General features: G+C 39.1%; 4 protein-coding genes across 11 annotated transcripts; 3 read left to right on the top strand and 1 right to left on the bottom strand.

The window, feature by feature from the left end:
* The first annotated feature begins 7,301 nt into the window (after positions 1-7,301).
* LOC141462727 (aldehyde oxidase-like) lies at positions 7,302-50,616 on the top strand. 2 transcript variants are annotated; one of them, XM_074144698.1, is made up of 35 exons: positions 7,302-7,355; positions 8,726-8,783; positions 11,183-11,279; positions 12,458-12,566; positions 13,095-13,221; positions 14,111-14,172; positions 14,809-14,889; positions 15,802-15,882; positions 16,987-17,131; positions 17,302-17,394; positions 19,211-19,362; positions 19,601-19,694; positions 22,107-22,216; positions 23,062-23,246; positions 24,390-24,552; positions 25,436-25,528; positions 27,482-27,651; positions 28,993-29,119; positions 29,658-29,780; positions 30,905-31,001; positions 31,897-32,021; positions 33,484-33,617; positions 35,216-35,303; positions 36,835-36,921; positions 37,538-37,729; positions 38,035-38,262; positions 39,306-39,401; positions 39,752-39,880; positions 40,383-40,457; positions 42,096-42,148; positions 44,220-44,334; positions 45,418-45,483; positions 46,076-46,264; positions 47,338-47,505; positions 48,523-50,616. In XM_074144698.1, exons 1-35 carry the CDS (start codon positions 7,302-7,304, stop codon positions 48,571-48,573), a joined length of 4,017 nt encoding a protein of 1,338 aa, XP_074000799.1. In that variant the 3' UTR covers positions 48,574-50,616. The 2 variants fall into 2 exon arrangements, with proteins under 2 accessions (XP_074000799.1, XP_074000801.1); XM_074144700.1 differs by lacking the exon at positions 48,523-50,616 and having other exon boundaries at positions 25,436-25,530; positions 27,481-27,651; positions 47,338-47,535.
* A 2,052-nt stretch (positions 50,617-52,668) lies between these two features.
* LOC141463431 (aldehyde oxidase 2-like) lies at positions 52,669-96,846 on the top strand. Its single transcript, XM_074145811.1, is given in 36 exon segments — positions 52,669-52,738; positions 54,326-54,383; positions 55,894-55,990; positions 56,859-56,967; positions 57,931-58,057; positions 59,067-59,128; positions 59,603-59,689; positions 61,219-61,296; positions 62,773-62,914; positions 63,788-63,880; positions 65,161-65,187; positions 65,190-65,305; positions 66,003-66,096; positions 67,158-67,267; positions 69,425-69,609; positions 69,860-70,053; positions 70,178-70,305; positions 71,756-71,925; positions 72,389-72,500; positions 73,406-73,525; positions 74,269-74,365; positions 76,687-76,805; positions 78,001-78,134; positions 78,824-78,911; positions 81,877-81,963; positions 82,537-82,728; positions 83,996-84,223; positions 86,282-86,377; positions 87,520-87,645; positions 88,524-88,598; positions 88,959-89,011; positions 89,558-89,672; positions 90,686-90,751; positions 92,085-92,273; positions 94,078-94,245; positions 96,793-96,846. Coding segments are annotated over 36 exon segments (4,050 nt in total). The 5' UTR covers positions 52,669-52,684.
* Positions 96,847-102,276: 5,430 nt separating this feature from the next.
* BZW1 (basic leucine zipper and W2 domains 1) lies at positions 102,277-112,305 on the top strand. 5 transcript variants are annotated; one of them, XM_074145132.1, is made up of 12 exons: positions 102,277-102,614; positions 103,135-103,208; positions 104,413-104,589; positions 106,929-107,023; positions 107,285-107,350; positions 107,629-107,764; positions 108,355-108,464; positions 108,584-108,754; positions 109,117-109,263; positions 109,584-109,722; positions 110,621-110,743; positions 110,990-112,305. In XM_074145132.1, the coding sequence occupies exons 2-12, from the start codon at positions 103,145-103,147 to the stop codon at positions 111,019-111,021; spliced, it is 1,260 nt and encodes a 419-aa protein (XP_074001233.1). In that variant the 5' UTR covers positions 102,277-102,614; positions 103,135-103,144; the 3' UTR covers positions 111,022-112,305. The 5 variants fall into 5 exon arrangements, with proteins under 5 accessions (XP_074001233.1, XP_074001236.1, XP_074001234.1 ...); XM_074145135.1 differs by lacking the exon at positions 102,277-102,614 and having other exon boundaries at positions 103,145-103,208; positions 109,117-109,155; positions 109,674-109,722; positions 110,990-112,155; XM_074145133.1 differs by lacking the exon at positions 102,277-102,614 and having other exon boundaries at positions 103,145-103,208; positions 109,584-109,620; positions 110,990-112,155.
* Positions 112,306-112,388: 83 nt separating this feature from the next.
* Positions 112,389-119,101, bottom strand: CLK1 (CDC like kinase 1). Of its 3 annotated transcripts, none has more exons than XM_074145130.1 (13): positions 118,964-119,101; positions 117,431-117,588; positions 117,037-117,232; positions 115,858-115,948; positions 115,355-115,421; positions 114,367-114,483; positions 114,065-114,231; positions 113,896-113,990; positions 113,679-113,808; positions 113,464-113,546; positions 113,118-113,197; positions 112,807-112,897; positions 112,389-112,714 (listed from the first exon to the last, which is right to left on the bottom strand). In XM_074145130.1, the coding sequence occupies exons 1-13, from the start codon at positions 119,018-119,020 to the stop codon at positions 112,550-112,552; spliced, it is 1,497 nt and encodes a 498-aa protein (XP_074001231.1). In that variant the 5' UTR covers positions 119,021-119,101; the 3' UTR covers positions 112,389-112,549. The 3 variants fall into 3 exon arrangements, with proteins under 3 accessions (XP_074001231.1, XP_074001230.1, XP_074001232.1); XM_074145129.1 differs by having other exon boundaries at positions 117,034-117,232; positions 118,964-119,057; XM_074145131.1 differs by lacking the exon at positions 115,858-115,948 and having other exon boundaries at positions 118,964-119,062.
* Positions 119,102-119,792: the final 691 nt, after the last annotated feature.

Genomic DNA, 119,792 nt, shown 5'->3' with positions numbered 1-119,792 from the left:
TTAGTTGGGCAGATGTAAGTAGTCTACATTCTTGAGCATTTATTATTTTTCAAAGAATGTGATGGAATTCAGAAAGCTGAGGATAGAAAAGATATAATAGCCTGAGCTTTTACAAGGAAGATAAGAGTGAACTGCACTGTTCCCTTCATTAATGAAGAACCTAGTTGGACTTAAAGATTTCATTTGTATTTCTTTAGAAACACTGCAATTCAACAGGAATTCAGAGATCTAAAAAAAGTATTTTGAGCAAGTTTTCTCTAAAATCTACCCATGAGCAAATTTTCATGTGACAGCCTCTTTTTGAGTAAGATACCTTAATTAAGAAAATAATCAAACTTTAGTATAGTCTGGAATATAGGTTTCGATTCTTCTATCATACATTTAAATTACTGTAAAGGAACTAAAGGAATATATCATGCATCTATGCTAGAGTTTAAATATGCTTTAAAATGTAGCTTTGAAGTTTTATAGCATGAGGGGTCTATTTTGTAAATGTATTTATTCTCAACAAGTTCCCATTTACTTAATTGTCTCTGAAAATGTCCCAACACCTAGACATTTTAAATTAATAGTTTGAATCCCAAACTATCAAACAAATGCTGCCTTGGCTTCATTTGAATGCTGGGACACAATGGCCAAAAAATATCTCCTATTTTACATGACCAAAGAATAGGAATACTGGTGGAATTAGACCATCATGCAAAGTATTAGCCCTGGTAATTTGCAGTTGCATCTTCTCATCTTCAATTCTTTCACTGGAAGGTAGAAAAAGGATCCCATAATTTTATTAGCTTTAATGATAAATTAGTAAACCCTTGTGATCAGCAGTGTCAAAGACTACTGAAATAAAAATTTGATCTTCATCCATTTAAGCATAGTTCAAAAACCAGTTCATTTTTAATCCTATATCCAAATCCATATCTTGAATTAAAAGAAAGCAAGGAAATGCCATCCTTTCTGATGATGCCGGCTCTTCTGTCACTGCCTTGAGCTGTACTTGGAAATATACCCTAAAAGTCTCATGTAATGGGACTCTGTATAGTTAGATCTATGTGAACATAAATATTCACACACAAAGGCATCCAGCTTTCCTAAATAATGCAGACTCATAGATGTCTCAAAACTCTTCCTGCTTAAAAAGAAGCTAACTTGATCTCTAACTTCGAGCTTTAGGAAAAGCTTGGAATAACAGTTTACTTTCACTTTAAGACTAGTACAAATCAAGATTGATTTGTGAGGGAGCCAAACTTGGGAGGTTTTTCATGATTGGAGAGACTTCTGGTTTAAACCAAATGAGCATTGCTCTTCCTTAATGGAATTCCTCCAAAAGATAATGCTTTTTCTTTTGCCTTCATAAATCAGGAGTGCCTTGCTGCAAGCAGTGCAAAGTCACCTTACTACGTCTCTCAGAAGTGAAGTTAGCAGAAATCCAATGAACAACCTCTGACTTTATGTCTCTGCTTAACACATTTCAGAACACTATTGATGAAATGATCAGTCTTGCCCACTAAGATATTTCACTTGATCTCAACACAGAATTCTACTACAGGGCAATAGTAATTCAGCACTATCAGCTTGACCATCAGTTAAGAATGTATATGCTAGACTGTACAAGGTATTCAGATACTATAATAGTAAAAAAATCTTCACTTTTTTGACTGGGATGTGAATATACAGTGATATAATTTGTTAGTCTCAAGATAGGCACAACAACAAATTCATTTATCCCATATGTGTATGAATTTCCTCTGTGAGATCAATAGCATCCATTCACTGCTGCAGAGGATTTAAGGTAAAGCGTTCAAACTCAAGAAGTGAAGACAAGAGAGTTTTAAATTCAGTTCCTTTGAAAAACTGCATTGAAGATATTCTCATCTGGATATAGTAAATCTAATACTTGACCTGTATCAGCGAGGAATGTACACTCTTCGAAGAACTTTTAAGGAATACAGATTAAGATTATTTATTTCATCTTGGATTGCTGCCCGCATTAAATCGTAGTGCTTTTCAGAGAAACTATGATCTATGAATAAGTGAGAATTTTTTGAAATGTCAACTAAATAATAATTCAGTATTTCTCCCAAGTTATCAAAGTATTTATCTCTAAATTAAATATTGATTGTTTAGTCTGGCATTCTGAATTGGTCTTAAAGGATTACAGAAAGCTGACATAAATAGTACTTCTTCAGAGAAACTATGATCTATGAATAAGTGAGAATTTTTTGAAATGTCAACTAAATAATAATTTCAGTATCTCTCCCAAGTTATCAAAGTATTTATCTCTAAATTAAATATTGATTGTTTAGTCTGGCATTCTGAATCGGTCTTAAAGGATTACGGAAAGCTGACATAAATAGTATTTCTTCTACCAAGGGTGGTTACTTTTTTTTTTTTAATGAAGTATTCCTCTTGGACATGTTCAGCACTTCAAAATACAAGGCATAGGAAATAGCTTGGTAGTACACAGTTTTGAAGATAAGGAGGCTCACTTAATCACCATGCTATGCTCATTTTATACATGTATGCCCAAAGAGCAGGCATAAAGCTGGAAAATGCAGTATTAGAGAGCTCTTGTATAGGCTGAATCTTCAGACTATGCAAATATGCCCTCCCCCTGCATTCAAGGCCATCAGCTGTGTGCAGTTTTGCTTTTTTAAATGCAGTAACCCTTGGGAGTCTTAAGCAGCTAGCTGCCAATTACAGTGCTAATGGGCTTTTCTTAAAACATCCCAAGAGCCATGACAGACCTCAAGCAGTTCCAACTTTTGGTAGGTTGAAAGCTGATGTAGTAGCACTTCCTTTGATCATCTACCCCATTTTTGCTGAGCATCTTTAGAGTAGGAGCAGTAACCAAAGTACCTGAATTAATAAATACTAATTAAAAATAATGATGAATCGAAAGTTTATTTAATGATCAAGAACATATTTAAAATGAAGCATACAAATTACTGTTTTCACAGGGAGAAAGGCTTTACAAGATCTGACAAATAGTAGAATACAATCTCATACATCCTTACCAAAATGCCCCCAAACTTTAGAAGAAAACTCAGCAACACCATCTAGACGACGAAGAGCCACTATATGCTACAAAGAACCCAGTCTAGCCACGTAGGTATATGTAAATTCGAGCTTTTGTTTGGGGTTGGGTTTTTGTGAGTACTTAACAATCCCCAGTAATGATTTGCTATTAAAACCACCAAATAAAGACTTGAACTCTCTCTTTCACAAATCTCTTCTGCGAAGATGCTTCATTGTGGATATAAAACATTTCCTGTTAGTCTGGCAGGATTTCCATGTCTTTTACCCCACAATGATAAGGTTCTGTATTTCTGGAGAGAGACAGTAACTAATAAGAGAAAAAAAAATGTGGATGTCACTCAAGATTTTAGATTACTATCCCTACGTATATTTTATTTCAGGTATATTGACTTAAATGGATGCTGCTAAGCTTTTGGTTTAAATAATTTTTGAGTTTTGTCTTAGAGGGATAAGTTATGATTACTCACCTTTTAATATGATACAGGCCACATAAAAAGACTAGTATTTTTATCATTCTTTTGGAAAACAGACATTATCTATGCCTTGCTATTTCAGATATTTATTTTCCATAAATTTAATTTCTTTAATGTATCAATCTTTCACTCCAAGTATTTACAGTTTGAAATTGTTATTATAATTACGTAATTATTATAATTATAGTTACATAGGTGTTTGGTGATATTCATACATTATGTGTTTTATTTCTTTTGTTTACAGCAAATTAAGGCGTGGGGATCAGTTTACAGATACACAATTTTTGGATTCCCCAATATATAAAGTAAAAAATAAAGTAAGTTTTAAAAGTAAATCAAAATTTATTTGAAGAAGACAAGAGAATTGCCTTTACGAAGAACACTTCTAAAATGGGTACAATTTTTAAAATGTATATATGTGTGTTTAGCAGTACAGAGTGGTTATTGCTCTTTGATTAGTAAAGGTCTTCCAAAGTGGAATTTCCTGGAAAGGAGCCTCTTTGTAAGGGACACAGTAATTTACTGAGGAAGGCAAATACAGGTTAGGCTCCACTCTTGTGTTTTGCATTTCTGGTCAGTAATTTACAATCTGTTCAAAGGGTTTGCAGCACTTCTTAATTTGTAAGAAAAGTGTATGTTTTAATTAGAATTAAAAATAAATCACCTTTGGGAATTTTTATTGTGAGTTTTTATATTTACCATAAGTAGAACCATTTTCTCATTGCTGGCTGGAACAGACGCAAACATCCCAAATTTTGATAAATTAATAAATTACTGAAATGGATAGAGACAGTTCTTTTTTTTTTTTTTTTGATAGTTGACTTTTGGATTTGACAGAGTCATACTGAAATTTGAATGAGGAAGTCTCATTCTGAGGAACAGCAGAGAGAAGCTGTAGTGTTCAGAGTACGTGCCAGAGGCAGCCAGAGAGAATATAACGCTGCAATAGAAATTCAGTAGTAAATAGGATCCAGACAAAGCAACACCTTGAGTTTTCAGTTGAGTGCTAGTGTGATGACTAATACAACCACATCATACCACTCAGCTGTGAGGTTTTTGCACTGCTTTCCCTCTGGATTCTCATGAATCACTTCTGCATTCCATAACCCACTGTCAACTGACAAACAGTTTTCTGGCATTTTCTGAATTGTAGATGTTGCCAGCTGCAGGCTAGAACTCACAGTGCACACAACTTTTATAGATTATATCACATAAGGCTCAGGCTCATTTTGCAACCAAGATAGCCACAGGTCATTTTTAATGAGATACAAATAAGTTAACTTCTTTTGGTTATAGAAGGTGGTTCTTCACACAGTATTGTGAAGAATTCCTCAGTTATGCTGAGGAATTCCTTACTACAGGAGTAGATATTATTACTTTATATAGGCTTAACAATTGATTGCACTATTTAATGGAAGAAAAATCCTTGAGGAATTACCAGGAACAGCATTTCTGGCAGAGGATGTCCCTGAATTGCAAATTATTGAAGGCTGGAATAATATTCTGGAGAAGCCTTGCTATGCATTTGACCAATTTTTATATTTTTTCCAAGGGCATTTAGTGTTGAAATTTTCGGAGACCCATTCATTGGTTAGTTAGACCTTTCGTCTGATATGCTACACCTCTTTTTAAGAGGTGTAATTAATACTCTTAAATTTATAATACATATTTTTAAAATACCAAACCAGTTGTCCATTCTACATGGACAGACCATAAACATTAAGAGGCACAAAACTATTATTTACAAATAAGTAATACCACAACTGTTTTTTGTTTTTTGGTGGGTTTTCATGACAGTCTGTAGCCCCAGGGCAGCTTCCCTAACATCCTGTAGAGCATTCCATGTATGAATTTGGAGTTAAAGATACCACTAGTGAGGCAGTTTACATAGGGGACCTTTATCCCCTACGTAAACAGAGAGCTTGTCTAGCTGTGACCACCGGTTCCAGAGACCATGCAAAGATTGTAAATGTACAGCAATAAGGACAGCAAAATGTTTTCATGTAGAATTCTTCCAATATTAAATTTACCTTATCACCCAGGCAATGTGATCTGTATTGCAAAACAGTGAAGTTTATTTGAGAAGTTTCAGCAAACACGCTTTTTCTTTCTGAAACTTACTGTGTACTTACATTAGCAGACCATTATGAAGAGGCGTAGAAATGGTTGGGAAGATAGAATCTATCCTGATTCAGTGTGATTTGGAAAAGAATTACATATAGAATATTTTCATATATTCTTTCTTGTATTTTATTAACAAGTTTGTGATTAACTGGGTTTTTTAAATTTAAATTTGTTTAAGTGAAATGTTCACTGTTTATCAACATCACCAGCTGCGTCCTTAGAAATCCGAAAGGAGTATGTTACAACTTGTGTTCCCTGCGCTGGCACCAAAGCAGCAAAACACAGTGGCTTTTTAAATGTTTGTTTCTCTATGGAGCGTACTTTGAAAGCTAGAAGCAGAACTACATGCTTCACTTTCTCAGAAAAAAAATGGTCTTTTTGGAGATGGTCTTAATTATTTTTTCAGTGAAGGTCCCATTCCACAGCCTCCAGTGTTACCAGCTAGACAGCTACGATGTTCCAAATAAAAGCATGTAATAAAAGTATAAGGCCTAGGGCTTTATGCCTTAGTTTCTTCTGTTCCTTTTAGTATAGATATCTTTCAAAGTAACAAATGATAAAGAAAATTACCTCAAGATGCATAGAAGTTATTTTAAGTAACTCTGAAATCACATTGTTATTGCTGCTGCTGCCCTTCTTTCCTTGTTTTCTCCATCCTTACTGTTTTTGTTACTCAAATTGACGTTGTATATACAGAGAAAATTTATTTTGTTAACAATTTTCTAGGATGCAGTTCTTTTAATTGTTCTGCAAAATGGTCACTTGAGGTACTGCATAGATAGTTACATTGCCTGTTGAATCTTCACTAAATGTGCTTCTTTTACTAGATCAGTTGATATATTAGAAGCTCTTGCCAGGAAAAAGATGTAAAAACAGCTCAGGATATTCAAGATAAAAATTAATCTGTAACTATCACAGGGATTAAGATTTTTTTGCTGAGGATAAGGTAATGTGAGTTTTTTATAGCTTCAAAGTTGCTTTTTCTCATGTTTATTCAATTTAATTTTTTTTACATTTAATATTTTAGTTTACCACTAATAAAGATTTTGATTGTTTTAAAATTTGTAGAAAAATTAATTCTAGATATTTAGATTAAACAGGATGAGGAAAATATTTATGATTCTAGAAACATCTGCTTGCACAATTAGCCCTTACAAATGCTTATAAAACCCAGAAGTTACTGCCTGTTATTTTGTGAGTGCAAATTTATGCAAAATTCCCATTGGGCTCATTCTCACTACATTGCTGGATTTTATCACAATTTAAAATGACCTTTGGAGATTTTATTGTTGGAACATAACAACAGTTCATATTGCTCGTGTTGCCATTTTGCTCTGGAGGAACATACATGGCCTTGGAGAAAGTGTGAGGTATGTCGTAGTGTTTTACTATACCTTAGAAGGCTCCAGTAAATACATTTTGTGGTTAGCTCTACATGTTAAGAACATTTGACTTGTCCCTTCTGACGACACCGGACCCGAGCTCCGACGCGGTGCTCGGCGTTCTTCTGCGTACTCCTCTGACCGCCGCCGCCCTGTCCGCCCCGCTGCGGCGCTGCTCCGCCCCCGCCCCCGCCCCCGCCCCCGCCTGCCATGGGCTCTCCAGCTCCAGCTGCTGCAGCTGCCTGTGATTTCCTGTCGCTGCTGGTTCCGCGGTCGGGGTACAATGCAAGGGGCGGCGGGGGCTGAGGAGCTGATTTTCTATGTGAATGGGAGGAAGGTAAGTGTTGCCCGGAAAGAATGTAGAGAAAAGGGGGGCTGCTGTTCCAGAAGTAACCCCGAAGGGTATGGGCACAGAATTGGTTCCCTCAGACTTCTTCCTCTTGGGAGTATAACTGAATCCTTACACAAGCCTGCAGAAGCATTCCTTCTCATCTCCACCTTGCTGGGTAAGAAACAAACCAGGCTCCAAGTATTACTTTAGTTAGCTAACGCTCTTCTGCAAGTGGTTAGAAGGGGAAAAGCAGCAGAGGAACACTAACATGATTACAACATCCCATTTTAGCTAGCTCTGCTGCATTTGGGGGAAAAACACGTCAAAGTGAAATGGACTTTCAGCTGGGAATCAAATTTGGCTGGTGAGCAAACTAGTTTTTCATTTGTACGTGCCTGGCTTCTCGTCTTTAATGGTATCAAAGAAGACGCATCAGATGATACCAGATTTTGAGAGGCATAACAGGAAGCTGGCAAGACTCAGGTGCCAAAAAGGACTACTGGCCAGCATAAAGATAATATTGCAGGAACAAAATTTAAGTGGTTGTTGATTCAATGAGACTGGGAGGAACAAGCTGGTTCTAAGAAGTGGAATAAGAAATACTGTAATCAATAAAGAATGTAGGCATTTCTATTGCTCTCTGTTGTTAGTCTATCATGGCAAGTGAAAGTTTATATAAATAAAGCTAGAAGAAAAGTGGTTCCTGCTGATAGCCTTACAGGCTTCCTCTGGTGCTCATCCCAGTAGGTTAAAGTGCCAGGGAACCTCTAAAATCTGCAAATCATTATTTCTTTATATTATGCTGCCTCTGTTGTAGCAAAGTTCTGCTGCATTTTTATGTCTAGTGTGGCTGAAGTTAAATTCCCTCAGTATGACCTTTCACTGAGCAGCAGTTATTTTTAGTAGTTGCAAGGTGCCCGGGCACTTCTTTGCTGGAAACGTGTCTGTCTGGGAAGGAATCAGGGGGAGGTTCAGATTGGAGATTAGGAACAATTTTGACACGGAAAGGGTTATTGAGCCTTGGAATGGGCTGCCCAGGGAAGTGGTTGAGGCCCCATCCCTGGAGGTGTTTAAAAGCCGGGCTGACATAGTGCTTAGAGACATGGTTTAGTGATGGTTTTTATCAGAGTTAGGTTGATGGTTGGACTAGATGATCTTAAAGGTCCCTTCCAACCTGGACAATTCTGTGATTCTGTGATTCTGTGAATTTCCAGAAGGAGCCGGAATTCTCTTGTGCTCTTTGTCAATTAGTCTAGTTCTATGAGAGAGAACCAGAGAAGGATTCTCTTCTAGCTTTGTGGGAATGTAGTCTGGGCCCTGAATTTTGAAAAGCCTTGGTTTCTTGGTTAAACCTTGTTTTTCATTTCTTGCTGCAGATAACAGAGAAAAATGCTGATCCCGAACAAATGCTGTTGTCTTATCTGCGAAAGAGACGTATCCTTTTCTTGTCTGTTCCCTTAAGTCACTCATTTGAAAGCCTTATTTGAGCAAAATTCTCATAAATGCTACTTCAAAGGTGATTTACTAGTTTGAGGAAGTTGTGACTGCCTTAAGCTACAACAACCATATTAAATGATGAGTCTTTCTTAGGCCACATACTCTTCAGCAAGCTGCTGTATTTTTAGCCCAGTTTCCTAAACAAACAAAGTTATGCCATCAGGCATGATGTCTATGTGTGTATCTGTGTTCCTCCCCTCTCCATAAAGAAACCCAAGAATCTTTTGGCCAGTGTACATAAAGCTTAACAAAATAGGAGTCTCCCAGTTTTGTGAAAGTCTCTCCCAGGAAAGGGGAGATCTTGTGATGAGACCCTGACTGATGGAATTTTGAGGTAATCTATTTTTTTTCTTATGATAAGGACTCCAAACAGATTTCTAAACTCAAAAAACAGGTTTAATAGTAAGTAAATATGAACAAGTATGTTTTTAAAACAGATAAAAAAAAAATAGTTACACAAGACAGAACAGAAGTTGGCAGAGCTAGAGCTCTTACCCTGCCAGCTTTGTCTTTGCAGACAAGGTTCTTCCCTGCTGTCTTGGTTTCCTCCCCTGGTGCAACTTTAGATCATTTCCTCTTGTCCTATCACTTGTTACCGGGGAGAAGAGACCAACACCCACCAAGTATCTCTGTACCAGCCCCATCACAAGAGTTATACTTCGTTGGTTAAAGCACATTTATGAGTGAGATAATGTAATTCTGCACTGTCTTGCTCTGACATCTTGAAAAATCATTTAACCTTTCTGTATCATTGTAACTCTGCTTATAAAATGAGGATAAGATTGACTTGTGTTCAGGAGCTAGTTGGTTTCACCATACAGTTTAAATGTCTTGCTTAGGTCTGTTTGATGTGTGCAAGTCCCTGAGACGTGCCTGCCCAGCTTTGTCTGAGACCACTTTTTTAGCCAGATAGAGGAATTGATCCTATTCACAGCAACCCTCCATGTATAGTTGAGTTAACATGGCTAGGGGGACAGCTAACTTTCATAAAGAGACAAAAATTATTATCGGGGAACAAAAATATAGGACAGGAATACCTTATGCTGAGGTTGCTAAACTCTTTTTAATGTGAAATGAATGCCGGAGTGAGCGTGAGGAACTTTAGCATCTTCCAGTAAAGTGTTTTATAATTACAAAGTACAGTATAATACCTCTCTAAGCATCCTAATATCTTTTTTTTGAGGCTAATTGCCATAGGAATTTGCACATTAGACTTTTATTAATAACTGGAAGACCCATTGTAAATTAACAAGTAAATAGAAATGCAAGAAGGGAAGAAACTGTATCTTAAAACGTATTTGCTTTATCTGACAGGTTGGGATGCCTGTGAAAGGGCTCAATAAAGCACTTTACCGCGAAAAAAAGTGGTAGAGATTAATTAGATAAGATCTTAAAGCATCTCAAATCTTTACTGCAAGTGAAGAGTGCTAACTCTGACTTAGAGAAATGTTTTTTTTCTTTTGATGATATGGTGTGAAAAGAAGGTGGCCTGTTTCTGCCCCATCATTCCTGGCTCCCGGCAGACAGTCCTCTTCCTGCACCTTATGCCAGCTGTGGAGTTCCTCAGATCTCTTTGTGTAATAATTCTACTCATTAGGCCAGCAGAAAATTGACCCAGGAAAGAGAGAGACTTTAAGCTAGATTACGGACTCAGTCAGTAATTAGTCAGATCATCATTAGTCAGCTCATGGAAGGAACTGATTAGAGAAAGACTTGGTGCAAGAGTGTTATGTTTTGGAGCAGGTAGTGTTGGGAAAAGAAAGGACAGAAGAGGAGGAAGAAATAGGGAGTAAGGCTTCCTTTTGGTGGCTGTAGAACATTAAATTAGATGTTTCTTGATTCGCAGCTTCAGATTGGCTACTGTTCCAGATTCATAGAAATGATCACTTCTCTCGTGTGATCTTTCAGATCAGATGCAAGGTTAATATCCTGATGATAAAGGTCCTTCTGGGAAAACCTGGGATATTGGTTTTAGTGTTCCACTGGAACTTCAGATATATAGCTATTTTGCACACTGCATGCTTTTTTCTTTCATATTTTCACTTAGAAAACTATTTTTCACTTCCTCTTTTTGTCCCAACTTACTCCTTTACCAAAAGAAGTCATCAAGTTTTCTGAACAGGATTTTGGTCATGTCATTCCTTATCGTCAATCTTATTTTTGCTGAAAATTTTAATCCAACATAGGAAGGAGTCTGATAAATATGCTATCATACCAAACCAATTCTATGTTCCTTAGCTGGTCAGGAAAAAACGTGGCCTCGTGCCTTTCAGCAGAATCAAGGCCAAAATGAAACCTGATAATTTATTTTTTTTCCCTAATGACAGCATTTTCAGTCCGTCTTACAGGAACAAAGTATGGCTGTGGAGGAGGTGGCTGTGGTGCCTGCACAGTGATGATATCAACTTATGAGCCAACTTCAAAGAAGATAAGGTACCCTTAACAGAATATTTTTAAAACCACACCAAATTTTATGACTGTAGGTACCACTTGCAGCTACAAAGCTGTAAAAACAAAGTTGTAAAATCTGTACTTAATAAGTGAAAGAATCCAAAGGAAGGGTCACTTTAGTCCAAAAGAGAATGCTGTAAAAAATACTGTCCATTCAGACAGGTTGTAAATTTGCTGAAATATTGTGCTCAAATGCTAAATTTGCTCATATATGCTGATGACAGCTCCTGCAAGGAGTTTTCTCTTTAGGAGGCATATATTTAACACCCTTTGTATTGACCACTGGAATGTGGCTCTTACCTGCAGCTCTGTGATGTGCCTGATGGGAAGATAGGCAGGCAGAAGTTTGAGTCTTACCAGCCCTTTAATACTGAACTTCCTCCCTACACCCTACCCACAAAAAGAACTCAAAATCAGAGTTTCATTAAGATAAAAACCGCAGTAAATTACTTTTCGATTGAGAAAACTCCAGTCAAATTGTTAAATGGTAATGTGTCATTGTCAATTGAATATTTTTTAGGTGGGGAAAAAGTACAAATGTTCCAGTTGTTCCTTTGCACAATTGCATTACATTGGAATACAATGCAAATGAAAATCTTTAAAGTTTTTATAGGAGTTGAAATTAAAACAGAATAACAGTTGAAAAGAAACACTTGAACTGTAGTAAACCAAAATATTTTGTTGCTAATGATCAAAAGCTTTGAAGAATTTCATTTTGGTATGTTGTTCCTACTTAGAATTATATTTATTTTACATGAGGACTTCCTTCGGGTCAGAAAATTGATTGCAAATTTTCTGCAGTAATTCTTTACTACCTGCAAATAACTACACCAACCCAACCCTCCCATCTTCCTCCTCCAAAACACACTTGACAGGTTGCTTGTGGGTAAGAGAGATAAGAGGGCAATTAGAAAAGACTGAAGTACTAAGGAAGATATAAATTCTACAGAACTGTCCTCATAGACAGTTTTTATACTGGGGACAAGAGACACAGCTAGTAAGTGATCCCTTCTATAAAGCTTATTCTCTTCTCAATCCAAATGACGATAATGACTGTATAAACTATAAACTATGTCTTGATTGACTGCAAAATAATATTAATGAATCTCTATTATAATAAAGTAATATTCATGTTCTTTATTCTCTTTTATGTTCCAAAGACATTATTCAGCAAATGCATGTTTGCTTCCCATTTGCTCCTTATACGGTGCTGCAGTCACCACAGTGGAAGGTGTTGGAAGTACAAAAACCAGGATTCATCCAGTTCAGGTGAGAGTACAGTATCACTGTGTAAGAGGATTACTGATTTCTTCCTTTGTATGGGCTGGCTTGAGTGGCAGTGCTTTAGGGCATGGGAATTTCACGTGATGATTATTCTCCCTGCTAAATGATAATAGAAGACAGCACAAATTTCTGGTCGTTGATTGATCAAGGATGATGAGATATGGCTTATGGTGGATCTTGCTTTAAGACTGACAGCTTGATCAAACAGTTGGCATGTAAGAATTGCTAGAGTGGATCAGGCTTGTGTTCTATTTGGGCACATCTTGGACAGTGCCCCTTTGGCTGATGTTTTAGTATGAATGCAAAAAAGACAGAAATCCACCAAAGATAAACTAGCTTCCTTAGTAAGATGTGCCAGGGCATCACATTCAAAATAATTATTCTTACTTGAGATTACTTAAATTGTTTTACTTAAAAAGTCCGATTTACTATGAAAGTCTCCCATTTATGAGAGAGTTCATTAAAATGGTGATGTACACTGGGAGGAGTGCTATTTGTGCTATTTTATTTCAGGAAAGGCTTGCCAAATGCCATGGCTCCCAGTGTGGTTTCTGCTCCCCTGGAATGGTGATGTCCATATACAGTTTGCTAAGAAACCACCAAGAACCAACTTCAGAGCAGATGATTGCAGCTCTGGCTGGTAAATATTGCCACTTTTTAATTTGTAGGTATATCCTTGTACCATTTTCTTCAGGTACTTTGTGTATGTGAGTGCACGTCTGTGTGAGTACACATGCATGTGTGTGTATGTACTCTATACAAGTTGTGCTTCCCAGCAGAGTTGCTACTGGATACAGACCTCGTATTCCCTGTCATTCTTTTCTCCTGGAAAATGAAGCCTGGACCTGTGGATTGTTTCAGGAATAGGTGTTCAAACCATCCTCATGTGTGTCTTTTGAAGTGCTTTAAATCAAATGTGCAAAAATGATGGCATATTGGAGAAGTAGATGCATCTGAAGGTCTCTGAGATCCTGTTACATCTGGAGTTGAGAATGTGATAAACCTCACAGGAGAGCCCCTTTGTGGTAGGAATAAAGCACTCAAGTAAGCTAGAGAGATGCAGACCATCTTCACTAAGGGAAAGTATGTGCATTTATTGCAGGTAAAATAGCCTTCTTTCTTCTGATGTGCTATAGAGTCACAGTGGAGCCAAAGGCATTTCCTGTTACTATGAGGTGTACTTAGACGGCGGTGTAATGCTAACCTCCTTCACTATTAGAAATGTCAGGGGTAAGGAGAAAACCATTTTGAGTGGGTGAAGAGTATTGTACAATCTCTTATCCTCCTGCATACTAAGCTGTAGTCAACGTTCCCTCTAGTGCAGCTCTCAAGTATTTCATACTCCCCTTGAAACAATAGCCTTTTTCCTCAAGCTGCAGGGTCCTAAGTCTTGTGACACTGATCTTTTTTGTCTTTGGGAGAGCTAACACTTCTTAAACTTCAAAAATGCAAATCTCATATAAAGACATGACATTTTAAAGCCACATGCTTTAAATCAGAACTTTTTCTTACTGATTTCCTTTTTTAAGGGAACTTGTGCCGCTGTACTGGATATAGGCCGATCCTAGATGCCTGTAAAACCTTCTGTAAGGTAAGAAGTAGTGATGATAAGAATACTAGATTGTGCCCATTAGTATGTGCCCATTAGTATGGACCCATATGTGTAGTAACCATCAAGATTTTAATTAAGATCATCTCTTTCCTCTGTTAAGAGATGTAGGTCTAAATAAGGTGTATAGCGGCCAAGCCCATTACATTAATTGATTGACACAAATGAACTTGGTGTCTAGCCTGGATTACGAAGAGTAATCTGAAGTAACTCCATGTGTTTTACTGTGGGTCAGTACTGACATAAATAAAAGCAGAATTTGGATGGATATTCCTAGTAATTTATCCTGTATTTCAACGTGTAAGAAACCTACAGTGAAAGAAGTAGGAGAGCGAACAGTGGGTAAAAGAAATAATGCAGACCATCTGTGTGTGCTCTCACAAGGTCAACTGAATCTCATGTAGTATGAATTATTTTGTATTAAGGATTTCAGCGTTCAATTATTTTAAGTTATTTTTAATACCACTTCTTTAACACATAATCTTTCCAATTTAGCTTATTAGTAAACTTCCTGTAGAACTTTTTTGAAATATAAAGAGACATTCTTATCAGCTTAAGCCAGCTAAAACTCACTGACATTCTGGGCAGTATTTCACTAATGGAATATTCCTACTTTAGGAATCTGTTTGTTGTCAAAGGAAAGCAAATGGAAAGTGTTGCTTGGATCAGGAAGATGATTTGTTTGACAAAGAAGAGAAGGTAGGGTTTTAAGTATTTTACCTGTCCCATTTAGATAGAAAATTTATAGAAAGAATATTGCATGGCTTTTTCTTGTAATTAAAGTAAATGTAGTATACTCTGCCATTTTTGCCTCCATCTTATTCGCCTTACATAATATTATTTGTAAAATAAGATATTTTATTATTACTCACAAGAAATTTGGAGATATTTCTAAAAATTAAGGACTCTGTGCATATTTGTATGAGGAGACAATGATGTGGCAGGTAGTTGGTATAAGGTAGTTTGGATCTCCAGAGCTGAGCATTTCTTCAAGTTCAGGAATATTAATAGTCTCAGCTCTACTCATACAGCGTTCATCGTATTGTGTAAGAGATCAGGGCGTATGTGGAGTTGTCTTAAATCAACGATCAGTGATGATCTGAATGTAACCACTGATCTGTTACGAATCTGTCTGCTGCCTTGAGTCTGAAGAACTGATACATTCTTAAAAATCAGAGTTATGATTGTAATATTTTATATGAAACCTCTTATTCATACAAATATTTGACATTGTTCTCAATTTTCTTTCAATAATATCTGATCTACTTCTTTGCTTTTGAGTACTGCAGGTTGGCATGAAGCCAGCTACTTTCTTATAGGAGGACTACAGGAAGCCTGTAGTTAGTCTTTCAGTTGCTTGCCTCTATGGTCTTATTTGTGTCATTTGTGAACTCTGAGAATTCTGTTATGAACGCTTCCTTCACCTCACCGGCTCCAAATAATGCATGGTAATTTAGCACCAAATCCAAATCATAATGGAATTACTAATTTTCTACTGACTTCAGTGGGACCCTCACAGTTTGTTCTTGGTTATGCTTTTTTTTTTTTTTTTTTGTGGAATTAATGATGAGAGAATGTTTTTGGTCTTTGCTTGTTTCCTTTCTTTTTAAGGTTTCCACCAGACTATTTTCAACAGATGAATTCCAGCCCCTAGATCCCACCCAGGAGCTTATATTTCCGCCAGAACTAATGGTAATTTTTGCTGCTTACAGACTATTTTTCAGCTCTGTCTTACCCTTAGTAGTCCATAGTTCAGAACTCATTCTGAAGTCCTGCTTAGCAGTAATTCATCAGAAGAAATGTCATAACATTTTAATGTAAATCCAAAATTATATTCCTTTTTTTTTTCAGGGAGCTTATTGAATATTCAAATACAAAAATTAATCATAGCGGGAAAAATGAAGTTGCAGAACTGGGTATTTGGTGAGAAGACAGTAACCTAAACTGTGTTTTCACTACAGCACCTGAAGATACAAGTGCTTCTCAGCAAACTGAACGGCAAACACTTTTTAACATTGGCAAAACAATGCATTCTCGCCATTTAGTGGCTTAATAGTTTAGTAGGTCTTTTCTGTCAAAATGTCAGCCTCAGATAGCCACCTAGACCAGGGAGTGTTTATCCCCAGTTATTAAAGTATGACAAAGACATAAGAAGCTGAAGTAAGGGCACTGGAATGGAAAGTGTCAGGCATCCTTAATTATCGACAGCAGTGTTTGCTCTAGAAAAAACTGAAAGCTGTTTGCTTTACATTATTCTCAATATATAGATTCAAAGCCCAATTCTCTGTAACTAGCTGGCTGCTTATGGAGGAAGATTGATAACTGTGGGACAGGAGTTCTTCACCCTGTGTTTGTACTACCACTAGTTCACAAGCTATTTCCAAGTGATCAGTGAACAGTGCTAGAACAGCCATAGACATCCACATGCATGCTTAATCTAGAAAGGGATTCTGCTACCAGTGTCATTGGTGACCTCCAAGCAAGCTGATTGTGAAAGCACCTTCCTAAGTATTTTTTATCACTTTTTTAATAATTTCAGCATTTACAGGATCTATTCCTACATTTTTTGCTTGGGGGCTAATATCAATCTTTTTTATTAGCCTATTGGAATTAATTGAAGATGTTTCACCTATGCAGTCTAGAAATCTGCCACTGTTTAAAGAGCACAACATAACAGTCCCATTTCTGTGCAATTTTGAAGGATTAACTAGAACTGCCATTGTTTAAGAACTTCTTTTGACTTTGTCTCATGTCTATTAGACCTAAATATTTAAATCTGCCATATTTCCCCATCAGAGAATGGCTGAAAATCAACCAAAAAGAACTCTGGTTTTTCATGGGGAGCGAATGACATGGATTTCTCCTGTAAGCTTAGATGAATTACTGGATCTGAAAGCTGCCCACCCCAAAGCACCTCTTGTGGTTGGGAACACCAGTGTGGGTATGTATACAGTCAGAATGGCTCCTGTTGCCATAGTTCCAGTGTGCATGGGAGGAATGGGGCTATGTTTATCATTCTTTTTGCATTTTCATCCTTAAGCTTACTCTCTACTATGCTGGAGTTGTCATTGTGGAAAATGTCTTTTGTCTAAGCCTATTCCTGTCTGGTAGGACCTGAGATGAAATTTAGAGGCGTGTTCCATCCAATTGTTATTGCTCCTGCAAGGATCCCAGATCTGAATGTGGTGACACACACGGATGATGGTCAGTAGACTTTACTTTGTTCAAACATAGGAGATTCTTCTGTAGCAAGGGATGCTGCTCCATTCCATAGTGCTGAAGGTGTGAAGTGCTGTGCAACTCATTCCTAAGCATGCTTGACTCTTTCCCAGGTCAAGGTGGCTGTGGCCACCGTCCCAGTGCATGTTACAGAGTTTTGTCTTCATGACACGCTGCAGTACTTACCAGAAATGTTATCTTGGGCCCTAGTAGTCATAATAGTGCAAGGGTAATTATTCTGGTAATACTGGTTCTGGTGCTAAGTCATGCAATATTTGCGTTGTGATTTTTGTACTGTGCTATGCTGTATAGTAGAGAGAGACCCATACAGAACCACAGAGAGAGTTAGCAACATTGCATGTTAGCTACATTAGAAAAAAGGCTGTGATTAAACTGACCTAGCTAATATGCATTGACTAATCTTATCTCAATCATAACAGCGTAAATTATTGTAGATTAAAAATTTGGTACCTCAATTTATATATTTAAGATAAGCATGGATTTTTTTTTTTGTTAAAGTTAGACTAGGTTTTAGTTTTTAAATAAATTCTATTGAAATTAGAAATAACAACTAGAAATAGATTTAAACCTACTATAATAGCCTAAATTAGGCTAAATTAAATTATAAGTTAGTTTTAATTAATTAAATATAAATTACATTGTGCCAGTTTACTGCCAAAGTTTTAAGGAAAATTAAACCCTATCTCTGATGAAAGTTACTTGCTACATGCCTGAAGCCACTTTTTTGAAGTGGTAAACTGTATTTAACAGTTCTGTCATTGCATTTAGAATATCTTTTTCATTTCAGATCAGTCTTCCAGTTGTAGTCAATGACCAGTTTGTTCTTAGCTGAAAAGTGGTTGGGCATTGAAAGGAAGCAGGGAGAATATTTATTGCTTCTTTTAATCTAGAAATAAAATCTAGAGAAGGTGAGCCTTAGTAGTTCTAAAAAGAGAGCTGTGCAATTTAGTTTTCCAGCCAGAAATATTATTTCCTCTCTTTAAACAGATTTAAATGCAAAACATGTTTTGGTTAACTTTTTGTTTTAAATACACAACATTTAGTATTGCTGTACTTGATTAATAAAAAAAAGCCATTTTAAAATTATATATATTTTGTTTTGTATTTTTTTATTTAATTCCAGTGTTCATTTAAAGCACTCATAGATTAGATAAATACAGTCTATTAATAATTTTTAATAGAAAGGCACTGTTTACCATTTTATAATACTGACATTTTTATAAAGTATAAACTTTAAAAAATGTATAAATTCCCAAATAAATGCATGTGGTTACAGGTTGTCTTTCTAGTGAGAAAAAGAATACCATATTCAGTATTAGGACTCTTTGGGGGTTTTTGCACCTTAGGAGAAAAATTAGAATATACATATGCAAAGCAAGATCAAATTATGATGAAAGTCATGTTTAAAAATAGGAAGATCCTGTTGAAATCATTTTGAAGCTTTTCACCTTTGGGTGAAACATGACCTAAGCATTTACTTAATCAAAGTTGGTGCAAGGGAAGCAGTTGGAACAAACAGCTGGAAGCAGAGAAGAGATGTAGAAGCGATTCTTCTTTTAGTAGAAGTGATGAGATATTAGCTCAATTTCATCATTTCAGGAAATACTATCCTCAGTCTCCTGAAATGAAAGGTCACAGGACCTTTAATTTGCAAAGGCCCCTCACCTTATATTTGCCTGTATTCCACATAAGCAGTCCTAGCTCTACTGTCTGAACATAGTTCAAAACCCAGGCAATAAAGCAATGCACACATTACACTTTCATAATCTTTTGGTTACAGGATTAACTGTGGGAGCTGCCTGCAGCCTCTCTCTAGTGAAGGACATCTTGACAAATGCAATCTCAGAGTTCCCTGAAGAGAAGACAAAAGTTTTCTGTGCTGTCTTGCAGCAATTAAGAACTCTGGGTGGAGAACAGATAAGAAATGTTGCTGTAAGTTGTGAGTTACTTGCAATAACAGTTGTAACAAATTGTAACAAATGTGAAATTGCTTCTGACCACATGTAAAACTTGCATTTTTAATTCTGTTTTTAGCAGTGAGTTTTCTATGAATACATCTTTTTTGAGCTTTTGATCTTTATAAATTTATATGTAGTCTGCACGTTATATTGTCACTTAACATAAAGCTGTGAAGATGATGGAGAAAAGTGACATAATTTCTTTTTTCAAGTCATTAGGTGGAAACATCATAAGCAGAAAATCAACCTCAGACTTGAATCCTGTTCTGGCAGCCAGCAACTGTGTGCTCAATCTGGCTTCAAGAGGTAAGAGGAGATAGCCTGTCTCAGTAGTAGTGCCAGAGGTACAGGATCCTATTGCATGGGGAGAGAGGAAATAACAGCAGGTGAGCATTTCTTAAGGAACCCTTTCCCACTCTCATACAAGATCACATCTGCAAGAGATGCAATTTGCAGATGAAGAACATGTCAAAGGTTCTCACGCCAAGGGTAAGCATTCAGACCGACCAGATCACATATACTTCTGTGGGCAGTTAATTACTATAAGCACTCATAAAACCTCATTATTTGAGTAGCTGTATATACTACCTTCAGAGCCACCAGTCCATGCCCATTTCCTCAGTTTTCTTCCATCACTGTATATATACTCCCCTTGACCTGCTCATTTTCTTGTGCACTACCTGACCATTGGAAGGTTGATGAAATTATTGGTAAACATGAGCTATCTGGTGATATGGAATTGCATGCTCTCCCTTCTAGATGGCTTGTGTCCTTTTTGCTATTGATCCAGACAGAGTGCCTGTTGCCATTTCAAAGCATGTAATACTCCACTCAACACCCTGAAATACACGTTCTTTAAAGGGGTTGTTTCTGAGCCAGGATTTCTTGGAACAGATACACAAAAAGTTATGCTGTGTGTTTTCTGCGACTTCTTCCTGTGCAGATTGGCACTGAGAGGAAAAATACCTGTCAGAATGTCATTCTGACAAGTGAAAGTACAAACCTTTGCATTTTCTTAACAATTCTAATGATGTGCGTACTTATTTGAGTGGTGAGTAGGATCACTGATTGATACCTCTTTCTGTTAAACTGGCAGAACTTTACTACTGGGAGAGGGTTTTAGTCATTTTCACAGGTTTTTAACATATTTCTTTACAAGAAGTAGTCAGTGAAACATAGGAAAAGTGCATTATTCAAGAAAAGAAGTTTGCAGAAACACTGCTAGTTCTTAGTATTTATTTCGGATCACATTGTAAGAGGAAATGCTCCTTCCTATGTCCTGGCAGGCTCACAGGTGGGAGTCGACAATAATCTTTATGTATGTAAACCAAGTGTATTCTGGATGGAATTGCAAAGGCAAAAATCTAGAAACACCAGTGCTGCTATTCCCAATAGTGTTATTTTTCAGATCCACACTTCTGCAAAATAAAATTCCTTTAGTAAAGTTTCTATGTCACACTAGTTATATTTGCGGAATGTAATTTTAATGCTAAATGATATTCTAGGATGAATAGGTTACAGTGTCATCATCACACATAACATGAAAACCATGAAGAAAATAATCTTTCTGTAAAGCAGCCAGTCTTGAAGTATCACGTTCATTGAATGTGAGTGAAGTATTTTAAAATATGAACCTTTTAAAAGAAGATTATCTGGTTCTAGAAAGTCTTGCGATAGGTCAGGGCTACTGCAAGATAAATATTGTCTAGTAATAAGAAATAATTTATTTTAAAATGCATTGGACCCTTTAGGTAGCATGTGAAAAGTACAAAGGACATAGAAAACTAGGAAAAAAGTACACTTTGTCTTCATCTGCCAACATGGTTAAATTCCACACAGGTGAATCGCTGTGGTTTTCCATCTGTACAATATTTATGCCTCTATGTTCTTGCAGAATGACAATGCTACTTGACAGTTGTATTACTGGTACAGTTGCAGTTCTACCAACAAAACTCCTTGAGCCAATGGAGCTTGTTTAATTAATACAATCAATTTTATGTGTTAAAATGTTGCATTTCCAGAAGGCTGTCTAGCTTAACTGCGTAGTGATGTTGACAAACCAGACGTAGCATAGATTAAGTGTTCAAAGGGCTATTGCAGATTTAGGTTCCTTGCAGAATTTTCTCCTCCAGCCTTTCGAAAATCCCATCTTTAATAGCATATACACCATAGAAAGACTAGCATAGTCACTTTTAAAATAATCTACCAGAAAGAGAAAGGAAAAGGCAATATTATTTATTCCCTTCTGGACTCCTAGAAGTGTTCAGAATCTCAGAACAAAAAAGAAAACAAAACCAAACCAAAACAACCCAAAATATTTTTTTTTTTTACTTTTTACAAAAGTTTTTACTTTTACTTTTTTACCCATTCAGATTTTTTCCTCATTCTTTATGCTTTAGAAGGAAAGGTAGTGATGACAGGAGCTGCAGGGATTGGGAACAGATTGAGAGGAGTGGGGATGGGATCGTCATGGCAGTATCAGAAGGGAGGATTATGGAATGGGAATTGATCTCCGGGCACTTTCTGGTGTTATGATACTATGGAAAATAGAGCAGTCATTTGTATTTATAGAGCATACTGATAATGTTTCATGTAAACTCTGCTCTGCAGTTATTATTTACTCAGGAAGGCTGCAGGTATTTCTTGCCAATTAAAATATGATTGGTATATGTTAATTACGCAATTGTACATAAGTCTCTGGATTTGGGATTTTTTTAGGAAGAAAGCGACAGATTCCCTTGAGTGATATTTTTGCAGATGGAGTTGGTAACAATACGATCATGTCAGAAGAGATCTTAGTCTCTGTCCATATTCCTCGTTCTAGGAAGGTAAGTTACTAATTTGTTTAGATTTGCTTTATGCAGAGTTAAAGACTATTAAATAAGGAGCCAGACATGGCATAATCCCTATGCTTAAAGTAACACTATTACTGCTCACTTTCTGAATTCTTTATGTTTGATCCTGTCAGTGCCATACTATGTCCCAGTTTTAGCCAAAGAACACATCTCAGCAGGTAGCTGGTGATACATAAAAAGTGATGTTCAGACAAAAGTTTACCCTAAAATGATAAGGGCAATAGGAGTTGCCTAGACCCCCTGCAGAAAGGGGTCTTGGACAAGCTGCCATAGTCCTCACCAAAGCAGGCTGCTTACCTGTGATATGGTTGGCACCACGAAAGTAAAGCATTGTCATGTCTTGAAGATTTTTTTCTTAAAATGAGATAAGATTGGACATGTGCGTGGTGGTTCCGTAAATGTTACTGAATAACAGTCTTTAACTGCTATTGTGTTTGCAAGAGTGGATATGGGATCTTAAGCGAGCTAGGAGTCGTGTTACCTGAGCACGTTTGGCAATACTTTGAAGCCTCTGTGCTTTTGTACTTGTTATAAATGCAACTCCTCTCCACAAGATCCCTGTCTTCCAGCTATCTGTCATGAAAATATCTAGGTCATCTGAACAGTGTAGATGAGGATTGGGTACAGGCTGCTAGAAAATCAAAGGTGGTAAAGCTACTGAAAGGTCAAGAGAAGGAAGAGTATGGTCTTGAATGCTTGGAAAGTTGAATTTGGGCTCTTCATTTTTTATTCTCTTGCTTCACGTAGTGCAATAGCAAGTTCTGCTTTCAGATACTTACATGTCTGCAGGTTACCCACATCTTTCTGATCTTGCTTAGGGGGAGTATGTCTCTGCATTTCGACAAGCACCAAGACGGGAAAATGCCCTCCCAATAACCAATGCTGGGATGAGAGTCCTTTTTGAAGAAGGTACAGACATAATAAAGGATTTAAGCGTTTTCTATGGAGGTGCTGTCTCGACCACAATCTGTGCAAAACAAACCTGTTGGACACTTATTGGAAGGTACAATATCTCTGTCTTCTCTATATCTCTAAATAAAGGGACTTTGAGAGCTTGGGTGCGCTTCCTTGGAGTGTGAAAGTACAGAAAGATTTCATTTACCTGGCTGATGCCACATATGTTCAAGTGAATGATCTGGTCGAACCTTAATGATGAATTTTCAGGACCATTACATTTTGGAATCTGCACATGGTTGCAACTCCGATGTGAAGTATGCAGAAAGACATGAGAGAGATATGAACTGGGAGATATGTGGATGAGGTATACATAGTCAGCTGTGCACCTGAACCCAAGCATTGGTAAATGATGCTGTGTCATGTAGGTTTGATAATCCCCTAGTATCAATATTCTTGAGTCCTTCTCATTAGAGTTTGGCTCTAATAGGTATAAAGTTTGAGAACTTCAGATGTGCCCAATAAACTTAGGAGCACAAATCAAGCCTTAATCTTTCCAATATCTCTTCATCTACAAGATCCTAATAATATCTGAAGTTAATCTCTGACATTCTCTACCACTTTCCAAGGTTTGGAGGAAAAAATTACAAATAATTCAAGCAGTATAAAACCATTTATCTAAACAGAGTCCCACTGGACTCTTTTACCATTTAATATGCAACTTCACTAGTTGAAGTACTCATTATTTTTTGCAGCTTCACATGATTAAATTTATTCTAACAGATTTATATTTTGATATTTAGGGTTGTGTAACTATGAAGTTGAGATACTTCAAGGAGACAGCCTTTTCAGAAAATGTAACAACTATCCAGCACTAATCCCTTGAAAGCATCTACAGTTTGCATCAATATCGTTATCCATTTTTCTTTAAATATAGGACAGTATCTGCAGAATAGGGATAATCTATAAGACTGTTGAACCAGCTTTAAAGCTGTAATAGGTTTTATTTATTAATTTATTTTTTTTTAAAAGGCTGATATAGCACTCAGTTCCATTGATTTAGGGGACCTCACTTCTGTGAGCAACATTGATCTACACTGTTTTCAAAATTGCAGGCCATTATTAGAATCAATATTTTTGGCTTCATTCTGAGCAGGATTATGCCTGTGGTCCATGGTACAAATTTATTACTGCAATTTGTATTTATTTTTTTGAGTCCTGGTCTGATTGTTTCTGTCATTTTTCCCGTCAGACACTGGAATGAACAAATGTTGGATGAAGCTTGCAGACTACTTCTTAAAGAAATTGCTCTTCCAGGCTCAGCCAGTGGTGAAAAAGCAGACTATAAGAAAACTTTGATAGTCAGTTTCTTCTACAGATTTTTCCTGGAAGTATTGCAGTCATTGAAGACAATGGTAAATTAGTTCTCCATGTCTGCTTTTGTGCAAGCAAATGAAAGGGCTTTTTTCTATCTGTTGATACTTGCAATTTGTACAATGTGCTAAATACTGTCTTTGGGGTTCAGATCTACAGAGGAATGTAAGCATTTAACTCCCAAAGTGATTGATGGAGAGATGCTTATTTAACTTTTAGGTGCTCAAGATGTCTTCACTTTGCATATTAGGCTTTAAAAAAAAAATTGAGTAATGTTAATGCAACAATATATCAGTATTGAGCTCCCAGGCCCAAAGAAAACATAAGGTCTTCCTCCATCTGTCTGTAGCTCAAAACATAAATAGACAAAATAGAAATAACAGCTTTGGAAAGCAACTGTAGGTGTTAAACAAACCTTTCTGCTTGTATGAGTTGTTGACTGGGAGAGGAGGACTCTAAAAATTCATTTCCCAGTACTTTCTAGGTGTGATTTACTTGTTTTTGTCTTAAATCTGTTCTTATGAGGCAAAATATCCCTTTTGCCTTTTTATTCTGTGCTACCTTGAACTCTTTCCTCTGAATTACCATTACTAGGTAATTTACTGTTACCAGGAGTAATAAAAAATAAAAAAACCTGCCAGTTTTGATCAGACCCCAGAACAAAGCTTTTATGACTATACCTGCTTTATGGTACTTACTTTAAACAAGCATATGTGTTGAATCCAGTGTATTTTTAAATATTATTCAGTGAAATCTCAAAGGTCTACATTCTTTTAAAATTGTTATTTTAGAGCCTTTCTAGCTTGTGAGAGTCTTGAAGGAATTTCCGGTATAAAGAGTTTGTATTTGATGATTTTGGTTGTTAGCTTTTTTAATTGGAATGTTCAAAATATGAGTTTTAGTAATAATTGACTTCCTTTTCAGGATCCTTGCCACTATCCTGGCATACCTATGGAATATAGGAGTGTCCTACAAGATTTCCAAACCAAAATGCCTCAGAGTATCCAAATATACGAGGCAAGTGATTTTATTCTAAGATTGTTCTGTGCTTTATAAGACTTGATAAAAAGTCACAGTTCAAGCATGACCCTTGCTGTGAAGCTCAGGTACAAATTTTCTAAAGGGTTGAAGGCAACAGGCTGTTAGTGGTTGATTTTAATTGTATCTCAATTAGAAAAACCTTGTCTGTAAAAATAGATTCATATGGGTATACTCTCTTCTTCTAAACAGTTCTCAAAAGATAAATATGCTGGACAAACTCCATTGTCAGACTGCTTAAACTTGGTATATTGCAGTGTGCAACCCAATTGGGAAAAAAAAATATTGAAAAGCCCAGGTCCATAGCTATCACTATAGTATTCTTGCCTCAAGATACACCTTCCTTAAGATCTCAGAGGGCCCTGAGGTCTTACTGTAGATTTAGGAATCAAGTTGGAGTTATAGCTATCCGATCAAATTAACAAGAGTGTTCAAGGAGAAGTCAGCACTAGAGGGCGGCAAAGAACCTTTTGGATTTTCTGAGCTTGCCTTTCTGACTAGATCGTGGTGGGAACTCCTGCAAGGATTTTTGATATTTTGATGCCCTCAATACACAAATAAAAATCTCAGGCTTTTGGAAACTTAAAGAGAATTCAAATAAAATCTAGGTAAACTTTTCCCTTTTTTTTTAAGGGCTTTCAGATATTCTTTAGAAAAACATTTTAGCTTTAAGTGTTTAAATTTGTTCAAGTCGTTATCTTCAGCTTTCTTCAGAGTTGACCTAAAAAAAACCCAAAACATTACAGACTTATAAAAGGGGCCGGCATCAAAGGAACTTTGTTCTTTATGACTATTGGCAATTTATTCCCCAGCTGTAAGAAAGTAACTAAACTGAAATGGAAACAATTTGTTACTCAGATCAGTTGGCACTGAGGAACAGAAATTATTTAGAAACCCGGAATATCTGGTTTTTTCACTTTAAATTTCTGTCTAACTTTTGCAAGTCCCTATATTTTGTATGGAGTTCTTCATCTGAACATTATTAAGCTTATAAAGTGAAGGGGGCAAAAATAAGAATCCATATCCTGAAAGATGAATACCAGGTCGTTCTGCTGGTAGAAAAGTGGAGATGGTTTGGCTGAGACAGCCATTTGAGGCAGACAAGTGAAAAATGTCAGTTCTTGGCCTTGGACTAATAGCAGACAGTGTGCCAGAAAGTGCCAGAGGTAAGAAATGTGTAGCAGGGACACTTGTGTGCTGGAAGCTATAGAAGAAAAAAGGTTTTAAGATGTGAGCAATGTAGTAGTTCTAAATGTAGAAAAGGAAACAGTTAGTGTGAACACTGACCCAGAAATTGGAAAAGTGTTCTGGAAGTTGCCAATAATTAGTTGGTGTGGCAGAATTAACTGGCAACACTGAATTAACTTTCAGGAAAGACTTAGCGAAATAAAATTAATAAGACACTAAATTCATACACAGGTGCAAGGAAATAAGATTGGAAAGGAAGTATTTAAACAGCATTTTCTCACTGATGTACATTGATCAGCTGCAGTCTTTTGGCAAGGAAGACAAATCCTAGGAATCGCTGCAAGTAGCTCAAAATACACCACCAGGCACTGATAAAATACAGAGCGGAATCTTGTGAGAATAATTCAGAAATTATCAGAGCTTCATGACACCAATCAGTAAGGGAGGAAACTGTCCTTCTGAAAAAAGAATTGCTGTTTGTATCACTTTGATGTAAATGATTAGGGAAAAAAAAAATCCAAGTAGACAAACTTGTGCAAGGCTCTCTGAAGGCTTCTTAAGAGAAGAACTTGAAGAAATGCCCAGGAGCGGCAGTCAGGTCCTGTATCCACGTCTGTTTTCAATATTGAATCAGAAGATGCTAATATGAACAGTTGTTCCTTCATCTGATTTTCTGATTACTGTAAGAATAACATGATTATTCTTTTGTAACTGTTTGGGGTGTGTGTATTTTTGACTGCACAGGACATAGACCCGAGTCAGTCTCCCCAGGATCCTGTAGGACGGCCCATTATGCACCAGTCTGGAATTATGCATGCCACTGGTGAAGCAGTTTACATTGATGACCTTCCTTCTGTGGATGGGGAGCTCTTCCTGGCTGTCGTCACTAGCTCCAGAGCTCATGCTAAGATTGTGTAAGTGTTCGAGTGTATATGCAGAATGTGTTGTTATGAATTTCTGACTGAGATTTTTAGAGTAGACTGATGAGTTATGTGTATATGGAGCAGCATGCCTGATACCTGCACCAGCTCCAGTGCTGGAAGTAATATTGTCACTCTAGCAGAAGACTCTTTGGATTTAAGTGTCTCACCCCATATTACTGTATTACTGTACTAATAAGGTTGAACTGTTTCTGGTCCATGAGCCAACCTAGACCTAGCCTACGTATCTCCCCAAAGTGCTGAGCTGTGCAGTGCAAGTAGGCATCGAAAATCAGCTTTACCAACATAGCTTTGAAACCTCAACTCTATTATGAAAAAAGAAAATTGTTAAAAATGTAGAAAATAGTGTCGCAACATTGCAGCAACAAGGTAGCAAAGCTCATATGAGGCCTTATAAGAGAGGAAGATGGGAAGAGGATTTTGTTCTGAAAGAAAACTGTTTTCACTTATGTTTTTATACTGCCAAGATACACCTATTCTAGCAGTTTGTTCAATGTTCAGGCACCAAGATGCACATATCCAAGTTGTTTGCTCAGCATTCAAGCACCAAGACATGTATCCAGGTGGGCTGGTCAGGATTAATTGTGATGACAGAGCAGACTGGAGCTGCTAGTTATACAGTCTGTCATATTTCCTGGCTTATTCTTAGGTTGGTGATAGTATGCTGGGTTTGGATGTGCTCTTTTTGGTACCCTCAAGGAGCTGACATCCCCCTCATCTCTGTGAGTCAGTAGGATTCATTCACTCTCCTTTGTCTTCCGATCTGAATGTCCAGAGAAGATACCTGTACATGTTCTGGGATCTTGATGGCCTGCTAAACCAGGTGCTATCAAAGCATGGCTTTCTTATAAACCTTCTGCCATTCCTTCTGATCCTTCTACACCCATCCATTCCCATTCATTCTCCATTTATACTGGTCTTGCCATTTCTGTTCTGTAATTCTCTACATGAACTCTCTGTTTGCTGATGTTTATTTGTATCAATTTGATATCTGTGTGGGCCATGAGGTCTTAAAAAGTCGCAGTTGTAGCATCATAATTGTGCAGTAATTTTTATTAAATCAATGCAGTTCAGGAAGTCTAATGGGCTAATGATTTCCCTGTTGCATCTAGAGCATCTCCTAGAAATGAAGCAGGTTAGTGGAGTTATAAATTGCCTTTAGCCTGCATTTCTTTGCATGCCAGAGATAGAAGGAAAAGACACATCTGAGCCTGTGAGGAGATCCTGGCAGTACAAGAAACTGTGTTCCCTTCCTCTGTGCAATGCTTTGTAAAACTAATGAATTACACTTCTCTCTTCCCATATCCCAATCAGATCTATAGATACCTCAGAGGCTCTACAAGGACCAGGTGTGTTTGATATCATAACAGCTCATGATGTACCAGCTACAAACGAGTTTTACCATTCTGATGATCCAGAGATTATATTTGCAAGAGACAAGGTATAACTACAATCATTTTTAAAATACTTTTCTTAATTTTTACCATTTTTCTTCTGTCTTTTATAATGAAATTTTACTTGCTGACTCTTGGATTATCTGTGTTGTGTTTATGTCAGGGAATCACTTTAGCCATAACACTTCGTGACAAAGTTCTTACAGTTTTTTCCCACTCCCCTTTCAACTTCAAAATAGCTGATATGTATTATATTCTGCTTAGAGAAAAATATATCAATCAGAAGAATACATAGTAAACATCAAAAAACCATCTGACTTGCTGGGAGAGTATATTTCATTGAAAGTTAGTCTCCCAAATCACATATCCATTTTTGAATACTGTATTTTCCTTGATTCTCCAGTTACACTGGTATTTCTAATAATTTGTTAGCTTCATGGATGATCTAAAAAATACAAAAGTCCTAATTCAAAACTAAATTCTAAAACGGAAATATGAATAGTGGTTACACAAAAGAAGACTATCAGCTGCACATATGGGAATAATTTGAATCCACTGTTCTATTAAGTGATGTGTATTTTACAGGTGATTTGTGTGGGTCAGATTGTCTGTGCTGTGGTTGCGGATTCAGATGTTCATGCCAAACAAGCAGCTGCAAAAGTGAAGATAGAGTATGAAGTGCTGGAACCAGTGATCTTAACAATTGAGGTACAAATAATTTCTTTTATCTTGCTTTTTTATTGTTTTATCTATTTAATTAATGGCAGCAGCAGTTCACACTTTTCACTTGCTTTTTAAACACGATTTTCTAAGGAAACAAGGTGAATATGAACATACAATTAACCAGTCTGCCAGACTCCTTATAAATACATTTTCAACCTTTTGGCTAATTTTGACCACTTCTGATTGATAGGCAACAGTCTCAAAAGTATTAAGGTCTCACAAGTTTCATAATAATAAACATAAGAGTAGAAAATAATTGTTTTAAGGTTCCCAGTGAGGAAAAGGCAAGGAGCACACTGGTTGTACGTAATTCTATTGGTAGCTACCAGCTGGGCAATCAGCATGTGGCTGAACAGTCAGCTCCTGATTATCTGTAGCATTTTTATCTGTTGTCCAGCTAGCAAGCCAACAAAGTTGGGCTGGACATGTACAAATGTTGGGGGAATGTGATGGGAAAGATATTAGGGATATAGAAAATTTTAGAAATGTGATGTGGGAGTCATAGGGGAAATGGACTTATGTTGGGTTAAAGAAATGAGTGGAAGTAAGGAAGAATGAACACATTTGCAGGGAACCAGCATTAGTTCTGGTAGTCACTTTACAGCTTGTTTCTATAATGGTATAAAAAATAGAAGTAGGCTCTTTTTAAAGACTTGCGAATTTTACTAACATTTCATTACAGTTGAAACTTAATGAAGTCTTACTAGAAATAAAGCAAATCATACTTAATAAATAGATTCCACTTTTACTTAATACTTGTGATTTCTTCCCCTCTTAATGGCATCACTTTTTGGATGATGTGGTTCCATTCTTATTCTGTGCTCTCTTGGTCACTTGCTAGTTGTATGGGAGGGAAGAGCAGGTTGAATAAACTGAATGCATTCCCTTCGGAAACTGCTATCATCAGTAACACAAGATACGTCAGGAAAGAGTTGCTGGAACTGAATACACAAACTCATCAACAATTACAATAAAGTGATGATTGACTTTGGTAGCTGGTGGTTCAGATCTCTGAAGTGAATGTTTTTTCTCCTGAGAGTAAAACGGCACATCAGGCTGAGAACCTTTAAACTGTTTAAAAAAAATATTTCTCTTTTTCTCCACTGCAGGAAGCTATAAAGCACAACTCGTTCTTTGAGCCAAAAAGAAAATTAGAACAAGGAAATGTTGATCAGGCATTTGAAACTGTTGATAATATAATTGAAGGTAAACCGCAGAATACATTTGGTATTAAGTTGTTGTCAGTATTCGGGTTTGTCTGTCTGTTTTTCAAGTCCTAGTTGTAGCTTTTCTCCATATAGGAAGAAAGTGTGATTAAATCTAGTGGTCTTGTGATTCTGCTACTACATTCAAGCTTTCTGAATCCTCTGTCCTTGAAACAGAATCACACAATAATTAGGTTGGAAGGGGATCATGTAGTCCAACTTCCTGCTGAAAGCAGGTCCAGTTAGAGCGGGTTACTAAGTGCCATGTCCAGTCAGGTTTTGAATATCTCCAAAGATGAAGATTCCACAACCTCTATATGCACCTCTTCCAATGTTAGACGACTTTCATGGTGAAATTTTTTTCTTGTATCAAGTTGGAATTTCTTGTATTCATTGCTTCTTATCCCTCTACCGTGGATCTCTGAGAACAGTCTGGCCCACTCTTCTCTATACCCTCCAACTAGGTAGTTGTAGACAGCAATAAGACCTCCCCTTAACACTTTTCTTCTCATGGATGAATAAATCCAGTTCTCTCAGCCTCTTCTCATACATCCCATGGTCCAGCCCCCGACCATCTTGATGGCTGCCTTCTTGACCTGGTCCAGTATGTCCATGCTTTGTTTAATTTATCTATGTTTTATTTAATGTTGTCACCACTTGTAGGCATTATTGTTCTGCTCTTAATCAAGTTCTGTTGATGCCACTGGAACAAGACCGATTTAATCCTTCAAGGAGTTTAATCTGTGTTTTTACTCTAGATTTTGCTCCTTGATACAAGAAATATCAGAAGATTCAGCACTGATTACTGTAATTTACGTGATGATGGGCCATTATTCTTTCCTAGCGAATTTCTTCTTTTTTTCTCAGTAACACTTGTGTTTTTCTCTTTGGATCAGGGGAAATTCACATTGGGGGACAGGAACATTTTTACATGGAAACTCAGAGTGTGCTTGCTGTTCCAAAAGGAGAGGATAAAGAAATGGATGTGTATGTGTCAACACAGCACCCAGCCATTATTCAGGTAATACAGAGCATTCTTCGAGAAAGTGGTTGAACCCGTGACAGTAGAGGTTTTTAAGTTTAATTTAAAAAAACATCTTAACAGTTTAGAAGCAGTAGGAACATGAAATTGCACATCTGGATTATCCAACAACAAATGCTTTGTGGTACTGCTGTACCCTGATAAACACTGAACACTACACTGTGAGGATAAGGAGGAAGTAGAAGCCTCTAATTTCCCTTTGAACAAAGTACTTCATGTCCCGCTATTGTAGGCATGGGGTGCTGAGGCTCCACCATCACCGTTAGCTTTCCATTGAAGTAAGGAAGTCAGCACCTTGCAGAGTCAGACCCTGCCGAAGGTTTGATCAGCTCTAATAGCTGTAGGTGAGACTGCTGCTCCATGACAAAATCATAATCATAGAATGGCTTGGATTTGAAAGAACCTTTAAAGATCATCTAATCCAACCGCACTGCCATGGACAGGGTTATCTTTCACTAGATCAAGTTTTTCAAAGTGCTGTCCAACCTGACTGTGAACACTTCCAAAGATGGGACGTCCAGAACTTCTCTGGGCAACCTGTTTCAATGTCTCACCACCCCCATTGTAAAATATTTCTTCCTTATGTCCAATCTAAACCTACCCTCTTTCAGTTTAAAGCTGTTGCCCCTTGTCCTGTCAGTACAGGCCTTGGTAAAAAGTCTTTCTCTGTTTCTTATAAGCCCCCTTTATATATTGAACAGTCACAATAAAGTCTCCCTGAAGCCTTCTTTTCTCCAGGCTGAACAATTTCAACTCTCTCAGTCTTCAGGGGAGAGATGTTCCATCCCTCTGATCGTTTTCATGATGGTAAATGGTAAAGCAAGGCTGACATAGGGTATGGTCTCATAGCAATAGCTACAGGGCATGAAACTGATAGTATTTCAGACTCAACACTGGCATTTTATGTTCAAAACCCAGTTCAGCTCCTTTTATCATTTCCATTATTGTTATATTGCCAATAGCCAAGAAGCATGAACCATTTTGTGTTTGAGAAAATTATTTGAAGCAAGAACATTCCTGGCACTAGCAAGACCTTAGATTATTAAAAACCAAATGGTTTTATTTGAATTAAAAATTAAATTCAAATTCATGATCTTAGTAATAAAAATAATAAAAACTGATTTATAGTTTCTTTGTCTTATACCTGAAGCTTCTTACTGTTTAAGTAATGAAATCTAAGGGTATTATTCTTCAATTCTGTCCATGGCCTGTTCACAGTCTCCATGGTAGAGATTTTAAATGTGAACAATGCTGAGTGTTTGTTGTTATCTTTTCCTTGCTTTTTAACCTCAGGTAAAAGAAAAATTATTTTCATCTGATTAAAAAACCCAAACAAACTAGAAACATCTATGGAACCCTTTTCTAGACAAGATTTTTATTTCAGAACCTAACTTTTAGGCTTCATTTGAGGTGACATAAAGGATTAAAACTGTTTTTACAGGAGATGGTAGCTGCAAGTTTAGGAGTTCCAGCCAACAGGATCATGTGCCATGTTAAACGAGTTGGTGGAGCTTTTGGTGGGAAACTCGTGAAAACTGGCTTACTGGCATCAGTTGCTGCGGTGGCAGCAAACAAGTAAGTGTGATATGTGTGTATTAGGATATGAAGAGAAAATGGAGTGAACAAGTTTTGCATTTTGGCTAAAAAGCTTTCTCCTTTCCCAAAGTTGCTAACCAAAAAGTCATAAAATCCTGACTGTTCACATTTTGTAAGACTGTTCAGTGCATTTCTTTGTTTTGTTTTGTTAGACTGCTTAGGTTAAGCAGCTCTAGTCTCAACTAAATTAATGGGACTTGAATAAACTGGTATTAGTATAAGCTAGAAATATCCTTGAAATGATTGAGCATTTCAAAAAGACCAGTCCCTAACTACTGAGGCTTTGTATTTACATTCAAAACATGACATTAACCATCCAGATGTGAACTTCACTGGCGCAGCAGAATGCAGAGGGAAGAGTTCATGAGTGGAACTGCTTTTAAGAACAAGTAGTTCTAGTTCAGTCCCAAACATCTTTCAGTCAAAATTAGCTTAACTCTATTAGGTATTATGTTTCTGCTAATACTACTTTAATTAGTTTAGGAACCTTAACACATAAAGCTCCATCCCCCACCCTCCAAATTTTGCAGCACAATATTGGCAATTACCTGTCAGGGGATAGTAACCTCTTTTATATGCATAATTGATTTGCTGTAGAATGCTCATCAGGTACATCCTGCCTTAGCCAAAATCACAGAATCACAGAATCTTCATGGTTGGAAGGGACCTTTGAGATCATCGAGTCCAACCACACACACACAAAAAAAAACCCCAACAATCTTGGGCACTAGAGCATGCCCTGAAGTGCCATGTCTACATGTTTCTTTAATACCTCCAGGGATGGCGACTCCACCACCTCCCTGCACAGGCCATTCCATTGCCTGACCACCCTCTCGGTAAAGTAATTCTTCTCCTAATATCTAATCTAAACCTCCCCTGCCGCAACTTCATACCATTTCCTCTGATCCAATGATCTTGTAATCTGAGTGGACAGCTCAATACATTTCTCTTGTTTCTACTGTCGTTGTACAAACTGCTTTTGATTATTTTTTGCCATGTTATCTGTGTTTTGGATTAACCAGGCCATGCTAAAAATAATCTTTTTTTCTAGTTGAAACAATCTTTTCTTTATTGTTAGGACCTTATTTTACATCTTATGTCATTTTTTTCAGAAGTAACTATTTTAAATGGTATATGCATTTGTAGAGTAATTTTTATATTTTTATTATTGTCTGTGTTTTGGTTTTATCCGAAGGCACTCTATTTCAGTATGATTCTGAATAGCTAAAAGGCGACTATTTATTTGCTTAAGATGATTGAATGCTAACTGCTGTGAGCTCACTTGATACAGTTCAGTCTTAACACTGAAATAACAGTTTCTTCAGAAGAAGTTTGCGCTGAGTTATCTCATTGGCTTTCAAGATCAAATTAAAATTCTGATATGATTGTAAATGCAAAAAAAACCCAAACTGGACATAGCTTTATGCAGATATTTAAGCTTATTACATTTAGATTAAACTTAACTTTATGTTTATATGCATGGCTAGATCTGGATACATCATGAATAGCTAGCTATCTGTTAAGATCGTCTCTGATTTTGACTGAAATTTAACTTTTCTTTTTTTTTTTTTATTTAGAACCAGCAGAGCAGTCCGTCTTATTCTGAGTCGAGGGGATGATATGTTAATCACTGGTGGCCGACATCCTTTTATTGGTAAATATAAAGTGAGTGCCACAAGAATTCAGTGAAAAAATACCTGCCCATATTCTGTGAATAAGTATTTCAATGTTACTGGTTAATATTTGTTCTATTAATGAAAATGAATATAATCAATTTAATTTTAAAATAAAACAACTAGCTAGGAAACCAAGAGATGAAGTTGCTGTACAGCTCCTTCTCTGCTTCTGCGTCTATCTCTGTAGGATTTTGGTGTTTGGGGTTTTTTGTTTTTTTTTCTAATCCCTTTTCCTTTTATAGCCCTATCTTTCTTTCTGGGAATGGGAAGCTAAACTCGGAATTCTTCTGCAGAGGTTTATTTTAAACCATCCATATGGTTAGGGTCACACAAAGGAGTAGCTAGTTTTTCACAAAAATAGTGTCATACAGGAAAACTCACCCTATGAAGGAAATTAATCTTTTCCCTGCTCATGCACTGTCATCAGTGATAACTATTCATTAGGAAAATTTCTACCACCTTTTCTATCTCTACTTATCATGGAAATTGCACATGCTAGAGACCATAACAGGGTTCGATTCCAGGTTTCCTCTGAATTGATAAGCCAAAAGATAGATTCCTGTATAAAAGTACTTTTTATTAATAAAACTACAGCTTGAGCTCAGTGCCACTGAAGGGATTCTGAACAAAGAAATCCCTGGGCAATTGTACCCTTACGATCTAAGTTACCCACCCCTCACACAACAGTTTGAACCAATAGTAATATTGGGGTCTGGGGTCTTCCCATTCTTTATTGGGTCCTTCAGCTGTCTCTAGGTTGGTCATTTCTTTTCTTATCTCTAAGGTTGCAGCTTCTACTGGCAATTGTATCTTCCTTATCTTCTGGCTTGAAGCAGCTCTGAGGCCTTCTTTTACTCTAACTAGGTAAAAGTTCAACATTTCCAGGTGGAAGTTCACAGCTTATGGCCTAAGGCTTCAGCAAATTTAGCTACTTAGCATAACTAAGCAAATTATGCTAAACAAGTTCTACATAAGTAGCATATCAAATTGTGTAATATACTATGTAAGTAAAGTAAGAGAGTTCTTATAAGACGCTTCCCTGAAGCTGAAAATGAGCTGTAGCTCATACTGAGAATTCAGGAACTGTTAGTGGCAATAGGTGAAAAGAGAGGTGTGAGATAAAGATAACATTTCTTCATCAAGAAAAGCAAATGTCATACTCCATCTGCCAAACACTATTCTTACAGTCAGAGTGGGATTTGACTTTATCTACAGTGAACGTTCCTAGATGACACACTTATCAGCCATCTCAGGCAATACACAGGAAGCCACTGGGCTTCCCCACTTCTTCTTTTCCCAATGAGCTGATGTTGCTTATTATATGCTGGGTGGGACAGCCAGTATCTTAGGAACATACTTTCTTGCTCTCTTGCCCCTCTATAGTTTCAGTGAATGCTTCCCAGAAATTAATAGTGCAGTATGACCCTAATTGTGTGGGTTACATTCACTTCCAAAATATACAAGCACTGAAGAAACGAATGAATGCCAAAATCTAAATAAGCTATTGTTGATCCTTCTAGGTTGGCTTCATGAATGACGGTAGGATCAGAGCTGTGGATACCAAATATTACATTAATGGAGGATGCACCCCTGATGAATCTGTCCTGGTAAGGATTTTATAAGCTGACAAATCTTATTACATGGAGGAATCGTTAGCTGGAAATAATGAAGGCCAAATTCCCTTGCACATGTATTATTAATCATGTAGCCTTTTGATGTAGGGACTATGGGTTGCTGGTAAATCTACACCTAATGGTTTAACTTTTCCTTATTCAGTTCAGTGAAGCACTATACTACTTTTTGATATTTTCCTACACATTCACTTCATGAATGGTTTCTCAGGCTTATTTTCCCATTATAAACATGTCAACTGACAATGTATTCCTTTTAAAATACATACTATACAATAGGAGCAAAATCAATCATAAAAAGAAGTATTTTTTACATCCTTAACTACCGATCAGCACTCAACTACTAGTAACATCATCTGTGTTCTATGAATATCAAAAAATAACTTGCCAAATTAGTATGCTGCGTGAGAAATGTATGAATAAAGCCTATATGTGTGCATAAGAGTATTCTTTCTACCAGTGATTGACAGCCAATTTTAAAGCTAATTTTCTCAAGTTAAGGTCTTTATATGAGATGAAGAAGATTTAAAATATGAATTTGAAAGAAGCACTGTTCTGACACTTAACTATACTTGTTTGTCCTCTTCCTCAGGTAGCAGAAGTATCCTTATTAAAAATGGACAATGCATACAAGATTCCCAACTTGAGATGCTGGGCTTGTGCCTGCAAAACAAACTTGCCATCAAATGCAGCGTTCCGAGGGTTTGGCTTTCCCCAGTCAGCACTGGTGACAGAAACTTGGATAACAGGAGTTGCAGATAAAACTGGTTTATCACCAGAAAAGGTGACGAAATGAAGGCATCTTCTCTCCTGAAATCAAGTCTGTGCAGTTGGATAGTTAAAATCCATTAGATTAGCTCAACTGTCTGAACAACTCTTTTCCAAGTCAAACACAATTTGTGATAAAATTAATATATTTTTAATCAATATCTGATTGTTGCGTGAATAACATGCTCTTACAAACTGAACCCAACTGGTAATTGTTCAAAAAACATATGGTAATCTTGTTGTCTACTACTCCCCTGCCCGCGAGGTGGTCAGTCTGGCTTTAACATGATTGTGTGATAGCTGTTAACTTTATTATTTCAGATCAGGGAAATAAATATGTATAAGGAGAACGAGCAGACACACTTCAAACAAAAGCTTGATCCACAAAACTTAATACGGTGTTGGAATGAATGTATGGAGAAATCTGCATACTACAGTAGGAAAACAGCTGTCATTGAATTTAACAAACAAAATTACTGGAAGAAAAAAGGGATTGCCATTGTACCAATGAAGTTTCCATTTGGACTAGGCACACATTATCTTTCTCAGGTTAGTTCCTTTAAAGAGTAAGTGAGCTAAGCTTTCTATCCATATAAGATTACAGTTACTGTACCTTAGGATACAAACCAAATGCGTTATCTTTCAACTTCTGGAAAACTGTCATCCTCCTGATGGTTGTTCCCTGAAAGCTGCACTAGCTACTAGCTCTCTTCAAGCTGAGAACAAAGTTGTTTGGTCTTCAGAAGCCAGGCAGCTTAGACCCTACCTACTCAAAAGCCAGTCCCATCTCTTGTGGTGTGGTGTTGGTATAGACGAGTTGAACACTTTTATGAAAAGGTTTTGAGGACTGATGGCAAAATGTTCATTGGATAAGTTTTCCATTCTAGAAAGAGATCTGAGCTTACTCTTTCTGACCATTGGGGTACTATGGGATGCTATTCTTAAAGACATAACCCTTTGATGTCATCAAAGACTAAGTTTACTAAGTGGTATTTTTGGTCTTTGTACTTTGTTGAATGTAGGTGTCCAGTGCTTCTGGAATGGAGAGCATTTTATCAATTGAAAATTAATTGACTGGCTCATATCATATCAAACTGGCTGTCTCTGTTCAAGACTAAAGTCACAGGGCCTTTGTAGTCTACAGTGCTACTTCCAACTATGTCCAGGCGGAAAATCTCATTCAGAACCTCACGGCTGTGTCTAATGCCGACAGCCTGCCCAAGCTATGCTGTTGAAAAACCTGTGGCCAAAGGCTCTCAAACATCAGTGAGAGAGAAATGGAATTTGCATGTACAGCCACTAGTGAAGGAGGTCTTCCAGCTTCTTTTGGAACCATTGAGATACTGTTGCCAGGTGTAGATTTATTTCAGGATCTAGCAACAGAAAAAGCAGACCTGCAAGGATCTGTATCTTTTCCTTTTGAAGTTCATAATAGAGGAAGAGCAGGGACTAGGATTCCAAATTTTGCGTTCTATTCAAAAGCACTAAACAGATAAATTGAAACTTCAAAACTGTGTCTGTCTTTTTTGATTCATCACTATATATAACACGCTTCTCACTATTCTAATCCTGATTTTGTTTTTCTTTTTTAGGCTGCTGCTCTGGTTCATATTTATACTGATGGGTCTGTGCTTCTGACGCATGGTGGAATTGAAATGGGGCAGGGTATTCATACGAAAATGATCCAGGTAACAAGCGATCCAAACAAATATTACCTTGTGCTTTATCTGTCATGCAGGTAAATAGCATGAAGGTTTTCTTCTTGGTTAGTTAGTGTACCAGTAGGACAGTTTCTTTATCAGCATAGCCGCTGCTTCTTTGCATTGATAGAGTTAGAAATCAAAGATATCTTCATTAAGAGTCATAGAGACAGCAGGAAGAAAAAATAGATTTTTATTCTTCCAATGGTATATGAAGAGGCTTATTAAAAATTAAGATTTTTTTTTTTAGGGAGCTGATCCCATAAAACCCGGGGAACTGTTGGAGTGTTTTGAATGTTTCTAAAACAGAGAAGAATATGTTTTTCTTCCTGGAACAGGTTGCTAGTCGGGAATTGAACATCCCCATGTCACGTATTCACTTCTGTGAAACGAGCACGAGAACTGTTCCCAATGCATGTGCCTCAGTAGGATCTGCAGGGACAGATGTCAATGGCATGGCTGTGAAGGTAAGGAGGAGTATTTAGTTTAACAGAACACCCTATCCCTCGTGGTATTTAATGCTTGCCAAACTTTAAGCATTAGTGATCCCGTAGAAATCAAGTTTGAGATCACCAATAACACCACTGGAGATTGCCAAGAAGAAACGTGACTTGTTGACAGTTTCTCAGTAATGGTGCTTATGAATCTTCAGAATTTTATTAGAGCTTTACCCAGAAGGTTTATGTTTGACAAAATCCTTCTTTCATCTAACAAACTTAACTAGTCCCATACAAATCTCATACCCTGTTCCTGTTCTAAATCTACTGATTCTTGCAGATTCCAGCCCTTTTAACTTCACCCTGTATAAGGTTTTTGTCTATGCAGTTAAAATGACGCGTCCTATCATACTTTTTCAAACCAAAATGACAGTAAAGCATATGCCAATTAAGTACTAACTAGAACATATCTTGAATAGTACTGAATGTATTTATGTTAATTTTGTGTTATATTCTCCTGACTTCTCACCAGGATGCTTGCCAAACTCTTCTGAAACGCCTGCAGCCTATCATCAACAAGAACCCAAAAGGCACCTGGAATGATTGGGTGAGACATGTGAACCCTACTAAATGTATTTATGTGCTTGTGTATGTGTTGTAGTCTATCAGTCTGCTCAGCCTAATAATCGTAAAGTTAAAAACTTTAGCAACAGGTTATTTCACAGAAAGATAGAATGTAGGTACTCGGCTTAGATATGTGGGAAACAATCCCCAAATCATATCTAGTTGGAAAGGAGGGGAAGCTATGTGTGAAGTCACTTTGGAGGCACAGAATTTTTTAATATACAAAAAATGTCAGCTTGTGCAATAACATGATCCACTCCACCTTACCCTCAGACAAGCTGTTGCCAAAAGATTGTCAGGATATATGTGAACAGTGTCAGTTTTCCTACATGGCTATTCTTTATTTTTACTAAATCAATAAAGAGAAGCCTTTTCAACTTCTTCCTTCCATCTCACTCCTGTATGCAGTATATTACAGAACTACACAAAAGGCAGCAGGAATCCTTGCTCCCGTTGATCTAATATGTAATTAGTTATGATATTGGTTACATTTTCAGTAGAGTAGTACAGAAGTAGTGCTAAAGCTATTTATAGAAATGGCCCTGTCTGGTGCCCACTTGAAACTGGAATAGAATTTTAGGCTTAGAAACTGAATTTTCTGAACTAAAAGTTTTCTGCTATAATATTAACTTTTTATAAAGCTGTGGCTGAGAATCTAGTCCTCTGTACTGGGATTTTAAAGAAAACCTGTTTGTTATGTCTTCTTATCCAGTATTGCTTGTTATCTACGGCCTAATGAAAAGGACAGTCCCTGCCTTGAAGCATTTACAGATCCAGTACACTAGGGTGTTTCTTCTCAAGTGATTAAATACTATAATAACTGCAAAAATGTAAAGACTTTCTTGGCAGTAGTAATTCCTAGCGATAGCAAATAATGTAGCAAAAACATGTGGTAGCTTGATAACTGACAATTATATATGAAAAGATAATCTCCTTTAATAGGTGCCAAATGAATTTGGATAATTCAGACACCCAAAATATTAGCAAAAATGGCTGACCTAAGAAAGAATGTAATATATGCAGGGAACTCACTTTACATCTTCAAAGTCAGTAAATTATAATAAATTAAAAATTAAAATAAAATAAAATAAATTTCTTGACTTGTAAACTGAGTAAATCTAGCATGAGAATCACTGAAAAGGGAATTGGGACCTCATACTGACATTTTTACCACCAGCAAAGAATACTGCATTTCTTTTGTCAGCTGTCACTTTGTGCAAATAGGTCATGCAGATCTTTTATCTCAGTGACTTATCATCACACAGATCTGTTCAATTGACAAAGAGGCATTTCTATTGAACTTAAGCAGAAAAACATAGGAGGTCCCTTTCTGACTATGGCATTACCAGTAATAAAGATTCTGCAAGAACACCACTGTTGACTGGTCTACTCCTTATTGTATTACCAAAAGAATTCAGATTGCTCATCCAAAGGGGATTTAATTCTACAGTATTAGGCACCATGTGCAGCTAAACATGCTTAACTCAGCTGGTCTTCCTCTCTTTACAGTTTGTTACAGTTTGCTTTATAGGTAAATATTTGTAAATAAGTAAATATATGTATGCTATGTTCCTTCCTGATTCCTTCCTTGGTTTTTCACAAACACTGCTATATTTTACAGATTAAAGAAGCTTTTGAACAGAGTGTGAGTCTTTCAGCTACTGGCTACTTTAGGTAATATATTTTTGTTCCTTAAAAATGCACAGGTTAGACCAGAACTGATTTCTGAAGATAACCAACGCCACGAATAGAAGATCCTGTCCAATAGTTCTTTCTAATGGCTCAGCTTATGTTTAATGTAATTCCTTAATATGGGAGGTTGGAGTATAAAGTTCAAGTGCTAATTTATGCCTATCCCTATGTGGACTCCCTAAAAAGCATCAAAAGAATGTTTCGTCCCATCTTTTCTCCATTATTTGGCCATTAGCAAACCAGAAAGCATCAAGAAAGTGACTGCTGCAGTAGGTGTGCAAAGTGGAATATAGTTTATTTCCTGGAGGCTGTTTTGATATAAGATACAAAAATTGGTTTACTACAGATTATTTACACTTTTACCCACAAAAAAGATCACACCGAGTTGCATGACAGGAACTAGTGGCAGAATTAGAATATTTATCCAGGACACACCTGTAATTAGCAAGCAGGTGCACTAGTGGAAAATTAGGCCCATTTAATTCTGAACCTGAGCCTTAAGGTTGTTTCTCTTTAGAGGAAGGAGAATTTAAAACATCTGATTAAGTTTAAGAGAAAGCTCATAGTAATTTATTTTTTTTTTAAACTAACTCAGGAATCAGATGCCATGATTCAGCACTAATTGAAAGCTAGGGGGGACTTAGGGCTCACATGAGAAGTGGGGTTGCTGACTGACAGTAGTTTTGGAGTCATTGTTTTGACCTCTCTGCTTCTGGAGCCTTGGAAAATTCCCACCATATATATTCTTAGATATGCATTTATTTACAACAGCATGTTACTGTACGACACAATCTTAAACACAATCCTTACTGCTCTCTCTCAGTGCAGTCTCGTGGTCCTTTTTCTCTGAATTCTTTCACAGTAGTTATAAAGAACCAGGAAGGAAAAGTTCCTGTGCTATAACTCAGGTGGGATTCAAAGCAAAGCTGCTGTCTTAGCCTGCTGTGCCTTATATCTTCTCTCCCTCCACCTGTACTTACCTACTTATCAATAGGTAATAGCTTTTCAGATACTCAAGCAGTCTGGAGTAAGTTGAAGAGGCACTTCACAAAACCATACTTTCTTAAAACACTAAGAAAAGCCCAAACAAAATGTCCCTTCCTACTTCAAGGATGTTTTCGGTTTATGTAGCCCTTTTGGAATGTTGATATCTCCAAAGCAATGAACAGCAGTCATACTTTGCTATTGATGCTTAATGGTGTCCAAAAACATCTGCAGATCCCTAACCCTCAAATCCTGTATTGCTAGTTCTTATCCAGTCATATTCTCCGCATCCAAGAATCTCAAAGCCAGCTGAGGTAGATGGGATGCAAGAAGCTGAATATGTGGATTTTGTGTATCCCTTTTTCAATGCATGGCTCAATGCTTTGAACTATACTATAATTGTTTTATGGTGTATAATTTTAAATATCCTCAACAAAGACATTTCAGTCATATATGGGCAGAAAATATGCCTTGGTCACATAGCTCACATGGCTGAGAGATACCCCATTTCACTGTCCTCTTGTGTCTGTTGAATTTACCCCATCAGTCCTGACTATTATAGTTTCCTCAGTTAGTCCCACTCCTTCTAAGTAATTACACCTTTATTTCAATATTCATATTTCAGCCCTCTCACTCATTCTGTAGGCAGTTTCTGTAATTTTAATTCTTACATTTATATCTTGTAAGTTATTCTTTCATCGGTCCTTGCCAGTTTTCCTCCCTATTTCTGACTTCCCTTATGTGCTATTACCTCAGCAACCATTACTTTAAATTTTAGTGCTGTACCTGATTACTGTGTCTTTATTAGTATATTTCTGGGATTATGCTGGTTATAATCTCTCCTGAAGTGAAATAGCTTGCTTGTCTGCTAAATTTTATATAAATACCAGATCCATCAAACCTAAACTACTAGTGCTCTGTAGGATTTCAGGGAACTTAACAGATCAGAACCCCCACAGTTATTTAAGATTTCACTTGAAGTACTTTCAAACTTTCATGTGCTCATCTGCTTTATTATGATGCAAACATTTGTTAATTTTCTTCCTGTGAACTTTGTTTCTTCCATCAGAGGTTACGATGAAAACATGGATTGGGAGAAAGGGGAAGGACAGCCATTCACATATTTTCTTTATGGAGCTGCTTGTTCAGAGGTTGAAATTAACTGTCTAACAGGAGATCACAAGGTAATAACTGAGTATCATGGAAGTTTTGTAAATAATGTCAATGGCATTTGTTTGTATCACTGCATGCTCCAACTAACATTCAGGTTTTGCATTAAGTCACCTGTCTTCACATGATAGTAAGTATATCAACCTTGTAAACGCAAATTACAGGTGGAGGAGAATGAAAGCTGTGCAGCGTTAACCAGCTTTTAACACATCTGTATTAATGTTATATGGGTTCACCGGTTAGGTTATGGCAGACATCTGACATTTTCTTGCTTGTTCTTGCCCTGTTTGCCAGCAAACAAATTACACCAGAGCTAAATATTCTATTTCCGAGTTTTTTACCATCTGGACAGCTAAATGTCATAGACTGCTGATCATATGCAACAAAGATAATTAAGGGATTAGAGCACCTCCCTTACGAGGAAAGGCTGAGAGGGCTGGGACTCTCTAGCCTGGAGAAGAGAAGGCTGAGGGGAGACCTTATTAATGCTTATAAGTATCTAAAGGGTGGGTTGAAGGAGGATGGAGCCAGACTCTTTTCAGTGGTTCCCAGTGACAGTACGAGGGGCAACAGGCACAAGCTGGAACATAGGAAGTTCCATTCAAATACGAGGAAAAACTTCTTTACAGTGAGGGTGACAGAGCCCTGGCACAGGCTGCCCAGGGAGGTTGTGGAGTCCCCTTCTCTGGAGACCCGTCTCTTCAAGACCTGCCTGGATGCAGTCCTGAGGAATGTGCGCTAGGCAATTCTGCTTTAGCAGGGGAGTTGGAGTAGATGATCTCTAGAGGTCCCTTCCAATTCTGAGAATTCCGTGATTCCGTGATGTGCCCTCTGCCTGTACCTATATATGTACGGATTTCCTTGTGCAATGGGAAAAATTTGGCAGGGCTGTTTCTGGTTAAACTTCTGTTAAAGGTGAGACAACGCCATTTTGCTTGTAATGGGGTATTGGAAAATATTTTAAAATTGTGTAGGTGGAGGGACCTCTATCTTAGCATATGTTATTCCACTGAATACAAACTCTAACCCATGTTATGTTCTAATACCTCAATTCCATGCATTTCTCTCAGTAATATGCATTTGAATTTTATTGACAGAACCTCAGAACAGACATTGTTATGGATATTGGATGCAGCATAAATCCAGCTGTGGATATAGGACAGGTAAGTGCCAAGAATTTCCTGCTGTTCAATTTCTATTACACTGCTAGCCTAATCTGAAGTGAAGATTACCTCATTAATTCAGAAAACATTTATTTCTTCCTAGACAATGTTATAAGTCATAGATCATATTAGAAGGTTCTTTACTTGTAGTCTTGACCCATCTGAGTCAGTGTCAGAGCTTTGTAGATGTCAATGAAGCCTGAGTTTTACTCATGGTGTCAACCTGTAGTACTTCCTGTATGTATATATGCCCACTATCTGCTGGACTTAAATCCTGTTTGTGATCTACAGTCTCCAAATTATCCTGTTGTTTGACCTGCCTTCCCCACTTGATAGCAGGGAAACACCTTTATTCATTGCAGACTGGTCCACAGATCTCATCACTTCATCATGAAAGCATTTGTTTGTGCCTGGTGTGAGAGGAGCGTGAAAGCTTTCCCATCATGGTAGCCCCAAGTGTTGAAGGATCCCATTAGGCAAATGGAAAAGAAAATGATCTTCTAACAGCTAGTGATACAAATCAGTTCTTGCCAAAGTTTTGCCCATTTTACCAAACATGAGAATTAAATGCTATTTCTTTTCTTATTTAAAGATTGAAGGTGCCTTCGTTCAAGGCATTGGACTGTACACAATGGAGGAATTAAAGTACTCTCCAGAAGGAGTCCTCTATACTCGGGGTCCAGATCAGTATAAGATCCCTGCTGTTTGTGATATTCCAGAACAGTTTAGTGTTTCCTTGCTGTCATCTTCCCAAAATCCTTATGCTATCTATGCATCCAAGGTAAGCAAACCATTACAGGTTGTAATTCTTAGATCCCGGGACAAAGCGAGAAATTACTCTGATATAAAACATATATAAATTTTCAGTTTCTCTTCTTTAGCATTTCAAACGAGTGTGCATAAAACTGTTTGGCTTACGATATCAGGGAAGCTAATATGAAAAGACATAATGCGGGATATTGCTGCGTATCTTTCATGGTTGGCAAGTAGTAATTTTAGGGTTTCGTTAACAGACCATACGCAGAAGCTGCAAGCTGAATTTAAAAACAGGTCCTTTAAAATTATTTAAATCTGTCTCAGCAATACATAATTAGAGAAGTATTTGTTTGAAAAAATCTCATCTAGGGAGCTGATCTAGACAGCTGATAGCAATATCCCTCTTCAAACAGAGCTTTTCTCTTTTTCTGGGAACTTATCTCCTATAATTAACCTTAAAATTCTCTGTAAGAAGGTGTGATTCTGTCTTCATGCAGCATGCTTGGGGAAGACATTTGCTTCTCAGATTTTAGCAAGGACATAAGTAAGATTCAACAGCAGTCTCACAATCCAGTCAAGATTAAAATATTCAATACCACAGCACTGAGAGGACTATGGAATAAGGGTGGATTTGACCTATCTTTGAGATAGGAAGAAATGTGAATCTTATATCAGAACCAGTGCGAGGACATCAAGCCCACTGAGGTCAGTGGTGTTTGTCCGCTGGGAATTATCATGAGTTCAGACTTTGTTTCTTAGTTGTATGTATCTGGCCTTGGATTTTTAAAATTTTATCTGCTGGTTATTCTAAATTTCAATTTAGCAATGAGCCCAAAAGATTGTAAAATCAATAGCCAATATGTGAAATCAACCTTTTTAGCTCCCTGGAAGCAGCTACCATCAGAAGACTTGCTGTGATCTAAGCTTGCTTCCACTAAATCTAAAATAAATTTACTGAAGGATGAAACACTGTGAGTGTTTCATCATTCACTTTGAGTGACTGATTTTAAGCTTTTTAGTGGATATTGATATGGCATGTACTCCTCTCATTTGCTCAAAACCTACATCTATTTGACTTCTTATTTTTTTCTTTTTCAGGGGATAGGTGAGGCAGGACTTTTCTTGGGATGCTCTGTGTTCTTCGCTTTGAGAGATGCAGTAACTAGCGTGAGGAATGAAAGAGGACTGAAAAACACCTTTTCACTGAACAGTCCTCTGACCGCTGAACAAATTCGGGCAAGCTGTGCAGATGACTTTACTGAAATGGTAATAGGAATTGGGGAAAGATGTGTTTAAGTATCTTTGGGTGGAAGTGCATGCTGCTTTTGGCACCCTTGAATGGTGGGGTGCCTAATGATGTCTCCAATTGGTCAATGCTTTGTGTACAGCAATATCATATAGCTTCTTGTAGCTGAAATGTCTGGTAACAAGTCGTGCTTGTTACAAATGCCATTCATTCATTTTATTGGAATTTCCCTGGGTTTGTATAATTTTCATAATCCCCTCTTTCCCTGAAGCCTCCTTCTTTCTTCTGTATGTCAAATCCCATAGAGGATTAAATAGTTCCTTTTATTAACATGCAATGGATCAGCCTCCAAGCATCTTCAGTCTCCTTCCAGATGCCTTCACTCAGTGTCTTGCACTCTTACACTGTCACCTCATTCTGGTACTCCTTGCTATGCCCAGTACTCTGTGGGAGAAAAATAAGTAACTTACAGCTAACAAAAGGATACAGAAGAAAAACAATTGAGGCAATACACTTCTTATAATTCTGATATTTTATAGTCTGTGTTTCCTGCAACTGTTCACTGTAGTCTTGGTCCCACTGCTATTCAGGCTATAATTCTTTTTCCGTGTAAGTTTTTATTTAACATACCATGTCTGTGAAGCAAGGTCATTATCAGCGTATAAATACATACTGTGCCCTGAACCTCTGAAGCTCTGCCATGGAAACTCTTGAGCTTTCTCTCACAAGTAACTCCCACAGTCTTTCTGTGGTCATGGTAGGACATCTTTGGCCCCAAATCAATAGGTTTGTGGCCTTAGTCTCATCGCAGGAACTTGCAGGAGGTGAGGTCCATCAGTGCAGTGACCATGCTTTTCCATCCCTGTTTGACCCTGACCCCAGTTATCATTGACCTTCCTTCCAGCCATCTTCGTAGGTATCTCCTGTAGAACACCCTGCTGAGTGACTTGAAGGTACCTGTTAAGGGCAATATTGGGAGCATGCCAATCAAATAATATTAACTAGTCACTCTTTTCATTTCTTGCTTGTTCTTTTAGATGTCAAACAATGAATCTACTTCCTCCACTCCTCGGGCCATATCTGTGTGAATGACAAACCAGAGTGCACAAGACCGGAATGGAATGAAATGGAATGGAATGGATTTACTGCCCCAGTACACACTAATCAACACAAAGATAAATATATTTTGTCATTTTCAGAATAGAATGAGCTACCAAAAATATGCACATTACATCTTCTATCCATATCTTCATTCTCCATCCAGTATATTCATTGACATTACTTTGCTTAAATGACTGCATTTAATTGCCAGGAATACATCCCCTGCATTTCAAGCATATATATTCAACAAGAAAGATCTGCTCAACAGCTCAGTTCAAATGCTGCAGGAAAAGAAAGTTAGGACGAAGTATAAAGGTATGTTAGATAGCTTACTGCCACTTGTTACACTTAACAACTTTATATGATAAATGACTTTTTTAATGGCTTCAGCTAATTTTCTAATTTAGATTTGAGTCTTGCAGTGGAGTGTGAGCACAGAGATCTTTGTTGAAGAATCAGAACCTTGTTTGCTGGATTCATCCCCTTTTTGAGCAGAAGTGATGCTCTGATTTGTAGTAAAGCTGCTTTAGATTCTTTTGGCACAGACATCTTTGTGTTACAAACATGCAAGAAACAAGAGTTATGATTTTCTTTTGCTATGTAGGCTGACGTATGTATATAGGAGATTAATTTTATCCCAAAAGTTGGAAGAGTCACTTAGTTTTGATTTCCACTGGAAGCTTTCTCTTTCTCATGGAGTAAGCGAAAAGCCTCTGAACTTATTGGGAAAACTCACGTGGAGTTCAATGTGCTTTGAATAGGAGACTGGATGAACCTGTCTCTGGAAAGGATTCTTAAGCAATGCTTAATCCTGTGCGCAGGACTATATTGAGCCATGAAAGTACAGTTAAGAGCTTTCTCCCACTCTTGGCCACTCCTGTGATAAAGAAGATAGAAAAAACATAATGAGATCAAAAGATGATCTGCAAAGATGCTGCCTAGGGTACAGTGGGATTAGACCATACAGAAATAGCATAGCTGGAGAAAAAAGGAAAATATGAAGCAGTACTGAATTAAATGGTAACAGAAATTCTGGTGTTATTAAGTTTGAAGTGTGTATATATTCGTAACCTAAGATGAGACCAAGAAATTACAGAGAACATATCAAAGTTAATATATTATGAAATCTCTAGCCATAATATTCAGATTTCAGCATCAGAATCCCCGATATTGAACTGACTGAGAACTTCAACCATTCCTCCTCGTGAAGGGCAAAGCTGAGATTTCAGTTCTGAATGCACACACACACAAATACACAGATCACCATGGTATTTGAATTTGGGGCTACATCCTAACACAGAGAAAACACTTTGCTTTTTTAGTGAGTCTACAGAAGTTACCCAAAGTAGCACCTGAAAAATTGCAGCAGGTTCTTTGATAAGAAATCAGAACTAGGAAAATAGGTAGTTTGTATGTTTAGAGTGTGGTTTCAGTGAACCTCTGTGTCAGTTATTTGTAGCTGAGCGTGGTGATTGCTCTTCCAGTTACTCATAGGTCACATTGCTCCAGAGCCATGAAGACTGCCATTTGTAATGACAATAAATGGCTCTAGTTTGTTTGACATGTCAGCCTGCAGGCTCTTATTATTTCACTGCTACTCGGTTTTCCACAAACTATTTTCTCTTCTTGCCTTCCATCCCTTTTATGAGTTGATATTTTATCTGTGACAGAAATCAAGTTAGTAGGTTAAGCTGGTTTTGCATTGGTTATTATGATATGAAATCTTTATTGTTTCAAGTTGTTTGTCCCTGTAACAACTATGAGTAGGTGAAATTCAGCCGCTTAAACATAGGTGTCTAGACCATTTTAGATGTCATGAGACAGCAAAGACATAGGAGAGCACAGGACTGGAAGATACAACACAGACATAGCAACTGCAGGCCAAGCAGGTTACAGCAAATCATCTGAACTGGCACTAGAAGTGTGGTTTAGGCAGCTGAAGCCCATTGGGGTTTACTTTTTCTTCACTTTCTTTGTATTACTTTGGCTTTTATATATTGTAAGAAAGTCAATAAATCAAATTAAATGTGAATGCTGCTGCCATAATTTGTTTTTCTGATTTGAAACACCTTCTTAGTTTCATGGCATGGGCTTGTTAGTGACAGCTCACAACCCCATATGTTGATAATAGTCCCAAAATATGGATAAATTCTGGGATATGCTGAAGCAGGGAGCATATAGGTCTACTGAACTGGGGGGAAAGTGCATTGTCTGTTGTTCTCCTGTGTACCTATGCATCAGCACATGTGCCACTTGGTTCCAGACAAGTCAAATCTTGTAAAAATCATGGGCCAACCCTTGCAGGCAATGACATCTCCCCACCTGCAGCGCTGAGGTGTTTGGACTCCAGGGATTCATCACATTCTAGGCCCGCACTTTGATTTCTGTAATGCAAATCACGCATCTGCTTGTCGGTATTTCTCAGTTATTATTAACAAAGATTTCTCCCTGCCTCTTTAAAAGTGGCACTGTTGTCTGGTTGTCTCAGTAAAATCTATACATCTAGCAAACACGGGTTGTTGGGATTTTTGAGAGCTGAAGTATATTAAGCTATGTCCTGGCTTTTAGGTGTTTGAAAAACTGCATGGAAGCGAGAAATATCAGAAATTAAACATCCTGACAGATGACACTATGGGTACATGGAATATTATGAAAGAAATTTTCTTAGACTGTAGAAGTACGGACACCTTGGATGGCACATTAATGTGCACTGTATAGAAACACCCAAACTGGAAATGGTTGAGAAGAACTCTTTCTACTTGTTTTCTTCATGAAATAAGTGTTTCTATAACTATCCACCCTCAGCACTCTCATTGTGTGTGTGTGTAAGCTTAAACACCTAACATAAATACTAGGTTCTGATTTGGAGGCCTAGTACTCTGAACGTTAGATATGGGACTGCCAAAATCTAGTATTGGGTCTGGTTCTTGCTCTTCATAGGCCTTTAAACCTGCATCATTGTACCTACAACACATGCGGAATACTACAGCAGTGCTGCTGTTGGCAGGACCCACTAGGGCTTTTGCCTGCAGGATCTAGGGACTGCTTCAGTGCTTGCATTGTGGTAGCTCTCAGGTGTACATAAGGGGCTAAAACACAAAAGAAGCAGCATATGTCTGCTGAGAATCATTTTCTTTCCTTCTAAGAGGCAGTGGTAAAAGATCTGGGACTGACTAATTTGTCCTGCAAGCCTACGCTGACTCTAAATGAAATAAAGACCTTTGCTGTAAAACGTAAATATGGTAAATGCAACAAAAGATGTGCATACACAAATGGAGACTTTTGAAAGACGTGTACGTAAGTCCCCTTTTTAAAAAAGCATAAAGGCCAGATGTAATAAAGCATTTAAAGATTAATAACCTTGTTTTCTGGACACACGTGCAGTGAAATGCATCAGAATCTAGAATCCCAAACTAGGATTTGGGATTTCTCTCTCTAAGAACATAGGATATCTTATAATGGCACCCACAGTGGTCAGGGTATAGAGCTGGCATGGCATAGAGCTAACCAGAAAGAAATTTTAAATGTGTGTGTAGTATTAATCTTGATTTTGTTAAAACTTGGTCACTCTGCAGGAAAAAAAATATAGTTCAGGTTAGTGACAAGCTCAAATGAGAAGCATGGCTCCACAGCTTGGCATTTGACACCCCACAGAAGCGGGTAATGTTGCATGTCCTGGGTTCTAGCTTCAGCCATTCCTATGTATTTTAAATTTATCCATTACTGGATAATATAAAAAATTAGGCCTGGCAGTTGTAGCTCAAACCCAGAAGCCCCCTCTCAAAGTGAAGTGCCTTATCTCTTAGTTTACAGGGTTAGAATTAGAGGGGCTCAAATTTTTTCCAGATTATTTCAGCTCACCAGAGAAGAGTTGAGGTAGGGGGTAGAAAGTTTGATGCATCACTGTCTGAACGTGCATTAATTGCTGAGATATGGCATGCATTACACTGGCTCCTCCCCATCTACTTAATTTGGTGCTCAGTCTGAAAATAAATTCTGTGGGACAAAGCAAACTCAGTTAACCTTTAGGAGCATATAGCATTTTATTCATTTCCCTTGATGTGTAAAGCTTTATTTTTCAGACTTTAATGCAACAGTATGGCTTGCCCCCAACAATCAGATGAGCTTGTCTTTTTTGTGAATGGCAGGAAGGTAAGTTTTTAAATGCCTTTTTTTTTTTTCTGAACAGTGGTGCTTTAATGTTTACTCTTCGTGTTCAGGAAAGCTGTTGTTCTGGAGCAACAGTTTATTCACAGATAATCATCTCTTGTCTTTGATCTTCCTTACAGGATCCCGCTTTCTACCACAGTTTTTACATAGTCTGTGTGAGTTTGTATTGCCCCTTATATCGCATAATTTTTAGAATTGTAATTAATTATCTGTTTACTAAAACCTTATACTAATATACTCCTAAAGTTGATGTAGTTGGAGTAAATGCAACACGAGTAAAAGAATATGCTGCTTACTAATATAGTTTCGGTAATTCACCAAAAGAAAATAAGTAGGGGTTTTTTTCTGTTCTTGATGCCAAAAGCTCACATTTCATTTTCCAAGACATTTTGTCACCTTTTCTTACTTTGCAGGTCAAGTGAATGAGAATTCCTATCAACAAACACATCAGCCAAAGCATGTTATAGAATGAAATGGAGGAATTTGATTTATTTGTTAAAAAAAAACAACAAAAAAAAACCAACAAAAAACCTTGCTATGTATTTTTCTAGAGATATTTTTCAGTTGTTCAGTCAACATTTTTATACTCTAGAGAGAGGGTACTGGCTTTTTTTTTTATCAGGTGAATTAAGGAAATGTAATTCAATTTTTTTTACGTTTTGTTTTATCTGTCATTACATGCCAACTGTGCCTCAAGGCATACCCTGAGACCTTATTTCACTCCACAATTACAAATAAATTCGTGAACTAGTTCACGTTGTCTTACACCTGGTAAACTGGAGCATGCTGCTGGTATAGCAGAACTGTTGAGAGAAGCCTGGGGTTCAGTCTCTTTTTATTCTGCAGCACTGGTTCCTAAAAACTGTTTTCAAAGTTGTTTGTATTATCTGGTCTCCAACAAGTTGAAGCATGCCAATGATACAGCAACTTTCTTGAGGCAAGGCTGAAGCAAGGCCTACATAAGCCCCACTCATACACATTAAACTTCATTATATTGAAAATATATATATAATATATAAATATATATAAATATATAAATATATATATAAAATATATATACTTAGTTATGTACCCTCCCTGCTCTTCTTATGCTAAGAATTTCCTCTGCTTTTATGTGTGTCTGCAAATGAAAGGGTTAATATCAACTTCTAGGAGGTAAAAATACACAGAATTTTCACACACACTATTCCATGGCTTTAAAATGAAGGGATTTCTGATTCATGCTGATAATAATCAACACAAGATATAGTCCAAAGATGCTTTTCTGTCTACTCCTGTCCATCCAGTGCCTATTTGAGCCTCTCTTCCCTTTCAGTTCTCTGAGTAGACTCTTATTTCTGTTACTTTAAAAGGACGTATTTGACCATATTTGACTGCCTGACCCATTCATTTATTTATCTGCAGATTGTGATCAAGTGACAGGATCATGTTGCTGAACAAACACACCACATTAATCCACAATCATTGAAATGCATAATCTGCATTTCAACATCATAGTCAATCCTTGTGAGACGATTATATCAGATCCCTCTCTAACTGATAATCTCTTTTTTTTATTTCATAATGTAGGTAATAGAGAGGCAGGCAGATCCTGAAGAATTGCTGCTGTATTATCTAAGAAAGAAGCGTATCCTTTTTTTGAACTGTGTCTTTGAGTTCTATAATTCTGTAAATTACTGCAATTGGGGATTAAGATGGTTTGTTTCACTTTTCTTTGGGAACAAATGTAAACAGAACAATAAGTAGAAATAACTCACCTTGTACTTGTTCTCAGCAGGGCAATCCAGTGCTGTATGTGCATTTCGTGTGTTAGTTACATGGGTGTAATATTGTAAAGTTTGAGTGTAACTCCTAAATACTGCCCAAATCTTTACACCTTCCCAAAACACAAAAAAATTCAGTGCATTTGTGATGAAAATAGTAACTAAAGAAATCAGCACAGAACTACTTCCATGGTAAATAATTTATTTAGGCTCCAGTCCTTCAAAGAGTTTTGCATAAGCTTATTTATGTTATTATCTTTATTTTCTGTCATTTGAGACTCGTCATGTTGCTAACTGCTATGAGGGCTCTATTGACTTCAGTGGCAGTTATCCCAGCTAAGAGGCTGCCATGCAGGTTATAAAGTTAGCAGGTGTCTTTAGCTTTGTTGTTGAGAGCCTTCTACACTGGAAGCAAAACAACATTAATTTAAGGATTAATTGGAGAAAGGCAGTAGTGGGAAGTTGTTCATTAGCTGCAGCTTTTTTATTAGCTTGCATTGTGCATTGTCCAAGCATTCAGTGGAATAATTAGCATCTCTAACAGTCAAGCAGTGAGATATTATTAGTCATATATTGATTACCAGTGGGAATGCACAAGTGGATAAAATTGCACTGGGTTTAAAGAAATCTAGAAACATGATGAAATCAGATGGAAGTACCCAAGTACTAGTATCTAAGCAAAATGGATACAAATGCACACACCCAGTAGGAAGAGTAATAGGACTACTATCATTCTGAAAAGGAGCTAAGATGAAAGGAAATGGTAGATTCCACTGGACTGCAGGGCACCAGGATACCAGAAAGAGGAGACTGTGATTTGAGGGTGGAGCCTTTATTCTGAGGCACGTAATGGAGGCAGTCCTTCCATACAGAACTTAGGTGTATGCAGTTAGGTATTGTGCTCCATTTTAAATTACTATATTCCTTGGATGTTCAGGAAGCACTGGAAACATACTGAGATCTGCTGGTACTGTTTTGCAAAAGCAAGATGCAGATAATTATGTGTAAGAATTAGTAGTGTTATAAGTAAGGCTTATAAGAAGACCAATTGCTGTATTTGTTCAACCTATCCCATTTACAGGGGCCTGATTTCAGGCTTTTGAGAGTTTACCAGGTACTGACTGTAGAGACTAAAAAACGCTGTATTGGAAGTCTGCCTCACACTCATTTCTCTCTCAGTTCTTACCCTTCTCATCTCTTTATGTGCTCTATTTTCGTCTGTCTCATACACATTTTCTTGTCTCCTGGAGCTTTCTGGTTAGAAGTTCCCTCCAATTCTGCACATGCACATAAACCAAGGGAGACTCAAGAATATAAAGAAAAAATAACTTTTGAATGTTGTTTTTTTTTTTTCTTTAACAATCTCCTTTGCAGTCCGTCTCTCAGGTACAAAATATGGCTGTGGAATAGGAGGCTGTGGTGCCTGCACTGTGATGATATCTACATATGATCCAGTTGCCAAGCAAATACAGTATCCTCACACTGATATTTGGAAACAGTAATTTAGTGTTTTGAGAAGGCTGACATTCACTGGGAAATTGGTTTCACTTGGTTTCTTCCCACTTAGATAGTTTTGGGGGAGTTCTAGTACATATTTAAAAGCCTTTCCCATAGCCTTCCTCTACAAAGGTGATTACAGGGTTGGCCTCACTGTCACACAGTAACAGATATTTAGATCCTCTCCAATCTTTGAAAACAAAACAAAATGAAATCCCAGCACCAATGCCCCACCCTCCTCCCCAGCTTTCTGGGGAAAGAATGTTTTTAAATTGTGTTCTTTATGATTTGAGATATCAGTAGATCTTTTGTCATCTGCCTCTCCTGACTCTTTTGCGCTTATTTGTGGATATGTCCCTGTTAATTAATGTTCACTAGATGTTTCATGTAATCATTGATAAAATCTCCATGGACTTCAGCAACAGACACATTATATTGTAATTGTAGTTTGTGCACAGCAAGTCAGGAGTTCTACTTTCTTTCTCTCCCTGGCTCTTGAAACTGTTCCATTAGAAATGCTATGCCTGACTTCTTCACATCTGGCTCTAGACTTTGGGTTTCAACAAAATATTTAGTGCTTTTTTTTTTTTTTTAACTTAACCTTCCTCTTCTCTAACTAGAAAAGCTTATCCCTTAATGCCCAAGTTCCAGCTGTAGGAGCAGGATGCATACTCTCACAGTCCAAGTGCAGGATTTTGTATACTTGCATATCTTTCACCCCGTGTCTTTCTGCTCTATCTCAGCATTTATAGATTAGTTGCAGTATATATCCTTTGTTTCCTCTTCCATGGACCCATATGACAAAGCTATTTAACACCACAGTTCTCCTTCACACCTCAAAGACATCACCCTGCCAACTCCTGCCTTCTCCCCATATGCTCTCTGCATGGTGCTGCTGTCACTACCGTGGAAGGGGTTGGAAGCATAAAAACCAGGATTCATCCAATTCAGGTGAGAGTAAGCTGGACTGTGTAGGGCTGCAAGAAAATTAGATTTTCCTGTCGTACATCTGTAATAAAGTTGGGATCTGTGAGAAGGTGCTGTAAGTCCATAAGTCTCTGAAGGGATTCTAGAAACATTGAATTTTGTCTAATTTTTTTAGATGAACAGGTATTTTTAGGAATTAATACAGCAATTCTTGTTGTAAAGGTTGTGCTTGGCCCCATATGGAGCATGCAAGGAGCTCCTCCTAATGTACTACCATGCAGGGAGCGCATCACAGTCTCCACAACACAGGGCTATCCGACCCTGTGCCATGCAGGTTGCCAGCTTTCAGAAGGGGGTGGAGAAGAACAAAGAGCATCATCAGTCAGTTTCATTTAGTCACCAGCATGCCATCTGGCCATCTCATTGAGGGCAATTTACTGCATATGTTGTAGTAAGGGATGAGCAACTCCAGGTGGCAACCAGATTGACAGGTATTAAATTAGACACATTTTCCCTGTGTGCCAGAGATTTCCCTTGGGTTAGGTCAGCTTTTTACTTCCTCCCTGAAAAGCAGTCTGACCACATAGATTTAAGAATGTTTTCTAAACATCCTCTTTTTTCCCAATATTGTTTTCCATGGGCCATGACTCTGGGACTTGTTTGTGCTAAAGCTCTTTTTGAGGAAATGTTCTGTGTTCTGGCCTTCATGGTTAGAAATATTTAACATATGATCGATATCTAAACTGAAAGTCTTGGGCCTTATTCTGTTCTCATATCAAGGAATTAGGATCATGAGGGTCCAAACAGGAACAGGTATCCTTTAACCAGGTGATTGCTCTGAGCATTCCCTCATGAATGATCATCGTGGGATAGTCAAAATGCTGCTAGTGGCCTACAGCCTGTAGATGACATACCTGAAGATGGCTACCCAGAAAGCCAGCAAAGCCATAACCTGGATTCAGTGCCTGTTGTTCTGTTCTGTTCTAGGAAAGGCTGGCCAAATGCCATGGCTCCCAGTGTGGCTTCTGCACCCCTGGAATGGTGATGTCCATATTTGCTTTACTGAGAAACCATGCGGAACCTTCCATGGAGCAGATAATTTCTGCTCTGGATGGTAGGTTTCAGGCAGTAAATTGTACAAAGTATAATAAGGAGATAAATGTTTGATTGCCAAGGTCATAAGTATGATTTGACTCAAAGAGCAGTAGGTGATGTTCCAAAGTAGTGTTTTGTCATAGCCATGGTGTTTTAAGGACGTCTCAAAATCACAAAAAAGGTGGTTCACACTGGAGGCTTCAACTGGGATACGCAGTGGCATTTAGCACTGGCTAAATATTTCTGAAAAATCCCTGTTTTGAACAGCCTGTTTTTATAGCCCTCCTATGCCAGCAGCTTCTATATAGTGCAATATAAGTACAGTGTTGCAATGAATAGAGTGAAAAAGTGGGTTCTATATTGTCTGCAGTGTAAGTACTCACCTACCAATAATATGAAGACTCTAATAAAAATTTCAACAGTTACAGGGGAAACAGATTACATGACATTTTAGCCCACTGAAACATTGACTGCTCTTCAAGAAGATTTACTACAATAGGTGAAGCAACTTCAACTCACTTTCTAGTCCCAAGTTTGCTAACACTCCTATAGCTCCCCAAATAATTAACCCTTCCCACCAGAAGATTTTAACTTCATGAGGGAAGTGCCAGAAATTCCAGTAAAGATTTTACTAGTGCTATTAACTGTATATGAAAGCCATGATAGTGATGCATGGAAGTAGATTTTTGATAGGGTTATAAAACCCAGACACTGTAGTGGTAGTAGCAACCATAGTATTTACTTTTGGATGCTTTTCATCATTTGTTTTTTTTTTACATACATTCAAAAAAAATCTTATTATTATTATAAATTACCTTTAAAATAATAAGTTTTAATCATACATAATAATCACTATTAAAGTAATATTTCTTCTTTTTATAGATGTAATTTTGCCCATTGGAGAGTAGGGATACTCTCCTAGAGCATTTCGTAACTACAGGTTTGATGCCAGACCATTCCAAATTATGCCAGTGCTCCCAAACAATGTTCTGGTTTCTTATGAATAATTATTATATGGTTTATTTCAGGTAATTTGTGCTGTTGCACAGGATACAGGCCAATTATAGACAGCTACACATCTTTTGCTAGGGTAGGTCAATATTTTCAAATGTGTTTCTTATTTTGGGACAGTAGGTGGTATCTGAAAAGGTTGAATCTTCCTGAAATACCTGCCTGGAATCAACTTCATTTGAAAATTCTTTTTGGTTAGGCCTTTGGAAAATCTGGCCCTTTTAGTTTTTAAATGTGCTGGGTACTTACGGCTGCCACTGACTTTAGGTTTACATGTACCCTTGCAATGCATTTAAGAATCCTTTGTGTCAGTTTCAATGACTTGATCCAGGTACCATTGAAGCAGTTCTGAGTTTTTTCCATTTACTTTATGGATACCTGGGTACCCAAAGGGAACTCACTCCTAGGGGTCTTGTAGCTTAGGAGGTCTCCTGGAGCAACTTCAAGTGACAGCACAAATCTGCTTTGGAACAAGAAGAATCAAAACATTAATTTATATGTAAATCACAAGGCTGCCTCATTGCTTTTACAGAGTAGGACTTGATTTCTTTAGGAACCAACATGTTGCCAACTCAGAGGAACTGGACAATGTTGCTTGGATCAGGAAGAATGTGTGTGTTCATCTTCTACAGGAGGTCAGGTAAGTTACATTAGATATTTTTTTCCATTATCTCCTGTTTGCATTATAAATTTTGTAAAAAAGGGCCACCTTAAACTATGGCAGCAGCTTCTTTTCTGTCCTTGGGCACTTAGCCCAGATTGAACTCCATGCTCTGTGCTCAGAAAGGTAGCACAAGCACACCTGCATTGCTGTGTAGTCAGAATGCAGACAGGCTTGACCTGTTCAGTGACATTTTCCAGTGAGAGTCTAGATCTCAATATCACACAGTTAAGTCTACTTTGTTTTGTGGTAAAGAGAACTGTTGATCAGAAACACCTTCTTTTAAAAAGCTGGTCTTGATGTGAAATTGAACTCCCTTAGCAGAAGTTCTGCAACCACCAGCATGGCTTGTTTCTGTGTGCCTGAGACACCAACTCTGGCTTTCTGTGGATGAAACAAAGCTATTCCTGTGCAATGTCAGTTTGTACTTGTAAAGCCTTTCATAAGCATTACTGTGTGTTAGTGGCTCCAAGATCTTCTGGGAAGAAGTGTCTAATTCTTCTGTATTCTACAGTAATTGATACATTGGTATTGCTTCAAAATACACATTGTTTTATTCTCACTCTACATATGCAAATCCTAAAACCAGAAGTCACCTCATTTGTGTTTCTTCTGGCAAAGATTCCACAATTATTATGTATAAGAGTAGATACGGGAACTCCAGTACACATAAAGCCTTCAGAAAGGTCCTCCATTCCCTGTGTGCATCTCAGAACTTGTTTTCTTCATCCACCTGCAAGAAGAGGCCATAGTTCCCTAATAAAACTCCATCTTGCTTCATGATGAGAAATTGAAGTCTGGATAAATTTCCTCTGACTGAAAAACTCTAGGGAGCCTCTAAAGTAAAATGTCTTTGGTGATTGGAAGAAAACTTGTTTTGACAGTGAAAAACCTTAGAGTCCCAAGAAGTGTAACTGGATGTGTGCGTATGTTTGTGCGTGTGTGTATTGTCTCTGCCTTTAAGAACTGAGAATTGTTGGCTGGCTGCTGCCAAGGTTGTTTGAAGCATGAATCTAACAATGCAGCAGTTGCCAGTGACAAAACAGCATGCACTTTGGGTACTCTCTTATTTGGCTTTGACTGATTTGCATTCCTCGTAGTTGTTTCCATCCACGTTAAATACCAGCTGCCTAATTACTGTGAAGGTGAAGGGAGAGACAGAATTTTTTTGCCATTTCACCAATATCCTGCTACATATTTGCTATGACCAGTTTTCAAGCCTCAAGATCTTTCTTGAAGCTTGTTGTATTTCAAGCAAAGGCTTGAGAGTGACTAGTATGATAGTCTTCTGACTTTGGAGTACTGTGTGAATAGGTATAACAGAACTAAATTTAAAGAGCTAAACTAAAATTAAAAAGCAATTTGAGCATCTTGAATTTTTGAATGCAGCTCAACCTATAAAGCGTCAAAACTCAATGTCACCTCAGGAAAGAATCTCATCTGTTGACAAAGACTTGCAACTTACTCTGAAAGTTGCATTCTCCTTTTTTCTCCCAATTTCTCTGCAGACTCATTCAGGTCTTTGCAATCCAGAATTCCCACCCGTGGATCCAACATAGGAATTTATATTTCCTCTTGAAATAATGGTAAGACTTATTGACTTTTGTTATGCAAGCATGACTGAGGTCATGTAGATGTTGAAAACATGATGTTTTTGTTAAGCTGAGAGATCTATCCTCAGATAAACAGAAGAGATCGGTTCAATGTGGATAATCTATATGTTGTCATTATTACAAATAGCTCGTTCTCAAAAAAGAAATTGTTTCCCTCTCCGGAACTAAAACTGTGTTTCCAGACTTTTCCCAAAAGAACTCCTTATTCGGAACCATTCCAGACCAATTAGCCTTTTTTGTGAAATACAGTATTTTCTTGGAAAGTTCCCAAATGAGTTCTCCTTCATTTGTCTTGTGATTCCCGGTTGGATTCAAGTGACCACAGGACCCATTGTTTCCTTCCAACTGGTACATAGACTCTGGCAATCTGAGACTGGACTTGCACTTGGGAAATGCTGCAGGTCCACAGGAAACGCAAAGGACTTGAAGAGGGAAGAAGAGGGTTTATTGCAGTAATTACCAGAGAGTCATAGAAGGACAGATGGAGGCTTGAGAAAAGGAGGCGTAAAGTGCCTATGATCTGCAGAGAGAGGCAAGAGAAGAGAGCCGTGAAAATGGTAGTACAGGATTAACCCAGACCAGACTGAGTCTAATCCAAGCAGGCAGGTCCAGGCTGTTTTTTTAATCCTCACTCGTGTTTCAACAGCTTCTTGTGGAATTCATTGTTTGCACTCTTGTAAATATTCCTGGGCACATCTTGCTGCTATTACACAACCACCTCAGAAGCACAAAAGTTCATCTGAGTTCTGGGAAAGCATGGCATGGTTCTTTGATTTGTTACTGCATTACAGAATGCTATTTGCTGCAAGGCAGTTGGCTTTGTAAGTGTTTGTCATAGAATACAACTTCCTTGTTTAATAATTGCCTCTCAGTGCAGAACACGCATAGTAAGGCATAAGCTCCTTTATGAAATTGTGAAGTGGAAGGCAGATTTGCCTTTTTGCTACTTGACCTGCCTTTGTGAGACTCATGCTTTAAGAATGCAAGTACTAAGTGGACTTTTTGCAACTTTTATACTTGGATTAAAAAGCTTGGCTAAACTGCTGCTGGCTCAAAAAGCTGTTCAGCCAGAAAGGAGGTGCTGTCATCTGTTTTACATGTTCAGAGTGAACTGCTTCTCCAGGTTATACAAGGTCTTTAACATGACCTTGATTGATTATGTGGAACTTGCTTAAGTCCTGTTGAAGTCTATTTCAAGCTATCAGTAGATTTAAACATGCTCCTATCAATTATTTAGTGTGTCTCTTACCAAGTCATTTATTTGGCTCTCGTCTCAAGCAATAATATAGTTATGTGAAAAGCTCAGCATTGTACAGCACTACAGGAACCTCCAATGAAAAGCCCTGTTAATGTCTCACTGTCTATCATGACACAGTGTCCTAGTTAGCAATATGTTTGTTTATATTGACATCAGTCAAAAATAGCAAATCTTTGTCATTTCCACCACAGAGGATGGCTCAAGAGCAGCAAAGAACTCTGATTTTCCATGGAAAGAGAACAACATGGATTTCTCCTGCTAGCCTGAATGAGCTTCTGGAGCTGAAAGCCAAGTACCCAAAGGCACCCCTGGTTGTGGGGAACACAAGTGTGGGTGCGAAAAGCCAAAAGATCTTTTGACATAAGGATTACATTATGCAGTAGGCACATAATCTTGCATTTAATCTTCTGGGGATCCTAAATGCACTCTCTCACCTCAATGATTGCGCTTCAATATTTAGGCCAATGTGATTTCCTGTGAATTTTTGTAGCATATCAATAACTAGATTAGGACTAATACCACCATCACCTGAGCCCAGGATTTGTGCTGCCTAACTTCCCCAAATAACCTCAGAGAAACAATTTGGGTGAATAAGGAAGGACTCACTCATGTGATGAGAGCCAAATATTTCACATCCATGTTAACTTGAGCATCACAAAATAAATAATGCCCATGAAAAGGGCTACCACAGGAAGCCTGAGGTTTACAATAGAGAGGGGTCATGAGATAGACTAGTTACTACATGTATAAACTAGTTCGGAATAGGTTTTTTTTTTAAAGACATCACACAAGAAGAGAACAAGGGAAGTGCAAAAATTATGTAGCTCACCTAGAAAGGTGGAGTGAGTAGCTAGAAACATGATGAAGCAGGTGTGGAATTGTATATAGCTCTAAGGTGAGAGGTGAAATCTGAATGTGATATAGGAAAGGACCAGAAACCAATCCAGAGAAACAAGGAGCAAAAGTCAGGAAACAGAATATTGAACTTTGGACTTCGAGTCAGCCTTTGGACTGCAGAAAGAAGCAGATGATGTGGGCCTGGTAAAAGCAGTAAAATGTGATATTCAAGATACTGGACAACAAAAAACCATAAGACTTTGAAAGTACTTAGTTACAGTGGTTTTGAACTTTTCAGTCTCTGTGTCAAGGAATATTGTTAATTCTTTAAATAGATCTCTAATCATACCATCATACTTGGCCTTTCAGGACTCAAAAAAACCCACCATGATGCCTATCATCCAATAATTCTCTATCCTGATAGGATTCCAGAAATGTATGTCGTGAGTAGCACAAATGATGGTAAGTCTCCAAGTTACCTCTACTGACAGTACAAAGAGTGGTGACTGTATTAACTTAGGGTTTTTATTTTGGTGTCAGAAGCAGTAAAAACTGTTGACTCTCATTGGTGTGGAATGTTTTGAGATTTTTCTCTCTGTAGCAGTCATTTCACTAAGCCTTTTAACCAATATGTCAGCTCATTTATGGTCTGGAGATGATGGATGGTAACAGGCAATTTATGAAACTGTTTTGTTCAAATCTCAAATTTCTGCAAACAGCAAACAGAGGTGAAGGCCCTAAGTCAGCCTTATTTTATTTTATTTTATTTTATTTTAATTTTATTTTTTCACTGGTCATGAGCCTTTCTATCACGACCTTTGCTCTAAAAAAGTCCTCAGCACTTTGATTAGGCTAGAGCTAGATTTTCAACACAAAATATTCAGACATAAATTTCCAATCCAAAATATCACAAGATTTTCTTTGGAGTGGCTGGGCTGGATTCTCAGCTAGTAGAAATTATCACAGGTGCACTGACATCGCAAGGGCTGTGCTAATATCCATCAGTCAAGAATCCAATCTGGTAGGCACATAACCTCCATGAGGGGAGGCACTCCACCTGTAGCAAAAGAATGAAATGCAGCATTGTCCCTAAAGGAAATCAAGCTATTAAAAATTAGAGAAATTAACATTTTGTTACAGTTGCCTCTTTCTCTCCTTATGTTCTCCTAGCTCCATGATTTACAGCGGCTACTGAATTATAAACATTTTCAAATTATTATTCTAATATCAGTGCAACTCTGTATTTGAGCAAGTCCATAAATAAAAGATTACTTTAGAATATGGCCCCTTTGTTCAGAAAAAATGCTACATAACACTTGAAGACTTCTCTGCAGGCTTACTCCAGTGTTCACTGAAGTCCTTGGCAGTGGCTTCTCTGATACTACTGGAAGTGTGATCGAGTGTTTGCAGTCTTGGAAATTTCCAACAATTTGGTCATTCTTCATCCTAATGAGTCAACCGTTGTTCATGTCTTTGGGGATATACAACACAAAAAAGGGATGCGCATTGGTGTGTGCAAACATGCAATGTATATTTTTTAGGTATAAGTGTATACTGGGAACCATCACTGAATAAGCAAATATCATTTGCACTCCTTACTGCATGTAATATAAAACACATCTTACTATCATTTCTCTTTGTCATCCTTCTGGCAAGAGCAAATTGACAGAGGCCTTATCAGCTCTATATTGCATTTCTATTGTGGCACTATAATTTCACTGTTTAAACTCATTTGATTTCAGGGCTAGTAATAGGAGCTGCCTGCTGCTTGGCAGAGACATCCTGATGGAGGCAGTTCCAAAACTTCCAGAGGAGAAAATAAAAATCTACCAAGCTCTCTTGCAGCACCTGAGAACTCTAGCTGGAGAACAGATCAGGAGCATGGCAGTATGTATTCAGCAGTGACAGTAAATATGCCAACGCTACAGACATATCTGTGTGACTGTCACTTACCAATACATAGAGAAAACCTGGGTGAGGCTGGCATCATGTCTTGTAAGACTAAATAGTTAACACCATCACAAAAGTCGTATGAAATAACTCGGAGTCCTGTGCTAGTTAGCAGGGGCAAATATCCACAGAACTGGAATGAGAGAAACTCCCGGTATCCCTGCTCACTGGCTGAGCAGAGAACTGAAAGAGGCTGGGCAAAGAAGAAAAGTGGGGTTCTCTGTTAAGGAACTGCACACCCTGCAGCAAATCCTCCATTAGCTTGACTATCAACGCATAGCTGTTTACCGATCATGTATTAGGCATCTCTGATCTTGTCCCTGATTTTCTTTTAAAAATTCCTTACCTCAATACCTCCTATATCTTCCTTTAATTAAGGGAATAGCCATTTCTTTGCGGGGTGGGGAGCAGAAAAGTAAAACTGGTCTCTCAACAGAGATGGTATGAGACAGGATTTTTAAAGGAACGATAAATCAAATCATATTTATAAGTACAAATGTAGAACTTCAGTCAAGATTGAACAAAAAGAAAAAAGTTCTTCCAACAGGCCTTTTAAGTGAATAAAATGAGGTGATGATACAGATCTCTGTTATGTGTAAGAAGGGCAAGCCTAAAAATAACTTCATTGTTAAAGTCTTTAGGAGGACACATTGTAAGCAGAGGATCAAACTGGGACTTGAACCCAATCTTAGCAGCTGGCAAATCTGTCCTCAACTTGGCATCAGAAGGTAAGCTGTGGACTCCCTGCCAAATATCTTTGCTGGATGGGCAGAACACTGCAACAAAGAATATGGCTGTAGGTGACAGTTTTTAAATGAAACACCGCTGTGCGTCTCTAGATGAATTAGAACAGTACATGTTGCTGAATGGAGGACAACATTATCCTGGTAATTGCCTGTCTTTTTAATTGGCAAAAAGTGTCTACCAGTGGAAAATACTATCTTTCCATTTCACAAGGCAAAATGAAACAGCATCTATCAATCTCATGAAAGTGAGGCAGGCAGGCCCTACAGGTAGAAAGGTCTCCTTTCTCCACTGCCTTTGGCTATATTGCTCCATTTATGAGACAGGTTAGCTTTATCTTGTAACTACACCACTGTTTGCTTTTATTGCTTATGTCTGTCTCCTTTTAAGAAAAACTTTGGTTCATTCTCTAGGGCCATGAACCTAGAAACTTCTCTTGAAGTCACTGGTACTTTTATGCATGTGTGTGTCTGTATACATGTGCATCATGGTTAAATAACACTTCCAGTAATCAAGCCCAAGCAAGTCCCACCCTGGTCACATAGAATCTGTGGGTACTTTGGAAAATCTTGGCAACAATTTCTACTGTCTTTGAACTACAGATGTACAGGGCTGATTTTCTGTCTCATCGTTTGGTAATTTCTTAAAAGCTTACTGTGCTTTAATAATTTAATAGTCTAAGAGTTTTTGAGAAGAAACAGAATAGCCATATATAAATCTAAATCTCTGGTTTTCTGAATACTATTAACATTTGTAAGACATATTTTCTAGAAAGTACAAAATACTCAGTATTTTATTTATGATGGGGGACTATAGCATTTATACAGGGAAATATTTTGCACTTAACATGTGTCATAAAGATTGTCCTTTCCACTCAAATGATTTTACAGAATAAGGCTAGATCCTGAATGGAGCTGACTGTACTAAAACCATATTGGCCTTAATATATTCTTTTGCACAGATTCAATGAAATCTTGAATTTGCAATGCAAAAATGTTTCCTTCTTTCTCCACATTCAATAACAGACTACAGCTTTCTCCAACAGATGGTAAATGGCAGGTTCTTTTAAATGATCAGTTTCTTGCTGGCTGTGAGCATGCAGACATAAAGCCCAAGGAGGTCATTGTTTCTGTTCTCATGCCATACTCTATGAAGGTAAGACCCCGATGTTCAGTGGTTTTGTTCAGGTTCCAGTGTAGTTATTATGAACATTTCCGTTATCTTCAGTAGGCATTGAAACATGCAGGTTTCTACTGCTTTGGAAATAGTTAAGAAAGCTCTAGTATCACTCCACCACCTCTCCCACTTCTTCCAGCTGGTCGTCATCTTCTACTTCTTTGGGTCTCTTAGTATTTTGTCCCCAACTCTGAAAGGTGCACTTGTGCCCCTTCCAGACACAGAAATTTGGGATCCCTGAATATTCCAGGAAAAATGCCATATTGTCACACAGTCTTCAACAATAAAGCTAATTTCTGGCCTCTTCTCACTAGCTAATTAGTGATTTACACTGAACAGTCCTGAGCTGTCATTGTGACTACTCGCAGAATAAGGTCTTAACTACTGTGACCAAAGGTGGCAGCATGTGGCTTTAGGGGGTTAGGGGCAGAGGACGTGGGATTACTGTTATTGTGTTCTTAGATATCCCTCTAGTGGATGTGAGGAAAAGTACGGGGCAAGTAGAGGAAGACCATACGTGACTGAAGTCAATGAGGGAGTGACCACAGGAGTCTCTGCCAACCTTGACATCAGAGGGTCAGTCCCCAGGGTAGCTGCCCACTGCAATGCACCATAGTAAACATATGTGGCCTCACGCTGAAGGAATACTTCTGCCTATGAGAGGCTGGCCATCCATGGCAGGTTTCCCATGAAAAACAACAAGATTCCCATGAGCTCAAAGCCTGCAATACCATAATCTGTGCTGGCAGCAGCAACAGTGCTTCTGCTGCCCAAGAACTTTGAGCCTCAGTGGTGATTTGAGAGACAAACGGCCTGGAGTAATTTAAGGAGGAATGGGTTAGTTGCCTCCACAAAGTAAAAGAAAAAAGAAATCCTGACCTGCTTTGTCCCCTGACAAGTTGTGCCACAGAATTAAAGCTATCACAGAGGGTATTTCAGAGTCTTGCCTTTCAGAGAGACAGTTGCACCCAAGAACAGCAGAGGTGGAGACAACAAAATGAACAAAAGACAATAAAACTGCTGGCAGACTCAAAAGGTCACTTCGAAGAGCAGGAAAATTATCTGTCAGCAGTCACATCAATAACGTGAGATTCAACAGCCTCACCAAAGGAAATTAACACCATTTTTTGGGAGGCTGCATCTGCCACTCACTTTCGTGCTCAATTGCCTTTTTGATAACTCTGCTGACACAACAAAAAGGGAAAAAGGCACATGCACACTTTTTTTGCAAGAGTTGTCAACTGAAACCTGTCAGTTCCACTCTTGCTCCTGTCAGCTGCTGGGTTTTGGTTTTCGGTAGCTTGATGTGAATGTTGCTTCAGTGAAGCAATGTAAATCCTGTTGAGAGGATTTTGCATCTCGGACAAGATTCACTGTTCATTCTGTAATCCCAAGTTTTACATTTGTCATGAGAATATCATATACTAATAGTGACAGATCTAACCTGCTAACCCCCCACTTTAAAAGTTTTGTGGCTGGCTGAATCCAAAGTTTCCTTCTGGGACTACAGAAAGAGGACTTTATACACTTTCTCCAAAGGACTTATCTGTGCCTGATCATGAAAGAAATTGCTAATACATTTTCTTTTAAAATATGTGAATCTGTCTCCAGAACAAAGTATTTCTGATGATAGAAAGCCCAGCTCTTTCTAGGGTCTTCCTCTGTAAATGTCATTACTGTAGCATAAAATGTAGAAACTATAAAGTGTAAAATCTTCGCAAAATCAGGTTCCTTAGCACAGTAGGGCCTCAATGTCCTGGAGAAGAAACCACTATTTTCTAAGCTGGAATTCAGTTTAAAGAACATACCAGCCATACGTGAAGTGGCTTACATCAGAACTGCTTTTCCAGCACTCTGAAGTCATTAAACTGCTGACAGAATTTAAAATTTGGCATGTTTTCTTATATGTAGATAACCTCAAATAATGTCGCCTCTTAGTATGTCTGTCTATGATTAGCTTAGTACATTAAGAAAAATAAAAAGTTTATCTGAAACAGTAATTCTATCGGATGTTCTTTAGAAATGTTGCTTTCTTTAGACAATGGTAACACCTAAAATACAAGAAATAATAGATTTGTTTTCTTTCAGTCAATTTCTGCCATTGATGAAATTTTTTCTTCCTTTATTTCCCATTAGGATGACTTTATTTTAGCCTTCAGACAGGCTGAAAGTCAGAAAAATGCTTTGTCCATAGTGAATTCTGGAATGCGAGTCCTCTTCAGTCCAGGCACAGACATCATTGTAGATCTAAGTATTTTATATGGAGGCATTGGCTCAACCACACTCAGTGCAAGAAAGTCCTGTGAGAAGCTCATAGGAAGGTACTGGGTATCTTAATTTATTTATGCATGAGTCATGGTGTGATGCATGGGGTTTGCTTGATTCTGCCAGTGGAGATCCCATCATCAGCCTCTCTCAAATCTGTATTTGACCTGTCCTCCCTAACAATAGGTTATTTCTTGATATAACTTATTCTGATTCACTTGTTACTTCCCATATACTTCCCAACAGCTTTAGCTGCTTGTTACTTATAAAGAAGTGTGTGTTCATGTTAGTCTATTTTGCCACCAGGCAATGGAATGATCAGATGCTGAGTGAAGCTTGCAGACTGGTGCTTGAGGAAATTTTTCTCCCGCCATCAGCTCTGGGTGGAAGAGTAGAATATAGAAGAACTCTGCTTGTCAGCTTCCCTTTCAGATTTTACCTGGAAGTATTTACATGGTTTACATCAGATGGTAAGGACTGGACAAGAATTGAATATGCACGTCAGCATACAGGCTGTCGGGAAACTTGGCTTTTTTAAAGATTAAAGGATGTGAGAGGGAAGGGTAAAGGTGCTAGTCTTTACTTCAAAATATGTGCGGGGAAAACTTTTGTTTTAGAAATAAGGGTCTGACAACACTGCTCTGACATCACCCTCCTTTCAGTATCCCTTCAGGTATGCTGAGCTCTCACAGAAGATGAGTGCTTTGGGAATGCTACACAGTAGTGTTCCCCAAGGTGTCCAAATCTATCAGGTGAGGTGTGTTTGTAGCTGGGGCTGCCACAGACGCTCTATTTTAATGAGTATTTTGCCCTTCTAACTTTTCATTCCTAAGCCTTAGCTAATTGAAATGTGAAGTTGCTGAAACAGTTGATCCTGTGCGAAATCTTTTATATTTTTATAGATTTCCTCTCTCGGAGTGCAGATGCACTCCTTGCCCTCAAGGTGGTGTGCAGCATCAGGCTGTCCTGACACAGCTGAAACAGGGGCACAGCTTTCAGCTATGCAAGAGCTCAGCAGAATTTAGTCAAACTGTCCAGTAGGCCTCAGTACAAATCAATAGAATAACCTACTGCAGCATCTCTGTGATTGTTCAGGCCTTAAAGATTTATTTGCAAAGCTACAGCTATGAAAGGGAGAAGTGTTTGGTATGTGAAAAAGCTTGTTCAGTTTGTTTAGAAGATTTCAATTTTTCAAATTTCATCAAGAATTTTCACCCATATTTTTGCTTTTGTTGCAAAATTGAAAAACTTTTAAAATCAAACAATCCTGATTTTTATCAGTTTTCTACCAAAAACTTCTGGCATCAGCCAAGAGTTTGTTTTATTCTCCTTTAAGAGATTGAGAAGATATGTTTTACAGAAGATTCTTTACCCAGTAAAAGACCAACCAAAGCACAAATGTTGGAAGATTTTCATGGTCCCTGATAATAGTCTGTTTCAAGTTAATGTGAACTATCTGCAATTCAACGACAGAGAGCACCAAAACTGTATTTTCATTAAGTGTCTCAAATGCTTTCAATTCCAAGCTGGCTTTGAAATAATAGAGGTGATTGTCGATGGGAATTTAATTGGCAAAAATCTGGATGAAACCATTTTTTAGTCTGGTCAATGCTGCCCAGAGTATTGATTTACCTGTATCTTTAGGAAGATGGGCAAGAAGGAATTAGAATATATTCCTGATTTCAGATATGTTTTCTCTGAAGTAAACAATATAAAATATGGTTGGTTGAAGCAGTGGTGATGCTGAAGCCTTTAAAAGTGTGGCTTGCACAAGGATGCTATCAGAAGCAGTATGGACCCAGCAGACAGGCTAGCTATAAGTTCCAGAAGACTTTAGCTCTCCTTTGTCTGCTATGGTTCCACTCTGTGGACTAGCCATTTTGTCCCTTTTACCTCTCTTTTTCTTGATTTTTATTTTTTTCCTAAGTGCAATTTTTCCATAGAAGAGACTGCCATTTACTAGAGACATGAATGGTATCTACTGCAGTGTATTTCTCAGACCTCTGTCAGGGCACCTTCATGCCAGCACGGATTCCGAAAATGGAATTAGACCTTTATAATGTGTCGCACAAGTACTGTCATTAAATCTAGATGGTTTCTACATGGATTTTATAATCACAAAATATTCTCAGAAAGTGTTTTTTAATAAAGGTTACTATAATTAATATTCTGGCTTGAGGATAACATGTTCCTGTTCTGCAGGATGTTGACCCAGGCCAGTCTCCACAAGATCCTGTGGGCCGTCCCATCATGCACCAGTCCAGTATTAAGCATGCCACTGGTGAAGCAGTTTACATTGATGACATTCATCCAGTGGATAGAGAACTTTCACTGGCTGTGATCACCAGTATTAGAGCCCATGCAAAGATTATGTAAGTAAGAAAAAACTACGTGTACCTAAGTATGCTAATGAATATTTTCTATTCTTATTGTCTGATTTGGCCATATTATGAGATACACGTTTCAAATGAAGTAAGAAATTCTTTACTGTGTGCCTTGGATAGTGTCAGATATGGAGAGAAGAGTCCATATTATTGCATTCACCCCTTTTAGTACAAAAAATGTAGAAAGAAAATGTATTCTTAGATTTTGTATGTACTGGAACTAGAATTTAAAGAGCTGTTCTTATGCCGTGCACACAGAGATGCTCATGCCTTCCATTTATTTTTTTCTCAATATGCTAATCAACGCTTTTCTACTTTCTTCTCTATGTAGACATCTGTGGTGAGAATACCAAATGGATTATGTTTCTGCCCTAAAGTTCACTGAATTACTTGTACTAGAGATACTTGTACCATATACTGTATTCATCTATGTGCATGCTCTACTTTACAGATCAATTGATGCATCAGAAGCCCTTCAGGTGCCAGGAGTGGTTGATGTAGTGACAGCAAGAGATGTTCCAGGGGAAAATGGCAAGGATGAGCAGGCATACGCAGAAGATAAGGTATTTCTTGCTTCTGGAGGAGTGTCTGGACCTTTTGCTTCAACTATTTACAAAAAAGGAAAGTGAGTTTGCAAGTTTCATCTTATTGCAATGAAAGGAAAATAAGTGCAACAGCTATTAATGCATTGCCAGGCAGGCTGGGCTAAACAGAATTACCATTCCCCAGTAAGACAGAAAGGAAAAGCACCCTTAAGTAACTTGGGATTTGAATGAATCAATCACGATTCCATAAGGGATGATAAATGAGTGATTGTCATGGATTCTGAGAAAGGATGAAATAGCCATGGCATTTGAGATTTTCAAAGATGAAACAAAATAAGAATTGCTCAGTTGGAACCAATATGAAATTAATCGCAAGGTTATACAGCAGAATACAGCAATGGCAGACAACACTGTTTCTTTTTTGTTGAGCATCAAGAGAGCTAAGAAATTTATAGGATCCATGCAGCCAGTGTGACTGTACAGAATGTCCCAGGCCTCAGGCTGTATGTGTCACAAGTGACACTGTTGCACGGTATTTGCAATGGGGTGGGAATAATTCCTAACTTGGTGCTCTTACCTCTCTATTCCTTCTTGTCTGAGTTTCCTTGCTTTCTGAGTACAGACAAGGAAAGCAGTCTGTGCCAGGTGGGATTTTACTTGGCACAGTACCTGGCCATGTCAGGATAGACACAGGGGAAATGTTCATGACTACTGATGTCAGCAGCATTTCTAATGCCAGCAGATGGAAGGTGCTAATAGACTTCTCATCTAATGAAGATAAGTCTGAACTGGGATAAGTATTCATACACAAACAGAATATAAATGTGGCATTTGAGCAGAATCTATTACCACAAAACACTCGCTGTACAGAAACTTAACCACTCCTGTGTTTTTTCTTTGGGTAATACATTGGTGTGTTGCAGGTGGTTTGTGTTGGTCAGATAATCTGTGCTGTGGTAGCAGAGTCAGTGACTCAGGCAAAGTGCGGCGCTGAAAAGGTGAAGATAGTGTACGAAGATTTGGAGCCAATTCTGACCATTGAGGTAACAATCTGTCTCCTCTTCCTTGTCTGACAGAGCTCTTAAGTCACCTCACCCATTGTTTACTTCCTTGTGCAGAGCTCTGCCAGGCTTTAGATTTTTTTTTTTTTTTTTGGCATAAAATATGACTTTATTCGTTCTGAAGATGAGGTGTAAAAAGTTTATAATAAACAGCCTCCAAAGTTTTATTTTTAGAAACACAAAAAAATCTTAATAGGTATGTATTCATCCAGTACATTGGAGACCGGTCTTTGTAGACCTAGGACAAAATTGCTAAAGAATATTCAGGAACTTTTAACTGAGCAATTCCATGGCTTCAGGAGCCAAATTCCCAGCAGCAGAAGGTCAGTATAGAATTAAATTTGAGAGCTTATGTTTGCAAAAGTTCTGGAATCACACATCCTGCATCCATGTTCTGAAGATTTTCAAGTCTGGCAGGTTTTCAGTAGCAAGCAATCTGATTTTGAAATATTTTCAACAGCTTTGAATGCCACTTACAGACATTTTGTATTTCTAATCTGGAGGAAGAAGAGAATGATATGAACTACAAAAAATTAAAAAACCCAGAAGCTCTCTTTGATGGTGGAGAGGGAAGGACTATCCTGCTCTTTCTAATGCTTATCTGCAACCATCTGTCCATCTGAAAAAGGATCATATGGATGATGAAAGATTGTACTATATAAAAACCATCTGACTTCCCGAATTACAATTAACACATTGTTTGTTGGGTTTGGTTTTTTTTGCAGGATGCAATAAAACATAAATCATACATTACTGAAGAAAGGAAAATAGAAAAAGGAGATATTGAGAAAGGATTCAAGTCTGCTGATGAAATCATAGAAGGTAGTTCATACATGCAGGGCATCAAGCAGGAGAGGGGAGTTATGCTAGATAAGGATATATTTCCAGCTGGTGGCTGAATTTAAATTTCTATTCTCTTCTCAAAAAACCCTTAACTTTGTTGTTGACTTTTTCCCCTTCACTGACAATGGAGACGAAATGGTCACATTTAAACGAAGCTTAGCTAACACTTGCTAGCTCATGTTGACTAAACTCTACCATTTCCTTGTCTCAAAACTAAAATGAAGTGCCCTAATCCTAGGACAAGCATTACAGCTAAATAAGGCTTTGTTTATGCGTTGTAGCTAACTTAATTTATCCCATTTTAAGTTGACTGCTTGATTTAAGGCTAATCCCAGAAATAAAGAGATCAGAGTCAACTGGTCTGGAATACCACTCCTACAGTTACCAAATTCACTGTCTTCAAATAGTGAACATGATCCAGTAGTTCCAGAGCATTCTCTGTGCATAAGTGTCAGACCCATGTTAAGAAGTATCAGTGAAGAATATTCCACAAGCTCCTATTGTAGTTAGTTCTAGAGTTCAGCTGTCGTTATGAGTAGAGTTTTGAGTATCCTTTTTTTTATAATACCTAATCTAAATCTCTCTTCCTGCAAACTTTAAAGGTTCACCCTCTAAACAGTCATCTCGTCTTTTCCCCATAAGTCATGTCCTCTAACCTTTATCATTGTCACTGCTCACTTCTCCATTATCTCTAGTTTCACTACATCCAACTTCACTATGGTAATATTTCAGATTAGATTTCACCAACACTAAGTAGAGTCTCCCAGAAAGTCCATATAACATTAGTATCACAGAATGAGATAAGGGTTGTTGTGGTGTTATCAATTGGGATATATGGTCAAGTTGTGCTCCTTGTAATCCCCGCTTAGATCTTGTTCTATAAGTGCTATCTAAAGTACTGGCACTTTCCCACATTGAACTTCATGCCATTGATTTTAGGCCATTTCTCCAATATAGAAAAATCACTTTCAAATCTGAACCTGTCCTTTAAAGGGCTTGCAGCCCTTTCCAGTTCAATATTATTTGACATTTACTCATTAGTTATTAAAGCAACCATGGGGCAATATTATACTCAGAAGAGACTCTTCTATGATTCTACATGCATCATCTTTACAGCTTGGCAGCCAGTTTTTAAACTGCTTTCTCGGTGCAGTTTTCAATCAGTTGTATCCTGATTTTATCTGGATTGTACTTCTCGGCTTGCTTATGAGAGTAGTCTGTGGGACAGTGTAAAAAGACTTACTAAAACTAAGGCATATGATGTCAAGATATGCTTCTCTTAACATTGGCTTGGCCAGTTTTAATACTTCCCCAAATTCTGTGTTTCTAACACTTGAATGCAGCTCTGAAATTTGCTAGGGAGCACCTTATAAATGCTTAGACAACTCATGTGCCCTGCTTGTGGGCTTTTCTGATTGTCCTCTCATGACATATATTATACCACACCTACCTTCTGCTGTTATCACCCCCCAGACTTCTGCAAATGAGTTTTTCTCTTCACTCAATATTAACTACACGTAAATTGACACCTGCTTTTCACAGGAGGAAACATAGCAGACCATCAGCTCCTTTTCCTTTTTCCAACATCAGTTCTATCTGTATCATGTTTGAAAGAATGATCAGATTTATCTAAGACGTTCTTGGACACCTCTGAGCACAAAGATTCTGCAGTCTCCCAAGGCAATTTTTTCCAATGCTTTACCATTCCTATCATTAGAAAGATTATCTTCTTCATTGCTAACAATTTGTTGCTATTTAAGTACTGATGTGCTGCTTGTTCTCTCTACTGTGAGCACATAGCACAGACTATTCTCTTCCTCTTCACAGGAGCCTTCCATGGATTTCAAGATTCGTGTCTTCCTTCACTTTTTTTGGGCTGAGCCCCCTCAAATCTGTCAATCTCATCTCTTCTTTGGACTTTTTCCAACTGTTCCCAGCAAATGTCATGTCACAGAATGATTCAGAAGAAGACATTATAATCCTGTTATAGCAGAAGTGATGTAACCTCCAGAAGAACAAAAAAGCATGAGATATTAAATTGATACTGATCTTATCCTGGGGGTGGGATGGGGGAAACCAACTATACAAGGATTAAGTGATTAAATAATTTCCTCTCAATAAACACAAGACCCAGAAGCTATAAACCTGAAACACAAAGAAATAAAAAATACATTAAACTCTTTTTCTTCTGTGACAATACTTTTTCCCTGCCATATATATATATATATAGGCAAATATAAATTTCCTCACAGTTCATTTGAAACCCAGCTTAGATTTTCCTATCATTATTTAAATAACAGGTGAATTACATGTGGGAGGACAGAAACATTTTTACCTCGAAACAAATAGCGTGCTCGTTATTCCAAGAGTTGAGGACAAAGAGATGGATGTGTATGTGTCAAGTCAGCATGCAACAGATGTACAGGGTAAAACAAAGTATTAATGATACATGTTTCTTATCTAAATAACCTTTTTAAAGCTACACGGCCAGGAGTTGCTTTCAGTCTTCTGTGCTTCTCTTGAAATTCCCTAATGGTGTTTCCAATTCAGATTAATTGATTTGAATCTTTTTATGAAAATAAGAGGCCTGACTACTAATGATAAAGTTGAATGTAACAGTAGGTTTTGTGTTATTTGTATTATCCAATGCAGTGCAGACACAAATGAGCGGTATTACTAGGGGATGAATAAAGGGTATCTGGGATACATAATACAGCTGTAATCTTCTCATTGAGAAAAGACTAGTTCTGTCTCAGATATATTGGCCAAATCTTCCTAAAGTCAGTGAAAAACCTCAGTAAAATCCTGGCCAATCACTTTTTTGCAGCAATGAGTGTCTTCAACTTTAGAAAAAGTATTCAGACAAGTTGCATTGTGTGTGTGAGTAGTTACGTTGATGATGATGGAGTCGTAATCATGGGTAAATAATGATAAATTAATATGCAAATAATAACACCATATGAATCATATGAAATTATGTGAGAAAATGTTAACAGGTCCTAGCTAACATCAGAATTGCATTGTAGGCCTGTAGAAAACAACTGTTTCAAAAAATATATGTTCATTTCTACATGTTTATGATTAGCTTTTGAAGTTCATCACTGGCTTGTGTTTTTTAAGCTTTCCCTGTCAGCCTGACAAGTTAAACCTCTATTTGCATCCCTGGAAATACTGTCAGAGGAGATATTTTCAGAAGGCAATGGTTTGTCAGTATTTTAGCTACAGTCTAGTGTGCTGTAAACAATCACTCCGTTCTATTCAGCTTGATATTTTAGTGGATGCTTTATCTTCAGATGCAGGTGAAACTTGAAGAAGTTGAGAACTATTTCTATATAGAGATTATCATATCTGGCATCAGATAATCAAACTAGTTTATGGAGCTATTTTTTACATTTCCACTATTCTTTAAAGACTAGATTGGGCTTTCATTAGCACCTTTACTTGTCTGAAATCTTTTTTTGTTTGTTTGTTTCTGTAGCAACTCTAGTTTTCTGCCCAGAATTCTTAAACCTGTTATCTTTTAATATATGGTTAGCCATGGGAAATAGGCATTTTTTTAATGTACTTTGGTAGGTAACAATTCTCAGTAAAATTCTGGATGTTCACTTTTGCAGGAATTAGTGTCTTCAGCTTTAAACCTCCTGTCCAATAAAATCATGTGCCATGTGAAACGTGTTGGTGGAGCATTCGGGGGGAAGATTACTAAACCTTCACTCTTTGCTGTAATTGCAGCAGTGGCAGCTAACAAGTAAGTTGATTTAACCTAATCAAATTACTGATTTAACTAAAACAAATTAAAGAAGACAAGACTGAATGAAAAAATAAATTAAATCCTTGACCCTACTTGGGGGGTTATCTTGACGACATCACCTTTCTTATCTCTTTGGCAGTATATCTTGGATAGAGGCTTGAAAATTCCCTAGGCTTTTGGCACTAGAATCCATTTACTATCTGAGAGCCAAAACAAAGGCCCCATGTAGTTTCTCTCAGGGCTGATCTGTACAAATCCCAACCATTCAGGCCCTTCCCAGGCAGTTGCTTGAATTTCACTCTAGATCTTCAGTGAAAGTGTCTTTTATCCTAATACATGGGTGTGCTCACATCAGGCCTTTGTGGCACAGCTCTCCTTTACTCTGGTTTCCTTGTCATGTCCTGTGCATGCTTCATGGAACTTGCATCGCCCTGTTGAGAAGCTAAAGGGAAACCACTGAAAAGTTCATTTCCTCTACTTGTTTGTGTAGCCAAAAAAAAAAAAAAAAAAAAAAAGAAATGTGCTCAATCAGCGTAAACTTAGACATGGTAGGTTAATAAGAAGCTAAAACATAGCGTGGAGTGATTTATTGCCATTACTACGAGTTTGGCGATGTACATGTAATGTCTTTGCAATATGCATGAATAAGTTATAATAAAAGTGTATTTTTTTTATGTTCACTTTAGGACTGGGCGTCCAGTTCGTTTTGTTCTTGAAAGAAATACGGATATGTTAACCACTGGTGGACGACACCCTTTCTTTGGGAAATATAAAGTGAGTGAGAGGAGAAGTTATTTTGCTTGGTTACTGGGTAATAGTTTCTTCTGGGGTAAATTGGCATCATTTCATTGACTAGCAAGATGCAGCAAGAAACCAAACTCCTCTTTTGAAATCCTAACCCAGCACCAACCTTGCCCCACTCCTAAGAGTACCCTGACAAATACTATAAATAAAAACAGCAGCTATCATCCTATAACTTCAGCAATATCCAGTGCAATATCCAGAAAAAGCACAGATATTCATCCCTTTTCTTACTCTAAAATACTGCTAACATCAGCCCTACATCATCCTCAGATGACAAGTACATAAGTTGGAACTGATTATGAGCCACTTCTTAGATATGAAGCCAGCTGTGCAAGGTAATGCAAGACTCAGCTGGTGGCAGAACTCTTCCTTTTGACTTTTAAATCCTTAGACTAAAAATAACTGGGTAAACAATGCCAGCACTGACGTCAGCTTAGCAACTGATGGTAGCAGGGAAAAAACCCTTCTCTTTGGTATTGGTGTATGATTTGAGCACACTAAAATTCTCCAGGACAGGGTTTATGGCTCAATATTACTTGGATAAAGAATGGCAGAGGAGTTAGTTTTCCTATTGACTCTTGTATGAGCTGTAAGGTTTGGCTGATGACTATTTCTGGGACAGACTGTATATATTTTTCATTTTGCTGAAGATATTTCTCACAAAGATACTGTTGGATTCTGGTTATGTTAAGACTAAATTTAGAACTGGTTTGAGGAAAAAAAAAAAGGAGGAAAGTTTCATTTTTGGTTAAATCTTGTATTAACCATAAGACAATAGCATATGTATTTCATATTCTTCTGCATATGCATCACCTGATTATGGTTGAACCTAGGATAAAATATGTTGTTAGGGGCAGGATTGTGGTTTGGGGAAAAGTGGTTAAACAGTTGGTTTATTAACTACCCTTGTATGGACTTCAGATGTGGGCTAGCTTAGTGAAGAGCTGATACAGCATATATATGTCATCTATATATATTTGATACTAGGAATATCATTAGAACTGTGGCTACAGAAAAAAATGGAAGGAGAATTTTGGTCTATTTCTCAGTCCTGCAGGGGTCACAGGTCTGAGTAATTGCATATACTGCATATGTGTATATCAGTCACCCAAAACTTCCAGGCCAGAGTATTTCATATAGGTGTTACCTGACACATTTGAAGATAGGCCTAATATAACCAGTTTTGTCCTTAGTCTGAGGTGATAGTGATGTTTTAAGTGACGAACTTAAACTAAAAGTTCAGAACTTAAAGTTCAGTTTAATTTCTTAGTGGATATTGATAACAGTGGCATTATTAATACTAGGATTTAGCTTGCAGATATAGGTAGAGATAAGGAAAAGAAGGAATGGAAGATCATTTTTGCTGAATCACTATGAACTTCAAAATTCTGATAAGCCTTGCTTTTAGAAAAGGAAAAGGCTTAAATTCAGTTTTCATGGATCTTCTTGTTACATGGATATCATGGATGTTAGCGTTAAAGTTAGAAACAAAGTGAAGAAAACAAGGGCAAAGATGTTTGCTACCACTCTGAGATAATCTCTGCGATTATGGCTACTGCTAGGGAAGACAAAAATAGACATCAAGATTTTGGTTTTTTGCTGAACTGTCTATGAGTCCTAAAGCTACTGATCGCGGCAAAAGCTTGTTTCCTTTGGTTTGAGCTGGTGGTTGTCTGAGTGTCTTATGATGGGGGTTAGAGGTAGGACTAGGCTTGGGGGAGTTTCCTGCTGTCCAGTCTTACATGGAGCTAAATATTTAAGTATGGATTTAAAGCAGAAGAAACAATTAATTAATCATATAAATTCTGGTGCCATTATTCATTAATTAGCTACCTTGAAGCTAGGATAGGGATTTTAATTATGACTAAGGTTTTGCTTTTGGAGAAAAAAACATGGAGGAATTATTCTTCTTACTGAATTTTCAATAAGCCCCTACAGACTTATGGTTCATATTTTGTTTTGATATAGTTACAACTTCCCTTTTTTTCACTAAAGTTTGGATAATGGTTACAATTTTGAAGGAGAAGGAATGTTGATCTTGATCTCTCAAATCCTAACTCTTATCCCAACCCTAACCTTCCTTTTACATAGATGCAATAACTGCAAAAACTGCATGAATTGCTTAACTACATTAAGCAAAAAACATTCCCATCTCTTATCCTATCCATGCAGCTATGCAGGATTTAGCCAGCAATAGTATTCAGTACCTCTTATTTTCTTGTCCTTAATCCTGATGGAGCTGCATTGGTTTACATCATTTAACAAGTCGGTCTCCACGTATTTTACAGTTTTCTATGAATTTTCCCCTTTAAATATTATTATATAAACTATTAAAAATACAAAACCATATAGGACTTTTTTTTAAAAAAAAAAGGTTGAAGAGGAAGGAACCAGACCTAGAATTAAATCAAATTTGGTGGATATTTCCGAACACATACTCTGTAAAATATATGCATCATTGGTTCATGTTGCTATGTTGTCTAGGTGACGAAATTATCAGGATGAAAGATGATTACAAAAGGAATACTTCAGAAAGTAGAGTAAGCATAACAATAGTCAATATTTTATTTAGTGATCTTGTCATCCTCTTTCTGGTCTCTGTTCATACAGCATACAGTGGTGAACAAGCTTTTCAGTTTCTGTGTGAGTAAAAATGCCTACATGGGAGAATATCTTTGTGGGCAGCTGAGGTATTCTGATGATTTGTGGGTTTTATATGTATTTTGCTCTTGGTTTGCATACTGAGATCCAAACTGATACCACCCTATAGAAAGAAAACCATGCAGGTAATTTTTCCAATTCAGTGGAATAAATCCCATTGTGTTCTGTAGTCTGAACCTCAGGGGGTATCTGTTAACTGGTTAGCTTATTTCTAAAGAGAAGTTTGAAATAAATGAGAGAAAAGACCACTAATGCATCGGTTGCTATATTACAGGTTGGATTCATGAACGATGGTAGAATCATAGCCACAGATTTTCAGTGCTATATAAATGGTGGCTGTACAAAAGATGAATCTGAGTTGGTAAGTCCTTTTTCACTGATACCACTTACACTGACTGAACTGGCCACAAAAAGAAAATAACAGTTCTTTGTCACAATTTATTTCTCTTAAGAATATGTCTATTCCTGTTAAGTATAACTCTCATCTGCCTAAGGTAAAAAAGTGTAAAATAAAAAATCTGTGGTGCAGATGTCATTTACAGAATATCATTAAGAAGGTATAATATTTCCTGTCAGGTGATATTGGACAATTCAGATTTAAAAGTTCAGTGAAGACAGAGAGACAAGTTTTATTAGGTACCCTATTATCATAAAGTTATTCCTTCACTTTCCCAAAACTGAAGGTCTGATTTTTCCCTCAGTAATGCTTCTTTATGCTGTTGTAATTCCTATGAGTTAAATGTACTTTCTCTGATTTAAATGCAGTTTCTTTACTTACACTGGTGTAAAAAACAGCAAAACAGGCCTCCTGAGTATAGTTCTACTCCCCCTTAGAACAATTTCATCTCATTGGTCTTTTGAGCATCTTTCACGGGTTTCACTGCCTTTTTAAAGGAAATTTATCCATTTTAACAACTATAATCTCTTATTACAGGTGATTGAGTACATTGTGTTGAAAGTGGACAATGCATATAGTATCCCAAATCTCCGAGTCAGGGGCCATGCCTGCAAGACTAATTTGCCTTCTAATACTGCCTTCCAAGGATTTGGGTTTCCCCAAGCAGGCCTGTTTGTGGAGACCTGTATTGTGGCTGTGGCAACTCAGACTGGCCTACCACATGAGAAGGTAAAAGAACTAAGACTGCCAAATAAAACCTGGGATAATAAGAGATAATAAGAGAATAATAAGAGAATTCTAGGACCTAGACTGTCAGAAGCTCCTTGTGCTTATGCCAGTTCTTGTAGAACCAGATCTACTAACTTTACTTGGGCTGAATAGTACTTTATTCAGCACCTATGCTTCCATGGAATAATATTTGATACAATACAGATAAGAGTGGAGAAAACTGGCCCAGGATCTGTTGCAAAACATTTGATGACTGTGATTCATATGACCAGCTTCAGTCAAAACAGTATAATCTCTAGTACTGTGTGACCGGTTTGAGATCACTTTGTGTATGTTCAGTTGTCAACTGCATCTCAGCCTCTCAGAACTGGACTTTCCATCTTTTGTGTCCATCCATCTATCAACAGTTTAGTTAGCTGGCTCCCATCATCTCAGTTACCAGGTTGACACTTCTGGCTTCTTCCCAGTCTTCAGAGAGGGTTTCCCAACAGTTTTAGTTGTCACCATTTCCTCTCCAACCTTCACGATCTTCCTTACACACTGCCTTGAGAGTGTAAGCTTTTCCTCTTTTGCATGTACCAACCTCTTGTATATACAAACTATGGTTTATAAATCATTTTACCTTCCTTGGATGCCAACCATCATGTCTTTTCCCTATTTCTTTTAATCTTTTCCCTTTCCCATTTACTTGCTGTCCTTTACCGCATTTCAGGAAAGCTTTTCAGACATATCTCCAAAGGTGAAACAGTTTTTTAGCTTTAACTTCTGGTTTCACTTATCCATCTGCTGTCCCCAACCCCAAGCTTTGCTCCACACTTTTGACTGACTTCCTCATGTCACCTTAGTGCCTTGCTCAGAGCTGCTGTAAGCAGTTTCCTTACATGTCACAAGTGTTCTCTCACTGCTTGAGATTTACCAGGTATCCATTCTACTCTTCTTTCACCGCTTTTGAGCTTCTCACCATGTTGTTCTGTGTTTTTTCTCTAGTCTTATTTACAATTTGAGTTTACCAACCTTCTTTGCGTTGAGTAGTCCCTGTGAACAATCCCGCTGACACCACTTAAGTTCACAGACATTTGACATGAGAAAAAAAATCAGGCTATTTGAGCAGTGATTTCCTTCGAGAAAGGGAAACGACATTATGTTTATTATAGATAAGTATTATTTCATTACATCACTCTATATGTCATTATATTGCATATAATATGTCAATATATTATAAGGCAATGTTTATTTTCAGCACTGTGTAGATTTGTTTTCTGTTTAGGTTAGGGAAATAAACATGTACAAAGGAGTTAATCTAACATCCTTCAAAGAAGAGTTTGATGCAGAGAATCTGTGGAAATGTTGGGAAGAATGTCTGGACAAGTCTGACTACTACAGCAGAAAAGCAATGGTGGAAGAATTTAACATGAAAAATTATTGGAAAAAGAAAGGGATTGCCATCATTCCCATGCAGTTTTCTGTTGGATTTAATGCAACTTATTTTCATCAGGTGACCTCTTTGAAATAGTGCTTTCACGATCCAAGATCTCTACTTTTCTCTCCAAAACTACAGGAAGCATAATCTCTACAGGCAGGAAGGAAAGAGAAAGAGAAAAGAATTCCAACATGCTGGACTAGCATAAAATATCATCCACTGAGATATACTTTCTTTTAGAAAGAATATCACTGTATCTGGCTGATATCTTTATAAATGCTTACTCAGTATGAAATGGGGCTTTGAGCAACCTGATCTAGTGAAAGATGCCCGTGGTCATTGCAGGAGAGATTGAACTAGATGAACTTCCCTTGGCTGAACTAGATGATCTTCCCTTGTGTTGAAGGTGCCTCCCAACCCAAACCATTCTATGATTCTATGATTATTCACCTCACAAAAATGTTAATTTCTAATTCCCAACATGCTATCTTTAGCCAGCATAAAGCTAAATGTAAAAATGTGGAACTCAGAACCTTCCATAATCTGGTCCATAGTGAGAAAAATTATCACTCCTATAGTTCAGATAGTCCCATTTATATGATAGGTTAAGCTCTGCAACTGGATTTTTTAGTGGCTCAAGATAGTGGTATTTCTGGGAAAATTTTCCAGCTTTTTTTTTTTTAATTCATGCCTTGAACCAAAAATTCTTTCAAGTGAGTTTCAGGCTAAATGAACAAACATTTTTATTTTTTTATCAGGGTACAATGCATGAAAAAGGAAATCCACATGGTTCATATGTTAGTTGTTCATTCCCTCTCTTGATTGTTTCTGCACAAGTTTGTAGATTAAGAGCTCAGAGAGACATTAATATATTTCATCCAACAATATTTGCATGGTAAAGAAACACCGCATCTACGGGTCACTATTCATCTGATACAAAAGGTCAAAAGAAAGGCATAAACAATGGTTACATTTCACCAAAACCTTAAAAATAAAGCTCAGTCGTTGCATTTGCAGAATCTAAATCTAAATCTTGGAGTTTAATCTTATCTCTGTCAGCTAAGACTCTATCTTACCTCAGCAAAATGTTATCTGATTGCAGACTTCACAAATTGGCACCAAAGAGACCACATGACCCTTATTTCTCAATGTAGAATTAATAACAAATAAAAAGAGGCACTGAGTCCTGGAGGCACTGTATTTCACAACACTTCTCAGGCTCTGCTGTTTCCTCTCTGAGTGTCGGTAGCTGATTGCACGCTACAGTGAAATGTCTCTTTACAGAATTTCTAGTTCCTTTTCATATCCACTTGTTCCTTCATAGGAGTGGAAGACTTGTATGGGATTGATTTCCTTCATCACCATTCCTTGGGAAGTTATTTGTTTCCAATTTTACCACGAATGAGAGTTCATCATTTCCATTCCTCTCTGCTTCTTGCATTTCCCCTGTTTAAGATAGCTATTTATTAACACAGGGCTGCACCAAAATATGAACAGACAGTGAATCAGGTTCTAAGCCATCCTCTGGACAGCCTATGAGAGAGAACGGAAAAGCGGTTGTGTCATTGCGCCATCAGAATTATATACTATGAACATCAGTTTATTATTGCCCTTTATGGATACATGCAAACAAAAGGGTCTAGGACTAATCTCTCAGATTCAGAAAAACAGGAGTACAACTCTGCTATTGTTTGTTCTAAAATAAAAGTTCTGTAGATGTTCATAGTAGGAGATACCTGCCATCTGTCCAAAATGCCTTTGATTCCAGGTTCAAATTCTGCTCTGTCCTCCTCTTATTGTGTATGAGGCGGGAACAGTATCTGGGGCTACACAAACATTATAACTAGAGCCAGCATGTTCTTAATTCACCCAATTTCACAAGAAGAAAAACATGCTTTTTTGTTATTTGAAATAAATACTGTGATCCCTGCAGAACTCCTGTGAATAACTACTAGCTCTGTCCTGTCTTAGAGCAGTGAAATTTGTTATTTTCAGATTGCTGAAGAATTTCTGCTCCCTTTTAGTAATACACTGAGTCTTGTGAATTAACTCTGTCTTTGCCTTCCTCTTTTTCTTATGCACCTTTGTTCAGTGCAGTAAGAAAATTACCAAGTTTCTGTGGCTTTTCTCTAGGCTGGAGCTCTCATCCATATCTATATAGATGGGTCTGTGCTAGTCACTCATGGTGGAATTGAACTGGGACAAGGAATTCACACAAAGATGTTACAGGTGGGTGAGTTAGCATCTGAGGGTAAACAAAATACAGCAAGAAAGATAACTGAGCTAAAAGAAAGTGCAATAGGCAAATTCTTTAGACGTAAGAAAGCTAAGTTTAATACTGGGTTGTTGCTTCTGAGTTACTGACGAAGACAAAACTTAGGAAAAATATAAGCTATAATCAAAGTGATCTTTCCAGACCTGGAAAGGAGATTAACATCTTTGTGGTAACATCACTGTTATCAGGATAGCTAAGGCACAGACTCAATGGCTCTTTTCAGAGGGATTTAAAGTGCTGAAAATTTAACTTTGTAGTGTATCCAACACTAGTTATAATATCAGTTAATTTTATGCATTTCTGTAAATAGTGATAAACAAAACTATGTGCCAAAAAAGTAATTTTGAAGCTAAAATCAGGCCACTCCTTCAAATGAGCTGAATGAACATCTGAATATTAGAACACTGTGAAACACAATAAAGTGGGAACACAAACTAACCAAGTCATTTCAAACGAGATAGATAGATAGTCACCAATCACTTCCTTATTTCCCACGTGCCTTAGCAGAGGTTCCAGGAGGATCTGCTCCATGATCTTCCCAGGCACAGAGGTGAGACTGACTGGCCTGTAGTTCCCTGGGTCTTCCTTTTTTCCCTTTTTGAAAATGGGGGTTATGTTTCCCCTTTTCCAGTCAGTGGGAACTTCACCAGACTGCCACAACTTTTCAAATACAATGGAAAGTGGCTTAGCAACTTCATCTGCCAGCTCCCTCAGGACCTGTGGATGGATTTCATCAGGTCGCATGGATTTAGGTACCTTCAGGTTCCTTAGATGGTCTCGAACCTGATCTTCTTGTACAGTGGTTGATTTTTCATTCTCATAGCTCCTGTTTTTGCCTGGTCCTTCAACTCAGGAGGTGTGAGGAAAAAGGTTTTATCTTATCTTCTATTGTCTGAAATTATTTATATAATATTTGTTTTACAGAATAATTGCTAAGGAAGACTTCTGTCTTTGTACTAATCATAGTATTAATGTTGAATTAGGTCATTTATCTGTGTGTGTATATATAAAGAGAGATGAATGGCAGGATGAATTCCTGACTTGAGATTACATCTCCAAGTGGGACTGAATATCTTTTTGTTTACTTTTGTTACAGATTGCCAGTCATGAATTGAAGATATCATTGTCATATATACACTTCTGTGAAACAAGCACAACTGTACCCAACGGCAAATACACAGCAGGATCAGTCGGAACAGAAATCAATGCAAGAGCTGTCCAGGTTAGACTTATTACCATTTTTTCACATAATCAGTGGTTCTGCTGAATAATTAATATCTCTCTGAGGATTCATAGTTTTGGTTTTGTTTTGAGCAGCTTTGAGTTCTTCTATCTCCAAATCTCTCTTGCTAGTTTTTTTTATATGCATAGTTGAAAGCAAGGCAAACTACATAACACTGTTAAAAAGGGTCACTTTTTTTTGGCTCTACTGTATAAGATTTACAAATTAGATGGTTTTTTTAGATCGCTGCTAGATAAATTTATGGATCTTAACTTTATTCTGTATTTAAACACAATTTAAAGGAAAATCAGGCATAAGTTTTATTTCAGGTACTTTTTTTAATAATCAAACACCTTTATCCACTTGAATGTTTTGGGACCAATTCTGCTTTCATTTAATTTGTAGTAAAACATTCAAGCCAGTGGTTTTCTATCTAGTAAATCCGAATAGGAAAGACAGGTCATAGAATCATAGAATCATCTAGGTTGGAAAAGACCCTTGGGATCATCGAGTCCAACCATCTACCCTACTCTACAAAGTTCTCCCCTACACCATATCCCCCAACACCACATCTAAGCGACTCTTAAACTCATCCAAGGATGGTCCTTTATCTTCTTTTTCTAGATGATTTCAGTGATAGCCTGGTATGTGAAGACTTTAGTTACATTAGAGCAGATGCCAATGCCACTCTTTGCAAAGTGCTTCTTTGTAGCTGGCAGTTACCTACAGAGAAAACTGTAGGTAAATGAACAGTTATGGCCCTCAGAGTGAATTTAACAAACTGACTTCACCAAGAAAGAACTTGTATTGCTTTGAAATCAGCAGATAAATTTGGGTTTGCAGGTTGGTCAATGATGCCCAACTTTCTTCCTCCCTAGGATGCTTGCCAAATCCTTTGGAAGCATCTGGACCCCATATGAAGAGACAATCCTAATGGCAAATGGGAAGACTGGGTAAATGTCTCTCTCTGTTTCTTACTATTTGATTATGATTAACCCATCAGTGTACAGTGAAAGCTGTCATTCTTCTGGATGGAGGAAGGGCCCTCCCTGTGTGAGGTAAACTGGAGGAGAGAAACAGAGGAAACTGTAAAAGCAAGTGGTGCAACATAATGTCCTGATAAATCTGGCCAACTTTAGAGTTTTTGCAATATGTCTATTCCTAAAGACTCATTCAGAGCACAAGGGAATGTAAAGTTTTTACTCAGAGCTCCTTTTTCTTTAAAATAGTTTTTTAAAGTTTTGCTTTTTCTTTAAATATGAGATAAAGAATTTTTAATTTTCTCTCTTTAATAATGAGTACACCTTTTGCAGATCAGTGAGGCTCACAAGCGGAGCATCAGTCTTTCAGCTACTGGCTATTTCAGGTAAGGAAAACCATTAGTCTTTTTTAATTTCTTGTCATCGGAGATGCTACTTTGTCAGAAAGTTGCAGGAAGGATAAAAATGTCCCCATTCAGCCTTCTCAAGGCCATATCAGATGCAGCACACAAATGATTAGGAAGTTGCCAGGACCAGAGACTGCAGTGTTTAGACAAGAGGAATTCTCTTCAATGCACATTGATTTCAGAAACACTTGATATCCTTGGCTGGCTAGTTTAATAGTTGATGCACAGAGTCTTCTCTAAGGTCAACTACAGTAGGACACAGGAGGCCCACAAGCAATTTTGTTCCACAGCCATCACGGTCTGCAACTCTCCTATCCTCCCAAACCATCCCACACAACATATCAGTGGTGCTACCCTTTGACTACAGAGACCCTATGAAAATAGTTAGCTTAGAGAGTGTATGATATATCATGTTATATGATTCTTGTAGGGGTCTCAACAGTGAGGACAAGGATAACTTTTCAGGGTAGGGGTGGGTATCTTGATCAAATTCATCTATCTGAGGGATGTTCTTACTTCCTCCAGAGGTTATGTTACAAACATGGACTGGGACACAAAGAAAGGCCATGCGTTCCCATGTTTTCTCTTTGGAGTTGCATGTTCTGAAGTAGAAATTGACTGTTTGACAGGAGCCCACAAGGTGATGTCGAAAAATACAATGAACTGGAAGTAGTGTTGGGTGAATTTCCCACCATCATTACATTCACACAACAATTTTTTTCTTTTTTTTCTTTTGACTACGAACAAAGACATAGTTTGTTAGATGTACTCAACAAAACACCAGCAGAACAATTAACGGCTATAGTGCCCTTTACAATATCATTTGTTTGTCCTGTTCTTGTGATAGAAGTCTAATGTTAACCATAAGAATAAGAAACACTATGAGAACAGTAGAAAATAAAGAAGATTTAATGTTTCTATCATATATGGTGGCTTTGAAATTCAATTAGACCTTCTGAACGTCTCCCTACAGGTCTTCAACAAGACCATATCATTAGTTACAGTCCCCTTTTTAAGAGAGTTACATTTAAAACAGGTGAAGCCACGTTCACATAACATGACTTGTTGCAAAAGGAGATTTAGCACAGGAATAGCTCTCAGCAACATTGCATGGAGACCAATCCAAGGTCTTCTGGCTACTGAGCAAGCACATTTGGCTCCAATGACTGGCAGATATCTAGTAGCCCATGTGGAGCGAGACTCCAAAATCACTGAGGTCTGTGAACCCACCAAGCTGGGATTTAGGAGGAGAAGCCACTGGACCTTGTCCTTCCCTCTCCCCTCCCTGAACTTCCATGCAGGTGACTGTGCTTCTGCACTCATAACAAAGCATAGAAAGTGGCAAAATATCACTTCAAGCAATTCAGATTCTATAGGAGAACACGCAACAAAGCCATTCTTGAATTCATGATCATCCTGTTACTTATGGGACGTGCACATCATGTTCCAAGTTTCAGACAACCACCAAAAATGCATTATCTAGACGAACTCTCCATCAACACAGCCCATCTCAAGTAGCTTTCCTATTTCAGAATAAATTTGTAATATTTGTGATGATACATCTTTCATGGGTTAGACTATATATTATTTAGGATCCCTTTGTTGTTGTGTATTTTAAATATAACATTATAACACCTTTTATTTGTTTGACAGAACATCAGAACAGACATTGTCATGGATGCCTGTTTTAGCATAAATCCAGCTATAGATATAGGACAGGTATGAACTTCCATAGTTTTGCTTTATATTAGATGTTAGTGAACATCCCCCTTTGTGACTAAATGATTGCTGTTATTGTTCAATTTAATAGCCACCAAAGCCTACGAGACACTAACCATTAACACTCAAGCATGATGGAGTGACAATGTACTAGTATTTGGTTTTATTTGCAGCTATAAATAATACTAGCTTAATTTTTCTACTTCTTGTTCATCTACTGAGAAGTGATGAGAAAAGAAGATCCAACAGATTTTGTAAATGTCTTGCAGGATTAGTACCCTGAATCTCTTTATGACTTTTTCCTGTTCAATTTACTCTACCCCAGAATTACTGACTGAAGGCTAAATCTTAACCAGCTGCAGAGTACTGTTGACTTATCACTGTTTGATAAGAAATTCAAATGTAATGGAAAAAGCTATTGACATGGAACAGACCTTTCTTTAAAGATCTGTTATATCCATAGGTTTCTATTATGAATTCAACAACCTATACCTACATACAAATTGAATAGTGACAAAAGTGGTGTTACTCACTAATAGTTTGCAAGTAAGAAAGTGGTGGTGAACTCATAGTGTAAAAAATATTTGTCATTTCCTTTCAGAATCAAAGGAAATGTTCCCAAAAATATGACCTAAATTTAAAAGCTTTTCTTATCCTGCTTATTTATCCTATTACAGGCTCATCCTCAAGTGTTTGTCCTTAGCCTAAAAGATTACGTTTCTGTTGCACGTTCAAGAACTGCCAAATTTGTCAAATCATTCTTTCTTAGCAGTTCAATTCTATGCTCACCTTGCACCAGTGTTTACGTCACCACTGTCATAGTCCAGGTGTCTACTCAGCAGTTGTTCTTTCCTATGTTAGGCTGGCCTCTTACAACCTATCAGCTATTTGTGTCTGAGATGTTTTTCTCTAAAAGAAATTTCATTGGTTGTCTGCAAATCTTTTTAAGCAAATAACAGATTGAGCAGGCTATTTATGTCATAGTCCCTGGGCAAATATCTCCTCACTGGAGGTCCTGTGGGCAATAAGCTTGAAGTCAGTGGATTTGACTCAACTCTTAATTTTGCCAAAGTGAATCAGAGGTAGTGGTACAAGTTACAGTGAATTTAGCCAGGAATAAGGAAGAGTAGAACTTGAGCCAATGAAAATACTTGTATAAGTCAAATGAGGACAGCTTGGTCCTATTTTAGTCTATGTTGGCTAATTTCTACTTTTGCAAGGAAAGATGCCAGTTTATGTGTAATCTTAGAAAGTAAGTCCAATTGTATATATGATTTTGTATTTTAAAATGACTGAATGAAATGTAAAAGTTTACCTTTTTTTCTTTGCTCAGATTGAAGGGGCCTTCATTCAGGGAGTTGGTCTTTATACCTTAGAAGAAATCTACTTCTCCCCAGAAGGAGAGCAGCTCACTCTTGGCCCAGATACATATAAGATCCCTGCCATCTGTGACATTCCTGAGCAGATCCATGTCTATTTACTGCCAAATTCACGCAACTCAATTGCTATCTATTCTTCCAAGGTAAACTTGCCAAACTTACTATTTGTAAGCATACCAGGTGATTCTGCTGCAAAATTGTAAGCGAATGTAGGGTATGGTAGACTTCCCCCCCCCCCAAAAAAAATAATTCCAGTTTCTGCCATGGAATAAATGGTACTTAAATAGTGAAACACCAATGTTCTGAGTTTTTGGACTAATTTTCTTCCTATGACTTATTGGTATTACAGTAGCACTTAGAAACCCTAATCAAAATTGAAACTTTTTTGTACCTACATGTTGTGCTATACATCAAGAGTCCATCCTGAAGAGCTTAAACTTCCTAGACAGGAGAAAGGATGGAAGAAGGAAATATTATAATCCTTTTTAAGGCAGAGAAGTCATGACACGAGATAAGTGACCTTTTAGAATCTCACAGGAAGCCTATGATAAGTAGGGGAATAGAACCCAGTTCTTCCATTAACCATGGCAGAGCACCATTATTTCTGTTTTAAGGGTACATCATCTTCTGAGAAGGCACCCCATACTAGAATTGAGCACTGTTCATAGACTAAAAGAAAATAAAAATTTTAAAAAGCACCTCAAAATGAGAATTAAAGGGGAGTGTAGGCCTTCAGCTACTAAAGGACAGGAATGCCCACTCTTCCAGCCTCAAATCTAAAGCAGGTATGACAAAGTGTCCTGGTCCAACCCCAATATGCAGCTCATCCCCACACAGCTACTCACTCACTTGCCCCTGGTGGGATGGGGAAGATAATTGGAAGGGTAAAAGTGAGAAAACTCATGGTTGAGATAAAGGCAGTTTAGTAAAGTAAAAGCTGCATGTGCAAGCAAAGCAAAATAAGGAATGGAATTTATTCACTACTTCCCATTAGCAGGCAGACATTTAGCCACCTCCAGGAAAGCAGGGCTGCATCACATGTAACGGTTACTTGAGAAGACAAACACCATAACTTCAAATGTCCCCCTACTTCCCTCTTCTTCGTCTTCGTCTTCATGATGTCATATGGTACGGAATGTCCCTTTGGTCAGCTGGGGTCAGCTGTCTGAGCTGTGTCCCCTCCCAACTCCTTGTGCCTCCCCAGCCTACTCGCTAGCAGGGCAGTCTGAGAGGCAGAAAATGCCTTGATGCTGTGTAAGCGCTGCTCAGCAGTAACTAAAACATCCCTGCATTATCAACACTGTTTTCAGCACAAATCCAAACACACAGCCTCATTCTAGATACTATGAATTAATTCTATCCCAGCCAAAACAAGTACCCAAGAGAATGGGAATTTCCAGAAGAAAATCTACTCCTTATTCTTATGGCCTTACATAGTGCAAATGAGTAAGCAAACTCTTCCACATGAAAAAAATAGATAGAGACAAAGGGCACATTTCTTATCACAATTAGACAGCACAAACTTTATCCATGCAAAAGGGGCTAAGGGGGTGGTGAGGGTGGGTGTCTGTCTTTCCTGTTTCATCATGTAGAATTAATTCCATTTGGATATAGAAAAGGTAGTTTATGTGAGAAGTCATGAATTATTTCATGCCTTTATAATGTGAGCACTGAGGTTCAAGCAGGAAGCTCTTTTGATAGTATAGCTGTCTTGTGAATTTTAAAATGATCCCCATCGTCCAAAACCTGGGCCTTGGATGTTTTTCTGATTTGAAAGTTCTCGGAGATCCAAAGAAAATTGTTGAATCCAACTACGCTAGACTTGACCAAATACTGAGCTGGTGTGATTCAGTGTACTTTAGATAACTACAGTGGAGATGTGCTGATTTAAGTCTCTGCTGCCAGTTTCTAAGGCCAATCTCTCCAGCTGCCTCTTTCCTCTGTCAGGGCATGGGTGAGGCTGGATTCTTCTTGGGCAGCTCAGTGCTCTTTGCAATACGAGATGCGGTGGCTGCTGCACGGAAGGAAAGAGGACTGCCCCTGGACTTCACACTGAACAGCCCTTTGACTGTCAAGCGGATTCGCATGGCCTGTGATGATGTCTTTACTGAGATGGTAAGGTTGGTTTTGTTTCTTTCGTGAGCTAGCCATCTCCTCAGTTCTGTGCACATAGACTGATCAGTGAGCCAAATCTCTTTTCTTCAACACAATTAGCAGAGCTTTGCAGTTTATTTAATCAGTGGCGCTTTGCTCAGCTATGTTGACAGAATAACATGAACTGACAGTCCAGAACTGAGGAACCTGTGCTCTTTCTTCAGTGGTAACAATTCCAATTTACATATCTCCTTTAATCTAAAAGCCCTTGATAGTACTTTTCAGATTATAGTCTGCCTTTGTCTTTAGTATCCCTTTATTTGCATCCCTTTTAGGAATTATGACTCTGTCTAGACACAGAGTAGGTGTGCTCCCTCCTCCTGGTCTAGACTGATTTCACCTTGAACCACGTGAAGGGAACCCAGTTTCCTTCTTTTCTTCCTTGGAAACCAGGGAGATGGAAATATGGGCTGATAAGCATCCATATGTTGTCACAGCATTGAGTAAGAACACAGGCTGGGTACACAAGAGCACTCCCAAATAAAAAAAACTTAGATTTATGTTTCCATGCAAGCATCACCATTGACAGTGACATCCACAGAATCTAAGGGTGCAAATTTAAGATATTCACTGTAAAGGCTAAATTGTCTAGGTCCCAGTTACTTCATAAAAACTCATTTTCTGTGGATGATCTGAAAAGTTTTCCTAGAGCTGCTAGAGTGAAGAAATCCTTGATTTTTATAAAAAAACAGAGGCCTAGCGATGATTCTTCTCACTGTACAATCCATTTCCAGCTAGGTTTATGAGACCCCTCCACCCCGACCTTCAGGTCATGCTCTCTCTTCTTTATTTTCTGGAATGAAGAGACATTCAGCAAACACTGAAATGACAGGGCCTAAGAAGGACAACGGACTCGAGATACCCAAATCTTCTTCCTTTTTTTTTTTTTTGACAAAAGTGCAAGATTCCCATTTTCTGCCTATCTCAGGCTTTGTAATTACTTTGTAGATTTGATGTGTAGATTTGAGAGCAGTGCAGCTCCCCACTCTGGAAGTGCAACACAGTGCCAACTTTGGCTGGTTTTGACATACCACTATCTTCTAACTTCCCTCCCACACAGATGGAATAGGTACCCACAACTGGAGGACTGTGCCCGTCTATTGGGATTTCCCCCCCACTCACTGAAGTTATTTGTATGACCATCTGTGTGCTTTGCCTCTGCTTTCTTCAAAATGAGAATGCCAAGAAAATGTACACTCACCCTTGCAGTTTTCTGTGTCTGTCTTTCCAGAGTAATGCTTTCAATCTGCTCCTCTTGTATCTTGTGCTTCCCTCACTAGAAGGGGTTGGCAGGACAGAGCAGTAGCCTGCTGGAGAGTACTTATTTTTGTAGGACTATGAGGCAGGAGCCAACTTCCCTCCCCCTATCTGTCCTAGCCAACAATGATCACGCAAGAGCTTCTTCAGAAAGGAGGACAAGATGGGAATGATGACATTGTTTTCTGATTTAATAGCTTTAGCCACTAAAACAGGTGGTCCACTGTATTTGTCCTTTTGGCACTGTAAAAGTAGATATATCTGGAGTAGCTTAATACACTGTCACTTGCCCAAAACTTCTGTTTTTATAAGTTGAAGAGAAAAAGGGAAAAAAGGAACATAAAAATTAAAGGAGTAAAGCAGAGGAGCAATTATCAAACAGATAAACAGCAAGAGTTTAGCAGCTATTCTCCCCTCAATCCATAGTCAGTTAAACTAACAAATGGTTTAAGGGCCTGGAAAATAGGAAACACCAGACCAAACTGTGACAAAGTCCATTAATTAAAGCTTTCAACTTAAAAAGCCCTGTGAACCTGGGTTTGAACAACTCTGTTGTACCCCAGGCTGAAAATTTCTCTATGAAAAGTGACACCAGTTGGGTTAGGTGAACCTGCAGGCCCCTCTCCCAACAGCAGCCAGCTAGAGACCCCCTGACCTCAACCTGCCTGGAGGCTGGGGCTGTGAACTCCACATCCATCTACGTCTGTTTCCTTCTGTGCAGGATATCCAATGGTCAAGTCTTTCACAGTGATAGAATTTTTCATATTAACAGAAGTCATAAGATCAAGAACCTTTGTGGGCTAGGTGTTGTGCAAACACTTGGTAACAACTTAGAATTTAAATAAAGGTGAAGTTGTTATCCAGTCATCAGGAGCTGATATTCTATCTCCAGGAATGCCCTCAGAAATGCAGGATTTCCTTGCAAACATTGTGGCCTCCATGATTTAATGCAGTCTCATTAAACCATGTTGCATAATGAAACCTCTTAATGTCAGTTCCTCTAATCTGAGCCTTTCAGGCTGAGCTCACCTGTGCTATGGTGATGAGTTTAATTACCTGTTCAAACAAGCATGCCACTGTTGACTAAAGGTAAATTGGTTCATTTCACAGATCTTTATAACATGAGAAAGTGAGGATTTGTGTGTGTGCAATGACATTTAAATGGCTGATAACGAACATGCATTTCTGAATTACAGTAAGTTTTCTTTACCCTTAGCAAAATGATGTTGTTTTCTTTATATTTTCTTTCAGATTCCAAAAAATAAACCTGGAACCTATAAGCCATGGGCCATCAATATAGATTAATACTGCTTTCTTAAGTATGAAACAACCAGGTGACTTCTTCAGCCACTTACTGACTGAAAGCATTCCTGCAAGAAAGAACTGTAATACTTACAGATATATATTTTATCAGTCTTTGTAGGACAAGATATAAGCAGCAGTTCTATTGTCCTGCCAAGTAAGAGACGTCTCATTTTGAAACATACATTTATTTCTAAATCAAATTATGTTCCATGCTACACTGAAATAGTTCCGGAGTTATCTCATGAGCTTCAAAGAACTTGCATGCAATTTTGAAAATATCTGCCATTTTCCCACTTTACATCCAGTTTGAGGTTCACAACTGCTGTTATCCACTCTTTCTGTTGTTCTAGTACATGAAGATCTCAAAGATCAGAATTAGACACTACACAAATCAGTGATGGGCAATGTATCAAGATTACAGTAGAACAGAGATTCTGAAAGTACATACTGCCAAATGTTTTCTAGACACTGATATATTATTACTACCACAGTAACACTCCACAATAGCTCTTCACTTCCTGGTGGCCCCTCTCAGGCCTGTTCCATACCATTAGATCTCTCTGAACCGCTATCAACTTTGACCTCTCTTAGAGCTGGAGTATAATATATATAATATATTATATATGGAGTATAATAGCAGTGTAACTGCTATTCACTACATTGTTAGTGGTTGGTCCTCCTCTCCTTTGCTTTACTCACAATTTTACTTCTTTTGAGCAAAATGGTGACATAGAACATAGCTGATACATTCACTTGTAGGTAAGGAGAGGGCACAAGGTGAGGGAGATGTACTGCAGGCAGGAAGGATTAAATAGTAGGACATGTTCCCACTACCAGCTTTGAGTGAAGTTCATAACAGTGGTGAAGATTTCTGGGATAACGTAGAGATATAGGGGGACAGACCACCACATCTGTAAAACCTCATGCTCTTTTTATCAAAAACATTCATTTAGAAATGGGGTTGCCCATTGCAACCATCAGCAGGTATGCATAACAAAAGTGCAGCAGGTGACTGAGATGAAAAGGTAGAGAGGAACAGGGCTGAGAGGAAACAATGACAATAGAAGTTCATCATTAAAAATAGGTGTGTTAGCTCACAGTTTAACTCAGCTGTGCCAAACAACATTACTGACACTCTGACAGACATTGTTTTAGGAAGGAGGTTTTAAAGTGGTGCAGTGGCAGCTGCATGAATCTTGATGGGGCATTTCCCTATGAGGAGAGGAGGCCGAAAAGCAAGTGCAAAGGTGTCTGAGAGGGAGAAAAGGAAATGGCCGAGCCAAGCCAACATAGGTATGTGTATAAATGAATATTCAACTTTCACATCTGATAGTTCAAAGCAATAAAATTAACAGTAAGAATGCATTTGACAACATCATTGTGTACCCAAAACACTAGCGTAAGAAATAACTCTGGAGATACTCAATGGGTATCGCATCAGTTCAGATCCTGTACTCATTTACAAAAACAAAATAAATAAAATAAATCTAGACTATTTTCATTTATTTTAAGGGTGAGAGTGCAGGCTTAAATTAGCATAGTACAGAAGAGAGTGTGATGTGCACACACCCTCAAATAAGTCATATTTAGTCAAAATCCATAGAGGTACAATAAGGTTTTATTCCTTTACACATAAATTAATATTATAAGTAATGAGGAAATTGCTAGCTTATGTTGGTACAGTTTTCCTGTTCATTTCTATTAGTAAATCATAAGAGACTACAGCTAATGGAAAAAGCTCAACTGGCAATGTGCTTTGCAATTTCATAATACCAAAGACTTCAAGGACCTGACAGCAGGAACTATCATGTCTTTGTGTTTCTTTCTTTAAAATTAGATTTTTGCAATCTGTGATTTGTCTTCTTGTCTTTTTATTTAATTGTGATTTAGACAAATGCTCTCATTTTTGAATGAGTACTAAAGCAATCAGTGCCTTGAGTGCGGAATGAATGAACAAATATTTGCAAATATTAACGTGAAAATCTTCCTTCTGATTTCATTGGGCTGTTAAGTGGAATTTGCTTAAATATATCTTCAATAGAAGCAAACTTGCAAGGCACTGCCCTGCTCTTTCGTGACACTGTGATCTATAACCAGTATTGTTTCAAGGACAAAATAGCAATGAAAATGGGCTAGATGAAATCTGGCTCCTACTGACAATAAGAATGACCTGTGTTTGAGCTTAAAGGTCAAAACGTGTGACTTGGCGAGCCTGGTGCTTTGCCATTCATCTGCTGCAGTAATGAATTTTGTTGCAACAAACATGTTGGAGTGGGGCTGTGGGCCCTGGGGGGCCTTATGTACAGGTGACAGCAAGGGGGGAGATCTAGGACTGGACAGACTGTCTAAGGCCAATTACTGGAGGGGTCCTTAGGGTGTGTATATATACATACATTTCCTACTGAGAGACCCTCATGCTCATCAGTCAGAGAGAGGAACAGGATGAGGCCATCGGTGCTGTTGTGTCTCCATGAGTGTGGAGTGTTTCTGTCTGTGCTGATCTGTGTGGCCAGCTGTGTATATGTGTGTAGATGTTCTACACGTGTTTGCATGTTTGCTTGTTGAGAATAAACTCCCAGCCTTGCTACTGGTTGGACCTTGGGGAATGGAGGTGAGACTGATTCAGCCCCTAACATACTCGTCTAAAGAAACTGTATTTATTGTAATTGAGCCTCTCATAAGCACAGAGGAGTCATCTTGTACAAATGAGATAAATTGTATTATATTTCTAGATGCAATTACAAGCAATCTAGCTCCAGAAGGGATGGTGGTTTTATTTCCACATTTGTGTGTCCATACATGGCAAGCATAGGAACACATACCCAGTGTGTATCCATCTTGTAGAATGAACAAAACATTGATCTTAACGACTTGCAGGTTAAAACTGGAGTAAAACCTGGAAGAGCAGTGTAACTAAATGAATGCTGGGTTGGGCCATTTTGCAATGCCTGTAGCCCAGGCAAGATCAGACAGCGGAAGGTAAGCAGCCTCACTGGAGGTATGGCCTGACTTTAAGATAATCAATTGAATAAGACAGCGGGATCAAATGCAAGCTAACCAGTTCTGCTTGGACGAAAGGATTTTGCAGATAAAAGGTATGATTCTTTTTTTCTAGGCTTTAAATGTAATCTCTTCTACCTCTTGTATGGACAGATAAGGAACACTTATTTGCTTTCCTAAACATAGGTATTTTCAAGGATAAGGTTTTCAAAGAATGTCTACTGGAAAAAAATTACCAGAATTGGTGTGTTGCCCAGATTGTGAGTGGCTGATACCAATCACTTAGAGCACTGTATAAGAACACCAAAGGACAATACTTCTCCTCGCTTTCCTCTGAAAAATTACAATTTAGCTGAGAGGTATGACAACCTTTCTGCTAGGCTAGACAAGACAAAAGAAAAGAAAACAGCCAAGGAAGCGGTTTGTTGGGATAAAGATGAAATAGGGCTGGAGAAGACCTTAATTAAAAAGTCGTGGTTGTGCAGGTGACCCCACTTTCCCCTCCTGAAGCACAGTGACTCGCTCTGTTCATGTACCTGCTAACTGGTCATTTCAAGAGCTTTAGTCAAAGGAACATTATACTTTACACCTGGTAGAAATTTGGCAGCTGTGTAAGGTCCAGAGGGAAACTTGCAATCCCGAGGTTAGTTTAGTGGTTTGCCCTCTTAGGGAGCAAAGAGCCGAGTTGCAATTGCACCTCCTGTCCTGTATCAGCATGGAGAGTGTGTTCCGTGTTGTTATATTCCGTCTCGTAGACATCTCCGCTTACGCGCTGCTGTGTGGGTTTGGCAGCATTTGTTTTTTAGACAGTACTTGAAGGCCCTACGCTCACCGACTGGATTTGTTTATGCTGTCTGCTAATAGACAGACTGCTCCGCAGCCTGAAGAGAGGCTGAGACCTGGTATTGTAATTGCTAGTGAAAGAACCCACCTCGTAACTGCAGTAGAGAAGGCCTGTACTTCTGGAAATAAGAAATATTGTTCTATGTCAGACATAAGTCATTTTTAACTGATAACTGGCTGGAATACATGAAATCTTTATACAGTGATGTCATCATCAGGATCTGAGGAAAGCAGAAATGATTACGCCTGTAACAGCAAATGCAGGGCCTAATCGTGCAGCGGGTATGGTATTGACAAAGGTGCGAGGTTAAAATTGTAAAGTCTCATGAGCTTTTATAACTTCCCCACATAAGAAAAAGAGAGGCCTAGTAAACACCCAGAAGCTCTCATAGTTACTGAAAACCAGATTTGTTTGGAGGAACGCATGAGTGTAAGAACAGTCAAATGTACCTTTTGGAACGGAGTGTTCTTTAAGTATATAGTGTATATATATTTGTATAGCACCTAACATGAAGTCTAATCAAGATGGTAATAAAGAACAGACATTCATTCTGGGCATAATTTTAACACAGTAATCGTGTTTCTGATCCCTCTGATATACAGAGGGATCAGAAAGTACAATTTACATCAAGTAAATTGTATGGAACAGCTTGGCAAATCTGAAACTGGAATATCTAATCCATTTGAAGGTAAGACTAGAGCCTGGGCTAGCAGATTTTCTGCCAGCTGCTCAGTATTTAAATGAACAGGAAAAATGGCCTGACATAAGCTTTGTCTAAAGCTGTTTTACCAGTTGGATTTTTCTAAGCTTAATCAATTAATACATCAGCCCCTCTAAAAAACAGTCAATTTACTCTGGCAGGAAGCTTTACAGCTCTTGGTAAATAATCTGATGAATGGGAAAGAATATATTGCCTGGTATTTTCCCCTTCAAAAGCCGTGTTTCTGCTGAACAAATGGTTCTCAGATGAGGAGTGAAATCTCAAAATTCTGAAGCCAACAGCAAAACTCCCTCTGATGTTGATGGGCCCCAGTTTTCACCCGGGGTATCCCCGAGGTTGTCCTTCTCAGCATCTGCACCAGCACGCTGGTGGTTCTACTCGCTGCTCTTTGCCCGACAGCACGGCCTTCCCGCTTTTATGCGCCCCGTCAATGCGCTATTGAATATTTAATGACTACCTCGGAAGACGACCAAAAAAATCACCCAAATGACATCATTATTGGGGCAGCTCAGGAAACGGGCTGTGCACGCGATGGCAGCCGAACTGATGAAACGCGACGGTCCCAACGCCGGCCACCATCGGCCTCCGCACATGGCGCGGGCAAATAAAGAGTAGTTTGACAGGAAACTAGCTTGCTATGGATCTGCTTCTCCCCGGAGGGCAAACCCGGCTGGAGGGGCCGCCCCGACCCCACACCGGACACCCCCACCCGCCACCCGCGGGGACGGCGCCTGCTGCCGCCAGGGGGCGCCGCGCTCCCCTCGGCGGACTGATCCACGCGGACCGCTGGCGCGGGGGAGGTGGGGAAGCAGGCCGTTGCTTGCGTGTGACGGTCAATCACGAGGGCGAGTGGGGGGGCGGACGTGAGCACTCGCGGGGAGAGGGATCAGACGTGCAGCCCCGAGCAGGACCGTTGAGGTGCCGAGGACGCCGCAGCGCAGGGCGGGCGGCTCCCGGCGGCTGGGAGCAAGCGGCCCCAACGACGCCCGGCACCCTTTCCCTGGCCCTCTTTCCCGCCTCCTCTCAGGCGGAGCGGGATGGTCCGCCCCGGGCGGGGCGGAGTGCGGCCCTCCCCTCTTCCTCTCGCGTTGGTTCCGCCCGGAGAGCGTTCGTCCCTGCTGCCACCGCCGCTGGTCCCTGCTGCTGCTCGCGCCCGTCTTCGCTCCGGGGCCGCTCGGGCGTTTTCTCTCTGCCTTAAAGTCGGTGAGGAGACGGGACGGGGCGGGGGCGGCTGGATGGGGCTGGCTGTCCCTAGGCCACGCCGGGCCAGGCCGTAACGGCCGCGCCGCACTCGGGTGGAGGCGGCGATGGGGGGGGCCAGGGCTCGCTCTCCGTCTTCCCCCTCACGGGCACCGGAGAGTGGCGGTAACAAAGCCAAGGGGCGCCACCTCCGCGGGCTCCGCGCAGGTTCCGCCAACGCCCTGCCTCCGCCTGGGGCGGCCCGGTGCGTGCCGGGTAGCCGGGGCGGGAGCCGGCGCCTCCCCGCCGTCGGGCCTGTGCCGCGGGGAAAATGGAGGCCGGGGAAGAGAAGGAAGGAGGAGCGGCGCGGGGTCAGGCGGCGCCGCCGCAGCTCGCCGCTGGGCGGGCCGGGAGCGGCCGCCGTGAGGGGAGCCTGGGCGGGGGACCCTCCGCCGGCGGGGAGCGCTGGGCCGCCGTCCAGCGGCCGGTGGGGCGGGCAGGGCCCGTGGTCAGTGGCCTGAGGTGGCTTTCTGCTTTCTTACAGGGTGTCTTTTATGAATAATCAAAAGCCGCAGAAGCCGACGCTATCAGGCCAGCGTTTTAAAACCAGAAAAAGAGGTAAGCTGCAGCGCGCACGCTGCCGGTACCTGCTGTCAGTGCTGGGTGCCTGGGCCCTCGTAAAACGTCGATTCCTGTCAGCGAACAAACTAGTGCCTTTATGGTCTTCTCATAAGTCTTTCATATGAGACCACGCTAAACACAAAGTCTTGAGGCTGGCTCTGGGTGCTAGAATGTTCTCTGGACTGATAAAAAACTATCTGGCAGTAAGAATTGTAGCTGAACTTAATTAGATAACCTTGGCTTAAGAGACGGTCATTCTCGGACCATGCTGAGTCTGTTTAGCTCGAAAGCAGAAGTATGTGGTACCCCTCAGTTACAGGGGAATTCCAGCACAGGCTTGTTGCAGGGTAATACATGTATCTTAGGAGCATCTAACCTAGTAAAAATTTCAGTGTTAGCTGCTGGATAAAAGTTGCATTGTCCCTTTAATGCTGTAAAAATATCTGATTTAAATTTAAAAGAAACCCCACACAAAAGAACCCAAAACATCATCACACACACCCCTCCCAAACAAACAAACCCCAAAGTGTGGGATGTGCAAGTGCGTATCTGTATGTGCACAGTTACTCCCATCAGAAGAGCTGATGATTGAAGAGGTGTGATGAGTAATTTAGTATTTTGGTAGTGTTTTAAAGAGGAAGTGGAGACAGCTCTTAGAGTTTCTGTTTAATACAGTATCAGTGTTCCAGCTGAAACTGACAACACTAAGGATGCTGTAGATACTGAAATAGTAATTAAGCTGTACAGAAGTATATTTTGACTTACAGAACCTATTTTAATGTTAAAGTACCTTGAGAAACTGTTGAAGTGAGAGAGTTGGATTTAGTCTGTCCGGCAGATGAAATGCTAGCATTCTGCGTTGTTGTCTCTTTTTAACCATATCATTTGACCGTAGTTTGGCTTCCAAGAAACTCTGCGGTAGCAGTGAGCTTCGTGGGTCTGTTCTAGAAAATAGCTGATCCAGTAAAACTGCTTACTGTTGTATTGGCCATTTAAGTTAATTTTAGGCTCCACTGTTAAATTGCTATTTGTGTTAGTTAATACCAGTTACCTTGGAAGACTGGAGTGATCTCAGTTCTGTTTAACTTCTGGCTCGCCAGTGCAAGTTTGGGTTTGGTTTTGGTTTCTTTAGTAAAATGACAAACTTTAAAAACGAAAGAGCTGTGTTTGGCAACTTCATTTCAATGCTTTGTCTTTACAGATGAAAAAGAGAGGTTTGACCCTACTCAGTTCCAGGACTGTATTATTCAAGGTTTAAGTGAAACCGGCACTGACTTGGAGGCAGTAGCAAAGTTTCTTGATGCTTCTGGTGCAAAACTTGACTATCGCCGCTATGCAGAAACGCTTTTTGACATCCTGGTGGCTGGTGGAATGCTGGGTAAGTCCCTTTGGTGAGGCTGCTGTCAGCCTTTGTTCACTTGGCTCTACAAAAGCTCAGTTTTTCTTTCAGTGTAAAAACTGGGCGAAAGAGCCCATTGAGTGTGTAGAACAGGGTTTAAGTTATCTGTGGTAAACTGTCTGACCATCTTGGTGACTGAGTAATCTGGTTACCGTAGAAATACTCTGTATACCTTACTGCACTTTTGCGTGAGTCAGTTTGGAGTCTACACTTCAAAGTGTAGACTTTACAAACTTGGCTTAAAGGAAAATACATTGTTTTGTTTGTTGTTTTTCTTTTTTATCGGGAGTGGATCTTGACTCTGAAGTCAAGTTTCCCTCTGCTGATGTGAGATGGATGAATGCTTGTGTCAGGTGTGTGGTCTGTGGTCACAAGGCCCACAGAGTTGCCCTGAAAGATTCTGACGTGATCCTGTGCTGTGTGCACCGCCGCCCTGTTGTTTTGGAAAGTGATATTGTTTACAGAAGAATCTGATGTGCTTAGTCTTGGAAATGCTATTGCAAATTGTTTCTTGGTGGCAATAGCGAGGTCGTGGGCTCTAGCAGATGTCGGGGAGTGAGAAATGAGAGGGTGGTCGAGTCAGCAGAAAACACTGGGAACCGAGGAAGCGAAATGTGATGACAAAAGATCTTGTAAAGTCGTGTGCATGCTGTGTGTAAAGAGGAGAACGGATGCTCGCTGACCAGGTGAGAAGTAGATAAAGCCAAATGAGGTTGTAAAGTAGTAAAAAAAAAAAAAAGTGGTATTTTTAGATTTAGACTTTACATTTCCTACTACTAAATACTTTCAGTGAGAAAGGGTCAGATGGAAGGGACCCATATAAAATGCAGGCTGTGAAAGGGACCTTTTATATTGTCTCCCTAGACTGGAAAAGGTCTGTCTTGGATTTTAGCATTTGTTACGCAATAGTTGGGGGGGAGGTGGACTTAAATGAGAAATTTGGCAGTTGCAGAAGATTTTCTGTAATGTAACAGAAATAAAATTCAAATGACCTAAATGCATAGAAAGAAGAGAGGAAATACCTGATTCTGGGCCACAGGCAGTCTGTGGATAGCAGTTCTGCAGTGGGAGCAGCTGGTTTGGGAGGGTGCATCAGTTACATGTTCAGATGGTCTTCATACTGATGCTGTAGGAATGTCAGGTGACTCGCTCAAGCAAATGCTGAAAAGCAAGGCTTTCAAAATGGTTTCATTAAGCGTGTCCGCTTATCTCAAAGCTGTGTACTGAAACAGTGTTATGTAAATTGAAGTTACTGTGGTGGTCCTTTTGGCAAGAGGCTCTTTTGCTGATGTTACAAGAGCTGGTAGTAGAAGTAAGTAAACTTGTCTGCCACATGGAGCGTCGCTGCTTGAAATTGTTAATGTATCAGTTGTTACAATCTGTGGGTTTACATTCAAGAGTCCTAACCACCGCAGTTAGGAAGTGTTCCTTCTAGGAATGAGGCTGAGGGGGAAGGGAAAAATGCATTGCTGCATTAATGGTGGTATAGGGGTCCTTTACTTGACTCCCTCTCAGTAACAAGTAGCTAGGTAGACTAGCTTTGATATTTAGCCAAAATAAAAACAGGCATTCTGTTGCCTTACCACCTTTTAATATTCTTACCACTGATGCTGATCTCCATCTTTTAAGTCATGTTTCTGACTAATACATAACAAAAGGATCTCCCTGATATGTAGGGTGGGATAGAAGTCGGTGATGAGGGATTCTGGCACTGGAGTTGGTGACTTGAATTCACCCTAGTGAGTGAAGCAGCCTGGCTACCAATCAAATGCCTGTATTAAAGCAAAGAGGAGTGGTGAAAAAGCATCTTCTAATTAGCAGCTAGAAGTCTGAAGTGCCTTTCAAGACTTTCAAATTTCAAGGTCATCTCTGGGGCACTGAATTTTGAATGTGCATCTCTACATGTTTCATCTCCTGTTGTGACTCTCTTATTTAAAAGACAGTTACAAAGCAGCACTATTGCAGCAGACCCTAAAAAGACACTTGCTAGAATTAAGCCGCTTTAGTGGCTTTCTTTAAGGGAAGAGGAGTTGGTGGTCATGTTAACTTACCCATATGTAAATGAAGATGTATTGCCAATCCAGTTACCAGTAGGGGGTCAGAATATTTAAATGTTCATATCTTAAGCTACCGCTTTTAAAGTTCCACTACAGCAGTGGAGCAGATGGAAATGTAGGGGTGTCTTCAGTGATCCAGTCATTCAGTTCATCATGAAAGGACAACATGTTGCACGTTACGGGTATTGGAATTCTTACTGTGGAGACTGTTCAGTACTCTCACTGGGGAGTAATACCGCTAATTCTGAAACCCTTCTTTAGCCCCAGGTGGTACCCTGGCAGATGACATGACACGCACAAACGTCTGTGTATTTGCAGCACAGGAAGACCTAGAAACCATGCAAGCGTTTGCTCAGGTTAGTTCTGAAATTAGTACAATTTTTAACTTAGACTGTTTAGTGGTCAAAAATGAACTGTTCATGTGTTTGAAAGTTTAGGTAAAAATAATGCATGGCTTTAAGAAGCTTACTAGAAGAGGTGGAGTAGCACTTTTCTAAGCTAAAAGTGCTCTAAAGAGTTCAGATCAACTTTACTAAACTTGATTTTATTTTTTTTTTTTAAATCCTAATTAAATGAGAGCTTAGAGGAAAAAAAAATAACACACTGTATCTTTTTAGGTTTTTAACAAGCTAATCAGGCGTTACAAGTACCTGGAGAAAGGCTTTGAAGATGAAGTCAAAAAGGTATGGTCCTTATCAGCAGACAAATAAACCTTCAGATTCTGCTAGTTTATCACTTTATACAGACGAGTTATATTATGCAGTGGATTATTAAAATAGAACACTGAAGTTGTTAATAGTAGAACAGCCAGCTTGTATGACTAGTGGTGAAGACTACCAGTGAACTAGTGCCTCTGCTACTCGAATAGCTTGACTGAAACAAGTGTCTAACATGGAGGCAGTAGGCAATCTCCAGTGAGTGATGCTAATTTTATGGCAACCCTTCTTACTCCCTTTTGCAGTTGCTGCTGTTCCTGAAAGGGTTCTCTGAGTCTGAGCGGAACAAACTGGCCATGTTGACGGGTATTCTGCTAGCCAACGGGACGCTTAATGCATCGATTCTCAACAGTCTTTACAATGAGAACTTGGTTAAAGAAGGTAAGAGTTGCCCAGCTCCTCCTTTAGGGAAGGATGGTGGGGGACAGAACCATGACAAGTAGGTGGGAACTGTGATGACGGTACACCCGTGCAGCTCACTAGTTTCAGCTGGTGATAGATTCACTCCAGGATTAGCAAAGGTAAAACACGCTGTGTCGCAACCTGGAAGGTCTTGCTAACACTTTAGAAAACTAGTCTTTTCAGAAAGCTTGTGTGCAGGACTTCTCTGCGTGACACTGGGGGCTGCCATCACTAGTGTCGCCCAGCAAGGCAGTACTGTATTTTGGAGAGGGGACCTTGCAGGATGCAGAAGGCGTGTCATGTCGTTAGGTTCCTTCCTAAATTGCCACAAGTAGAGTTGAGTTTCGTACAGGGAAGCCTTCATGATGCTGAGTGGTGAGGAAAGTCCAGCTTGCCGGAGGCTGCAGTATCCCCAGGCAGAGCTTCTGCAGACTGTACTGGGCTGCCTCTGAGCACGGCTGCAGCTGCTCTGGGCGGGAGTCAGGCACACAAGGTGTCCTGTGCTCTCAGGCCTTATGATTCCCTTTGGTTTGGTTTCCAGTAGTAATGTTCCTATTCCTGTTGCACAGGTGTTTCTGCAGCTTTTGCAGTCAAGCTGTTCAAATCATGGATAAACGAGAAAGATATTAATGCAGTGGCTGTCAGTCTTCGTAAAGTAAACATGGATAACAGGCTGATGGTGAGTACCTCTGAAATTACTGATCTACTACATAAGCTGGTTTAGTAAATAGCATTTACCAGCAAAGTATTCAACGTGTGTTTCTTTTGCGAAAGAGTTGTTGTAAACTTTGTTTTCAGGAACTCTTCCCAGCCAACAAACAGAGTGTTGAACACTTCTCCAAGTACTTCACTGAAGCAGGACTGAAAGAACTTTCCGAGTATGTTCGGAACCAGCAAAGCATAGGAGCTCGGAAGGAGCTGCAGAAAGAACTTCAGGAGCAGATGTCACGGGGAGATCCGTTCAAGGATGTAAGTATTTGTCTGTAGGCAAGGTGTAGGTGGTTGGTTTGTTTTTTTTTCCCCTTTCTTTTTTCTGTAGGAGCTTAGCTCAAATTATCCAAAGTACAGTAGCATCTAATACTAATGTGAAGTTCTGTGCCTAATTAAATACTGAACTTAACCACCTAGCTCTCACTCAGAATTAAAATTAGGACCCCGGGGTGTTTCAGTATTAGCTTCGTAGTCTTTCCTTAATGTCCTGAATCCTGCTGTATGATCAAGGGGGTGGTTTATGGTTCTGAAACCTTCTTGGTTGCCTTTAGAACAAAAGTTTTAATTCAGCTTAGTGCCATATGTGGCCCGTCCGCTGACTCTCTTATTCTCACTGGCAGATAATCTTGTACGTGAAGGAGGAGATGAAGAAAAACAACATCTCGGAGCAGACTGTGGTAGCCATAATCTGGTCAAGTGTAATGAGCACGGTGGAATGGAACAAAAAGGAGGAGCTGGTCGCAGAGCAAGCCATTAAGCACTTGAAGGTATTGTAATGGGAGCATGGACTTCTGCACCCATTGGGTAGGGCTTGGGCTTCCCTCTGTCTCCAGCTCCCTTTTAAATGAGTTAAAACCTACAAACCCCCTAATGCAGAGGCAGGGCTAGACAGGGAATTCTTCCGCTTGTAACTGTGGTGTTGTAGTCCAAGTTGCTGAGGCCACAGCAGTACGACTTCTGCAGAAGCACCCTGGGGTGGGGGGTGGAAATTTCTAAGCAGTGGTTGATGGAAACTGTGTGAAACCAGCCTAGTCGGGCGGTACGTGTGAAGTGCTCTGTGTGTGCCAATTTGTTGTTCCTGTTACAGCAATACAGCCCTCTACTTGCTGCCTTTACTACCCAAGGTCAGTCAGAGCTGACTCTTCTGTTGAAGATTCAAGAGTATTGTTATGACAACATACACTTCATGAAGGCCTTCCAGAAAATAGTGGTGCTCTTCTATAAAGGTAACTTCTCTGGGGCTGGAGCTTTGTGGGGGAGGCGTGTTCTTTGGTTGGATTTTTTAAAGCCTGTATTTGCAGAATGCTGCTGTCCTGATAAGATCTTTAGGGAAGGTCAGTGCTACAACACTGCACTTCGTGAGCTGAAGAATTTTCCACCTTCTGTTTTCAAAGGTGGAGCAATAAAATGCAAAGGTGGATGGGGCTGTCCTTGGGGAGGTACCCCTCTAAGCAAGGATGCTGCCTGCCTACTAGATTTTAAGAGTTGTGGTAGATCAAAGCTAAATTGAGATTTTTAAGGCTCTTTGGCCCTTTTAAATTAGGGAAGGCAACATGATCGCGTATTCTTCTTAGTTCTCTGAATGCTGACTGAACAACCAGAGGCTGAGACCACCAAGGTGTTCTGGGGTGCTCTAGGCTTGCTGTTAAATGGCTGTTAAAAGGCGTAACTGAAAAACACACTGTGTACCTGTGAAATGCCCCAGGAACACAAGGAAACTTGTTAAACTGAGGATTATATTGTACTTGTAAAACTTAAAAACCAATTGAACGCTTCCTGTGGTGTACTTTGGGCTTTAAAGAATTTGCATCTGCTCTTAGCAGTTGTCTGAAGCTTTCCTTAGAGGGTGTCATCTCAAATGGCTATGAGGCGCTCGAGACTGTTAGTGGGAGTGAAGGTGCAGTGCCTGGGAACCCCCAGCGGCCAATCTGAAATGCTGCTCAGAATTGGAAAATAGCCCCCCTTTCCCCCCCGCCCCCAGCGTGGGGATGTCCAGCCACACCAGGGAAGGGGGTATGTATTGTGGGGCTTTCGGGGGAGGAGGTGAAAGCTGCCAGTCAGGGCTTCTCAGGAGCTGGTACTCAGGGGTTTGCTGTGTTAATGCTGCTCTCGCACAACTTACAGCTGAAGTTCTGAGTGAAGAACCCATCCTCAAGTGGTACAAGGATGCGCATCTTGCAAAAGGAAAGAGTGTTTTTCTGGAGCAAATGAAAAAGTTTGTTGAATGGCTCAAGAATGCTGAAGAAGGTGAGCAGCAGCTTAGCTCACAAGCTGAGCTTGTTCTTTTGGGGAGCCCTAGTGCAGTAATGCTTTGTTTTGGGGGGTGGGGTGTTAATTGCCCCGCTAAGACGAGGTGTGCCCCCCAGGACTAGAAAAGCTTGCTGGTGCCATCTGTGTGGATCCAGTAGCAGCTGTTTATTACACGGGGTGCAGAGCCGGGGCTGGAGGGGTGTGAGCTGCTGGCAGCCTGTTGATGAGGTGTCTCTGTTCCAGAGTCGGAGTCTGAAGCTGAAGAGGGTGACTGACCTGTGAAACCCTGTCCTCAGTAAAGCAAACAGGAGCTGTAGATACGTGTCATGTCTCATGTGTCCTTCCGATTCTTACATCCTACCTCCCTGTATCAAGCATGATATAAGGGCTCTCATGGCAATTTATTTTAACTGTTTTCTATAGTTATTGGAATACTGGGTTTAGTTTTTAAAATCATGTTTTAAGTAGCTTACAGGAGCTATTATAGATTTGACTCTAACCTGCATTTGTCCTTTCAGTTATATTCTACCTCCTGTATTTTCTACTGTAATAATGTAATTTAAGGCCTTCCACAATGAAATCCATTTTACCCCTTGGGTTTTCTATCTATATTTGAGTAGACATGATACGGTGAATGGCAGTTCCGTTTGCAAATTAAACTAAAAAGTCTCCAAAGTGAAGAGGCCATGGCTTGTGTGGTAACTGGTGTTACACTTCAGTCCCTACTACTTGCTCCACATAACCCCATTCATTGGTGGTTGTCTGTCTCCCCAAGGACTTAATTAATCGTCTTTTTACTTCCAGCATAAAGCAATCCTCTATCCCAACTGCTGGGCGAGGTGGCTGCCCCACTCCTGGGAGCTCAGTCTCCTACTGGAGAGAAGCTGTTCCGGTGGCACTGAATAGTAACTGTGGTGGGGCAGGAGGAGTGGCACCTCTGAGCCTGCTGGCTGTCACAGCTGGTGGCCTGTGTTCCTGAGGGGCTGCCAGGCTGCTCTGCAGTTAGGGGTCACCGGTGGGGGTCTGTCACTTCTCTCATGGAAGAGAGATCGTGCTGCTCAGGTGAGGCGGAAAAAACCCCTCCCCTCTCCCTCTGAAGTTGCGAGGTTATTTTATGCTGGCAGTTGACGTGTCAAACCAAACAGCTCATCTGTTCCCTGAAACTTGGAATTCCTCATGGAAATTCTCAGGACAGCTTGTAATTCAAGAGAGATTGGGTAAGAGTGAAGTCTATATAGTTGTAAGCTAATAATGAACATTAACTGAAATACTGGTAACCAGAGTACACCTACTAAAATCTAAAAATAAAAATTAAATGGGTGATCACAATGCCATCTGTTCAATACCAGAGTCATCTTCCTTACTTTGTAACTTTTTTTTTTAAACAAATAAAGGCCATCCTTACACTTAATGTCAAGGGCTGTCTCTCTTCTCTTAGCCAGAAAGGAAGCATCGGTCATGCTAAAGGGTAAAAATCAGTCCAATGACAGTTGAGTAAAACAATTAAAATAATAAAAGCTTAATTAAAATACTTTCTTGCCTGTTAGGAGGCATATTTTATATAGTAGAGGGTGATCTTTTCCACATGTTAGAAGTCAAAGTGTCCCGAGATTTTTACTTACTGAGGAAACACAACCAGGTTCATCAGTACCTTTTTCTTAAATAAGTTTTATGTCAGGAGCTGGATTAAACTTCAGTATCCAAAAAGTCACAATACAAAATAACGCATTTACAAAATAACTGTACAATAAATACACTAACTTTTTATGTTTCTTTAGTGGACTGACACCTGTGTCTGCCTGCTCAGCTACAGGCAGCAGCGCCCTTTTTTTCCTCTTTCAGCGGGAAGAAGAAAGGATGTTTCAGTGCCTCTTCAAGAGTAATGCGCTTGGCTGGGTCATACTCCAACATCTTCTGAATGAGGTCAAAAAGGTTCTCATGGTCAGAGTCATGGCAGGTCATGAATTCCTTCAGGAAGAAAACAACAACCATGTTTTTTTAATCTTATGATTGTACTGAAAGCTCCTCTGCCCAGAACAGTTTCTCTTCTGTCATCTTACCTTCAGTGGCTTACAGCGCCTTGAGACGTATCTCCCAGCAGAACTGTGTTCATCCCACTTCAGCCGGTCTTTAACAAAATATTTCCGTTTCCTTAAACAGAGCACAGGTTGTTACTAAAAGATTGTTTTGTCCCTTCACTAGAAGTTTATCAGCACATTTGTTCACAACTTGGGAACTGAACTGGGAATACTCTCTGAGAGCGGCCTTTTGCTTGTTAAACAGAGCAAAAGAATGACTCCAAATATATTAAACTTTTTTTAAAGATTTGCCATTAAACTATAGCAGTCCCAGTACGGAAAAATGTAATTACCTGGTTTTCTTTATCATGTGCTCTGGCAAAGGCCCCAGTATTCGCTCCATCATTGCCAGGTGTTCTTTGCTGTCATGGGTCTGGAGGGAAAAAACATTTTTGTTCATCGTTAGAGGAGGCGAACAAGACCCACACACTGACCTGCCTTCATTTCCGACTGGACCCTGCAACCCATAATCAATTAAAGTTTAGGAAACCAGAGTGGCTGCAGTCACCTGCTTCCTGAAACGTTACAATCTACTAGAGGTAGTTCCCCTTAGTCCCCAACTCTCTGTAGCAAATTTTCATTAAGTTGGGGAGCACCACACACGCTGCATCGTTGTGAGGTGCGTAGTTAGTTACCTACCGGAAATACTGTGAATCCAAGGTAGTATTCTATGAGAATACAGCCGATGCTCCAAACATCACATGGTTGTGACCATCCCAGTGCTGTGAAAAGAATCGGAAGATACGTGTTCATAACAGACCACAAACTGTTCAACGGCTGGAGCAAAACGCCCCACACTTCACAGCACACAAACGATCTTGGGCAAAAGCTCACTCTAACAGCGTTCTACTGACCCAGGATAACTTCAGGAGCTCTGTAATGTCTCGTAGACACCAGAGTGCTATGATATTCATCATCATATGTTGCACTCCCAAAGTCCACAACTTTGATGTCTGGATTTTTCAGCGTGCGTTCGTCGCATTTCTGAAATGAACCACAATGGGGATGCAAGTGACCAAACAGAGCCAGAGGCTGGGCTGAGGGGGAGGCGGGGAGGGGACAGCCACTCACCAGTTTGGGGTTGTACTCTTCCACATAGTCAGACCTCACAAACAAAATATTTTCCGGTTTCAGATCCGTATGTGTCAATTTGTTCAAATGCAAAACTGCAAGGTAACACACAGTCAGCAAATTCCGACAAGAAAATCTGAAGAATAAAGCAAAAAAGAAACATACTTACAGTTCACAGATTTGCAGATCTGATACGCTATCTGTCTGATGTGGTCCAGCCTAAATGGCTGGAAGCCGTTCTCTTTAATGAAGTCGTAGGTGCTGAGCCCCAGCAGCTCAAAAACAATGCAGACATGTCCGTGGTACTCAAACCACTCTAACATCTGGACACAGCGACTGCAAAAGCAGGAAAAGACACAAATTGCAACAGGGAGTTGTATAATGCTCAGACACATACATCATGCGTTACAGAAAGCTGTGTCATAGAAACCTTAAAGGCAAAACAAAGCACAGTTGGCTTCGAACACTTACTATGTACTGTTGGGATCCGATGCATTTAAATGTGCCAGGACTTGTATTTCTGCACGAGCTGCCTCAGAGTACCTATCAACATTTTTTACTATTTTCACAGCAACATGTCTGTCTCCCCTGAAAAAAGCCAGGTTTTAACAGTGATCAGAACAATCAGAAGTTTTAACTAAGAATGTTCAGTAACTATCAATCACCATATGGATCGTTTATAAAAATGGTAACCTTATCAGAAAAGTACATAAAGTCTTAATGTAACCAAGATACATCTATGCACAAACACAACTAAAATTTAACCTTTAGATTTTTGAAAACCTACTCAATACCTTATATAGCAGTGTTAAAAGTGCCATTTACCTCCGCTTTGTATTTATGAATGCTGGGCTAATACTACATCTCACAGCCTAACATGAGCATCGCTCAAAAACAACGGGCCGCCTTCAGTCCTTTATGTAGTAAAAATGTAAGCGAGGTGTCAGAAGCCTTCTACAGTGACTAGAAAGACAATCTAATCTAGTTTCATGCTATCATCTTCTGCACAGCAAAACTGCCATCAAACCCAAAACACGTTCTTAATCTATAATATACTCACTTCTAGACCCCAAATGGCACTGCAGGGTCACAGATGATACTTTAAGGTAAGCTATACTGACCTTGGGTGGTCCAGGCCCCCAGGACTGCCCGGTGTGTGGGGGTGCAGCTTCACCCCACACTGCCTAGGCCACTTCTCCCCACTGTCCCTTGACCCCTGCCAGGATGGGGGGCACCTGCAGAAGACGCCCCCATTGCCTCATCCACCAGCCCCACACAACCCTCCTCTTTAGTGCGAGGCACTAACAGACACTTGTGTTTGGCCGCGCACGGCAGCCCTGAAGAAATACAGAGCGGTGTAGGAGGAAATAAAGATAAAACCCCATACGATCAGAAAGCACTTCACCAACCACACTCTGATAGTAAGAAAAATTGTTTGCATTTAATTAAACAGACTTACGCTTTGTGATCGATGCATTCCACTACTTTTCCAAAAGCACCTTCACCCAAAGTAGCAACAATCTCATCTATAAAGAAAAGAACTCTCAGTCACAGAAGCTGTGAAGTTACTCAGCTATTAAAAAACAAGCAAACAAACAAAAATAAAACAATCAAACAAAAAGACTAAGTACTATCACTGAAGATTATTCTAGACTGTTCTTCTTTAAATTGTAAATATCTAGTTTGAGAGATGTTACTGCACAGCTCTCATTAAGGCACATTTACGGGGATCTCATTCGAGTAGGTTCGTTAACTTCATTTACTATTTTGGGGGGGAAAAAAAAGGAAAAGGGAAAAAAGAAACATATTTTAAGTTCTACGGAAAAAGAATAACAATGCCCACCCCCAAACAAAAAAAAAAGTCAAGACAGAAAGAAAAGACTTCCAAAGCCCCCTCACATCTTACGCTAAAAGAACTTATTCTAGCTGAAAAGTTAATAAATTTTGAAAAGTTTTCTATACATCTTGCACTTAGAACGTCTCCACTCTGACAGATCAGGTGACCCTCCTCATCATCCTCTACACTCCCGGATCTTTTCCTTCGAAGACTCTTCTGGAACGGCACCAAGATCGTCCAGCCAATCAATAAACCCGAGTGAATTCAGGTCAGAATACGAAATTCATTCAGCGGGGAGATATTCGGGCATTCAGATACACGCCAGGCCACAAACGGTTGGCAGGAGCAATTTCAAATTCAGTCCCCGGAAATTCACAGGGCACATAGTTTATGTTACAGGAGAAAAACATGGCAAGGAACAGATTTTCAGGTGAGATACTCAAAGTGGCAAGGCAACAAAAAATTACAACACATTTGCTTTTCTTTTAAAAGATTGGTTCACTGAATTTTACTTTAGGATTTCAGTGCCTGTATTATTTTTTTTAAAGCAAAAGGATTTAATAATTATCATATTATATATATATGTATGTATAAAAAAAACAGCCTTGTGGCCATAATTAAAATACTCATCTTAAGTAATAGATACTGAATCCTTGATATTTTTTTAAATCATAAATAGCACATACATTTACTTTAGGCTCTCTTAGCTGAAGATCTTAAACTATAAATCCTATCTTCAGCTTTTTTAAGAGTTAAACATATAACAGAGACCAGAAAAACTGCCCTGCTAGTGGGCAGACATCCTATGTATCTGATTCTTCAGATTTCTCAGCAATACTTAAAACATCTTACTAAATAAATTTTTTAAAAAGTAAAAATCTGACATTATCTCCTTGCTATTTCAGTGATACTTAGTCAAAAACAAGTTTAAAAGCTTGTGCTTGGATTTTCGAGTAGGGCTGAAATAAATGCTTGTCATCATAAAAATTATGAAGGCATAGAAGCAATGCCTGTATTTCAAGTACTCCAACTCATGGTTACTATTCATTAATCTGCTCAAATACAGCCAATAAACAAATAACAAGACTATGTTCTGTGGTATCACAATCATACCTATAACTATACATTTTCACTGAAGTAAATAAAATCCTAGCAAGAATAACCATCTACTACATTAGCTAAAGGAATAAACTATTAATATTATTGACAGAACTCCCCAATCCCCCACACTCAATTACTACTGCCCAGGTAAGAATCTATCTTCTTAAAATCAAAAAAGCCTAAATTAAAATTGGTCACACCACCTGTGAATGACGATGAGGACAGGTAGTGTGATGTGTCTTGTATTTCCTTTTGTAACTACTCGTCCCACTATAACCTGAAGATTTGCTACTGTGATGCCCAGTATCACATCGTTGATTGTACTCGTTTCTGTATTCTTCAACATACTGTCGTTCATGATGGTCTCTTTCATTTACACATTTGGTTTCTGAACAGGTACTACAAACAAAGGATCAAATAAACTTAATTAAAATAATTCTAGTGCCCCTATCAAGATAGCTTTTTGTTTTAAGCTGTAAGACATCTCTCTTGAAATATCTCCAACTCAGAAATTAATACATTATCAGATAACCTGATGAGAATAATAAAATCTTAAAACATATGCCTGCTGATATCAGAAGTCAAAAAGTTATTTACCTCTCAGGACGTTTAGAAAGATCACGTTTGCAGTGCTTGTTGTCCTGTGGACCAGTTAACGACCTCCTCTTTCTCTTATTAGTACCGTCACATCTTCTGCGATCAGGACTGTCTTTTTTATCCCAGTCAGGATAATTAGTTTGCCTGGAATACCGCCTCTGCAACAAAGATATTTTGCTCTTTGAATGACATCCTATAGACAAACAATTCATTTTCAAAGCCATTAATTATCAAATTAACACTACAATGAAGATTGTATTTTTCCTCAACTACCCAATTTTCATTTTTCTCTCTGCTCTTCCACTTTTTTTTTTTTAAATTAAGAGCTTTTTCAAATTAACCTTTTTTGATAGAGAAACATAAACCAATAACCTACTTCTTAGAAAATATTTTAAAAAGAAGTATCGTGGCTCAGACACTAAACGCATAGTGTGCATGTTATTTCTGCAAAGCTGCTCAGGCTCCCAATGGTGAGGCATATACTAGGAAAAAAGGCAGCATCTGTATACTTAAGAAGGGCATACAAGTATTGCCTGAGTGCTCTTAAAGGCTTCAAGGAACTTGTCACAAACTTTTACCATGCTTCTTTCTAGACTCCTAGAGAATTCCTAATGCTAAGTCAAAATGACAATAAAATCATGTAACAGTTTAGGTTGGAAGGGACCTTGAAGATCATCCATGGGCAGGGACATCTCCCACTAGACCAGGTTGCTCAAAGCCCCATCCAGCCTGGCCTTGAACACTTCCAGGAATGGGGCATCCACAACCTCCCTGGGCAACCTGTTCCAGTGCCTCACCACCTTCAGAGTGAAAAATTTCTTCCTGGTATCCAAATCTCCACCTTTTCAGTTAAAACTCAGGTTATCTCCTAGTAGCTAAGTTCGAAGAGCAAACGGTGACTCGCTACACACGTCTTTTATTTCACTTTCCGATCGTAAAATCGACTCCAGCTCACAAGCTGCGCCTCAGGCCGGCGCGCCCGGGCCCGCAGGGGCGGGGATGCTGCAGAGCGGGCCGCGGGCGACCACGGCGCCCAGACACCGCGGTTGCGGGCGCCGCGCGGCCATTTCCCTTCCCCAGGAAGGGGGATAAGCCCCCCACACCCCTCAGCGCTGGGTCGGGCCCGCACACACCCGCCTTGGGCGTCGCGGGGTCCGCGCCCCGCCAAAGACCTGCTCCGGAAAGAGGCTCCGTCCTCCACCCCGAGCAGGTGCAGGGGAAAGAGCTTCGGCCTGTTCCGCCAAAGCGGCCGAAGCCATTTTCTCTCCACACGGAACAAGGCGGGGGCAGAGAACATGGCGGCGGAGGGGCACGCCGGCCGACCCGACCCGCCCGCTCCGGCAGGGCCGAGCCGAGCCACCGGCCGCCCTCCCCCACGGCGGAAGACAACCTCCTTCCCCCGCACCGCGGCGGCGCCCTTCTCTCCGCCCCGCCTTCCCTCTGGCAGCTGCCCAGCCCAGCGCCCGGCGCTGCCCTCCCTCCCGCCCGCCGGCGGCGCGGGGCGGCCGGCAGCGCCCCTCCCCTCGCCCCCACCTCCGCGCCTCGGGAGCGGCGCCGCTCTCTCCGGGAGCCGCTGCTCTCTCCCGCCATAGCCGGGCTCAACGGCTACCCTCGAACCCGCAAGCCCGCTACAAAATGGCGCTCCCAGGAACTTTCTGGACGCGCGGCGGCACGTCAGAAGGGCCCACCCCCGCGGCGTCACGAAGCGGGCGGGGCCGCCTCGCGACAGCCCGCTCCGCCGCCCGCGGTGCGGAGCCGCGCCGGGAGGGCAGCGCGACCGGCGGCGCGGACAGCCCCGAGGTGGTCCGGTCCACCGGGAGCGCGTAAGTATGCCGGCCACCCCGGGCACCGCCGCCCCCTCGGCGGGGCCGGGCGGGCAGCGCCATCCCGCAGCGCCCGGAGCGGTGCCGTCCCGTCCCCTCGGTGAGAAAACCCCTGACTGTCCCCACGTCCTGCCGGTCGGACCGATACAGGTGCATTTCACCCGGTCACGACATTTTAGGGCAACCCCGGATGCCTCATCCGGTGATTCAGTTAAAGTAGTTTTATGTAGGGAAACCAGCGACGCAGTAAATGAATAAATAAATAAGTAAATTCTCTCGCTCATTTAAGAATGACTGCTTTTCTTCCCCCCCCCGTGAAATTCTTAATTGCTAAATCATAATTTTTCACCCTCGGTGATAAAGCCTGTTACTTCTCTCCATCTCTTCCCTAGACAAAGCTTTAGAGGCTCTCAAAGCACATAGACCCAGTCAGCTTTAAATCAACAGAGGTTTAAAGAACCACGTATGACTGACAAAAATATCTTTGTAACAATCATTGGCATTAAAAACATTTCCAAGTAGTTGAACACCTTTTTTTT

Source organism: Numenius arquata, chromosome 3 (assembly GCF_964106895.1).
Source record: "Numenius arquata chromosome 3, bNumArq3.hap1.1, whole genome shotgun sequence".
Classification (NCBI taxonomy): Eukaryota; Metazoa; Chordata; class Aves; order Charadriiformes; family Scolopacidae; genus Numenius; species Numenius arquata.
This window is presented reverse-complemented; position numbering and strand designations above follow the sequence as displayed.

What these genes read in the sequence shown, in the direction of transcription:
- LOC141462727 (XM_074144698.1), top strand. Translation starts at nt 7,302, where the DNA reads ATGCAAGGGGCGGCGGGGGCTGAGGAGCTGATTTTCTATGTGAATGGG. An exon ending in TCTATGTGAATGGGAGGAAG is followed by an intron (nt 7,356 to 8,725) that starts GTAAGTGTTGCC and finishes TTCTTGCTGCAG; the next exon opens with ATAACAGAGAAAAATGCTGA. An exon ending in CTTTTATTGGTAAATATAAA is followed by an intron (nt 35,304 to 36,834) that starts GTGAGTGCCACA and finishes TGATCCTTCTAG; the next exon opens with GTTGGCTTCATGAATGACGG.
- BZW1 (XM_074145132.1), top strand. Translation starts at nt 103,145, where the DNA reads ATGAATAATCAAAAGCCGCAGAAGCCGACGCTATCAGGCCAGCGTTTT. An exon ending in GGGGAGATCCGTTCAAGGAT is followed by an intron (nt 108,755 to 109,116) that starts GTAAGTATTTGT and finishes TCTCACTGGCAG; the next exon opens with ATAATCTTGTACGTGAAGGA. An exon ending in AGTGGTGCTCTTCTATAAAG is followed by an intron (nt 109,723 to 110,620) that starts GTAACTTCTCTG and finishes CACAACTTACAG; the next exon opens with CTGAAGTTCTGAGTGAAGAA.
- CLK1 (XM_074145129.1), bottom strand. Translation starts at nt 119,020, where the DNA reads ATGGCGGGAGAGAGCAGCGGCTCCCGGAGAGAGCGGCGCCGCTCCCGA. An exon ending in CTCATCGTCATTCACAGGTG is followed by an intron (nt 115,949 to 117,033) that starts GTGTGACCAATT and finishes GTGCCGTTCCAG; the next exon opens with AAGAGTCTTCGAAGGAAAAG. An exon ending in GGCGCTGTAAGCCACTGAAG is followed by an intron (nt 112,715 to 112,806) that starts GTAAGATGACAG and finishes TTCTTCCTGAAG; the next exon opens with GAATTCATGACCTGCCATGA.